This window comes from Mobula birostris, chromosome 20 (genome assembly GCF_030028105.1).
Source record: "Mobula birostris isolate sMobBir1 chromosome 20, sMobBir1.hap1, whole genome shotgun sequence".
NCBI lineage: Eukaryota > Metazoa > Chordata > Chondrichthyes > Myliobatiformes > Myliobatidae > Mobula > Mobula birostris.
The window spans coordinates 29298952-29443130 of record NC_092389.1 but is presented as its reverse complement, the minus strand read 5'-3'; the positions used below and the strand labels follow the sequence as shown (position 1 = coordinate 29443130).

Here is a 144179-nt window from a genome sequence, read left to right as displayed (position 1 = left end):
GAGAAGGAGAGAAAGGAGAAGGAGAGTTGGGGAGAGGAGAGCGAGCAACAAATTTCACAACAGGTGTCAGTGATAATAAGCCTGGTCCTGATTCTGGTTCTCCGACTGAGCAACAAGATTATGAGAAGCAAAAGAGGGAGAGTAAAAGAGAAAGAAGGGAGCAGGAAGGCAGAAGCAATTGTGTGCGTCTTTGAGTCAGACCGTGAATGAAGGTGAACGTGAAGGCAAAGCCTGTCTCTGTGTGGCTTCTTTGCATATAATACTTCCTCCTCGTAGGCAACACATTTTACCAGCCCCTCAACGTCTCTCTGCCTGAACTTGGGTGCACATGGTCTATCCTCAAAAACCTGTGTTGTGGCCAGCTGTGAGTTTATGGTAAGGAACTGGAAGAGTGCCGGAGGTTCTCTTTGCATGTGACTTTAAGGACTGGCTGATGTCACAGCAGTGCTTCTGTTCCAGCAAGGGTGAGAAGTTCACTCAGTGTATTTCAATGTGTCCACTGTCTCTGAAACAAAGTGGACTCACATAAGGAAGACTGACTCCACTTTTACAGAAGTGCTGTGTGAGACTACAACCCTTTTAGAGATTGAAATAGTCAGAACAGGTAAGGCTGCTTCAACACTCAGATAATGGCACTGACAGTTTTCTAGAGCTGTCCCCACTCCCATCACAATGCCAATTCCTCACAAGAACCAACTCAATCCATGAATCTCAGTGATTTCTCTCCCTCAAACCTCTAAATGCAGAGTGGGTCTGTAACAAGTACTGTGCAGCCTTTAAGTACAACTGCATTCTATGGCATAATATATGTATTTCCATATGCAGTGGATTCCAGTTACACATTGGGACCAGTACACTTTGGCCCAATTAAGTGGCTGCTCCGATTAGCTGAAGTTTCATGGAAGTAGTTAAAAATAGTATAAAAAAGACAAACTACCATTTAACTGGGTCAAAATTATGTATTTAAATGAAAAACAGAACAACTTAGAACATTATCAGTAATACTACAGTGCTATAAAACTGCGTATTAGTTCCTAATTGTTATTGATGGAAGAATTCATCCAGTGTACCTGTACTCTGCCATGTTCTTCAGATTGACTGTAAATGAACAAAATCAGCGCAGACTCCTAGTGCAGATAATGGACTGCCTTCACACAATGTTATTGATGATTGTATCCTCCAAATCTTCATTTTCATTGTAACATTCAAGATGATCATCGATACCTTCACATTCTTTATAGATCCTAACTTGTTGAAGCAGTGAAATCATTCCATTTTCACTCCTGGCCGTTTCTGACATCTCCAAGCCTGAATACTTGAAACCGCAGTGAGCAAAACAGTTCTCGATTGTCTTACTGCTTATTTCTCGCCAACTATCACTGACAAAAATCACTGCTTTTTGAACACAAGGGCATGCAAGTGACACTATTTAAAAACTACTTGCTCCAAGCGTGCTGTAGAGTCTAACAGCCGTATATGTCTGACACCAGTTAGAAACTGATCAGCAACAGTCTCCTGTCCTAATTAAACAGCATAGTGTCCCAAATAAACAAAAGAAAGCCTGGCTATTTTCTCGATTCATTTTTTGTACTTTAAGAGTTGTTCCAAATAAACAGCTGTCCTGATTAACCGATGGCCTAATTAAGTGGAATCCACTGTAATACAAACCCTCTCTTTGTTCCCACAATGCAGCCACCACCACTGCAGACCCAGTCTAGTTGTGAATTACGCTCTAACGTAGGTCTGGTTTGTGATTCCATCCACAGAGTTTCTGTAACACTAGACTCATCTGAATCCCCTTGGGTAGAATCTGTTATGGAGACCAATTCTGTAACTCCTCCAGTGTATTCTCTGATTGTACATTACCTTCAGATAAATACTCCTTTGGAGTCTTTAATTGCAGAGACAATTGGTAACTCCTTTGTGGCATCTCCATAGTTACCGACTACTCTGGGTCTCCGTGGATGCTGAAAGTATACAGTCACTCTGTGGATATCCCAGGGCTTCTTTTTTCTTAATAGACCCAGTCTGAGTTTCCTGTCCATTTTCTACAAATACAGATCTACCCTGCAACGCTCTCTGTTGTGCCTCAATCAACAGAGAACAAGGATCCCCACACTTCCTCATTCGAAGAATCAAATGGAAATATAAATCACCAAATGCATCATGGTAAGTGGTCTAAATAGAAAACATGACTTCAAAAATACTTAATAGACACTGCACAGTAAATCAGCTTGATATTTGTAAAACAAGACAGAAAGCAACAGCATCCATTTTGCAAATTCCAAATTAAATTGGTAATGTGAGGGTTAAATAGCATAGTAAAAATCAAAAATTACAAACAGGGTAAATTTCGTTTGCTGATGAACTTATTAAAGTTTGGAGTAATTGTCACCAGCACAGTCTAATAACCAACACGGTTCCTCTTTTTAGTCTGAAACATGGAATCCAATTTTACACAGAAGACTTTACTGATAAACAGAATAACTTGAATGAAGGCAGCATATTCACCAGCACTAGAACCAAACCAGGGAAGTTTTATCACAACTTAATATTTCTGTCGACTGATTCTAAAGTAACTTGACCACCTGACAAGCTTACACTTTCCAACACAATCCAAATGGATCCCATGTCTACATTTCACCCTTAATTTGCTCATTTGGAATATAATCACAGAATTCTGTGTGTAATTTTGTTGCACAATTATTGATTGTTTTCTTTAGTGCTTCTGAGCAATGGTAATCTTTCCAATCTTTTAGTGCCTAATGACTGCTGGTCCATAGGGACTTTGTTTTTGAATGCTGCGATTTTGCTCAATGCAATTAATTATGCCCACTGCTCCACAAAGGCAGATTCACATCACGTAGTTGTTCAGAGAGGTCAGCTGGATAAAGCCTCCTATGAGCCAGCAAGAATTGAAACAGATATAGATTCCACTATTTATAAAGCAAAATGGCTGCTTGCTGGAAGAAGTCCTGACGAAGGGTCTCGGCCCGAAACGTCGACTGTACCTCTTCCTAGAGATGCTGCCTGGCCTGCTGCGTTCACCAGCAACTTTGATGTGTGTTGCTTGAATTTCCAGCATCTGCAGAATTCCTCATGCTTGCTGAAAGATATAGGTTCTTTGCAGGTTGTTGAGTACTAAGATTTTAGTTGCTTTGATACGTTTTTTTGCTGATCAACACATATAAAATGCTGGAGGAACAGACTAAGCAACATCTATGGAGAGGCACAAACCATCAAAGTTTCAGGTTGAGACATTGCACTAGGACAAGAAAGGAAAGCGGCAGAAGCCAGAATAAGATGGTAGGAGGGAAGGGAACGAGTACAATCTGGCAGGTGATAGATGGCACTAATCCTACATGTTTAATTCTCCCCATATTTCCACCACTGGCAGATTAACCTAGCAGCCCACACATCTTCAGAATGTGGGAGGAAACTGGAGCACTGGGAAAAAACCTACACAGAACAAACCCCACACAGCCAGCACCCGAGTTGAGCATTGAACTCAGGTCTTTGAAGCTGTGAGGCAGCAGCTATACCACCTTAAATTAATTTGGACAATTTTCCCTGGAAATTTATGTCATTGTATAACAGGAAAGCTCTTATTGTTTTGGAAAGGATAAAGGGAAGATGTATGGAGATGTCGCCAGGACTGGAAAATTGAAGCAATGAAATGGTAGGCTGGGACTGTTTATTTGGAAAAGTGAAGATTATAGAAGACTTAATTGTATATAAAACTAATGAGGATCCTAGATGGAGGAGGTATAAGAGCCTGAAGACCAACACTTGATGTTTCAGGAACAGCTTTTACCCTCTGACATCAGATATCTGAATGGTTCATGAGCCCTACCTCGCTAGTTCTCTATTGTACTATATATTTATATTTTTACATATTGTAACTTATAGTCTTTTTTATGTCTTGCACTGTACTGCTACCACAAAACAACAAATGTCATGAATTATGTTAGTGAGAATAAACCTTATTCTGATTCTTATTCAAAGGCCAGTGATCCCCGTGAATGGATGTCGAGTCAGCGGACGCTGAGGACGAAGACCGGCGATTACCATGGTTATTGAACTCCACCCCCCCCCCATTATGTTTTGCAACTCAAAACCATAAGAATTAATTGAAAACAAAACAAGGAGCCAGGAGATAAATGTATGTACTTCATTTTAACTTTAAGTGAGGATGCATGTGTCACGTGGTGACATGATGATGTATGCCATTTATGTACTTTTATGGATAACCTGCAATGCATTATGTAAACAACAAAGAGTGCTAAATCAAATGCTACATTTGCAATATTACTTAAATGTTCCTGAAATACTAAATGCACAGCACGCCTCCCTACTTAGCTATAAACTCTAGCTCAGTATAGAACCACTATTTAGACACCCACAGCATAGTAAATTTTTAAATTGACCCATTCGGGTCTGAAGATTTAATCACAGTGGAGGCTTTCCTGCTCTTGTGGGATAATGCCTTTTCTGACAAGGGGGTGAGACTTAGCAGGTGAGACTTGTGACTGTGAAACAGTCTCAGGTTCTGGGGTTTCCTCTATGGTGCTTGCAAGAGTTGACTCAAGAGGTAGTTCTGACAGCTCTGGACAGATTTCTTCTCCCTTTCTCCTCCCTTTCTCAGTTTTTCTCTCTAGATCTTCTGTGATTCTTATTTCTCACCCAGTCCCAGCTTCTATCACTTTTTTTCTTCTTCTAGTTAGTGCATCTTGTTCCTGTGAAGGTTCCTTTAGTTTACTGGAGTATTTTCTTATCAATCCTTCAATTCTCCCTTTACAATTTGATCCCTCCCCTTGCTCTCCTCATCCACTACATCATCTGATGAATCATCTGTTTTCATATCTCCATTGACTCCTTTCTTTTTGGTCTTCCATTCATCCAGTGGGGCTTTGGTCTTTGCATCTACTTTTACAAGCTGCTTTTTGTCTTCCACTTGAAGTTCATGCAATAACCTTAATGCACACAGAGTAGATTCTAGTTCTTTATACTCACAAAAGCTGAACGCTTGCAACTTTCCTGAAGCTGTGTGAACTCTCTTTCAGCTTAAAACCAAGCCACATTTCACAAGTAATTGCCTGATTAACCTATCAGAAGCTTTTTCAGATATGTTGCCTATAACAACTGTTGTAGTCGGGCCACTGCTTTCATCACTGTCACGGTCTCTTTGAGCAGCACGGTCCTTCTGTGCTCCAATATGCTTTCCAATCAGAGGCACAGACGTTGGCACCAACACCTGTTTGCTCTCTGTTGGGCAACAGTTCATGTTGTACAGCATGGACCCAGTTGTGGCATCATTCAGTACCTTTCTTAACTTGCATTCAGTTGACAGGTGATCTGGCATGCAAATGATGGATGGATCTCCAAGTAAATTGTAATTGTCTCAGCCAATCATGTCCCCACAATGCTGGCTCTCTTGTTTTTACCACATATAAGTCCAGTATGGCTTGTTGGTTGTTGTATTTCACTGTTACAAATGTCATTCCCACAGGAGTCATCTTTTCTCCGGTATAAGCTCTTAGTTGGATATCTGCAGGCTTCAATTCAGTATCTTCGAAATGCCATTCAAACTCATTTTGTCAAATGACTGAAACAGCTGAGCCAGTGTCCAATTTCATTTTGTTAGTTTGCCATTCACTTCTGGTGTAAGCTATATTGCTTGTCTATTGTTAGTTTTCACATTGTAAATCTTAAGGCTATGTAGTCCTGTGTAACTCTCATCATTGTCAGATTTTTCATCGACAACGTGTAGATTGGAGCTTTATTTAAAACTGCATCTTAACTTTTTTTCTTTTTCTCTTCCTTGTGCAGATTATTTAATTTTGTATATGCAACATGCCATTTGTATGTGTTGACTTTGTTGCATTTTCTGCAAGTTTCACCTTTAAATCTGCATTGGTCTGGTGTATGCGAGCCCCTGCCACAATAACACAATTTGTTTGAGCTGGCCGGTTTCTGTTTAGTCATTGCAATTTTGTTCATACTCACTTTAATTGCTGACTGCAACTCAATTGCATCTGTCTGCTGTTTCCATTGATACAGCTATTTCAATTACTCTTTTAAATGTAAGATGTACTTCAGTTAGGAGGCATTTTTGAACAACTTCTTGTGAGATTGCACAAACTAAATGATCTCTCAGTGCCATTACCAAACTGAGAATGCTCAGACAATCTCTTCAATTCAGCCATGCATGCTGAAATGGACTCTATCTTTCTGGTGTAACCAGCCATTTCTGCTTTTTTAAAAAGTTTATGATTATTATCACCCAGTACTCATTGTTTATGAACCCATGAATGTGTCCATTTTCTGGCTTTTTTAAAACTTGACCATGTCTGTCTCCTTTTCTGAAGAAGCACATGCTGTGCTGTTTTCTTTTTATTTGACCATTTCTTGTTGCGTTTTTTTAAAACTCAAATGTCTCACTACGCTTCAACATGTAGGTTGTTGTCTCAGGTTTGTTTAAAACTTCCTCATCACCACTGTTATGTTTTGTAACTCCAAAACATTAAAACTAATTGAAAGCAAAACAAGGAGCTGGGAGATAAATGCATGTACTTCACTTGTACTTTAAGTGAGGTGTGCCTGTATCATGTGGTGGCGTGATGACGTCTGCCATTTATGTACTTTTACAGATAACCAGCAATGCAGTATGCAAACAACAAATAAATCAATATATTTACAATATTACTGAAAAATTTGTTTGTGTGCATGATTGACTGTTTTACATATGTGTGTGTTATGTGTATGTGTGCGTGTTGTGTGTTTTTATTGTGTGCATATGTGAGTATGTGTGCGCGTTCTGTCCCAAGTTTACTGTCATGCACACTGAAATTGCAAAGGAAACTTACTTGCTGTTGCACTCTCAAGAAGAAAAGTTACACAATTTTTTTTACAAGAAAGGAACACAACTTGATCAAACAAACAAGGTGTATGTGTACGTGCCTCGTGTATAGGTGTTGTGTGTGGTTTGTGTGCATTTGCACATGTAAGTGTATTGGCATTGATTTATTATTGTCACAAAGACTGAGATATGCTGAAAATCTTGTTTGAGTATGACCCAGACAGATCATGCCATACATGAAAGTAAAACAGAATGTAGAACATGGTGCAGTGACGGTAGATAATTAAGTTGCCAGGCTCATGGCAAAAGAAACTGGGAGATGTAGCATGCACCGTTATGCATATGAGTAGTCTGTTCAAGAGTCTAACAACAGATGTTCATTGCAGTTGAAGGAGTAATTGTGTGAATGTGTGTGTGTGTGTGTGTGGGTGTACGTTTACATGTGTGTGCCAGTGTGTGTGAATATGCACTGGCTGTGTGTTTGCCCGCCTACAGTGGTGAGGATATGACTGTTGCAGAGGTGAGTTTACATGTTGGATTTTGAAGTATCAGAGTATAGCCAGGCTAGGAGAAACTAGAACTAGGGGGCATTAGCTGAGAGAGAAGAAATTTAAAGGCGGTCTGAGGGTACATTTTGCACACAGGTGGTAGTGCGAATGAGCTGCCAGAGGAGGTAGTAGAGGCAGATACAATTACAGTGTTTTAAAGGCATTTGGACAGGTAATACTGTATATACAGAAAGGTGCTGGACAAAAGGCATTATTACCATGAAGGATCCTATCCCCCCTGCTCATGGACTGTTTATCCCACTCGCATCAGAGAGAAAGTTATGTTGCATCTTTGCCAGGACCACTAGACTCAAAAAGTTACTTCTGCCAAGCCCAGCTGATCAACGTCTCTACCCATAAACCTACACCCCTTCCTCCACCACCATTACATACACATCACCTAGAGTCACTTTCTATACAATCAGTCAATGTACAATGTACACAACAGTGACTTGCACATTTGCATTTATATTTATTGTTTTTTTGTTGTATCTAGCTTGCACAGTACCTGTGCGCTGTACAGCAGCTTCGATATCAATGTGATGCTTGAGCTTGTTAGTTTTTTACAAGAGTTGAGATATCTAGTTCAAGTTGTGACAACAAAAGCCTTAAGACCCCATGCATAACAATGTCCAAGCAGTTTCTATTTTTTGTGAGTATGTGATTCACTGCACTGAAACCTCTTTCAATAAGGTAAGAGGATGGGAATGCAATGAAGAGCAGTTTGGCTCTTCTCCAAAGACAGGAAACTTCGTATGATAGTGTAGTCACATACCACAAAAGCCAACATTTTTGACAAGCAATTTTGTTTCTTCATTTCGATAATTTCTTCTTGCAAGCTCTCTTCCTGTTTGTTCATCTTGCAAAGAAATGGGGTAATTATTCAGTCCAGTTTGTTCAAATCCTTGAATCAATTCTGAAAATCCTTCTTTAGCGACTGCAAGTTTAAGCAGTACACTTGCAAATCACCATCTGTGAAAGAAAGTGCCATACTTTCCATGTAGGGAAACTGTGAGAACGTTCTTTTCCCAATGTTTTGCTTATATATTTCCAATTTTCTGATAAAAGTGGACACTGCACTTTTTGTTTGAATTAAATTGAAATTCTCACCCTGTAGTTACATATTTAGAATGTTCATTTTGTCACACAGACCAGCTAGGTATGCCACATCTCCACATAGAAGTTCAATTTTGTTTCCCAAGATCTTGCTGACTTCGAGCAAAAATTCAACCTCAGTGTCAAAAACATCAAAGAAACATTTTAAGTAGCAGCCTTTTGACAGCCAATGCACTTCAGTGTGAAGAAGCAAGCATTCAGACTCTTCATCGTTATCTTGGCATAACTGGTGAAATATTCTGTTATTTAATGCATGAGCTTTAATTTTGCTGATCACAGATATTACAAGAGTCATGCTTGAGAAAAGTCACTGGCTGAGGCTTTTGGCTGTGAGAAGTTGACAATGAATTATGCAACAGATTGCAAGCAGACTTTGAATTTCTGTTTTCATAAATGCCACAAAACCAATAGGGTGACCTGTCATATATAGTACTCCATCTGTTGTACAAGAAATCATGTTCCTAATTGGAATACTTTTATCCTCAATATACAGTTTGAGGTCATTGTAGATAGATTCTACGTTGATATTTGTTTTTAACTTTTTACAAAAGAGAATCTCTTTAAACTTCTCCATTTTTGATAACCATACATGTGCCATTAGCAGTGCCTCATTGTCTCGCTCAGTTGACTCATTTAGTTGCATTCTAAATTCTGTTCTTTGTAGGTCCGTGGATAGCTGATACTCAATGTCTCCACTCATTTTGTCAATACGCGAGCTATAGAGTTATTACTCAGAGGAATTGAATTTAAAATACTGATATCCATTTTGAAAACACTGGTGAGCACTTCTGATACAGCAGGCATTAATCTTTCACATTTGAGTGAAACCTTCCATACTTTGCCATCATTTTGGAAATGTTATAAGAAGCAATGAGACCACTATTAAAGTCACTTTCAGCTTTCTCAGCAAATGACTTGAGTGTGCAACGCTTTTCAAATGCTTCTCTCATCTTCTGGAACTGAGTAATACCATAAGCAAGAGAGAATCTGCAGATGTTGGAAATCCACGCAACTCACACAAAAATGCTGGAGGACCTCAGCAGGCCAGGCAGCATCAATGGGAAAAAGTACAGTCAATGTTTCGGGCTGAGACCCTTAGGCAGGACTGGAATATAAAAGATGAGGAGTAGATTTAAAAGGTGGGGGCGGGGGAGAGAGAAACATAAAGTCAAGGAGATGGGGAGGGGGAGGGATGAACTAAATAGCTGGGAAGTTGATTGGTGAAAGAGATACAGGACTGGAGAAGGGGGAGTCTGATAGATGGGGATGGAAGACTGTGGAAGAAAGAAAGGAGGGAGGAGCACCAGAGGGAGGTGATGGGCAGTCAAGGAGATAAGGTGAGAGAGGGAAAAGGGGATGGGGAATGGTAAAGGAGAAGGTGGGGATGGCGAGGGAGAGGGGAATGGGGAGTAGAATTACAATGGGTGGCCACTTTTTGTGGCAGATGGAGCAAAGGTGCCTGGCGAAGCGGTCTCCCAATCTACATCAAGTCCCACCTCCTGTTTCTATCCCCTGTCCAAGGTCTACAAACCTGCCTGTCCAGGTAGACCCACTGTCTCTGCTTGTTTTAGCAACCGTATGTGAACGATATGTGAATGGATGTTGGTGTCCTCTCCCAAGGCAACATCTTCAACACTGGTGCCCTCGTTGTACTTAATTGCGAGGCTAGCACATTGTTCCCACACTCACTGTCAAGACACAAACAATGAATGGATTCAGTGGGAACACTTCATGTCTAAATTCGAAGGTTGTGAGGTCACCATTGTCTTCAGAGGAATGAGCACATAATCTTAGGTTGACACTTTGGTAATGAGTATTAGTATTGGTTTATTTGAGCCATTGCTCATCTGCTTGACTCTCAGAGGAGCCAACCTTGAAGAAATGCTACACCTGCACAGATTCCTGGCAGTCCTCAATTCATGCCAGTACAAAGTGGCAAAGGAACGTTCCGGATGGTATTGAGAACCTCATGTCCTTGCATCAGCACACACAGTGGCCCCCTTCAGAAGCAAGGAACGGAACTCAATACTTCACCAACTATCTGCCTACCTGCCATGTCAAGTACTTCATGCCACATCAGTGGGAAAGATCTCTGTCACAATGTGCGCTGGCAATGTCAGAACTCAAGTGTGGAGGAAAGATAGGCTCCAATGTAGAGACGGTGACCAAAGTTTATTTATCAGAATTCCATCAGTGGCTCAGCTGAGCGACTCTGTGAGAAGTAACATTCTCAAAACTAGGACCCTGCGATTAGTGCTAATGAGGAGTCCGCTTAAATAATACAAGTAACATGGAATTCCTCAGCCTATCAAAATAAAGTTTATACAGAAAGCACCAGAACACCGCATTACAAAGAGTGAGTCGCTCGAGATAAACGTGAGGAACTCTAACCGACTGATGACTCTCGTAAAACAACAATTAACCAATTCAGGTGCTCTGAAAACCTTGGAGTCAACGATCTCAGACTCAAAGATCTCATTACATTCATCAGGTTAGGTAGCGTCTATGGAAATGAGTAAACAGTTGACGTTTCAGGCTGAGACCCTTCATCAGGACTGGAAAGGAAGGGGGAAAAACACCAGAATAAAAAAGATGGGGGGGGGGAGATGGAAGATAGCTAGAAGGTGATAGGTGAAGCCAGGTGGGTAGGAAAGGTCAAGAGCTGAAGATGAAGGGATTTGATATGAGAAGAGAGTTGACCATAGGAGAGGACCCGGGGAAGGTGATAGGCAGGTGAGAAGAGCTACGAGGACATGGGGGGATGAGAAGAAGAGGGGAGTGGGAGGGATTTTTTTTACCAGAAAGTGAACTCAATATTCATACCCTCAGGTTGGAGGCTACCCAGATGGAATACGAGGTGTTGTTTCCCCACCCTGAGGGTGGCCTCATCATGGCACAAGAGAAGGCAATGGACCAACATGTCGGATCAGGAACGGGAATCAGAATTGAAATATCTGTCGACTGGGAAGTTACACTTTTGACGAATGGAGTGGAAGTGCTCAATGAAGCAGCCCCCAGTTTACGATGGGTCTCACAAATGTAGAGGAGGTTGTGTTGGGAGATGACCTCAACATTATAGATGACCCCAACAAGTTCATAGGTGAAGTGTTTCCTCACCTGGAAGGTCCTGAATGGAGGTGAGGGAGGAGGTGAATGGGCAGGTGCAGCACTTTTGCTGTTTGCAGGGTTAAGTGCCAGGAGGTAGATTAGTGGGGAGGGATGAATAGACAAGGGAATCACAGAGTGAGCAATCCCTGTGGAAAGCAAAGAGAGCAGGGGAGGTAAAGGTATGTTTGGTGGTAGGATCCCTATGGAGATGGTGGAAGTTGCGGATACTGTTCTGTTGGGTGTGGAGGGTTCTCGGGTGGTAGGCAAGGACAAAAAGAACTCCATCACTGTTAAGATGGCAGGAAGATGGGGTGAGCGCAAACGTTCAGGAATTGGAGGAGATGCAGGTGAGGGCAGCATCAATGGTGGAGGAAGGGAAACCCCATTCTCTGAAGAAGGAGGACACCTCTGATGTCCAGGACAGGAAAAGCACATCTTGGGAACAGATGTGGTGGAGATGAAGAAACTGGGGAAAGGGAATAGTATTTTCTATAGGAGGCAGGGTGGGAATCAGTAGGTTTATAAAAGATGCTCGTTGACAGTTTGTCACCAGAGATGGAGACACAGAGATCGAGAAAGGGGAGGGAGGTGTCAGAAATGGACCAAGTGAATTCAAGGGCAGGGTGGAAGTTAGAGGTAAAATTGATGAAATTGATGAGCTCAATATGGGTGCATGAAGCAGCACCAATGCAGTTGTTAATGTAGTGGAGGAAGAATTGGGGAGTATTACTGGGGAGGGCTTTGATCATGGACTCTTCTACATAGTCAACAAAAAGGCAGGCATAGCTGGGACCCATGAAAGTGCCTATGGCTATCCCTTGAGTCTGGAGAAAGAGGAAGGAGCTAAAGGAAAAACTGTTGAAAGTGAGGACCATTTCTGCCAGACGGAGGAGGGTGGTAATTGAAAGAAACTGGTCAGTTCTTTTATTGAGAAACAACCCTAGAGCTATTATGTAGAAGGAGTTGGTGAGACTGTATTTGGAGTATGATGTGCAGTTCTGCTATCTGTGCTGTAGGAAGAATGTCATTAAGTGGGAAAAGGTGCAGAAGAGATTCACTAGGATAATACTGGGACTGGAGGCCTAAGACTTTTGCACAGTACTGTATTTGTCAACATGGATGTGAAGGTGAGTTTGTAAATCTGGTTGGAGCAAAGGGTGTTGGGAGTGGTGAGGTTGGAGCGCTGGGGTGGGGGGGGGAGTGTGGAACAGATGGCAGAAGAGGAGCATCAGGTCAGAGCGGGTGCAGGTACTCCCAGCCCCGAGACACCAGGCAAGGTTATTTGATTCCAAATAACTGGTTTATTGATCAGTACGGAATGTCTCTCTGGTGCTTCCCGCTCCCTCCCCTCTCCCTTCCCCTTTTCCCAACCATGATTCCCCTCTCCCTACCCCCTTCCCACTCTCAGTCCACAATAGAGACCCACATCAGAATCAGGTTTATCATCACTCACATACACCATGAAATTTGTTTTTTTGTGGCAGCAATACAGCGCAATACATAAAATTACTGCAGGACTGTGCAAAAGCCTTAGGCACCCTAGCTATGTGCAGTATATGTGCACAAGACTTTTGCACATTTGCAGTACCATAGATAAAAACATGAAGGCACAGGAAAGGCAGTCCTTTTTCCAAGATAGAGTAGTCTAAAACTAGAGAGCACAGGTTAAAGTTTGAGGAACGGGATTTAAATAGAAGGTGGTACAGTTACAAAGTTTAAAAGACATTTAGCATGGACTCTTTGCTTAATGGCATTGGTCCATGGCATAAAAAAAGGTTGGGAACCGTTTGCTTAGAGGGATATTTAAATTTAAGCAGATCGGCATCTTGATTGGCAGACACAATTGAAACCCTGCTCGTTTCTTTGGCTGCGTAAGTCTAGGGAATACACACTTTGGTCCCACCAAGCTCGTGATATTGAGATGACTCTCCCACACCAAACCCTGGTTTGTGTGGATTCTGTGTAATTTGCTCCCCTTTTACAACTCAGTGCCAAGAGGGCATAGTTTTAAGGTGCTTGGAAGTAGCTACAGAGGAGATGTCAGGGGTAAGTTTTTTACGCAGAGGGTGGTGAGTGCGTGGAATGGGCTGCCGGCAGCGGTGGTGGAGGCAGATACAATAGGGTCTTTTAAGAGACTCCTGGATGGCTACATGGAGCTTAGAAAAATAGAGGGTTATGGGTAAAGCCTAGGTAGTTCTAAGGTAGGGACATGTTCGGTACAGCTTTGTGGGCCGAAGGGCCTGTATTGTGCTGTATGTTTTCTATGTTTCCATGTTTCTAAATAACAGACAGCACACTGCATACAATTAAAGGAATTATATTTATGAATCTCATCATAACTAAAGTGTTATTAAAGAAAAGAAGGAATAAAACAAAAAAGGCCCATTATAATTAAACAGTCAAATGTGCACAAGTTGGAGCTCAAATCTTCCAACAGTTATTCATATTCACTCATCCGTTGTTGAAATTGGCACCTTGCTCCATCGAATCACAGTCCCTCACTGGGTTGAATCCTACGACCAGTTCTCTCCAGCACCTTCTCTCTTCATCTCCCACCGAACAAAGGACCCAGCTCACGTTCCAAAGCACCCATTATCTCGAGCCATAACCCAAACACTGCTTCTTCAGAAAGACCATTACATTTGCAGTGAAACCTTTCCCAGGGTGTTACACAAGTTAGGCCGAAAGGCCTGTTTCTGTATTGCATAACTCAATAACTCCACAATTCATTATTATACATCCATAAACTAGTTAATTTAGGGAAATTATCTTTTGCCATCCCATGGAAATATCTGAGCGATGCCTGATCACTCTCCTAAAATATGTGTTTTGCTAAAAAAAATTATGAGTTTCTGTACTTTAAGAAGATATAAACATAAGACAAAGGAGCAGAATTAGGCCATTCAGCCCATTGAGTCTGTTCCACCATTCCATCATGGCTGATTTATTATCCCTCTCAACCCCGTTCTCTTTCCTTCTCCCCGTAACCTTTGACACCCTGATACACCCAATGATTTGGCTCACATAGGTTTTGTGCCAATCCATTCCACAGATTCACCACCCTCAGGGTAAAGAAGGCTTTCCTCACCTCTGTTCTAGATGGACATCCTTCTATTCTGAGGCTATGCTCTTTAGGGAATCCTGCATGAGGATCCCAAGTCCTTTTGCACCTCTGATACTCCCAGTTTAAGAGGGCGCTACCGAAGATGTGAGGCAGCTTACTGGTAGACTGTAAGGCAAGAGATTCGAGTAAAAACATTACTTGTAACATCTTTTCTGAAGCAAATTGTGCTGAACCATCGCCGCAGACAGCGAGGAGGCAGGCGGAGGCGAGGCTGGTTTGGGGGATGAACCATGCTGGGTCATTGCAAGGCGCAACGTGTTCGAGCCAGGGTCGCCAACGGAGTTGGTGGTATCACTGCTGTAGATGGAATGAGCATTTTGGAGAGGAGTTGTTGTGGAAGGGTTCAAGTTAGCAACATCCACTGGCTCTCCTTTGTCTATCCTGCCTTTCATTTCCTCAACGAATTCCAACAAATTCGTCAGGAAAAATTTCCCTTGAAGGAAACCACGCTGACTTAGGCCTATTTAGTCATGTGCCTCCAAGTACCCTAAAACCTCATCCTTCATAATAGATTCCAGACTCCAACATCATTCCAACCACCGAGGTAAGGCTAACTGGTCTATAGTTTCCTTTCTACTGCCTTCCTCCCTTTTTGAAGAGTGGAGTGACACTAGCAATTCTTCAGTCCTCCAGCACTATGCCAGAATCTAGTGATTCTTGAAAGATCATTACTAATGCCTCCACAATCTCTTCAGCTACCTCTTTCAGAACTCTGAGGTGTAGTCCATCTGGTCCAGGTGACTTATTTATCTCCAGACCGTTCAGCTTCCCAAGCACCTTCTCCTTAGATATAGCAAGTACACTCACATGTGCCCCCTGACGCTCTCGAATTTCTGGCATTCTGATGATATTTTATGAATGGGTTTCACTCCAGTATTGAATCTGATTTTAACATCTTTAGAGGTTGTGATGAAAAATCCAGATTTGGCACCACCATGTTTGTTACCCTTCATGTTTATTTGAAAATCTTGTCAACAGACTGACCACAGGAGCTTAATAAGCAGGCAATTATCTTTAAGCAAATGCACGCCTTTGTGTAGCCAATTATTTCAATCATGCCTTTTATTGTTGCATACGTAAGATACTTTTAAGTGTCTGTGTGAATGTTCTTGTATACCTCCTCTTATTTTAGCTTCAGAAGTCTCATTGATTCCTCATTGTGTGCTTGGAGAGAAAGCTTTGGACAATTATAATGTTTTTTATGAAAAAAAATTGCTTTTATAATTACAGCACAACCTGACCCCTTTAATGTCAATTATTTTGAATAAAGCATTTCTGGGCAATGGTACCACAGTGACTCCAATTAATTTCATTCCCCAAAGATCCTAATTGGACTGCTGGAGGATTTCCTCCTTGTAGAAAAAAGGTCATGATTGCTGTCTGTAATTTCACAGGTTTAGTGAGAGAAGAACCTTCAGCACTCTCAAGGATTAGCAGCTTCACTTCAGTAAATGAGAATGGTTGAATGGTATCACTTACAGAACCAGATATTATTTTTCCTCCAAGATGTGCAGAAAATTTACTATCCCATCCTTGCGATTGTGGGTGTTCCTGGTAAGTCTTTAAATCAGGAATTAATTATTTGTGCTTTGTTTTAGTGTATTGTGCCTGCTTCCTCCTACCTCTATCTCTCCTTTCCTGGCTCCTAATAAAATTCTGCATCCAGCTATTAAACCTGCAGACTCTATTTAATTACATTCAGCACATAGTGCCAGTGAGGTTTTTGTACCTGGTCCTGTGTCCCAGTTATGTCCATAGCCTATAAATTCTTCAAACTTAACCTTCTCTCCATCTGCCTTTTTAAAATGAGTTCTAGAATCAGTTCTTATCAGTCTTTCAGATACTTGCAATTCTCCAGAGCATTTGCTAATGATCTCTGATTACTGACCCACTCATTGGAGGGTATACTTCTCTCTTCCAAAACCCCTTAGTATGTTAAAAACTTTCAGCAGTTCAGTTTTTAATCTTCCTTTACCCAAGTAGAGCAGTGCCAAATGTAGCAACTCCTTGTCTAACTGTTCCCTTAGTATGATAACAAACTTAAAAAAACACCTTCTGCATAATTTCTACTAAGGTCTTTTTATCTATCCTAAAGAGTAGCGCCCACAAATATTCACAATACACCAATCAAAACCTAAATAGTGATTTATAAAATTCTTTGACAATCTCTTTACTTTTATGATATGTTCCTTTATTAATAAACCCTTATAACCAGAAGGTTTTTTTAAAAACTTCATGAACTTGCCATGGCACCTTTGAGTATGTGAACATCAAGGGTTTCCTGTTTGTTTATAGTTTTCAAAATTATGTTATTTATTTTAATCCTTTTAATTCTTGGGGCTTCATTTCCTTTATAAGTCTGCCAAGTTTCATTGAGTCAAATGTTTTCTGTAAGTCATACCATTGCGCAACCTGGAGCAGTCTTTGCTGTTATTCCTTCAAAAATTACAATCAATTCAGTCAGATACAATCTTCTTTGACAATTCACCAATGGACATTTATTTTGTCACTAATAATGATTTCCATAACTTCCTATGACAAAGATTTCCTTTTCTGCTTTGTATAGTTGCCTTTGAAACGATGTTCACATTATTAAGTTAGTAAATTCATGTACACTTTTACTTAGTGAATTTCATTTGTACTAATCTTGCTTTAATTTCCCTTGATTTGCTATTAGACTGTTGGACATTTGTCCTGAGCTCAGTAAATGCACCTCCTCACTTTCTCCATTTCTCCCATCTAATGGATTCTTCTTAAGGCCAAAAGAATCATTTAGAGTTTTAGTATTGTTTAGAACTGGGACAACCACTTTGTCTGGATACTGATAACATACAGAGTTTGACAGGTCCAGATGAAAAGGCTGATCACAGCTGAAAAATGCACTTAACAGAACCAAAATTCTGATAGGAAATGGCAGGGATCAAAAGACCAGTGATGTACAGAAGGACCTTTGAGTGCAAGTTCATTGTAAGTGGTGAGACATTTGGCAGGCTTGCCTTCATAGGTTTCGGCACGGAGTATGGGACTTGGGACTTAATGTTGCATTTACAGTGTACAAAATATTGTTTAGACCTCACATAGGAGTTATGAGTACATTTCTTGTCACTACACAGCAGGAAGAATGCGATGGCAATAGGGAGAGTTCAGAAGAGATTTACTGGGATGTAGTCTGGAATATAGGCTTGTAGTTATAAGAACAGATTAGATAGGTTGGGTTTATTTTCATTAGTACATAGGAGGCTGAGGGGTGAGTTTTAGAAGCTTATCAGTGTAACAAAAATCATTTAAAAATTTGTTTTGTGTTCTTATTTTATTCAGCTCAGGATATTGCATATGCACTCACAAAAAAAGGAGACACTGCACATGTATTCAAGGCCACGGCACTTTATTAGAACAAGCGCAAATGCACTCAGACAGAAAAACAAAAGTCTGCAGTAGTAGCAGTACAAAAATCAAAATAATATTTATCATCCACTAAACAAGCCAATCTCTGCAACGTTGGACTACAGATCCGACGACCTTAAATGCAGCCTGTTTTCTCTCTCCCTATCTCTAACTACATCTCAAATTACTGTACTTGTTCCTGTCTTAGCACTAGCACTGGACTTGACCTTGCCGAAGACCAAAGCTCTCCCACTGCACAAAGAAAGTGCCGCTCTTTATACCCTTTAAGATTTATTGAAAGCATAACATGATTATCACCCCAGTACTTTTCCATCACCAGCTGTACCCCTTTATCTCTTACGACCTTCAGCCTAGACACATTACTTAGGAAAAAGGAGACACCGGGTCTGTAAGGAGGAAACTGTTATTCGCCGGTATCTTATCATAATTATGTGTATTCAAAATAGAGAGAAATCATTGGTCAATAAGAGGAAAAATAGCCATTTTCACATTCCAACCTGACACCATTTTGTCTTCGAACTTCCATTTTATTTTGGCATGTACTAAGGAGGAATTACAGTTAATTCTTTCCTTCCACTCCACCCCTTGATTCCTCATTGGCACATTATACAAAAATCACGGTAAATACAAGTCCTAGAATTATTGCAATACGATTACTTAAACAGTGGGATTTGGCTATGAATTCTATAGACATGATAAACTAAAATAATCTGCACTACAAACAGCTAATATTATAATTAGTTTACACCCACTCTTTAGTCCCCAGTCCCACACTTTATTCCAAATAATGCGAATCCATTCGCAGTTAACCACAATTAAACTTCGTGGGCGTGTGGGAGGCGTTGCTGTACTGGAGGACATCTTCTCCTTCCATGGTGGATCTTTGACTGTACTTTTTCACATGTTCAAATGGTGACCTCGACTCAAGGAAGGTCCATGCGGTCGACAAAATTAATTCCAGGGTCGTCATTTCACCTCTTTCAAGAAGGCCAAAGCCTTGTCTTCGGGTTGGAGGTTTATGTGTCTCAGTGACCCAGGGAGCTATGTTGGCTGGAGTCAGGGTTTTCTGCTTTGGCTCTTGGTAGGGGCACCCATATCAAAGAGTAGAGGCCAGACTAAGAGTGGTCCTCCAGATTCGGGAGTTCAACTCAGGGCTAACAACAACTGACTGGTCAAAAATTGTTACGGAAACAGCAATGAAGAATCCTTAAAGGACCTTTATTGTTGCCCTAAATGCCAGTGGTGTAATGGGTAGTAAGCACCATTTCACCTCGGTGAATTAAGTATCAATTATTATCAGTTTTACACAAATCTACGTCATTCACGTTTGGTCATTTATTTCCCTGTTCAAACGCACCAGATGTCCTTAAGTGTTACCACCTCTGTTTGCTACAACCTTGCAGACCGAGGTATTTGGAATATGCACCCATGCTTTTCCTCTCATTGTGGGAGCCCTTCCTTCAGTGCCTCTTTCCTCCTTCCACTTGATCATCCTCGTCATCGGTGATTCTTGGGGTAACGGTCTATTGTTTAGATTGTGCAAGGCTTGGGATAGTACAGTCAGCCACAACTGCAAGGTGTGAATTGGCGTCAATAAACGACTCTGTTATTTTAAAAGTCTATTTATTCTTTCGATCAGCCCTGATGCTCGGCGGTAACAGAGCATTCCTTCCACAGCTGCCCCGAAAAGTGAGACCCACTATCTAACTGTATTTCTTGAGGGTCCTCATACTAACTAATTAACTTCTGCAATACCTTCAGTATATGATCCTGGTCATCTTTAGTGCAAGGAATTGTCATTAACAGAGCTGAATAGGTGTTAACTATATTTCTAGTATTTAAATCGTTGTGCTGTGGCAGGGGTCCGACGTAATCAGTCTGCCATACCTGGGCTTGGCTACTCCTGCCGTACCGCTCCTGCCCTATAACAGGCTTGAAATATCTCCCAGCAAGCTGGTCGGGCGCTACTGCTTGTGTTGATTTTAACGTTCCCCGTTCCTTCCTTTGACTTCAGAACTCTTAACTTTCGTTTTCCCCTCGTCAACCTGCCTTAATACCTCCATCCTCTCTAGTTCCTCGCCCACAGGGCGTCCCACGTACATCTTCAAGAGGCACCACCAGATTTCCCTTCAAATGTGAGGGCGCACAGTGAGCCGTCCCGTGCAATACCTTCTCCTCCGGGGCCTCCCACTCCGTCCTGCGGTGAATGCCCGTGTGTTTAACTATCGATCGAAGCATCGCGGTTCCCTCGTCTCCAGTGTGCCCAGGTGCACCCTGCTGTCCTCAGTCTACCGCAGGGAGATAAATCCTTAACACCACGCGTCGGACTCGCGAGAACAAATCTGCGGGGTTGTCATTGTCATTCTACATCTGATTATTAATACCACTTCGAGTACAGAGAGAGATAGCAAGTCATTAGCTTCCTCCATGTCCAAATGGACCGTGCCAGCATCTGTATCCCACAAGCGAGCTAACCATACAGCGAGGCATCTTCGCTCCTCCGCACCATATTTATCTCGAATGGCCCCCTTTTCCTCAGTCTTCCATGCCCGAGTCACTCTTTCCTTTTATCTTATGTCAGTTTGACACCCAGCCCGTGTCTTAGTAATCAATGACTACGTACCGTGCCGGGTGAGTTCTCTCGTGTGATGTCTCGGCAGGGGAATCGTCAGGACCGTTACCACGCCGAGTATTAGCTTCATACCAGATCTCGCCATCCCGACTGTCGCCCCCCCCCCTCCAATTTAGCCATTAATGCTCTCATTCTGAAAGGATCTGGATGCCGATCACTCAATCTTCCTGCCGTGCTCTGAGCAATTCACTCGCTGAGGTGGTTTGCTGTGTGTCGGCTTTGTCAGCTCCTTCACGGGCCGACCTAGCTGATCCGGTTAAGGGAACATTTTGTCGCGCTGTGATTCCCATTCTGTCATTAGCGGCAGACTGTCTTTGCTCTGCTACCCAATACATGTCAAAAACAGTTTTCAAAGCATGCAGCATAATACAACAGGCCACCCCCTTACTCTGCTCCCTATGTTTGAGAAACATAGCACCCATTATGCTAAATCATGCTGACTACGCCAATTTTTAATTTTTTTTAAAAAAGGGCCCCTGGCCCTTCAAGAACACCCAGCAACCCCCGATTTAATCCTAGCCTAATTATGCAACAATTTACAATGACCAATTAACCTGCCAACCAGTACGTCTTAGGACTGTGGGAGGAAACTGGAGCACCTGAGGAAACCCATGTGGTGATGGAGGGGAAGTACAAACTCCTGACAGGCAGCAGCGGGAATCGAACCCATGTTGCTGGTACTGTGAAGCGTTGTGCTAACCACTATGCTACCGTTCTGTAACAGAGGTTATTGTAAAATTTGTTGTGTGTTTTTTTTTTGATTCAGCTCAGGGTATTCGCAATAAGCAACACACACAAAATGCTGGAGGAACTCGACAGGTCAGACAGAACCAATGGAAAAGAGTAAACAGTCAACGTTTTGGGCCGAAACCCTTCTTCAGGACTGAAAAGGAAGGGGGTAGATGCCAGAATCCAAAGGTGGGGGGAGGGGGAGAAGGTGAGAGGTGATGCCTGGTGGGTAGGAAAGGTAAAGGGCTGGAGAGGGAGGAATTTGATAGGAGAGGAGAGTCAATCATAAGAGAAAGGGAAGGAGGAGGGGACACAAGGGGAGGTGGGAAGAGGTAAGGTGAGAAGTGATAAGAGGTCAGAGTGAGGAATAGAAGAAGAGGGGAGGGCTGAGGGAATTTTTTTTTATATACCGGAAGGAGAAATTGATATTTATGCCATCAGGTTGGAGGCTACCCAGAAAGAATATAAAGGTGTTGCTCCTCCACCCTGAGGGTGGCCTCATTATGGCACAAGAGGAAGCCACGGACAAACATGTTGCAACAGGAACAGGAATCGGAATTAAAATGTTTGGCCGCTGGGAAGTTCTGCTTTAGGCTGATGGAGCAGAGGTGCTTGACGAAGTGGTCCCCAATTTACAATGGGACTCACCAATGTCTTTGGGAGCACCGGGCACAATAGGTGACCCCAGCAGATTCTCAGGTGAAGTGTTGCCTCACCTGGAATGACTGTTTGGGGCCCTGAATGGAGGTGCGGGAGGAGGTGAATGGACAGGTGTAGCACTTTGGCCACTTGCAGGGATAAATGCCGGGGGGGGGGGGGCGAATGGACAAGGGAATCGCGGAGGGAGTGATCCCTGCGGAAAGTGGGGGGAGGGGTTGTAAAGATATGTTTGGTGGTGGGATCCTGTCGGAGATGGCGGAAGTTGCGGAGGACGATGTGGTGGATGCGGAGGCTGATGGGGTGGTAGGTAAGGACAAGAAGAACTCTATCACTGTTAAGACGGTGGGAAGATGGGGTGAGCGCGGATGTTCGGGAAGTGGAGGAGATGAGGGTGAGGGCAGCATCAATGGCGGAAGAAGTGAAACCCTGTTGTTTGAAGAAGGAGGACATCTCTAATGTCCTGGAAAGGAAAGCCACATTCTGGGAACAGATGCAGTGGGGACGAAGGAATTAAGAAAAGGGAATAGCATTTTTACAGGAGATGGGGTGGGAAGAAGTACAGTAAAGATAACCATTGGAATCAGTAGGTTTATAAAAAATGTCAATTAACAATTTGTCTCCAGAGATGGAGACAGAGACTGTTCGCAAGCAAAGGAGATACTGCACATGTATTCAATGCCACAAGAAAACACTTTATTAGAATTAACACAAATGGTATACAGAAAGAAAAAAACAAAGGTCTGTAGTATTAGCAGTCGAGAAATCAAAATAATGCTTATCATCCACTAAGCAAGCCAAACTCTACAATATCAGAGGGGAGCCACAGATTCCACAAACTTCATGCAGCCTTTTTTCTCTCTCTCTCTACCTCTAACTCTAAATCGACACACTTTTCCAGATCTTCTTACCACTGGCACTGGTCTTGACTCTCCCACTGCACAAAGAAAGTGCCCCTTTTCATACCCTTTAAGATTCTTTCAAAGCATAACCTAATTATCACCCCAGTACTTTTCCACCATTTGGTGGTACCAGCTGTGTCCCCTTATCTTTTACGACCTTCAGCCCAAACACATTACTTAGGGAAAAGGAGACAACAAGCCTGTAAGGAGGAAACCATTATTCGCCGGTATCTCTTCGCAATGATGTGCATTCAAAATAGAGACAAATCATTGGTCAATAAGAGGAAAAATAGCCATTACCACATTTCAACCTGACACCATTTTGCCTCCGAAGTTCCATTTTATTTTGTCATGTACCAAGAAGAAATTACAATTATAAACACAAGAAAATCTGCAGATGCTGGAAATCCGAGCAACACACAAAAAATGCTAGAAGAACTCAGCAGGCTAGGCAGCATCTATGGAAAAGAGTAAACAGTCGATATTTTGGGCCGAGACCCTTCATCAGGACTGGAAAATAAAGAGAAGTCAGGATAAGAAAGTTGGGGGAGGGGGAAGAAGTACAAATTAGCAGGTGATAGGTGAAACTGGGAGAGGGAGTAGTGAATCAGAGAGCTAGGAAGTTGATTGGCGAAAGAGATAAAGGTCTGGAGAAGGGGGAAATCTGATAGGAGAGGGTAAAAGACCATGGAAGAAAGCGAAAGGGGAGGAGAACCAGAGGGAAGTGATGGGTAGGTAAGGAGATAAGGTGAGAGAGGGAAACGGGAATGGGGAATGGTAAATGGGGAGAGGGGGCAATTACCGGAAGTTCGAGAAATCAATGTTCATGCCATCAGGTTGGAGGCTACCCAGACAGAATATAAGGTGTTGCTCCTCCAACCTGAATATGGCCTCATCGCAGCAGTAAAGGAGGCCATGGATAGACATGTCAGAATGGGAATAGGATGTAGAACTGAAGTGGGTGGCCACCAGGATGGAGGATAGGTGCTCAGCGAAGAGGCCTCCCAAATGTTGGGTCTCACTGATATACGGGAGGCCCCAACAGACTCACAGGTGAGGTGTTGCCTCATCTGGAAGAACTGTTAGGTGTCCCTGACAGGACAGACAACATGTTGGCAGTATTTTGTAACACACTCTTGAAGTTGGCCTGATTGAACTCACCGGTTATGATGAAGGGGACCTATAACTAGAGGGGTGGGTTTAAAGTGAGAGAGGAGAAACTTCGAAGAGATCTGAAGGGTAAGGTTTTCACACAGAGGGTGGTGAATATCTGGAATAAGCTGCAGAGGAGGTAGCAAAAGCAGATATATTTCAGTATTTAAAAAGCATTTCACAGCTATTTAGATAGCAAAGTCATAGATGCCAAATGGACCCAATATATTCAAATGGGGATTTGTGTGGATTGATGTTGCAGTCTACATGGATGAGGTGGGTGCAACAGGGATGTGATTTGTTAATTTTGCTAATATACAGTATAGTAACATATTTCATTCTAATGAAGTCAGAAATCAGCTCTATTCAGGTTTCTTCTTGCTACTACCATTGGGAAGGAGGTGCATGATCCTTAGGTCCCACACCACTATGTTCAGGAATAGTTATTACCCTACAACCATCAGGCTCCTGAACCAACATGGACAACTTCACTCACCTCAAATCTGAACTGATTCTGCAATCTACAAGCTCACTTTCAAGGGTTCTACAACACATGGTTTTGGCAGTTAATTATTTATTTGCACAATTTGTCTTCTTTTGCACATTACACTCGGTGGCCACTTTGTCAGATACCTCCTGTACCTAAAAGAATTGCTACTGAGTGTACGTTTGTGGTCTTCTGCCCATCTACTGCAAGGTTTGATGTGTTGTGCGGTCAAAGGTGCTCCTCTGCACATCACTGTTGTAACATGTGGTTAGTTGAGTTACTGTCAGCTTGAACCAGTCTGGCCATTTTCCTCTGACCTCTCTTATTAACAAGGTGTTTTTGCCCACAGAACTGCTTACTAGATATTTTTGTGTTTCTCACATCATTCTCTGCAAACTCTGCAGACCTTTGTGTGTGAAAATCGCTGGAGATCAGCAGTTTCTGAGATACTCAAACCACCCCGTCTGGCACCAACAATCATTCCACGGTCAAAGTCACTTAGAACACATTTCTTCCCCATTCTGATGTTTGGTCTGAACAACAACTGAACCTCTTGACCATGTCTGAGTACTTTTATGCATTGAGTTGCTGCCACATGATTGGCTGATTAGATATTTACATTAGTGAGCAGATGTACAGTTGTCCCTAATCAAGTGGCCACTAAGTGTAGTTGTTTATCAATCTTTGTTTATGTATAGTTTTTCATAAATTCTATTGCATTTCTTTATTTCCCTGTTAATGCCTGAAAGAAAATGAATCTCAAGGTTGCATATGGTGACATAATAAATTTACTTTGACTTTGAGTCTGACAATCAATCACCTTCCCCCCTCTCCCACCCCCCCAACACACCATCCTATATTTCCAGCTTTACCTCAGTGGCTCTTTTTCTGGAAAGCTTGGTGTTGTGTCAGGTGCATTTTATCCTCCAATAAACATTTCCAATTTATCTTTTACTGTGTTAACAATCCGTCAAACACTTAGATTTGTAAATCTAAACTAAAGTACTGCAGGTGCTGGAAATCTGAAATAAAAGAAGCAGCTGTGAGCTGGGCCACGTGTTTGAAGCGAATGTTCAAACTAATAGAGCTAATGTTTCAGATCTATGATCTTTCATTCGAACTATGAAAAGTAAGAAGAGATTTTATGTCCCAAAGGAAAAGGTGCTGGGGAGAAAAAGGGAAGGTCTGGAAGAGATTGTGAGGCAAGGGAGGTAAAATGCTAACAAAGGTGAAAGTTTGTCTTGCAATGAGACAAGAAACAAACTGAGTCTAAAGAAGTTGAGTAGAAGAGATGCAGAATCACATACCCTTATTCTGAATGTCTTAAACTGATTATATGTGGCCTGATTTCAATTAAATGATTTCAAGAGCCGCTAGGTAATATCACAACTGTATAAAATGCTGGTTAGACCACACTTGAAGTATTGTGCTCAGTTCTGGTCACCTCATAATGGCTTTAGAGAAGCTTTAGAGAGATTGCAGAGGAGATTTACCAGGATGCTACCTGGACTACAGGGTATGTTTTATGAAGATAGGTTGAGCAAACTAGAGCTTTTCTCTTTGGAGCGATGGATGAAGGGAGGTGATTTCATAGAGGTGTAAAAGATGATAAGAGGAAGAGATAGAGTTGAGAGCCAGAGACTTTTTTTTCCCAAGGTGGAAATAACTAATACAAGGGGGCATAATTTTAAGATGATTAGAGGAAAGTATAGGGGGGATGTCAGAGGTAACTTCTTTACGCAGAGTGGTGGGTGTGTGGAATGCCCTGCCCGGGGGGTGGTGGTACTGGTAGAGGCAGATATACTAGATTAGATTAGATATTGGGGGCATTTAAGAAGCTCTTAGATAGGCACATGGATGACGGAAAAATGGAAGGTTATGTCAGATGGAAGGGTTAGATTGATCTTAGAGTAGGTTGAAAAGACGGCACATATAATGTTCTATGCTTTACGTTCTATACTCTATGATCACCTTGCTATTTTCTCGCCAATGTTCATTTGGAAATTTACCCAATTGTCTTTGCATATCAACAAGTAAGACAAAAAAAACTTTTGGATTCCTGCTTATTTGTTGAGAAATTTATGTGTTGAGAACTTGTTTGAAAAAGAAGGTATAAATCGAGTAATTACAGTTGTTAAATATGATGGATAATTTATTGAAATACAGTGCTATGCAAAAATCTGAGGCATGTATATAAATATAAATACAGGGTATATAGCCAGGGTGCATAAGACTTTTGCAAGTATTGTCGTAATTTTATGAATTGCACTGTACTGCTGTTACAAAAAAAAATTTCGTAACTTGTAAGACCATAAGATATAGGAGCCGAATTAGGCCATTTGGCCCATCGAGTCTGCTCCACTATTCATCATGGCTGATCCATTTTCTCTCTCAGCCGCAATCTCCTGTCTTCTCTCTGTATCCCTTCATGCCCTGACAACCAAGAATCTATCAAACTCTGCTTCAAATGACTTGGGCTCTGCAGCCTCCTATGGCAATGAATTCCACAGATTCACCACTCTCTGGCTAAAGAAATTCCTCCTCAACGCCATTCTAAATGGATGTCCCTCTATTCTGAGGCTGTGTCCTCTGATCTTAGACTCCCCCATCACAGGAAACATCCCCTCCACATCCAATCCATTGAGGCCTTTTAACATTCAATAGGTTTCAATGAGACCTCCCCCCACCTCATTTTTCTGAATTTCAGTGAGTACAGACCCAGAGCCATCAAACGCTCCTCATATGATAAGACTTTCAATCCTGGAATCATTTTCGTGAACCTCCTTTGAACCCACTCCAATGTCAGCACTTTGCTTCTAAGATAAGCGGTCCAAAATTGCTCACAATACTGTAAGTGAGGCCTCACCAGTGCCTTATAAAGCCTCAACATTACATCCTTGCTTTTATATTCTAGTCCTCTTGAAATTAATGCTAACATTGCATTTGCATTTCTCACCACAAACTCAACCTGCAAATTAACCTTTAGGGAATCCTGCATGAGGATTCCCAAGTCCTTTTTCTTGCACCTCAGAGTTTTGAACTTTCTCTCGATTTAGAAACTAGTCCGTGTTTTTATTTCTTCTACCAAAATGCATGACCATACACTTCCCAACACTGTGTTCCATCTGCCACTTCTTTGCTCATTCTCCTAATCTGTCTAAGTCCTTCTGTAGCTTCTCTGATTCCTCAATACTGTAATAATGATAGATCTGACTTTAACTTCTTCTGAAATAGCAGGGTGAATTCTATCATAATATGATCACTGGACATTAAGGGTTCCTTCACCTTAAGCTCTCTAATCAAGTCTGGTTCATTGCACAGCACCCAATCCCAGGATAGCTGATCCCCTAGTGGACTTACCACGAGCTGTTCTAAAAAGCCATCTCATAGGCATTCTACAAACTCCCCCTCTTAGGATCCAGCGCCAACCTGATTTTCCCAAACCACTTGCATATTGAAATTCCTGATGACTATCATATCATTGCCCTTTTGATATGCATTTTCTATCTCCCATTGTAATTTGTAGACTACATATTTACTACTGTTCGGAGGTCTGTATATAACTCCCATCGGGGTCTGTTTACCCTTACAGTTTCTTAGCTTTACCCACAATGATTCTACACCTTCTGATCCTATGGCACCTCTTTCTAATGATTTGATTTCATTTTTTACCAACAGAGCCACCCCACCCCCTCTGCCTACCTGCCTGTCCTTTCAATACAATGTGTATCCTTGGACGTTAAGCTCCCAGCTATAATCTTCTTTTAGCCACAATTAAGGGGTGTCCATTTAAAACAGAAATGAGGAGGAATTTCTTTAGCCAAAAGGTGGTGAATCTGTGGAATTAATTGCCACAGAGGGTCAGTTCATTGAGTAAATTCATAGGTTGTTGATTAGTCAAGGTTTCAAAGGTTATGGGAGAATGGGGTTGAGAGGGATAATAAATCAGACATGATGGAATGGTGAAGCAGACTCGATGAGCTGAATGGCCTAATTTTGCTCTTATGTCTCATGGTCTTATTCCAGCATCTGCAGTCTCTTGTGGATTCGCTACCTAATGATCTGTAGTGGGAATCTGAATGGCTCCCCACTGGGTGATCTTCTGACTAAGTAATTGGACTAGCAAATGGAATTCTAAACCGCTGATCCAGGGGCATGGGTTGGATCCCCTGAGGTACCATTTCCCTGAAGTATTATTTCTCTGTCTATTACCCAGACTTACTATTTTTGTTTATTTCCCTCTCTCACAGCCAACATAGTAACGATTATGATTCTTTCCCGGGGAAAGTGTGGTCTCTCCAAAAACATCACTCACTACCTGGTGGCCATGGCAACAGCGGACCTCCTGGTCATCATCATTGACCTGATCCTAAGACATATCCCGATAGCTTTCTGGGATAAATTTATTTTCTTGGAGTCTCTGCCAGTGTGCAATATTCATGCAGTCTTCCTGTTTGCAGCCACGGACTGTTCTGTCTGGTTCACTGTCACTTTTACCTTCGATCGATTTGTCAGCATTTGTTCTCAGAAGCTGAAGATGAAGTATTGCACTGAGGGAGTGGCAGCTGCTGTTCTGGGAACTGTGACAACGCTGAGCTGTTTGAAGAACATCAGCTGGTATTTCATGTTCAGTGGGAAATACTGGCTTTTGAATAACCCTTGGTTTTGTAGTGTAGACTATGATGTTCTGTTTTCGCAGGTATGGGGGGCCATTGAAACAACTTATTATTTTCTCACCCCCGGTTCTGCATTTGTTCTGATTCTGATGTTTAATGCTTTAACTGTTAGACAAGTTTTGCTGGTGAGCAGAGTCCGTAAACAACTCCGGATTCACAGCAGCTCGAAGAATTCCATAGACCCGGAGATGGAGAGTCGGAGGAAGTCCATCATCTTACTCTTTGTTATCTCGGGGAATTTCATACTGTTATGGTCAATCTTCATGGTGTATTGTGTATGGAACAGAACGTGGTACTTTGGGTTTACTTATGTAACTCCACCTAGCTTTGTTCAAGAAATTGGATTCATGCTCCAGCAACTTAGCTGTTGTACAAACACTTGCATTTATGTGTTGACCCAGTCCAAGTTCAGAGAGCAGATGCAGAGTATGGTGAAATACCCTGTTAACGGTTGTTGCAAAATTGATTAAGCAACTAAAGTAATGGAAAAAATTCTAACGGTGGAACTCCATCTCATCTTGCATTCTGCCAGACAATTCTTCTCTGAAGGCTTTGTGTTACATGCTCAGACAGGGGAGCTTTGGAGATGGAGCAGTTCTTTCATTGTAAAAGGCTCTACAAATTCCACGAAACTTCACACACAAAGTTACAAGCAACTTTCTGAAACCACAGCCTCTCTGTGAGACCCTCCTCTCTCTAAAGTGCTGCTCTCTGTTGTCCCTCTTCTTATGAATCATTTGTCTGCACTTCACACAAAGCTCCTGTGTCTGAGACCACCAGCCTTTTAAAATTCTCTCCCTATGAAGCTCTTGCCCATCTGAATAAGCTCTTCTAATGAAAATTTTCCACTGATGTGAACTCTACCCCCTCCAGCAGAGAGTCTCTTGACAAAGTCCCCACTTGTGAGATTGCCCTTCCATGAAAATGCCCATGCACAGTATAAAACTGATCACTGTGTCCATTTCTCCTGTATATCAGTAACCTAAGACACTGAAGACCAGCAATTATAAGCTGCTTTATTATCTATATGGAGAGGGAATGGAAAGAGAGAGACAGCAATTGTTTATCTAGGTGTCTATTCCAATCAACTAATGGACAGCCTCTACAGGGTTTTGTAAAATCAGATTCAGATTAAATTATTTATCACGTGTACATACAGTGAAATGTGTTGTTTACATTAACAACCAACACTCCCAAGATGTGCTGGAGGCACCCTGCAAGTGTCGCCATGCATTCTGGTGTCAATGTAGCATGCCCACAATGCTCAGCGGAACAACATAACAGAACACAACAAGCAACAAAACAGTAACAGCTAAGCAAGCTCCTTTTCCCTCCTCCCAACACCTCCCACTCCCCACCAACACACATGGACAGATCTCTAACTCCAGGGCAGGCTTGAGGGCCTCCAGTCTCCAGGCTTTGATTTCTGGACCTCCGATTGACCTCAGGGCTTTGATCTTTGGTATCGACCCCAGGATGAGCCGACGACGGGACCCCAAACTCCCAGCTCGACTAGCTGATGATGAGACCTTGAACTCCAGGCTTGACTAGCCAATGGTAGGGTTCTGAACTCTCTAATCATTGTTATAGCATAGGTCTCATGCTATAATCGTCATAGGCATGTACACCCAATATTATATGTCACAAATGTTACAGGCCACTTTAAAAAAAAAACAAATATCTAAGGTACCTATCAAGTATGTGTTTGCTTTAACTTAGCACAAAGACCTCCAAATACCACGATTGATGAGCTACTCAGAATTTGAAAAATAAAATTAAAAGAGGTCATGTGCCAGAAGATGAAATAAAAGCAATAGATACTGGAAACACTCCGTGGGTGCTCCCTGAACTCGGTCTACAGAGTTAGTGGTACATTTCCCAACCTCGCTTCACATTCAGGCTGGCCAACACTTCTCTCCAGGTGATTGTGTAGACACAGAAATGGTTGCGGGGCACGGAGAGTGGTGGTGAGGGTTGGGAGGTGGATGGGCGGTATGATGCCCTCGTGGTCTTCTTGTGCCGATTGCTCTGATCTGGGATGCTAGCTTATGTTGTTGAACCACAACTTCTGTGTTGTGGGACGTGTTGAGATCCCACTGCATTCTGGCGTTAGATTCAAGTCAGCTTCATCCTCGCTGTGTCTCCAACTCTGAGCCATGGGTAGCCAATCCTGTGACAACATTGAACAGAACCAATACTAAAGGTGCCTGCCACATAAAAGTCTGCCGTCCCAGTGTGCCCTGAGGACTCTGCAATGAATTTCTAAAGACAGGCTCTGAGCTGACAGAAATGCAGGAGGATCTGACATGGACGCAAGAGATTCAGCAGATGCTGCAAGTAAAGTGTAACTGGAGGAATTCAGCAAATCAGGGAAGCATCTATGGAGAAGAATAAAGAGATGATGTTTTGGGCTGAGAACCTTCATCTGTTCTGATGAAGAGTCTTAGCCCAAAACATCAAGGGTTACATGGATTTGAACCATTTCTCTGAACCCTTGTGGCTTCACCAAGTCCATGTTAATCCCTTCCAAACCTTTGGAAATGTTAATGCTCAGATCTTCACGGGAGTGAAAACCATCCATTAGCTCCACAAATGATTTATAAAACATATGACAATTGTAAAATAATCCATCTATTCCAGGTAAATCTTCTTTCAACTGCTTCCAACTCCTGAGCATCCTTCCTAACATAACTATACCAATTTTATGCGCAGCAGTCCAGAAAGAATTAAAGTAATCTGCAAAGCTAACATGGTTTTAACATGGAAATCAAATTTGATCAAGTTTTCAGAGTTTTTTGAAGAAGTGAGACATAATGTGGGTAAAGGGGAACATGGCAATTAGTAGCTGGGGAGGGAGAGCAGCAAAACTTACAGAATTGCCCATTGTATTTTCTCTTATGGAGTCTAGTTTACCTGAAGAACCATCATGTACCAAGGGGAATGTGAAGCTAATGTATTCAAGATGATATGGTTGGATCTGAATCCTTGTATACTGACGGCCGGGTGATCTGGAGAATTGGTAAGCAGCCTAGGAGGTTAGATCATGTAAACGTTACTTGGAGAATAAAATGGAAGCTCTGGTAACAGAGTTTGGCCAAGGTTCCTGGCCAGTCATCAGAAGACATTGCTAGATTGACCACCAAGACAGAAATTGCAATCAGGAAGGGGGTGAACTAGTCAAGGAGTAGAAGTCAATAATCTCTGGACTCTCACTGGATGGCAACCATGAATATATGGGATTAAACTTATAATTTAGCAAGTGTTTGTGTTGGAGGTTTAGTGTCAACCATTTTAAGTTATTGTATTTGCTTAAATCAAATAAAAGTATACCCTCACTGAATAATTCTTTGTTCTTATTTATGCTTTAGTTAGATCCACATAAATGCTCTCCTGAGGGAAAACTGCTTGGCTATTTTCAATTCCTTTTTACTTACTTGTGGTAATCTTTCATCCTTACGTGTCAGGAATTCATCAATCTCTTACTTAAAAATAATCAAAGACTGTGATTCTATTCCCTCCAGAGGGAAGTTCCACAGACTCATGGTCCTCTGAGAGCAAACGTTGCCTCATCTCAGTCTTCAATGGATGACCCATTATATGTAAAAATGCTCTTGGTTCTGGATTCCCCTACAAGAGGAATCATTCTCACCACATGTATTAAACCCCACTCGAATCTTACATGTTTCAAGTTCAAACTTATTGTCACCTGACTGTACAACTGAACAAAACAACATTCTTCCAGACCACAGTGTACCCACAAAATATACATCACACTCAGCACATAAAATAAAATAATGCCACAAATAAGTTAATAAAATATATTTCAAAGTGCATGTAGTGCTCAGGACAGTTAAGCAGTACACAGGGAATGGTAAACTGCTTGCTGACCGAGTGACGAGTCCTCGGTGGTAGCAGGGTACTCATTAGTTTCGTAGCCTGTGGGAAGAAGCTGTTACCCAGTCTGGTAGTCCTAGTCCTGATGCTCCCGTACCTCCTTCCTGACAATAGTGGGTCAAAGAGATTGTAGGGTGGGTGGTAGGGCTCCTCAACAATGCTTTGGGCCCCTTGTAAACAACACTCTCAGTAAATGTCAGAAACCAGGGTTCACCCCTCTTCCTCTTCCAACTCCAATGGGTAGAAGTCTGGTCTGCCAGGCCTTTTCTCCTAAGATAACTCATCAATCACAGGAATCAGACAAATAAGCCATCTCTCAACTGCTTTCAACACATGAACATCCTTCACTACACAAAGAGGCTAATAATATACACTGTACTCCAGATGTGGTCTCATCACTACTCTATATAACTGAAGAATGCAAAGCAGTAATGCTGAAAGAGGCCAGCCAGTCAGGCAGCATCTGTGAAAAGTTGCTACTTAACTGCCTTTTCTTGGATGCTACTTGCATCCTTTGTAATGAAGACAGACACAAAATATCTACACTATTGAATTCATCAGCTATCTTTTTACTTCAATCCCTGGCTCACTCTCTCTTTTTCCTTCGTCTTTTAGCATCTCTCATTTATTACTGCTGTCAATTAACTCCACATTTCCCAATTCCAATTCTCATAGATAATATAGAACAGTACAGCACAGGAACAGGCCCACAATATTGTGCCAAACTAACTAAAAAGCAAATCAAAAAGACCCAGGCACTAACCCCTCCTACCTACACCAAGTTCATGTCCCTGCATCTTCCTTACATCCATGTGCCTATCCAAACACCTCTTAAATGCCTTAAACATATTTACCTGCACCACCAAACCAGGCAGTGTATTCCAGACATCCACCACTCTGAGTAAAATAGCTTATTCTTCACATCCTCTTTGAACCCACCCCCTCTCACCTTGAATGCATACCCTCTGGTATTAGACATTTCTACACTGAGAAACAGATGCTCCCTGTCCACTCTATCTATGCCTCTCATAATCATATAAACCTCTATCAGATCTCCCCTCAGCCTCTGCCACTCTACAGAAAATAACCCAAGGTTATTCAGCCTCTCATGATAGCTCATGCCCTCTAAACCAGGCAGCATCCTAGTAAATCTCTTCTGCACCCTCTCCAAAGCCTCAACATCCTTCCTATAGTGTGGCGACCAGAACTGTGTGCAATACTCCAGACGTGGCCTGACCAGAGTTCCATGAAGTTGCAACATAGCCTCTTGACTTTTGAACTCAATGCCTTGATTGATAAAAGTAAATGTTCCATAAGCCTTCTTCAACACCCTATTGACCTGTGTAGCCACTTTCAAGGAGTTATGAACTTGGATCCCAAGATGTCTCTGCTCAGCAACATTGATAAGGATCTTGCCCTTAACAGTGTACTGTCTCCTTGCATTTGCCCTACCAAAATGCAACACCTTTCATTTATCTGTGTTAAACTCCATCTGCCATTTCTCAGCCCATATCTGCAACTGATCTATATCATGCTATATTCTTTGCAAATCTTCTACACTATCCACAACTCCACCAATCTTGGTAACATCCGCAAATTTACTATCCCACTCATCTATATTTTCATCCAGGTCATTTATATACATTACAAACAGCAGAGGTCCCACAACAGATCCATACAGAACTCCACTAATTACAGACCTCCAGTCCAAATAAGTCCCTTCAACCACTACCCTCTGTCTTCTATGCACAAGCCAGTTCTGAATCCAAACAGCCAATTCGCCATGCATCCCATTCACCTTAATCTTCTGAATTAGCCTCCCACAAGGGACTTTGTCAAACGCCTTAGACAACATCGACTGCCCTACCCTCATCAATCTCTCTCGTCACCTTGTCAAAAAACTCAATCAGGTTGTTAAGGCACAGCCTGCCACACACAAAGCCATGCTGGTTCTCCCTAATTAGGCCATGGGTTTCTGAATACTCATATATCCTATCCCTCAGAATTTTCTCCAACAATTTCCCTACAACTGACATGAGACTCACTGGTCTATAATTCCCAGGATTTTCCCTTGTTCCCTTCTTACAACTGGCCACTCGCCAGTCCTCCAGGACCTCGCCGGTGCCTAGAGGACATGAAGATTCTGGTCAAGGCCCTAGCAATCTCATCTGTTGCCTCCTTCAATAACCTGGGGTAAATCCCATCAGACGCTGGGGATTTGTCCACCTTAATATTCATTAGGAGGCCTAACACTTCCTCCTCCTTGACCTCTAAATGCCCTAACATATTTATACACTCAGCACTGATCTCCTGGTCCTCCATATTCTTTTCCTTGGTAAATACTGAAGCAAAGTACTCATTAAGTACCTCACTCACATTCTCTGCATCCAAGTAAATGTCCCCCCTTTATCCTTGAGTGGTCCCACCAACTTTTGAGTTACCTTCTTACTCTTGATGCATGTATAGAATGCCTTGGGATTCACCTTAGTCCTACTTGCCAAGGACTTTTCATGATCCTTCTGGATTTCCTAATTCTCTTCTTTAGTTTTTTTCTGGCTTCTTTATAATCCTCATGTCCTGAATTCCATAGCTTTAGATACATTTCCTTTTTCTTCTTGACTAAATTTATCACCTCCCTGGACATCCAAGGTTCTCTTATCTTACCATCCCCATCCTTCCTTCTGACAGGAACATACCTTTCCTGTAGTCTGTGCAATTAATCTTTAAACACCCTCCACATGTTTGATGTGGACTTGCTAGAGAAAAGGTGTTCCCAATTAACACTTCTTGGTTCCTGCCTAATGCCCCTGTAATTTGTCCTTATCTATAACTATCCTGAAAGTTAAGGAGTTGTGGTCACTTTTCCCTAACTGATCACCCACCGAAAGGTCAGTCACTCGCCAGGTTCATTGCCTAACACCAGGTCCAGTAGAGCCCCCTCCTCTTGTTGAACTGCCCACGTATTGATTAAAGAAATCTTCCTGGATACACTTAACAAATTCAGCCCCTAATAGCATTGCACTAACCACAGTGCTACCATGGGATTTGCCATTCATCTTCTATTTACTTCTCCTTTAGACAGGTCATAATTAATAAATCTTCACCACCCTGTCTCAGCAACTGTGTCACTCAGTCTCTCTTTGTCTCTGTCCTATTGCAGCCACGTTTTGTCCTCTCCAACCCCTCTTTACAACTTTCAATTTAACTATCTCTGGTTCTCACAGAAAGGCATGAACCTGGGGAGGCAAAAATGTGTGTTACATCTCTGTTCATGTTGTCTCTTTGTTAGGAGATAAGTGTGAATTAAAACAAAACTTCTATTGGTTACAAAATTCCTTGAATCCATGAAACTGAGGATGTTGATATTTCACACCAATTTGTGAACATCTGACAGTGGTATACAAATTAGCGACAACATCGTAGTTAAAACTTAAACCTTTTTCCACAGCTTCCCACCTCTCTCAAAACACTGGCAGTGGCGATGAGGCTGCAGTGGTGGTGCTTCACCAGCAGAGGGCGGGTAATCCATAGTTACAGAAGCGAGCACCCGACAGTGTCCCAGAGGGTCCTGCCGGCTCTCTCCACGCACTGCATACACGCTGCAGCAAACCTGAAAGGAGAGTGGCCTTGATTTGAATGCAAAGCTTGGAGAGTCAGTCTCCCCTGGGTTTATTGGGTGTCTGTACAGCATGCAACCTCCATATACAGGTATAAAGCTCCCCAGCTATTATATGGGTAAAGGGTTTCACTTCATGGAAAGGCCCACACTTCCGCAAACGTCCCATAGAATCATAGAGCAGTTGCGACTCAGTAGGCTATTGTATCCTTGCCAGCAGGAAGAGAGTTGGCTAACCAAATCCCACCTGGTCGGTGCCTCTGAATCAGAAACAGGTTGATTGCCACTGACATATGCGATGAAATCTCCTCCGTTACTTACATGCCATCTCCAAAGGGATCGTACCACTAAACATATCTTTACCTCCCCCCACTCTCTGCAGGGATTGCTTCCTCCGTAATTTCCTTGTCCATTCATCTATCCCTACTAATCTCCCTCCTGACACTTAGCCCTGCAAGCAGCCAAAGTAGCAATTCACCTCCTCCCTCAACTCCATTCAGGACTGCGAATCTGCTGGGGTCCCTTGTTGTGCCCGGTGCTCCCGATACGGCCTTCTCTATGTTAGTGAGACCTGTCCTAAATTGGGGGGCCGCTATGTCGAGCACCTCCGTTCCATTTGCCAAAAGCGGAACTTCCCGGTGATCAAACATTTGAATTCCAATTCCCATTCTTGTTCCGACATGTCGGCCCATGTCCTCCTCTTGTGCTCAGATGAGGCCACCCTCAGGATCGAAGAGCAACACCTCCATCTGGGTAGCCTCCAACCTGAAGGCATGAATATCGATTTCTGCTTACAGTAAAAAAATCCCTCTCCCTCCCCTCTTCTATTCCCCACTCTGGCCTCTTACCTCTTCTCACCTGCCTATCACCTCCCCCAGGTCCCCTCCTCCTTCCCTTTTCCTATGATCGACTCTCCTCTCATATCAGATTCCTTCCTCTCCAGCCCTTTAACTTTCCAACCCACCTGTCTTCATCTATCACCTTATAGCTGCCTTTCTTCCTCTCCCCCTATCTTTTTATTCTCCCTCCTGCCATCTGGCAAAAGGTACCAAAGCATTCGGGCTCTCACAACCAGACTATGCAACAGTTTCTTCCCCCAAGCCATCAGACTCCTCAATACCCAGAACCTGGACTGACACCAACCTACTGCCCTCTGCTGTGCCTATTGTCTTGTTTATTATTTATTGTAAAGCCTGCACTGTTTTGTGCACTTCATGCAGTCCTGGATAGGTCTGTAGTCTAGTGTAGTTTTTGTGTTTTTTTCTTACGTAGTTCAGTGTAGTTTTTGTATTGTTCATGTAGCACCATGGTCCTGAAAAACCTTGTCTCGTTTTTACTGTGTACCGTACTAGCAGTTATGGTTGAAGTGACAATAAAAGTGACTTGACTTGACTTGACATCTTCCCCATTTCTTTTCAGTCCTGAAGAAGGGTCTCAGCCCTTAGCGTTGACTGTTTACTAATTTCTATAGATGTTGGCTGGCCTGCTGAGTTCCTCCAGCATTTTATGAGTGATCCTCTGCTTCTTGTTGCTCAATCAATTTTGGATTGAGATGAACACTTTGTCCCCTTGGATATCATGGCCTTCTACTTCTCTGACAGGCTTCCGTATGGGGCCTTGCCAAAAACCTTGTACAATATATATTAATTACATCAGACACATTGCCCTCATTGGCATTCATTGTTACTTCCTCATAACCTAAAATCACTCAATTAGTCAAACACAAACTTTCCCCAACAAATCTGGGAGAATAATGAAATAAAGACATTCCTGAAGTGAATCAGACAATTGTCCAAGAAGAACAAACATTCACATACAAAAAAAGAACAGGACCGAGAGCAGAGGCGGATCATATTCCAATAACATCTGGTGACTTTGAAAGTTCAAAGGATTAACACCAGACCAGCATTGATGAGTGTGAAATAAAGTTTTGCTTTAGTAAATATTTGCAAAGTGTTTAAATGTATTAAATCAGTTTATGTTTTTTCTTGTTAAGGAAAGAGGAACACCATTGAAGGTGTATATTAGTTGTGAACTAATTGTTTCTTCAGGGATCTGGCACTTTAAGGTTTGTGGCTCATGACTAATGCCCCTCTGCGTGACAACGACGTTAGTAGGAAGTTTCAGAGACTGTCTCTGAAGAGTCCTTCAATAAACATAGCAACAGAAGAACGAGAAGCATGAGTAAGATATTTGGCCCCTCGTACATGCTCCTCTTCTCAGTGAGCCCCCTCAATCCTATTGGATCAAGGCTTCCAAAGATTCACACCATCCAAGAGAAGAACGAGAAGCAGAATGAAGATGTTCGTCAGATCTGCAGTTGTGCCCAGTCTGCTAAATTACCCTTTTCTGACAAATTTGCCAGGCGACCTATCACTGGTAAACTTTCACCATATTCACTCTATCACAAGTGTATTCTTAGGTTGCAAAACACACCTGCACATTCTATTACAAATGGGGCCCTATAGAATTGGAACAAAAGCCTCTATGCTTGCACTTAAATCCTCCTATAGAAACCAACATACCATTTGTCTTCAGTGACAAGCACAGGAATTCCTTTTGAACACCAACGCCTTTCATGCTCACACCATTTGTAAAGTACTCGATGTTCCTATTTTTCTATGGAAGTAGATAATATAGACATACACTATATTTTCTGTATTATATTCTGTCTGTCACGTCTTTGCCCATTTGCTTAGCGTGTCTATATTTCCCAAAGTTTTTTTCTGTCTCCTCCATATAGACCACATAGCCTCATATCACCAACAGACTTGGATATTCCACCTTTGATTTCCTCATCAAATCATTGATACAGATTGTAAACAGTTGGAGAACCAAAGCCTACAAAAAGTAGTAGACACAGCCCACATATTGAGGATTGGTTTATCTAGGTGTGCTTGAGTTTCATTTAATAATCTCTTCTATGACACCTTATGAAAGACCTCCTCAAAATCCTTCCAACCTGTAATAACCTATGAAAGTTTGGGAGATGGCGAACGTCTGGGGAACCTTCTTCAAAACTCTATGATGCAGGTCATTAGATCTTGGAGATTTATTGGCTTTTTCCCACTAATTTGTTTATTCCCACTAACCTCTCCAATACTAGTTCTTTACCAATCTTAATTTCTTTAAATTCATCATTCACTATGGACTTGTTCTCCAATAGTTTCAGGACAATTTCTGTACCTTCTTCCATGAAATCAAACATGAAAAATTAGTGACACAAGAAATTGCTGATGCTGGAATCTGGTGCAACGATCAATCTGCTAAAGGAATTCAGTGGGTCGTGCAGCATCTGAAATGTGGAGGGTGGTGGTTGGGAGAGGCGTGGAAGAAATTATTGATGTTTCAGGTTGAAACCCTACTCCAAGATTGGCCAGATGTAGGATTTTGACCCAAAATGTGGACAATTCCTTTCCCTCCACAAATGCTGCTCAACTCACTGAGTTCCTCTGGCAGACTGGTTTTTGCAACATTATTTTACCTTCTTTGTCATTTCCTTTTTCCTCATTACAATTCTCCTGGCTCAGTCTATTTGGGATCCATGTTACTAGCTCTTTAACTTTTTGCATGTATATAAGAGATTTTACACCACCTATTTCTGCCTAATCTGTTCTTCCATTCTACTTTCCATTTGCTTATCAATGCCCTGGTCTCCGTCAGTGAATTCTGAAACATTCCTAATCTGCAGTTTACTGTTTTTTTTGTAAACATTACACACCTGTTCCATTGGTGTATTGTTATCTTTAACTCCTCTGGTATAAGTAGGTACAATTCTTCAAATTTGAGATATTTCTTGTTTCATTTTTTCAATGTGGTTGATTAATCCACCATCGCCAACTAACCTCACATCTTTGTAGTTTTCTTTATTCAGATCCAAAATTCTGTGTAAACAAAATTCAATTATTTTCAGTTTGTACGTGAAACAATATCTTATTAAATCACTATTTATTAACTCTCAGACAAAATTAATTAATTACTCATTTTGTCATTAGAGTTCAAATATAGTCTCCCACAGTTCTTCAATATGTCTATCTGGAAAACCTTTCTTACTCATTTCATAAAATTCAATCCTCCACCATATCTGCTCAATTGACAGCTAGTTTGTTTACGTTCTTTGTGGCTCAAGTGTGTCAATCTGCATGTGCTCCAAAGAACTTCGTTAGGATTAAAAAGTCAGTGGGAACACATACTTTATGTTAGATGTAAAAGGGATGTGATACCAGTTCTAAAAATAAGTGAGTTCTGGAAAGATATAAACAAGGATGGGAATTATAAAATCCAAGTGTTGCTAGGCTAGGAGCTGCTGAGGGGTACGTGTTGGCTGGAGTGGGAGCAAGGAGAGGGTGGCCAAGGTTACGCCTGAGCTTAAATACAGGCAATTTTGAATATGTTTAGATTTACAGTAGGTAGAACTTGGAGAATTGGAGGAATATCTATGCACGTCACCTGGCATCAGTCCTTGCAATGTGAAATGTTGCAGCTAACGTACACGCAGCTAGCTTCTACCAAGGACAGTGTAGAGCTCGGGCACAAGGCTTTTGAGTGGCTGGTGTGTCAGAGCCTGACAGACCTCCTTGGCTTAGGGACTGATTGCTTCCAGGAGAGGATAGGTGAGAAGAGAGTGTGACAGAATAGAAAATAATGTGGCTTAAGGTATGCAGGGCAATGGTTAGGTTGCTACATAAGTACCCAGAATACATCAGTTCAAAGCCCAGTGTGCAGCCTGAGAATGTGAATCGAGCTGTCCTGTGTGAGTGGGCAGTAATTACACCAAGTCCTGCATGGGAGGGCAATAATTACCCACTGTCAAGGCTGTGTGCTGTGGTTGCAGGAACCTCAGGCAGATCGCGAGTCATGGTTCACATTACACTATATCTGCTCTAAGTGTTGACCCTGGTCCAGCTGACCACATTGACCAGGCAATCAATGGGTTCAAGCCCACCTCCAGAACCCAAACTCACAGGTGGAGCAATGATGCTGGAAACACTCAATAAGACAGGCAGCATCTGCGGAGAGAGAAACTGAATCAGTGTTTCATTGCCAGAGATATGGAATGGAAACAGTCCATGCTGACAACTATCCATAAATATACAGTATACTGGTCCAATCTTAATCTATGTTTATTCTCCCCACATCCTCATCAATTGGAAATCCGAGCACCCAGAGGAAACCAACGTGGTCACAGGGTGAACGTGCAAACTCCCCAGACAGCACTGACGCCAGGATCGAACCTGGGACTCTGGCGCTGTGAGGCAGCGGCTGTGCTTGGTGAGCTACTGTGCTGCCCTTCATCCAGGTCCTCGGATGAAAGGTCATCAATGCTGAAGCATTAACTCTGCTTCCCTCCCCACAGATAATGCCTGACTGACTGAGATTTTGGATGTGTTTTGACCCACCGACAGAGTATTCAGTGGGAAGTGTGGGTTCTGGTGCCCCTTTTGTTAAGATGGGGCAATGCACCCACTGTGTTAATTGAAACAGGCAATCTGCTGGCAACAGCTGCCCAGAGTAAAATGTAGCTGAGCCCGGGAATCAGGTATTCTTGGTAAACAATATCCTGCAGGCACCTCTGCATTTCGGCTCTTACTACGGCAGCTGTAAATTTCTGGCAACCACATCAGGGAGGCCCGGTTTCAATGATCTGGCCAAGCCAGCTGTGAGAAGCTGCTTAAGCAAGTCATGAAATATTTTAAATAAACAAGCCTATGAAAGCTTAGAGACAAGAGCCTGCAGATGCTGGAATCTGGAGGAACTCAGCAGGTTGAGAAGCATCTGTGGAGGGAGATGCTCTTCCTCTGCACTGTCCATTTCCCTCCACAGATGCTGCCTGACCCACTGAATTCCTCCAACATTTTGTTCCTTGAAGCCCATGAAAGCATTTCTAATATGTCTTTGTGTTTCAGCATCGTCATTGTCAAAGCAAATATATGTATTAAAATCAACATGATGTGCTGGAGGAGACAATGACTTTGTGAATTATTGTTAATTTTGTATTGGACACAACTTCATGTAATAAATCTGTTCTGGTTAGAACCAATATACCTCTGCCCACAAAATGCTGGAGGAAATCAGCAGGCCAGGCAGCATCGATGGAAAAAAGTACCGTCAACATTTTGGGCCAAAACCCTTCAGCAGGACTGGAGAAAATAAAGCTGACGAGTAGATTTGAAAGGTGGGTGGAGGGGAGAGAGAGATGCCAGGTGATAGGTGAAACTTGGAGGGGGGGGAAGAAGTAAAGAGCTAGGAAGTTGAATGGCGAAGGAGACAGAAGGTCATGGAAGAAAGGAGAAGGAGGGGTGGGAGGAGCACCAGATGGAGGTGATGGGCTGGCAAGGAGGTAATATGAGAGAGGGTCAAGGGGATGGGAAATGGTGACGGGGGTGGAGGGTGGAGGCGTTACCGGAAGTTATGAGAAATTGATGATCATGCCATCAGGTTGGAGGCTATCCAAATGGAATATAAGGTGTTGTTCCTCCAACCTAAGTGTGGCCTTATCCCGACAGTGGAGGAGACCACGGATGGACGTATCAGAGTGGGAATGGGAAGTGGAATTAAAATGGGTGGCCACTGGGAGATCCCCCTTGTTCTGGCGGACGAAGGGTTTCGGCCCGAAACGTCAACTGTACTTTTTTCCATAGATGCTGCCTGGCCTGCTGAGTTCCTCCAGCATTTTGTGTGTGTTGCTAGAATTTCCAGCATCTACAGACTTTCTCTTGTTTGACACCTGTACCCACTGTGGTCTTCTCTCTAGATCTAGTTCAAGTCTTGAAAGTAAAACATAACTGCAGCTTGGCAAGTCTACAAGACCTTTACATTGTAGTAACTCAGGGAGAAAGCCTGAACTATGCACTGTGTTGCTCAGAATGCTGTCACTGTTACTCTTTTTCCTTCTCCTAGCCCACCTCTGCTGGCAATCTCTGGTACAGCTACCCAAAGGTAGATGAACACAAGCATTGCATATGCCAGCCTAGTACACTCGGGAATGGAAGGGAGATTTTGACTAAGGTCAGCTGTAAATGGTAGGGATCTTGATGGAGAACCAGTAACTGAGTAACTCAGGGGATTTGAATGGACCTGGTTTCCAGTGCTGGTCTGGGTGATCCTCTTTATGTGCCTTAGGGGGCAGGTTTCACTGAGTGATCTGTGGATGATACAGGCTGCTCCAACATTTCAGGAAAGCGACATGCGTGTGTGTAGGTGGTGGGGGGGGGGGGTGGCAAAGGGATGTGTTCTGATGCTTCATTGTATGTTGGCTGCATGTTGTTCTGCTGATCATTGTAGATATGCTACATCCACGCTGGAATATATAGTGACATTTGCAGGCTGCCCCCAGCACATCCTCAGATTGTGTTGGCTGTTGACTCGAATGACGCATTTCACTGTATGTTTTGATGTACGTGTGATAAATAAAGAAATCTAAATCTAAATTTAATGTTGCAGTTCCCAAGGCCCCCAAAAAGGCCACTATTCTCTGACAGCAACTCACAATCTGTCTGCTTCTAGTCCATAGAAGCTGGAGACTATCCACAGATCACAGGTTGCCCTCAGGTCCACTATGAGTGTAACCTAAGAAGCTTTATAAGACCAAAAGACATAGGAGTAGAATTAGGCCATTTGGCCCATTGTGTCTGCTCCGCCATTTCATCATGGCCGATTCTTTTTCTTCCGCTCCTCAGTCTCACTCCCCGACCTTCTCCCCGTAACCTTTGATGCTGTGTCCAATCAAGAACCTGTCAATCTCAGCAATTTAATACCCCCAACGACCTGACCTCCACAGCTGCATGTGGAAATAAATTCCACAAATTCACTACCCTCTGGCTAAAGAAATTTCTCTGCATCTCTGTTATAAATGGACACCCCTCTATCCTGAGGCTGTGCCCTCTTGTCCTAGACTCCACCACCATGGGAAACATCTTTTCCACACCTACTCTGTCTAGGCCTTTCAACATTCAAAAAGTTTCAATGAGATCCTCCCTCATCCTTCTAAATTCCAGTGAGTACAGACCCAGAGCCATCAAACATTTCTCATATGATAACTCTTTCATTCCTGGAACCATCCTTGTGAACCTCCTCTGAATCCTCTCAAAGGCTAGGAATCTTTTCTAAGATAAGGAGCCCAAAACTGTTCAAAATACTCAAGGCGAGGCCTCACTGGTGCCTTATAAAGCCTCAGCATCATATCCTTGCTCTTGTATTCTAGACCTCTTGAAATGACTGCTAACATTACATTCGCCTTCCTCACCACCGACTCTACCTGCAAGTTAACCTTAAGTGTGTTCTGCATAAGGATTCCCAAGTCTCTTTGCATCTCAGATTTTTGGATTTTCTCCCCATTTAGAAAATAGTCTGCACATTTATTTCTACTAGCTAAGTGCATGGCCATGCATTTTCCAACATTGGGTGTATTTGTGGTACCTTGGCTTCCCTACCTAGAATTATGACTGGTTTGAGTAGAGTGACCAAGCGATTGAGGAACTAATTAACCCCAAATCTTTAGGTGTTCCTGGTTTGGAACAAACAGGATTGGAGAGATCCAGCTTCTGCCCAGGATCGAAAGGGCAGTTGGAGAGAGATGGGGAGATGGTGAGAAAATAGGACTTCAGCAACTGATTAATTGTCATAACATGTACAAATTCTACAGTGTAAAAGATGTTCTTCATGCTAACACCCAAGCCCTCACCCCAGTGAAACCCAGGAATGGGGGGTGAACTCATCAGGGGCAATGGCATAGTTGCTGTCCACAAGTTGGAACACGTCAAAGGCTTTCTCACTGTTTGACATAAGTGTCCCTGACTCCATCTCACTGCAGCAATCCTGACCCCGAGGTCAAAATCAGCATATCCCAGGTTAAGGATAGCCTCAGGTGCATATTGGATCTCTGATGAAGTCCTAAACTTCACCAATGAAAAGCTCCAGACACAAGATGTCCACATCAGGGAAAGGGAGAATATTCCAGGAGACCTCAGATATGTCATAAATGTGACTATTTTAAGGAAAATTGACAAGTTGGATTGTGGGAGCCATGGGGGGTATTCGCTCCTTGCTGTTCAGCAGTGTTCTCCTTCCTGCCTGACCCCAGTGGCTGAGAGCGGCTTCTTCAACCTCAGTGTGGATTCTGTCCATCCAGATTCACAGTGAACATGACCTTCACCAAGCAATAATCTGAAGAAAATTACCAGAGGCAGGGTTGGCCAGTGTATGAGGTCCACTTTCAAACTCATCCTAAGCACCTAACTCCAAAAATGCCCTCTAAACTCTACTGCCCACTAAAATTTGTCCCGATTTCTGTTTGTTCTTGGACAAATGTGAGCCATGATAATAGCTAATGGTTCTACCCCAGAGCTATTCTCTGTGAAGACTGATGCTTGTGTTACTGCCTAAACATTCTCTGTAGCAACAATACTCCTTAACTCCAACAACATCTCATGGGAATAGAGCTAATCTTCAGAACTATTAGTAAACTGTTCAACCTAAACACAAGAACCAAGGCCACTTGAACCTCAGTAATTGTCTACCTGCCATGTCAGGTATCTCATGCTGCGTTAGTGGGAATGATCTCTGTCACAAAGCACGTTGGAAACGTTGGAACCCAAGTGCGGAGAACAGATAGGCTCCTATGTAGAGATGGTGACCAAAGTTTATTCTTCAGAATTCCAACAGGACATTGGTGGCTCAGCCGGGCGGCACCATGAGAAGTAACATTCTCAAAACTAGGGCCCTGCGATTAGTGCTAATGAGGAGTCCGCTTAAATAATACAAGTAACATGGAATCCCTCAGCCTGTCAAAATAAACTTAACAAGTTGAAACAGAAAGCACCAGAACACCGCATTACAAACAATGAGTCACTCAAGAAAAAACACAAGGGACTCTAAATGATTTTGACTGTCATTGAACAACAATTAACCAATTCAGGTGCTCTTAGAGCCTAATGCTCTCTGGCGTCCTGCACAGGCCTGAAGAGTTCATTGCAGTCTGAGTTTCCCACGGTAACAACATTAGCATCTCAGAATCTTTAAAATGGGAGTGGAAGGAAATCATCCATGATATTCAAGAACTGTTTAAGGAGAAGAAGGTACTCAGTCCATAAAGAAGTGGTAACATACATCTCTGTACTACTCCCTCAACTGCACTGAACGCATTGTTAAACTCTTAAACAGACCTCTCATGCACTAATGAACACTTGATCTCCGAATCCACCTTGTTTTGCCTCTTATACTTTATTTGTCTCCCTGCACTTCACGTTCTCTGTAACTGCAACACTGTATTCTGCTTTCTATTTTTGTTTTTACTGTCTTGATGTACCTCTGATCTGTTTGGAGGCCATATAGACAAAATCTTTTCAATGTACCTTCGTACATGTGATAAAAATAAATCAATACCAATAGTATAGTGAGAGGATTCGAGTACAGGAGCAGGGAGGTACTACTGCAGTTGTACAAGGCCTTGGTGAGACCACACCTGGAGTATTGTGTGCAGTTTTGGTCCCCTAATCTGAGGAAAGACATCCTTGCCATAGAGGGAGTACAAAGAAGGTTCACCAGATTGATTCCTGGGATGGCAGGACTTTCATATGAAGAAAGACTGGATGAACTGGGCTTGTACTCGTTGGAAATTAGAAGATTGAGGGGGGATCTGATCGAAACATATAAAATTCTAAAGGGATTGGACAGGCTAGATGCAGGAAGATTGTTCCCGATGTTGGGGAAGTCCAGAACGAGGGGTCACAGTTTGAGGATAGAGGGGAAGCCTTTTAGGACCGAGATTAGGAAAAACTTCTTCACACAGAGAGTGGTGAATCTGTGGAATTCTCTGCCACAGGAAACAGTTGAGGCCAGTTCATTGGCTATATTTAAGAGGGAGTTAGATATGGCCCTTGTGGCTACGGGGGTCAGGGGGTATGGAGGGAAGGCTGGGGCGGGGTTCTGAGTTGGATGATCAGCCATGATCATAATAAATGGCGGTGCAGGCTCGAAGGGCCGAATGGCCTACTCCTGCACCTATTTTCTATGTTTCTATGTTTCTATGTAATACCAAGGTGCCAACCCAGATTATGTGCTTGGACCTCTGAAGACAGTGGTGAGCCCACAGCTTTCTGATTCAGAGTTGACAGTGTTCTCACTGAGTCCATTCATCATGCATAGAAACATAGAAAATAGGTGCAGGAATAGGCCATTCGGCCCTTCGAGCCTGCACCGCCATTTATTATGATCATGGCTGATCATTCAACTCAGAACCCTGTACCTGCCTTCCCTCCATACCCCCTGACCCCCGTAGCCACAAGGGCCATATCTAACTCCCTCTTAAATATAGCCAATGAACTGGCCTCAACTGTTTCCTGTGGCAGAGAATTCCACAGATTCACCACTCTCTGTGTGAAGAAGTTTTTCCTAATCTCGGTCCTAAAAGGCTTCCCCTTTATCCTCAAACTGTGCATGTCTTGACAGTGAATATGGGCTAAATAACAAAAGGGAGTCATTCCTGATCCCATTTTTAAACTGATGTCTACACATTTGTACTTCTTAACCGAGCCATCTGGCAGTACAAGACTGAGCAAAATTTAGGACTGCATAATGGTGGTTACTGGTTGAACAGTCAGTACCCTGTGCCACTGGTGCAGACCATGAGTTCGAATCCCACCACAGCCACTGGGGAATTGAAGCTCAAAGTTATTAAGTTAATCTGGACTGGGAAATGCAAAGCTGATCCCTGGAACTATGTGAATAAAAATGGCCACCTGTTCACAAACTTAGTTCAGGGAAAGAAGTTGTTGGCTTCACCTGTCCAGTTCTCTATGTGACCCAACAGACTGACCAAAATGTTGTAACTCACACAAAACGCTGGAGGAATTCATCAGGCCAGGCAGAATCTATGGAAAAGAGTAAACAGTCAATGTTTTGGGCCGAGGTCCTTCAGCAGGGCTAGAGAAAAAAAGATGAGGAGTCAAGAGTTAGAAGGTGGTGGGGGTGGGGTGGGGAGGAAGAAACACAAGGTGATAGGTAGAACCAGGAGGGGATGGGGGTGAAGTAAAGAGCTGGGAAGTTGATTGGTGAAAAAGATACAGGGATGGAGAAGGGGGAATCTGGTAGGAGAGGACAGACTGTTGATAGTTGACCAAAACTTTGATAGTTGATTTAGGGGCAAGTAGAGACAGAGACAATAAATGCCAGTATTGCCAGCGAATAAACTTAAAAAATGCAAGGTTTTGGATGCAAACTTATTGGATGGTGAATTACTGGATAATCAATCACTTATTATCCAATTTCTGATCATGACTATGACCATGATCTCTTCCTGTGCGTTCTTAGTTTAGTTGAAATTCCAGATTAAATCTGCACTCCATGTTATAATCCCTCAATCAAACGGGATTAAGGAATTAACACTGACCACAGTGCACACTACTAGATTGATCCCTGAGGCGGGAGGACTATATAAGGAAAGGTTAAGCAGATTGGGACAATGCTCTCCAAACTGTAGAAGGTGATTGCAATGCAACACTTTGATCCAGAGTCAGCAGAATCAGAATAAGGCTTATTATCACTGATATATGTTGTGAAATCTGTTGTTCTGTGGCTGCAGTACAGTGCGTGACATAAAAGTCTACTATGAGTTACAATTTTAAAAAAGTATGAATTAATTAATTAAAATCAACCAACAAACAAATAAATAAATAATGGACAAAACTCTGATGGGTGTTAGAGGGTAGACAGGGAGTTATTTTATGCCCTATCTGGGGCTGTATAGAACTAAGGGTTACAAATTCTAAATAGAACTCAGACATTGAGGTTAGAGATGAGCAGAATTTTTTTTCAGGGAGAATAGTGTTAATCTTTGGACTTCTCTATACCAAGGAGCTGTGGAGGCATGGTTAGTGAGTTTATCCAGGACAGACGTTGATAAAGATCTGGATATTTTGAGAATCATGGGATTGGGGTTAGTGAAGGAAAATGGCATTTGTCTGTATGATCAGCCATGATACTAGAGTGTGGTGGAGCAGTCACAAGGGTCTGTGTGGGGTTGTCTAGGGGAGATAGCTGCCAGCGTGTGTCAGATATGCCACGCTGATTGACAGAAACAATTGATTCACTTTTTCAGATGTGAGTGTGCAGCATTTTTTGCTCATCCCACATCACACTTGAGAAGGTGGGGCTGAGTTGCCTTCTTCGACCTTTTCAGGACTAATAATGAAGGTACTCCTATGGGGCTGTTGGGAGCGAGCTCCAGGATTTAGACCCAGTGATGATGAAGAAATGGCCTCATATTTCCAAGTCAGGACAGCATGTTTCTTGGAGGGGAACCTGTAGAAAGTGGTGCAGAATAAAGGACAAGTTGGATAATCATTGCTGTGTCTGTTGCTCTGAGTTTGTGAATGGCAAAATTGGGAGAACAATTATACACAAACAGAAAGACTGACACACACCAAATGCAAAACAAGACAAACTGGGCAAATAAAAATAATAATGGGAACATTTTACAACTCAGGCCCTTGAAAAGTGAGTCTATAGATCTGTCAGGCCTAAATAGGCAGCACCTCCCCATCTCCACCCAGCTAACAGGAGTCACCTGCTACTTGTTTCTAACTCACCACCTGCAGCCTATTTAAACCCAACTCTCATCCACAGTACTTGTTCACTCACCAAACCAACCAGCTTCAACCAGTTGCTCCCAGCCTTCAGTTACCTTGTTGCCTGTTGTGTCTAGTATCTGTTCTCTCTCGTTTTGTGGCCTCTCGTGGTTTGTTATTTTGCAGTCTATTAATAAAGCCTTTGTTTACCTCTGAAATGTCTCCGCTGGTCTGCTTTTAGTACAAGCCTCCTCTACATTCCCTGACAAGATCATAAAATCAGTTCAGAATAGTTGTGAAGTTATCCACATCAGTTCAGAAGCCTCATGGTTGATGGGTAATAACTGTTCCCGAACCTGGTGTTATGAGATCTAAGGCTTCTGTACCTCCTGCCTGATGGTAGAAGTATGAAGAGTATTAACATTAGCTCTGCAATCTCTGATGAGGCATCACAATCATTATTTCATTTTGGGGAGCTTTCACTGAGGTACTCCTGTTATAACTAAGGTAGAAGTTTACCTCCCTTTTCTATTGAAGATTCTGAACATGTTTTCTTCTGCCATCTCTGTAATCATCACTTGTATAAATCACATTTCAGTCTCTCTAATCTAATTGCCAACCTTTACATAGCACACACAATGAAAAATCAAAATCGCAAGATGTTCTCAAGTGCATTGACTCTCTTTGCCTTCTTTGACAAATTCTCGTCCTAGAAGATGAATGACCTCGTTACCCTTCTCCAATGGCATATAATGAAAATGTTCTCACTTTGTTTAAACAATTATGTCTAGTCATTGTGAGGCAAATCTATAGATGCCTTCTCTTTCCACCCGACCTTCTCTACGGTTTCAACACGAAAAAGATCAATTACCCTTTCTTTGTCTCAAGACTCGATTACTCATAGTGTCTCAGCGGTTTTCCCAAATTTTGCTATCCACAAGCTCAGGCATGAGCATCCAACTTGTCCCTTATTCTGCACCAAATCCTGCCCACCCATTACCCACTCTGTTACCGACCGTCACTGCAGCAGTGAATACATGAGGGGTACTGGAATGTTGCCTGGCATTTTGAGGAAATAATGGCTAGGGTGGGATTGCTTTCTTGGGAATAAAGTGTGGCCTCACCAGATCCTTTGAGATATGAGATATCATTACTCCCATACTCAAATTATCTTGCAGTAAAGACTTTCTTAATTTCTGGTGATATGATGATTCATGCAACAAAATACCCAAATCATTTTGAATACTAATTTGTTTCAAACTCCCAGTATTTAAGAGAAATAAAAGGAAAAGATTATATAGCGGGTGAAGAGAAGCTTCTGCCTCTTCTTCCAACCTTGTCCACCACCGGATGGTGGACATCATTGCCTAAAGTGGTGATGGAGGCAGAAAGACTCAAAGCATTACATATGACCTGGATGAGCACTTGATTAGTTGATCTGATGTAATCTAAAAAGCTACAGATTAAAAGTTGGTTGTTAGCTATTAGCACGTTGTGATGAATTTTCTTTGTAAGTTGATTGATAATTGTAAGCTGATACTGTCCGCTGGCCTTTCACGAGATGCCAGGTTGACAGTTTTGATTTGGCCTGACATCTGGAGTTCATTGTCCTGAACCCTTTGAACATCTCACGCAGCAGAATCCCACGTTACACTGCCAAATACTATCATATCCACTATCCTGTGCTCTCCACACTGATCCATACTTTTGCTTAAAACAGCCAATACAAATAGTCTTGGCAGAGAGTTCAGATCTTCACAGCAGTGTCCCAAATGTGCTTTACATCTTTAATACAAAGTTCTGCAAAATAACCAGGAAAAGCAATTTTGCCAAGGTAAACCATTTTCCTGCAGATGTGATGTTCTTATGTTTCAGTCTGTTGCTCATGAGTAAAATTGTTTCACCTAGGACAATAATTTCAAAGCCAACATTCTGGAATTCAAGTGCAAATGTCAGCTGGAACAATATCACAGAAAGAAAATGCCCAGATACATCCAAAATCTGTAAAGAACTGTGCATGTATTATAGAGCTCTGAAAGAACATGTCCCCTCTCTTTTGCAGAGGAAACCAATGAGGAGTATGTATGAAGTGTGGGATGATCAAAGGGGCAAAGATCCAAATATCTCTGATGTAAATTTAAAAAAAAGACTGTGGACGGTGAAGAGGCACCTAATGATGAGATTTCCTTAATCCAGACCATTGAAATCTGAGGCTGGCTGATATCTTGTGTAAGGAAACATGGTCAGAGTGCAACTCATTTGTAACTGAGGCCTCATTACCAACTCCTGTGTCAGTAGCTTTCCTGCAAGTGTTCGGCTGTACTTGCAAGCAAGCAAACATCAGATGCCATTAGGTGAATCATCCATTTTGAGGCCAATTTCCCATTGGATTGAGTTCCATTCAGAAATAGTTACTAGCCCAGGTGAAACTACTTATTTATAAGATTTCCTTATGATCCTTGTCCTGCTTGGTGGCGCAATAATATCAGCGACTCCAGAGAGAAGGTTCCCGAGTTTGAATCCAAGTCGGGTTGAGCGTCAAGCTAGCAACTCGGCCTCGTAAAAACAAGAATAGCTTGTTACAGAAACGTCGTTACGACGGTGCCCTGATAGCTCCCCTGCCGAGTTAAGGGCTATTTTTCTTCTTCTTCTTATGATCCTTGTGTATAAATGGACGTAATCTCTAATGGATGCAGTTACTAAGGTGGGAGAGAGGAAATGGTCCGTGCCTGGAATGTACCTCTGAATTGACTCCAGGGCTGTCTATGTAAGGTGGTGATTGGAATAGAAGTGGTCCATTCATTCCCAGCAAGCATTTACGAAAGGCACAACTAACCTCTATCTTCACTAACCGATCTGGGCCCAATTCCTAGTGTTGCCAATGTAGTTTGCAAGTAGATCTGGAGGTTTAATCACTTGACACCTTCTATCCTTCAGTTCTACCTGATGCATCCATTATATTTGCATAGTTTATAACTAAGAATAGAGGGCAAAAAAAACGTACTGTCTTAACACCTCTGTGACTTTCTCTGAGCTTGCTTACGGCAGTGCTTCAGACATTAATCCTTAATTCCCAGAATCTTCAAGCATTTCCCGAAGGGTTGAAAAGTAGTAAGTGAAATCAAGGTCTAGTTAAAGTCAGGTATCGAAGGGGGTTAAAGCACAGGAAAATGTTAACATTGAAAAAAAAGTAAAGGTACTATATCTGCGTAAATGCTCTCAGTATTTGCAATGAGGTAAATGGGATAATGGTACAGGTAGAAGTGGAAAGATACGATCTCCTTGTCATGACTCAAATATGACTGCAGGGTGAGCAAAATTGGGATCTAAATATTCCAGGATATTCAATATTTAGAAAGTACTGGGCAACACGGAGGTTTGAATCTCCCTACAGAAGGTGATTTGATGACAGTGTGGTAAGAGTTGCTGTAACCCATGTCTTCAACATAATCCTATTAGACTGCATGTTCCAGAATTTTGTCTTGTCGGGGGGGGGGAATAGATGATGGCGATATGTGTAATTTGAAAGGATAATTGGAGGTATGATGTACTCAAATCACTGAGATACAGTATATCTCTTTTTAATGATAAAGGTTTCCCGTGAGGGAACTGTTATCATGCTAACCTGCTGTTATGCTCCAGTTGACATTCCTACTGAAACCACAAGCTGAGGAAGAGGGGGGATAGCTAAGTGATGGAGACATCAATCAGGTTATGTTATGTGTTATGTAAATGTTGAGTAGCTTGAGAGTCATTGCAGGTCCACCATCCAGGCAGGTGATTAATAAACACTCGGTGGCTACTTTATTAGGTACGCCTGTACACCTGCTCATTAATGCAAATAACTAATCAGCCAATCAGCCTTCTTCATCCAAGGAAAAAGGCATCAGATGTGGTGCACGGAGGCAATGTGTGGTCTAACAAATGGTGCAAATGATTGCCTTAGGTGTTTTTCTTGTGATCGCAAGACCCTATTGGACATCGGCAATGTAGAATACTGCAAGTTCAGTTCATTGTGTAGCCCCCTGGTAAGCCTCAGGCTCACTCAGCTCGCGTCTGTCTAGGGGGAGCAGCCTTCGGCCCGGCCAACCTGGGTAATTAGTTTGTGTGGATGCTGTGTGATGTACCCCACCCCGCCCAAATAACTGACAATACACCATATGTGATTACAGTAAATAATTACACTTTATAGATCTTACTGGATCTATGTAATTAAGAGAGATAAAATATAAAAGGAAAAGTAAAAGGCGCCAAACTTATCAAAGTTCAACCACTTCATGCACAACAGTTGGAGCTCAATTAACGGAGTCTTCTTTCCACCATTCGATCCCCTCAGACCTCCTCGACCCACCGCCCGGGACCAACCATGGTGGTCGACCGGACGCACCACATGAGTCTGTCTTCGTCTCCTCTCCTCGCTGAAGACCCTGGGCCTTGGACTCCCACTCGGGGTCCGTTCCATCGACCAGCTTACAGCATCACGTCTTCTCTCTCTGTCCCCATCGCTCCTTCTCCCCCAAAGCCCGCGAAAACAATAGTTTACAGACACACAAGAAAGAATAACATCTATCCCAATTGGTTAGCAAATGAATACAATTCTCTTATCAGTAATTATAACCCAAACAAGCTGCGAGAGAGAAGCACTTTCTCGGCAGTTAACATAACAAAGAAGCCATTTTATTAGCCTTAGCAGTAACATAAACGAAGAAACCCCTTACAATCGGTTCATTGGTGAGACCGGCTTCGGTTGTTGCATGGACTAGGCCCTCATGCCATGGCATCACCTGTTGCAGCTACCTAGGGGAGGAGCTGCTGGAGGTGGTGTGAGAGAGAGAGAGCAGAAGTGCAGCAGGCTTGCTGGGGTCTGTGCTGGCTTGGCAATGTGCCCCTCCCATTTGTGCTGCTCTCCAGTTTTTGCTCAGCGGAAGGTAATTTGGATTGTGTTCATCTGTGACTCACTAGCACGTGATGAGGAACTGCTGCATTCTTGTTCTTGCAGAAACATGGCTCCAGGACAACATCCCATGCACCATCAATTTTTAGACCATGCCACTCTGGGACTTGGGCTATATTATTTTGTGTGTGACTGTATGTTTTTCAGCTATCGTAACTATATGTGCTATGTGCGCTATGTGCTATGTGCCACGTGCTGTGTGGTGTGTGCTGTGTGTGACTATATGTTCTGTGTTTTGCACCTTGGTCCCAGAGGAACAATGTTTTGTTGGGCTGTATACATGTGTATGGTTGAATGGCAATTAAACTTGAACTTCAACTTGAACTCCCGCAGCAGCAACTCAATGCATAAAAGTTTGCAGACATGGTCAAGAGGTTCAGTTGTTGTTCAGAATGGGGAAGAAATGTGATCTGAGTGACTTTGACCATGGAATGATGGCTGGCGCCAGATTGGGTGGTTTGAGTGTCTCAGAAACTGCTGATCTTCTGCGATTTTCATGCACAACAGTCTCTAGAGCAGGAGTTCCCAGGTTGGAGTCCATGGTGTTAAAAAAAACGTTGAGAACCCCTGTTCTAGAGCTTACAAAGAATAGTGCAAAAACAAAAAAAAAATCCAGTGAGTGGCAGTTCTGTAGACGAAAGCAGCTTGTTATAAAGAGAGGTCAGAGAAGAACGGCCTTCAAGTTGATAGGAAGGTGACAGTAGCTCAAATAACCACGTTACAACAGTGGTGTGAAGAAAGGCATCTCTGAATGCACAGCATGTTGAACCTTGAAGTGGATGGGCTACAGCAGCAAAAGACCACACTAGGTTCTGCTAATAAAGAAGCCACTGATTGTACCTTCACAGGATTTCAACACAAAACATCAACAATTCCTGTCCCCCCATCGATTATGCTCGACTCACTGAGTTCTTCTGCAGATTGTTGCTCCAGAGTCCAGCACCTACAATCTCCTAGGTCTCCATTTCTCCATAGTCCCTTTTAAGTCTCCAACCCTTTTAAAAGTTGAATTAATGTGGTTAGATCAGTCAACATGTTGTTGAGGTATTTTATTGAAATGACTCAGCCAGTGTTGGCTCACCACGATATTTGGGAGTGATGTTGGCTTTGAAAATCAAGGTAGCTGGCTTTATTTTCTCTTGCACAATATGTTCATTTCAGGACACAATGCCACCAGCCAATGAACTATGGTCTGGGTGCCATCGCTGATTTATTGCAGGTTTGTTCAATCTCAGAGAAGTTGCAAATGGAACTATATGCTGTACACAACAAAAAAAAAAATAGTTTTCTTCCTGATGTAGATATTTTGCAGGTACAGTTGTCTGAAATCTATTTACTGAATTCAAACATTTCATGATGTGCTGTTTGATCAGAAGATTTGGAAGAAGCATTAGAAGAATTTGGACAATGCCAGTTACACAGGAGTGATATCAAGAGCGCAAACCAAGACTGTTAAAGGATAGAGGCTTGATATACTTCATGTGATAGACTTTTGTACTGAATAATTTACAAAGTAGATGGCATTTATTACATATTGAGTTTCTAATTCAAACTGGAACCTGTGTAAGGTTCTAAGCTGCTCGCATCAATAATTGAGCCGATTGTTTTACGTTATTGGTACCTGATCTAGTCCCATTAAGCAAAATAGTTTCATCATCCAAGTTGGAAAAGTCCCGATGCCCTGCTCTGTGCCATGCCATGCATCCTCAGCTGTAACTAGAGAGATACCCCAGTGACAAGCCTCTGTGAACATTCTCTGTAATCTTAGCTGAGAACATAAGAACACAAGAGAGAAAAGCAGGAGTGAGCCACTTGAGATGTGATCTGTAGATGCATCATCCTTTCACGTGTTGCTGGCTTGAACACCAGCAACAATATCGCTTTCCTCATTCTCATCTCCCCATGGCTGTGTTTCTTGATTCTGTGTCTTGCCCCAGCATTTGATGATAGTGTTCACCCTCAGGAACTTTTTCTTTCATTCCACATTCAGAGCATGTTACTGCTGCATTTAAACAGAGAAAGAACCACCCACCACTAACTTAAGCACGAAATAGCAGCTCTGAGTCCAGATGACCCTGCAAAATCCTCCTCAGAAGCTTTCTGGGACATGTGTCGAAACCGGGAGGGCTGTCTCACCAACTAGTAAAACAGCAGGCTAAAGTAGTTCTCACAGATAATTGTCTACTATGTGCCACAATCCTCCATTGACAACTCCTGGGTGTGCTCTGTCTCACCAACAGTACATTGGTACATTGATAGGAGGGAGGAGTCCTGGAATATTCAAGTTGAATTCCAGACCCCATAAAGACTCATTAGATCAAATCAAAGAGAATCTACTCATGTTCATCAACTCCCACACTCCCCCAGTCGAGGAATCAGTACTCTTCCATGTTGAACAATGCATGGAAGAAGCACAGGAAATAGTGAAGATACAGAATATACTTTGGGTGGGGACTTTGATGTCTATCACTACCTGTGGTTTGGTAGACCAACACTGACTGAGCTGGCTGAGTCAACCTATGAACACACTTTCAAGGACTTTTCATCTCATGTTTTCGATATTTATTGCTTATTTATTTATTACTATTATTATTTTCTCTTTTATACTTGCTCAGTTTGTTGTCTTTTGCACATTGATTGTTTGTCCGTCCTGTTGGTACGGTCTTTCATGGATTCTTTTGTCTTTCTTTGGTTTACTGTGCATGCCTTCAAGAAAATGAATCTCAGGGTTGTATATGGTGACGTATTTGTGCTTTGATAATAAATTTACTTTGAACTTTGAATCCGAAAGAAAAGAACTCCAAGATAGGAACTGTCAAAAATAAGGGATAATTTTTAAACACAAGAGATTCTACAGATGCTGGAAATCCAGAGGAACAGACACAATCTATTTGATCTCATCCTCATGAATCTACTTGTGGCAGATATATTTGGTCATCACTTCAAAGGCAGAAATTACCTTTTAGTGACAGAGTGATGCCTTTATGCTGAGGACACCCTCGATAGAAATGTGTTGGGCTACAATTTTCAGAATGGGAATCAGATTTCAGACATAGATCATGAAATTTGTTGTTTTGTGGCAGCAGTAGAGTGCAAGACATTAAAATCACTATAAGTTACAATAAATAAAGAAATGAAGAGTGTGAAGGTGGAATAGCAAGGTTGTGTTTATGGGTTCATGTACTGTTTGGAAATTTGATTGCAGTGGGGAAGAAGCTGTTCCTAAAACATTGATTGTGAGTCTTCAGGCTCCTGAATCTTCTCCCTGTTGATAGTAATGAGAAGAAGTCATGTCCTGGATGGCGAGGATCCAAATGATGAATGCTGCCTTCTTGAAGCATCGTGCTTTGAAGATGTCCTCAATGGTGGGGAGGGTTGTGCCCGTGCTGGAGCTGGCTGAGAATACAACCTCTGCAGTTTCCTTTGATCCTGGGCAGTGGGCCCTCCATGCCAGAAGGTGATGCAACCAGTCAGAGTGCTCTCCACAGCACATCTGTAGAAATCTGCTGAATGTGATAGACCAGAACAGATCTGACAGGTGGCAGCGGGGAGTTCGTCATGTGTTGTAGATCACCAACAGCAGAAATGTACAGCATCACCACCTGTAATCTTGTTGCCCAATGTATTCCCCTCTACGCCATTACTGCCGAGCCCTGGAATATACCCTGCCTCAATGAAGAGTGCAGAAGGACAATCTTGAAGCCTCACTAGGCTTACCTAAGCTGATGAGGTGCCAGCCTAGCGAAGCTGCAATGCAAGCAAGTAAAGTACACGCAAGTTATTAGATGCCAATATTGTAACTGCAGTGGTATGCTGAACCGCAGAAGTGCAAAATAAAATTCTATTGCATTTCTTTTTTCCCTGTAAATGACTGTAAGAAAATAAATCTCAAGGTAATATTGTAGCGGGAAGGGTTAACCCTATCTGCTGGTTGAAAGCCACTGCTACTGTATTAGTTATGAATAGGCCTGTTTGAAGAGCATTGCAGCCCTTCCATTGGCTGCTTTTGGCGCCATGGTATTGGCTTCCAGCATCAAAGTACCGCTATCAATATAAATATCGTGCGCATGGGGCTCTTGCTTCGGGGGCTCGTCACAGACTGGGTCACAGCCAATGCTATGAAAGATTGGAAGCGTGCTGCAGATAGAGGGCCCACGCGTGCACTTAGATAAGTGTCTGTGTAACTTCAGCGTTTAAGTCTTTGTCTTTGTTTTGTTAACAAATAGTTAAAATACGGGTGTCTCCTGTCCCATTTACCGAATTCGCGAATCAGCTTCCCCCTGCAACAAGTACTGTATATGGTAACATGCACAGTACGTACTTTGATAATAAATTTTAGATTATGAGAACACTCAGTCCTCTTTTATTGTAATTTAGAAATGCATACATGCATTAAGAAATGACACAACGTTTCTCCGGAGTGATATCACAAAAAACAAGACAGACCAAAGACTAGCACTGACAGAACCACATAATTATAACATATAGTTACAGCAGTGCAAAGCAGTCCCATAATTTGATGAAGAACAAACCATGGTAAATAAAGTCTCAAAAGTCCCTGAGTCAATCGACTTTCGAGTCCCCGATAGCAGGTGGCAAAAGGGAGAAACTCCCTGCCATAAACCTCCAGGCACTGTCAAGTTGCTGATACCTTAGAAGCAGCCGACCCCAGCCGACCCTGAGTCCATCCGTCCGAAAACTCTGAGCTTCTGAACAGCCTCTCCGATACAGCCTCCCGAGCGCCATCCTCTGCTGAGTGCCTTCGACCTCTCCCAGGCCGCTGAAACACGCAAGCCAAGGATTTTGGGGCCTTCAGCTCCGGAGATTCCGGTTACCACACAGTAGCAGCGCCAGCAAAGCGGCATTTCAGAAGTTTTCCAGATGACCCTTTGTGCTCTCACGTCTGTCTCCATCAAATCAGAATTGTGCACGGTCCTCTACTTGACAAATAACAGATATTCATCACTGTCATCGCACCGCCATCTTCTTCCCCCTCCCGGTAGATTTAGTTTGAACTTTGAACTTTCAATGGATCAGATACAACATACTCCAGTAATGGCTCAGGTATTTCAATAACACTAGTACTCTCATGGGAAGCTAATACCCAATGACAGCGTGTGTACATGTTCAGTGATGTTAATACTATGATCACTGAGTGAAGTTGCTCGTGACAGCAGGAGCGTTTATTAGTAACTGTCTGGACTAATACTCACATCATGATCCCAATCCTAGACTGAGCATATTGGTATTGAAGTTACTACTCTAAACAGAGGTTGAGTGCTGTAATACCTCAGCCACACATCCAGTACTCTAATAATCATGTTATTGTCCCATAACTTTACTGGGTAGAAAAAGCATACAGGGAGTAAAGTATTCACCACACCATGTTTCCTCTTAGCTGTTTGGTGAGTTGGGTTAAATTACCCTTGAAATACCAAAGAGAAAAATATTCCTTGCTGAGCAATGTAGTTGACAAAACATTCATAGGTAAGTAGCATAGGGTTTATTTTCATTAGGAATTCATTTATGTCTGATTCTTAGAGTCATGTGAAACATGTCAAATACTGTCCTCCATCTTTTAGGACCACAATCATTGTTTAAATTTACTCACTTGCTTCCACATCATCTTGTCTTAAATAAGACAAGATCAGATCTCCTTCTCAATTTCCCCTTTTGGCTTAGGAATGTAAGATTCTTTCTCCTGTTCTCTCAACAAGAATGAAAGGATTGAATTTTTAAAGCACCTTATCATTTCATGAAGAGAGTTAAGAAATAATTAATGACGTTGGTGCTGCTCAGCCTCAGACATTGAACTCTTTTCCAAAATAAAAAAACTCATTTACTTTCAGTTTCCCTTCAGTAGTTTACTTTCATTCACCCTGCAGTTACATGATACAATGATAAAAGGTCATTAGCTGATCATTGCAATCAATCTTTATCAATTAATCTGCATTAATGGTGTGACTCGATCTGTAGAAAATCCTGGTCATAGAGTCATACAGCACTGTAATGGACCCTTGGCCCAACTGGTTCATGCAGAACAAAATTTCCATCCAAGCTAGTCTCATTTGCCCACATTTAGCCTGTATCCCTCTAACCTTTCCTATCCACGTACATATCCAAGTACCTTTTAAATGTTATTAATGTTCCTGCCTCAGTCACTTGCTCTGGCAGTTCTTTTGCATATGGACCATCCTTTTGACATTGTGAGTATGCTATGTTGGCTCTGGTATGTGTGGTAACACTTGCGGGCTGACCCCTGCTCATCTTTAAGTTGTGTTGGTTGATAATGTAAACAATGCATTTCACTGTCTGTTTCGATGTACTTGTGATAAATAAAACTGAATCTGAAATCTGTAATCTCAGGTTTCTATTAAATATCACCCCTCTCACCTTGAAACAATGTCATCTAGTCCTTGATGCCCCAAACCTTGGAAGAAAAAAGACTGTGTATTCACCCTAACTACGCCACTCTCAATTTTATACACCTCTAAAATATCACCCCTCATTCTCCAACACTCCAACAAGGAAAGTCCAATCCTGCTCAACCCAACTCAGAATTGTGGGTCTAAGTTCATAATTTCCTTTAAAATATTATTCTGGCATTTCATTTCAAAAGTATGCTTTCTACAAGTTTAGAAGCACTGTAACATGGTGTTTAAGTTCCTGAACGAAAAATCCTGGGCTGTGTTCCAGAGACATGAGCTCAAATCCCAGCACAAAGATTAAAATTCAGTTTATTGAAGTAGTTCTCAGAAGAATTCAGTAAGATTAATGGTGGCCATGAAACTATTGTCTCACTAACTAGATGAACTACCTCCTCCTAATCAGAACATGCCATGGACCTATACCATTATGCAAGGTGTCCGTGGAACCCACCTTGGGGATGCCTGCTCCAGAGCTATAGTGATATGCTTAGCTCTTATCTTCCCACGTCATTACTGCAATGTGAGTGGGCCTTGTTGGTGAGTACAGTATGGGACATCCTTAATTATCCTTCTGAAGGTAGGCGTGAGAGAACTACTACAGTCCAAAATGGCTCAACAAGCCACTCAAGTTCAAGGGTAATTCAAAAGTTCAAAGTTCAAAGTAAATTTTATTATCCAAAGTACTGTACACATATGCCATCATATACAACCCCAAGATGAATTTTCTTGTGGGCATATTCAGCAAATCTGTTGAATAGTAACTCTAACAGGATCAATGAAAGATCCACCAGAATACAGAAGACAATAAACTGTGCAAATGTAAATATAAATAAATAGCAATAAGTAATGAGAACATGAGGTAACGAGATAAAGAACCCTTAAAGTGAGATCATTGGTTGTGGGAACATCTCTCAGGATGGGCAAGTGGGTGTAGTTATCCCCATTGTTTAAGAGCTGATGGTTTTTGAGGGACTGTGACAGTGTATTCTGGAATTATGGTATATAGCAAATATTAATTTTAACAGCAACAAGTCTTCAGATCCGAATGTGGATTGCAGATCGAATTTAAAATGCAGCTCAGAACAGTGGTCTTCCTGGAGCTGCAAACTGGGTTGGTTGCAAAGCAGTAAACACCCATTCACCTGAGATGTCTGCATATGCACGAATGCAGCTCAGAGTCAAAGGAGGTTAACACTCATTTTGGGTATGTTGCTGTGAAGACCGAGGTGTTTGAAATTCTGTGCAACTCAAAAGAAGCATTATGAGTTCATTGTAACTATAGAAATTGATCTGTTGTTACCTTTGTTCATTAAACTATAAAATGTGATGTAATATTGGGTCAAGAGGCCTCTTCTTCCAAGAGTGTCTCCAGTGTGATTCCTGCTTGTTTTGTTGAATAAAGACTTCTATATCCGCCAGTTTCAGTGTCTCTCCGGTGACTTTGTCACAGTCACAACAATTGGAGTTGGCCAGTAAATACTAACCTTCCCCAGCAACACTCACAACCTATGAATGAATAAATAAAGAACCACAGCATGACTAGACACCACACAGTAACTTACCTCCCTTTGTTTGGGCTAGAAAATGCAAACTGACATAAAAAAGTCAATTGTTATATTTAAAGTGGTTTAAGTAAAGAGCATTGAGGGATAGAGAGCAAAAGTAAACAAGTTTCAATACAGATCTGTAATGATCTGTTTGAATGTTGGGGCTATTTCAGGAACCTAAATCTCTTACTAGCTCTTCCGTCAGTTAGTCCTGACGAAGGGTCTCGGCCTGAAACGTCGACTGTACCTCTTCCTAGAGATGCTGCCTGGCCTGCTGCGTTCACCAGCAACTTTGATGTGTGTTGCTTGAATTTCCAGCATCTGCAGAATCTCTAGGAAGAGGTGCAGTCGACGTTTCAGGCCGAGACCCTTCGTCAGGACTAACTGAAGGAAGAGTTAGTAAGAGATTTGAAAGTGGGAGGGGGAGGGGGAGGGGGAGATCCAAAATGATAGGAGAAGACAGGAGGGGGAGGGATGGAGCCAAGAGCTGGACAGGTGATTGGCAAAGGGGATATGAGAGGATCATGGGACAGGAGTGCCGGGGAGAAAGACAAGGGGGGGGGGGAAACCAGAGGATGGGCAAGGGGTATAGTCAGAGGGACAGAGGGAGAAAAAGGAGAGTGAGAGAAAGAATGTGTGTATATAAATAAATAACGGATGGGGTACAAGGGGGAGGTGGGGCATTAGCGGAAGTTAGAAAAGTCGATGTTCATGCCATCAGGTTGGAGGCTACCCAGACGGAATATAAGCAATGTAATGTTGTCCTTTATTGCAAGGAGTGCAAGGGAGGGAAGTCTTGCTACAAATTTATTGGACTTCTGTGAGATCACACCTGGAGTACTAGCACTTAAGGAAGAATTAATTTGCCTTAGAACTGACCCAGTCAAAAGGCACTTGATCAGTTCTTGGGATTAAGGAGTTATCATATGAATAGGATGATAAAATGAGATATTACTGTCTGAAGTTTTGACATTAGAGAGGCAATATCATTCAAACATGAGGGCACTTGACCGAGCAGATGCTGTGTCAATATTTCCCCAGGTGGGGGAATGTGAAGCTCAGGGCGTAAATTGTGGTCCATTTAACACTGAGGTGAGAAATGTCTTCTTCTCTCAGAGAGTAGTGAATCTTGGAAAAAAAATTCTACTTCAGGGAGCTGTGGATGCCAAGATAGACAGACCTTCAGGAAAATCAAGGATTATAGGGACTGGATGGGAAAAATGAATTGAGGCCAAAAAATCACAATTCATGGTCTTCAGCTCAGAAGGTTGTATAGCCAGCACTTACTTCTTAAATGCTTTCAGCCAGAAGCAAGGGCTCCTGAGCAGACCCTTGTTAACTTCCATTTTAGTGAAGAGACTGTAGGAAAGAGAAACATTGCTGGATTTTATTGCTCTGAGTGTAAGAGACTGAAAGGTCATCTTACAGAGGATATAAAATCATGATGCATACAGGTAGGACAAACACACTCAGTCTTTTTCCCAGGACTGGGGAATCAAGAAGTAGAGGGCATAGATTGAAGACAAGAGGGGAAAGATTTAATAGGAACTTGAGGGACAACAATTTTGTGCAAAGGATAGAATGTATGTGGAATGAGCTGCCAGAGGAAGTGGTTGAAACAGTTACAATAACAACTTGTAAAAGACATGGACACATGTGAATAAATTTCAATGTTCAAAGCTCAAAGTAAATTTATGCTACCGTATACCAACATAAGATTCATTTCCTTGCAGGCAAAAAGAATACAACAGAATTTTACAAAAAGCTAAACATAAACAAGCACAGACTACAGAATAGCCAATGTGCTAGAGAAGACAAACAGTGCAAGTAAAATAATACTGAGAACACGTGGCAACGGGTTGATGGTAGAGGCAGATACGAGGGGTGATTGATAAGTTTGTGGCCTAAGGTAGAAGGAGTCAATTTTAGAAAACCTAGCACATTTATTTTTCAACATAGTCCCCTCCTACATTTACACACTTAGTCCAGCGGTCGTGGAGCATACAGATCCCTTCTTTGTAGAAGTGGTCCACAGCAGGGGTGATTGATAAGTTTGTAGCCTAAGGTAGAAGGAGATAAGTTATACAGCTCTCATTACATGCACGTTCAGTTCAACTCTTTGAGTAAAAATGCAGAAAGTTTGAAGTGAATAACTCATCTCCTTCTACCTTAGGCCATGAACTTATCAATTACCCTGCTGTGGACCAATTCTGGAGGTCCAAGACATCGTCTTCTACAAAGAAGGGATCTGTATGCTCCACAACCGCTGAACTAAGTGTGTAAATGTAGGAAAAATAAATGTGCAAGGTTTTCTAAAATTGACTCCTTCTACCTTAGGCCATGAACTTATCAATCACCCCTCGTACATTAAGAACATTTGAGAGACTCCTAGATGTTAGAGAAATGGAGGGCTATGTAGGAGGGAATGGTTAGATTGATGTTTAAGTAGGATAATATGCTGGCACAACATCATGGGGTGAAGGGCCTGTACTATGCTGCACTGATGTATGTTTTATGTTCTAAAAGCTGTAAAGAGTCCTTGAAAGTGAGTCTGTAGGTCATAGAATCAGTTCAGAGTTGAGGTGAATGAAGTTATCCATGCTGGTTCAGGAGCCTGATACTTGTAGAGTAATAACTGTTCCTGAATCTGGTGGTGTGAAACCTACGGCTCCTGTACCTCCTGCCCAATGGTAGCAGTGAGAAGAGGACATGGCCTGGATAGTGGGGGTCTTCGATGACCGCTGTTGCTGTCTTATGACAGCACTCCATGTAAATTGGGCCAGAAAAGCCCTGCCACTGTGCTATATCGCTGAATGAAAACAATGAAAATGATGTACTCAGTGGTGGGAAAGGCTTCACTTGTGAGGGACTGGAATGAATCCACCACTTTCTGTAGCCTTTTCCATTCTGGCTATTGGTATTTCCATACCAGGCTGTGATACAACCACTCTCCACTCTAGAAGTCTGTAAAAGGTTTCAGTGACTTGCTGAATCTATGCAAACTTCTAAGAAGGTAGAGGTGCTGCTGTGCCTTTTTTGTGATGACACGTACTTGCTTGCCCCTAGACAAATCCTTTGATATGTTAACATAAAGGAACCTAAAGCTTGTGAACCTCTGCACTCCCATTCACCTAACGAGGACTGGCTCATGGACCTTCAGTCTGCTTTTGCTGACGTTGAGTGAGAGGTCGTTGCTGTAGTACCACTCAACCAGGTTCTCAGTCTCCCTCTTTTATGCCAATTCATTGCCACCTCTGGCACGGCCAACTACAGTGGTATCGTCAGCAAACTTAAATGCGGCGTTAGAGCTGTGCTTAGCCCCACAGTCATAAGTGTAAAGCAAGTAGAGCAGGGGGCTAAGCACACAGCCCTGTGGTGCACCTGTGCTGATGGTGATTGTGGAGGAGATGTTGTTGCCAGTCTGCGTAACCAGCGTCTGCCAGTGAGGAAATCAAGGGTCCAGTTGCACAGGGAGATAACAAGGAAGGGTTTAGAGGGATATGGGCCAAATGCTGGCACATAGGACTAACCTTGAGTGAGGATCTTGGTCAGTAAGGACCAATTGGGCTGAAGGGCCTTTTTCTGTGCTGTATTACTCTATGACTATGTCCAAGGGCTATTGGCTAACTTTCTGCAATGCAGTGCCCACTTCTCCTCCACAGCTTGGTTCAATGCATAGCACTGGATTCGTTCTGCCTCATGTACGTTTGCAATCTATTACCTGTCCTTCATATGCATGTGAATTCATGCCCGACTGTGTCTTTAGTTCTTTGTGGTTAATACTTCCTTGAAGACTGTTTCACTGAAAGTTTGCAGAATGTAATCTGTTATTCAGTTAATACTCAGAGTTTAATCATGATATCATTGGTGGATTTTGGCACTGTCATTCAATGTGGCACCACGCATATTTACAATGGAACTGTATGATATCCCCAGACATCAATAACATGGAAAGTTAGAACCAGACTTGATACTTGAGAATCCAGCTTAATGATTTATTATTATTTGCTTCAGTTTTCTAATAGATCTGAGGTTTCACTGGGTGTTTGCCAGCCATATGAAAATGGAGTTCAAGTTAACAAACAGAACAAAAAGAGTACAATTGTAAAACGTTATTTTCCCTCGATATTTTACAAGAATTCAGAAAAGAATCCAATTGAGCTAAAGGTGGTCACTTATTTTGATTCTGCCATGACTTCAGCTTGTGTGGTCTGTGCAATGGACTGTAAGCCTATCTGTCTCAAGGGAACTGTTGTCAAGGTGATCTGTGGCTGACTGAAGCCACTTAAGAGCTTGGGTTTCTTGCTGCTGAAGACTAGCTATTCACTGGGTCTTGACAATCTCACAGAAGATTATTATCAGAATTACATTGTAAATATTGGCCATATTCATCGGAATTTAGTTCTCCACTCTCACTCCATGAACCACAAAGAACTGCAGAATAGTTACAGCATGAAAGAAGGCCATTCAGGCCATTGAGTCAGTTCAGTGTAAGAACGATTCAGCTAGTCCCACTCTCCCACTAATTCTTTCCTTTCTGACCCAGCTACACTGTGAAGACTATGGTTGAACCTGCTTCCACCATACTAAGAGCTGGTATTGGAGAGGGTCCAGAGGAGGTTCATGAGAATGCGAGGGTTATCATATGAGGAGCATTTGATGGCTCTGGCTCTGTACTCACTGGAATCTGGAAAAATAAGGGGGGGGGGGTTTGGGATCTCTTTGAAAAGTTTAGATAAGGTGGATGTAGGGAGGATGTTTCCTATAGTAGGGGAATCTAAGACCAGAGGGCACAGCCTCAGGATAGAGTGACATCCCTCTAGAACAGAGATGAGGAGGAATTCCCTTAGGCCGAGGGTAGTGAATCTGTGGAATTTATTGCCATAGATGTCTGTGGAGGCCAAATCATTGGGAGTGTTTAAAGTGAAGGTTGACTGGTTCTTGAGTAATAAGGGTGTCAAAGGTTACAGGGAGAAGGCAGGAGAGTGGGGTTGAGAGGGATAATAAATCAGCCATGATGGAATGGGGGAGCAGACTCGATGGGCCGAATGGCCTGATTCTGCTCTGATGTCTATGATCTACATATGAACTGAGTAACATCATCTGACAAGTAGCTGGGAAGGAGAAGTGTTTACTTCTGCATAATAAATAGATCTTAAAGCACATTAGTAAACTGAGAGCAATTTGTCAAAGAAAGTATAATAAATAATTCAGAGTTAATCTGAAATGACTTCAGTGCTTCGTGTTCCTTGGTCCATGCTTGAATACATCAGCCCAGGTATGTCACTGTGATTACACAGTCTTCCCAGGAAAGCACAGTGGCTTGAAATGCCTCCGAATGAATTGAGGAAGGCTCCCCAGGACAACTTGTTCTGACATCACACTGGTCAAAGGGGTGTTCTCCGCACATCCTATGCCCTCTTCAGCAGCATGATCCCGAAATGGGTGATGGATTGACTCGGCATTCCCAAATCCTGTTAAAGTTTCTCTGGATTCTGGCTCCGTTGTCTCTAGGTAAGAATTGACAGTATATCCTTTGTGTCCTTAACAATTCAAAAGTCCATGGTTATAAAATGTGCTTTAACATCAAGGAGGAAGACCTTCATTTGTATTGCTTCTTTTCAATCTGCAATCGGTATTGTTCATTCCAAATTGTCTGTTTCTTGAAGACTGTCTGGTACTTTGAGTTAAACTGTAGTTCTCACTCCTGGGAATTTTTTTCATGACTGGATTCTAGCCCATGTTTCTTGCTGTAAGGACACTTCATGAAGGAGGCTGGACCAAAAGTATCTAGACTAGAGATGAAATTATTTATCTTTCACTGGAAAATTGAATGTAACAGGTTTTCAGCAAATGGTGCCAAATTATCATGAAGGTGGGAAATGTGGAACTGGCTACTACAGGAGAGGTTGCGTCAAATACATTGTTTGAAGGGAGGCTGGATAATTGTTTTTTTAAGTGTTAATCATAGATGGTTTGTTTATCATGTGAGACTGAATCAGATGGGAGGAGGTTCGCATGGAGCATGGATGCCAGCAATAGCAAGATATTCCAATCCCACCAATTCTATAGTATAATTCATGCCCGTGTACATTTAGGATTAGGCTTTTACAGTGCTGCCAAGTTTGCCTGAGTGTTGAAGGTGGTAAGCACACTGGGTTTTTTTGTGGACAAGGCAGGGGGAGAAGCTTGTTTACTGCTGTCATGATGTCTATCGTCTTTCAAGAGGAATTTTGTGCAGCAAAGTCCAGGGTCAAGCCCAGTGTTGCCGCCCACCTCATTTCCGTAGCCTGCTATCACCCCACCCCGAGCACCACTCCCCCTCCCAATTACGACATTTGAGCCGCCTGCTGATGAATACTACCAGAACTCACAAATAGTATTTCAGGATAAAGATTTGTAGTAGTGGGACTTTGTAAATTTGATTCAAAAGTCTTTCTGGAGGTTATGGGTTGAAGCCATTATCTTTGAGCATAACCTAAGTTAACAACCCAATACAGAGGGAATATTGCATTGGTGTGGGTGCATACTTTTGGTAGGATACTAATCGTGTTTAACTGGATGTAAAAGATCACATGAAGAAGCGTGGTGAGTTTACTGAAAGAGCTGGACTGTTGTCATTCCTCAAATAAACCAATCAGTATGGGTAGGCTGCTCACCACGTGTCTACAAGGTCTTGCTGAGAGTGAATAGTGTGTTCACCAATACAAGAAAAAATGGTTAAGCTCACCAATGTAATAATTAACAGTTCAAAATGAAGAAAATATGCTCACTGAGATGCAATGCTATATAAATACAATTCTGACTGAAAATGTTAGCTACTATATAAGGTTATATGTTAAATTTCTTCATTCTGCTTGACACATTGCATTGAGTTAAACGTTTCATCTTAAGAATGGCTCCCATTTTCCAACAATGGAAGATGGCCACATTAGCAGTAGTGGAGGCCTGGGCTTGAGCTTGGAATGTGTTGTCATGTGCTTGATGAAGTGGTATCCCTCCTCCCCACCTTGGACCGATTGGCCCTTCTTCCACCACATTCTTAGGCCAGGATAACCATCTCCTCTTTCATAGATTTTCCATGCCGCCAACCGTTCTGTTGTAGCATCACTTCCACCTATTGCTGCTTCCTTTACCTGACCACCTCTGGTCTTGTAGCACCAACTCTTCTAGATTTGCTGTTTCAAATCTGTGACATCTCCAGCATCTTCCATCTCTGTTGGAAGATTAACAAATGGAAATGCTATCCACAGATGCTGCTCCCTTACGTAGTGTAAGACTTCTCTTACTTATCTTGTTCCCTCTTCAACTCAGGGTTGGTGATCTTGGATCCAGAGGAGGTCACATACATTGAGACCCAAGTGAAAGGGGTCATAGGTCGATCTGTGGTGTTGGAATGTGGCCAGTCCCTGCCCACCATTTACATCTGGGGTTTCACAAGACCCGGGTCCAGTGGTATTCGAGCGGTGCTGTACGATTACGGGATGGGTGCCAAACTGCAAAGAATGGCTTCCATGTTCGGTGAGGTGAAAATTCTCTCCAACAGTGCGTCATTGGTCATAGGCAATCTTCAGCTGGCAGCTGAGGGCCGCTTCACATGTCAGAGCTTATATGACACCGACGATGGAGCAAAACTCGTGTACGTCTTTGTGGATTTGTACATTCTTGGTGAGTCTGAGATTTTAATCTGTGGGTTGTGTAATTCAAGTCCAGTGCATTGTGCATGACTGGCATTGACTAGGTGTGCTTTCCTAAACAGGACCCAAATATCTGGATTAGACATGGCACAGAATGGGAATCACCATGACACCGTTTGCAACATATTGAAAAGATAGCTTATCAGTACTTCTTTCTGACAGTGATTTAGATGCCTTCATCAGCAATATTATACTATTTTCATTCGTGTCTAAATCTGGTTATGATCTGTGTGGTGGCCGGTGGAATTGCCCCAGATCAGAGGAGCCCAAACACAATACTGCATGCTAAAAGCAAATAAAAACCGGTAACATGGGAAATCTAAAATAACAACATTGGCCTTCTGAAGTAACAACTTTGGCACATTGGCCTTCATAAATAAAGGCATGGTGTACAGGAGTTGGGATGTTATGTTGAAGTTGTACAGGACTTTGGTGAGGCCACATTTAGAGTATTGTATGTACTTTTTGTTACCTACATGCAGGAAAGCTATCAATAAGCTTGAAAGGGTGCAGAGAAATTTTACAAGGATGTTACTGGGACTTCAGGATCTGAATTACAGGGAAAGGTTGAATCAGTTTAGACTTTATTCCCTGGAGTGCAGAAGAATGAGGAGTGATCTTATAGATGTATTTGAGGAGTAATTTTGTAATTCTGAGGGCATAGATAGGGTTAATGCAGATAGGTGTTTCTCCTCAGGTTAGGTGAGACTAGAATTAGATGTCACAGGTTTAGGGTGAAGGGTGCAATAGTTAAGGGAATCTGAGAGTAACAAATTTCACTCTGAGGATAGTGTGAGTGCAGAATGAGCTGTCAGCGGAAGTGTTAGATGCGGGTTCAGTTGTAACATTTCAAAGAAGTTTGAATAGGTACACTGATGAGAGAGGAATGGAGGACTATTTTCCAGCTACAGGTAGATGGGACTAGATAGAAGACCAGGGTGGCATGGACTAGCTGGGACAAAGAGCCTGTTGCTGTGCTGTAGTGCTCCATGACTTTATGTCCCTACCCCAGGGATGCAATCTTCTCAGACAATGATCTCCCTACTTCCCTCCGCACAGACTTATCCTAATACACAATTGACAGCAGCGCAGTACCTCCCCCACATCTCTGATCCAACACTGAACCTTTTATAGAGTTATGGAGCACTACAGCACAGGAGCCGAGCAGAAAACATTCTTGACAGCCTGTTAACGTTGCAAGTAGCTAGCAGGTCAGGTAGCACCTGTGGAGAGCTAAAATGCTGGAGATACTCAGTAGATCAGGCTCGGTTCTGACATAAGGTCATCAACTTGAAATATTAACTGTTTTGCTCCACAGGTGCTTCCTGACCTGCTAGCTATTTGAAATGTTGACAGGCTATCAACAATATTTTCTGTTCTGGGCCTCAACACCAATCAATGCAGGCATCAGTCAGACACCTGATCTCACCAACTGGCCAGGGATGACAGATGAGTTCAGGGGAGGGGAGGAGATGTGACTGGAGTGGTGGATGTTGGCAAATCCAGGCTGGTTTTGAGCAAGTCATTTAACATGGACAAGTCTTGTTCCCCCTGGCTCCACATTAAGTTGTTTTGTAAACATCAACTGCAGCTTATCCAATGAGTGCTTGCAGATCCGGTTTCTTCAGGGTCCCAATTTGCACCTGGAATGCGCAAATTGACAGCCATTGTCATTGTAATCACTGGGGCTCTTTACCATCAACATCCAGGGAGAAGGGAGGTCACTGTTTACATAAAATCTAATTGGACCAGCCACTTTAAAACAAGATAGAGGCTGGCTATCCTGAAAGTAATTCACTTCCTGACAGCCTTTTTACTATTTAAAACATACAAGTCAGGAGCATGATGGAATAACCTCCACTTGCTTCAGTGTCACTCAATAACTTGGCACTATCAAGAAAAAACTTGTGGATTTAGGGAATCTGGGACTTATCCAGCATGGAAACCAGTCCTTTGGCTCAAATTCTGCCTACCAACCAAAGTGCCTATCTGAGCTAACCCCATTTGCCTAAACTTGGCCCACATCATTCTAAGCAGTTCCTATCCATGCACCTATCTAAATGTCTTTTAAACACCATAATTGATGTCTGCTTCTACCACTCTCTCTGGCAGCTTGTTCCATATACTCACTGTCTATGTGAGAAAACCTGCCCCTCTGTCCTGTTTAAATCTTTCCCCTCTCACCTCAAACCTATGCCTTCCAGTTTTAGACTTTGCTGCTCTGGGGAGAAATACTGTGACCATTCACCTTATCTATCCTCCTCATGATGTTATATATCTCTTTTCCATTATCCTTCAGCTCCTACATACCAGAGAAAACAGCTATTCTCTCCTTACCAGTCAAACCCAATCCCTGCAAAACCCTTGTGAATCTCACCAACGTCTTTACCGCTGTGACATGACATCCCAACTTGTGTACTCAGTGCCCTGACCATTGAAGGCAAGTGTGTCAAAAGCCTTCTTCACCACAATGTCTAATTGTGTCACCACTTTCAATAAACAATGCAATTCTACCCTTAGTTCCCTCTGGTTGATAACACTCTCCAGCATCCTGCCAAGTTCAATTCCATCAGCCATCCCAATGCCTCATTTCCCAGTTGACCTAGATTCTATTGTAATTTTCAATACCCACTATATCACAATTTTGGTGCTATTTGTAAACTTATGAATTCTGATCCAATTTATTAGCACAGGTGTCAAACATCAGGGGACCCAGCACTGATCCCTGCAACACACCACTGGTCACAGCCCTCCGCTGTCACCCTTTGACTCTTAACACTGAAAAAATTTTGTATCAGCTCTTCCTGAATCTCATGGATCTAACCTTTCAGATCAATATCCCATGAAGTGCCTTAACAAAGGCACACACTCAGCGATTCAGGAACAGCTTCTTCCCCTCTGGCATCAGATTTCTGAATGAACACTGAACCCATGAACACTAAATCATGACTTTATTCACACTACTTATTTAATTTAACTATTTATTTATTTAAATTTTACATTCGTCCCACAACATGAGGGAGTACAAATCTTTGTGTTATGACACCGTCACGATGTACAGACCAGTGAATTTTTGAGTCTAATGGCTTATGGAAAGAAGATGTCCCGTAGCCTGTTGGTCCTGGCTTTAATGCTGCGGTACTGTTTGCCAGATGGAAGTAGCTGGAACAGTTTGCAGTTGGGGTGATTGGTGTACCCGATGATCTTCCAGGCCCTCTTTAGGCACCTGCTGCCTTAAATGCCCTCAATGGAGGGAAGTTCACACCGAGAGATGTGCTAGGCTGTCCGCACCACTCTCTGCAGTGCCCAGCAATCAAGGTTGGTGTAGTTCCCGTGCCAGGCAGTGATACAGCCAGTCAGGATGCTTTCAATGGTGCCCCTGTAGAGGGTCTTGAGGATCTGGGGGCTCATGCCGAACTTCTTCAGTCACCTGAGGTGGAAGAGACGCTGTTGTGCTTTTTTTTGTCACACAGTTACTTACTTTATTTCTTACTCTAAATAAAAGTTTTTATTACAATGTATAGCAATGTACTGCTGCCACATAACAACAAATTTCACGACATATGCCAGTGATATTAAACCCGATTCTGATTCTGATTAAAGGCCATGTAGACAACATATACCACGCTGTCTTCATCAGTTATCTTGGTCACCTATTCAAAAAACTTAAATTCCTGAGGTCTGATTTCCCATGTACAAAACCATGCTGCCTATCCCTTTCCAAAGGCAGATAGATCCTGTCTGTTAGAATTCCCTGCAGTAACTTTCGCACTACTGATATTAAGCTGAAGTTCCCTGGTTTGTCCTCGCAGCCCTTCAGTCTTCCAGTGCTTCACTCATAACTAACAAAGATACTCTGCCAGGGCATGCAATTTTTTCCTTGCTTTCCTCTAAATGTTCCAGATTTTTTGGGGCCCCAGGAATGTATCCACATTGCTACTTTCTTCCCTGAATTCCTAAGCTTCCATGATCTTCTCCACAGTAACTACAGACAAAAGATTTCTTTAATGATCTCACCCATCCCTTATGTCTCCACGCATAGATGATTGATCCTTCATTGGCTTTCCATCCACGTTGCCAAACTTTCATTCCTTCTTAATAAATGAAGCATAAAATAGAACAGCAGTGAAATTATGAGCTTTTAGTCACATCCTGAGTATGTCATACAGTCCATCCATCATATCAAAGGGAGCCATTTGGAAGGGTGCAGAGGAGATTTATGAGGATTTTGCCATTTTTATCTATGAGGAAAAATCAGACAGGGCAGGGTTGTTTTCTTCACAACAAAGAAGCTGAAAAGACTTTTAACTCATTGAACTAAAATTACTATATGAGGAGCTGAGGATGGAGCAAATAGGAAGGAGGTATTTCCTTTAGATAAAAGGTTAAAGACCATGGAAAAGAATAAATTGGCGGAACAAACAGAGGAGGGTGCGGGGATTGAAGAAATATCTTTTCACTTAGAGAGTGAGAGGAGTCTGGAGCTCATTGTCTAAAAGGATGGTGGAAACAAAATCTCTCACAACATTTATGCTGTTGTGACAAAAAAGATTTCGGATGCTGGAATGTAGAATAGAAACAGAGTGCAGGAAGATCAGCAGATATCGAGGAGAGAGGTGTAAGACTATATGTTTTGGGTCGAGACTGCTGGGTCTGATTGCCAGGTCCTGAATGTCGGCATCGCTCAGAATGCCAACTGACGCCTTTCATTTCCACAGATGCTTCTTGGACCACCGAGTTCCAGCAGTGTTCTGTTTGAGAAACGTTGGACATATGCCCAAGGAGCCACGTACTGCAGAGCTATGGGGCTGGTGCTGGAAGGTGGCATTAGGCTGGGTAGCTGTTGTAAGGCTAGCTGAAAGGCTCCCCTTTGAGATGTATGAATGTGTGTTCCCAAACCAAGCTGGGCACATGTGGGTCAAGTGCCAAAGTGGGTATTCAGCTGTAAGGACTGAATCAAGATTATATAATGTCACTTTTCAAACAAAGTTTTCAGCCGAGACGACTGGTTTATTATTGACACATGTACTGAGATACAGTGAAAAGCTTTCGGTTGCATGCCATGCAGGCAAACTATTCTATACATAAGAACATTGAGAGAGTACAGAAGGAGAACAGAACTATCCTAGTGTCACTGCAACATGTCGCCAGGAGGGTTTGTTAAATAGAGGTGAAAACATTCAGTATATTTTGTTGGAGATAACCATGCTCCTTTTACTTCACAGTACCAATTACCAACCCGTCCGTTCAGATGAGCACCTCGGCACCTGTTGAAGGGTCCACAGTTTCAATAGTGTGCTCTGTAGAGAATGGAACCGGGCCCTTGGAGTACATCTGGAACAGGCAGGAAACTCTGTCCAGGAGCCCTGTCAACATCTCCGAGACAACCAGCAGCCAGCTCAACTTCACCTCAGTAAACAGGAACCACACCGGCTGGTACACCTGCACCGCGAGGAACGAAGTGAATGAAGCCACCAGCAACCGAGTCTGGCTCGATGTGATCTGTGAGTCCCCATAAGTACTTGGAAACTTGTGCGGTACAAGTGAAGAGCTTCTGGCTGTGCTGGAAGCAGAGTGATTCCAACTCTGGAGAAAATCTCACTCTAGCATGCAGTGTGATTGGCTCCCACTGAGCGCCATATTCTTCCCATTAATCATCCAGCTCCTGGTGGTTTTCTTCTTTTTTCATTGTTTTTGACCATTATGCATAGGTTATGTACAGCTTAGCTGGAGTGGTACAGCTCCCAATCAAAATACTTGAACAGAAAGTCGATGGTGATGGTTCAGTGCAGTGAACTGTACGACAAGAGGGAGTAGTGAATTGTGCTGCTCCACTAGAGATTCGCTGCTTTTACTTCAAGTATTGGGAGACTCACAGTGTAAATACTTCTTTCTGAGTTTCATTATTGGAAGGCGGATGATCACATAAACATTTCAAGCCTGACATTGCTGATTCACCTTTTAGAAGTTAATCATCTTTGTAATATCCACCAAAACTGCTGGAATATGATAACGGGAATAAAGATGTAATGCCTCCAAGAAACAATCCCCCAGTGCATTTTTGATGGTTAATTAACAGTTTAGATATTTGCAACACCAGCCATTCTCATCTTGGGTCTGTGTCCTGATTCAGCCCTGAACAAGAGCTCACACAGCGGGTAAAAGAATCCCAAAGGTATGAGATTGGGGAACTCACCCGGAATAGCCCAATACTACCTTCAGCCCAACATCACCCCCAGTTTGCAGTTAGATAGCACTATCTGCCACAGATAAGACCGTAAGATAGAGGAGCAGAATTAGGCCCTTTGTCTCATCGAGTCTGCTCTGCCATTTCATCATACAAACATAGAAGTATAGAAAACCTACAGTACAATACAAGCCCTTAGGCCCACAAAGCTGTGCCGAACATGTCCTTACCTTAGAAATTACCTAGGGTTACCTATAGCCCTCTATTTTTCTAAGGTCCATGTACCTGTCCAGGAGTCTCTTAAAAGACCCTATCATATCTGCCTCCACCACCATCATATTGCAGCACATTCCACGCACTCACCACTCTATGCGTAAAAAACTTACCCTGCCATCTCCTCCGTACCTACTTCCAAGCACCTTAAAACTGTGTGCTTTCGTGCTAGTCACTTCAGCCCTGGGAAAAAGCCTCTGACTATCCACACGATCAATGCCTCTCATCATCTTATACACCTCTATCAGGTCACCTCTCATTCTCTGTCGCTCCAAGGAAAAAAGGCCGAGTTCACTCAACCTATTCTCATGAGGCATGCTCCCCAATCCAGGCAACATCCTTGTAAATCTCCTCTGCACTCTTTCTATGGTTTCCACATCCTTCCTGTAGTGAGGCGACCTGAACTGAGCACAGTACTCCAAGTGGGGTCTGACCAGGGTCCTCTATAGCTGCAACATTACCTCTCGGCTCCTAAACTCAATCCCATGGTTGATGAAGGCCAATGCACCGTATATTTCTTAACCACAGAGTCAAGCTGTGGAGTAGCTTTGAGTGTCCTATGGACTCGGACCCCAAGATTCCTCTGATCCTCCAGGCTGCCAAGAGTCAATGTGTTTAGTCACATCCTCAAAAAATTCAATCAGACTTGTAAGGCACGACCTGCCCTTGACGAAGCCTGCTGATTATTCATATTCATATTAATGCCTCACCAAATGTTCATAGATCCTGCCTCTCAGGATTTTCTCCATCAACTTACCAACCACTGAAGTAAGACTCACTAGTCTATAATTTCCTGGGCTATCTCTACTCCCTTTCTTGAATAAGGGAACAACATCCGCAACCCTCCAATGCTCCGGAACCTCCCCTGTCCCCATTGATGATGCAAAGATCATTGCCAGAGGCTCAGCAATCTCCTCCCTCGCCTCCCACAGTAGCCTGGGGTACATCTCATCCGGTCCCGGTGACTTATCCAACTTGATGCTTTCCAAAAGCTCCAGCACATCCTCTTTCTTAATATCTGCAGCTCAAGCTTTTCAGTCCACTGTAAGTCATCTCTACAATCGCCAGGATCCTTTTCCGTAGTGAACACTGAAGCAAAATACTCTTTAAGTACCTCTGCTATCTCCTCCAGTTCCATACACACTTTTCCACTGTCACACTTGATTGGTCCTATTTTATCACGTCTTATCCTCTTGTTCTTCACATACTTGTAGAATGCCTTGGGGTTTTCCTTAATCCTGTCCGCCAAGGCCTTCACATGGCCCCTTCTGGCTCTCCTAATTTCTTTCTTAAGCTCCTTCCTGCTAGCCTTATAATCTTCTAGATCTCTAACATTATCTAGTTTTTTGAACCTTTTGTAAGCTCTTCTTTTCTTCTTGACTAGATTTACAACACCCTTTGTACACCACGGTTCTCGTACCCTACCATCCTTTCCCTGTCTCATTGGAACATACCTATGCAGAACTCCTCGCAAATATCCTGTGAACATTTGCCACATTTCTTCTGTACATTTTCCTGAGAACATCTGTTCATGGTTGACAACAGGAATTCTGCAGGTGCTGGAAATTCAAGCAACACACATCAAAGTTGCTGGTGAACGCAGCAGGCCAGGCAGCATCTCTAGGAAGAGGTACAGTCGACGTTTCAGGCCGAGACCCTTCGTCAGGACTAACTGAAGGAAGAGGGATGTTCATGGTTGATCCATTTCTCTCTCAGTCCCAATCTCCTGCCTTCTCTCCGTATCCCTTCATAATCAACAATCTATCAACCTCTGCCTTAAATATACCCAATGACATGGCCACCTGTAGCAATGAATTCCACAGATTCACCACCCTCTGGCTAAAGAAATTATTCCTCATCTCCATTCTCAATGGATGTCTCTTTATTCTGAGGCTGTGTCCTCTGGTCTTGAAATCCCCCACCGTAGGAAACATCCTCTCCGCATCCACTCTATCGAGGCCTTCCTGCATTCAATAGGTTTCACTGAGATTCTCCCTCATGCTCCTGAATTGCAAATTGCAGTGAGTACAGGTCCAGCGCCATCAAATGCTCTTTATATGATAAGCCTTTCAATCCTGGAATCATTTTCGTGAACCTCCTTTGAACCCGCTCCAATGTCACCACATCCTTTCTGAGATAAGGTGCCCAAAACTGATCACAATACTCCAAGTGAGGTCTCACCAGTGCTCTATAAAGCCTCAACATAATATCATTGTTTTTATATTCTAGTCCTCTTGAAATAAATGCTAACATTGCATTTGCCTTCCTCACCACTGATGCAACCTGCAAATGAACCTTTAGGGAATCCTGCACAAGGGCTTCGAAGTCCCTTTGCACCTCAGATTTTTTAATTTCTCTCCATTTAGAAAATAGTCTATGCTTTTATTTTTTTTACCAAAGTGCATGACCATGCACTTCCCAACACTGAATTCTATCTGCCACTTCTTTGCTCATTCTACTAACTGGTCCGTGTCTTTCCATAGCTTCTCTTCTTCCTTAACACTACCTGCCCCTCCAACTATCTTCATATCGAATGTAAACTTGGCCACAAAGCCAGCAATTCCATCATCCAAATCATTGACATATAATGTGAAAAGGAGTGGTCCCAATACAGACCCCATTAGAGCACCACTAATCACTGGCAGCCAACCAGAAAAGGCTCTCTTTATTTCCATTCTTTTCATCCTGCCAATCTGCCAATCAGCCAATCAGCTATCCATGCTAGCATCTGTCCTGTAATGCTATGAGCTCTTAACTTATTAAGCAGCCTCATGTGTGGTACTTTGTCAAAGGCCTTCTGAAAATCCAAGTACACAACATCCACCAATTTTTCTTTGACCATCCTGCTTGTTATTTCTTCAAAGAATTCCAACAGATTTATTAGTCAAGATTTTCTCTTGAGGAAACCATGCTAACTTTGGCCTATCTTATCATGTGCCTCCAAGTACTACGAAACTATATCCTTAACAATCGACTCCAGCATCTTCTCAAACGCTGAGGGCAGGCTAACTAGCCTATAATTTCCTTTCTTCTGCCTCTCTCCCTTTTTAAAAAGTGGTGTGACATTTGCAACTTTCCAGTCCTCCAGAACCACGCCAAGATCCATTGATTATTGAAAGATCATTACTAATGCCTTCACAATCTCTTCAGCTACCTCCTTCAGAACCCTGGGGTGTAGACCATCTGGTCCAGGTGACTTATCTACCTTCAGACCTTTCAAATTCGCAAGCACCTTCCCCCTGGTAATGGCAACTTCAACAATTTCTGCCCCATGACACCTGGAACTTTTGGCACATGGCTAGTGTCTTCCACAGTGAAGACTGTTGCAAAGTACTTATTTTCATTGCAGAACACCCAGTCCAGAACAGTCGATCCCCCAGTGGGCTCTACCATGAGCTACTCTAAAAAGCTATCTTGTAGGCATTCTACAAATTCCCCCAATTCAGCACCAGCCTGATTTTCCCAATCTACCTGCATATTGAAACGCGCCCCCCCCCCCCATGACTATTGTAACATTTCCCTTTTGACAAGCCTTTTCTATCTCCTGCTGTAATTTGTAGCCCACATCCTGCCTACTGTTCGGAGGTCTGTATACAACTTCCATCAGGGTCTTTTTAACCTTTCAGTTTCTTAGCTCTGCCCACAAGGATTCTACACCTTCTGATCCCATGTCACCTCTTTCTGATGATTTGATATAATTTTTTTACCAATAGAGCCACACCACCCCCTCTGCCTACCTGCCTGTCCTTTCGATACTATGTGCATCCTTCGATATTAAGCTCCCAGCTGAACCAACCATGATTGAGTGATGCCCACAATGTCATACATGCCAATCTGCAACTCTGCCACAAATTCATCTACCTCGCTCCGTATACTGCACGCATTCAAATATAACACCTTCAGTCCTGTATTCATCACCCTTTTCGATTTTGTCCACTTTTTACATTGCAACTCATCCCGTTGACTTCAATTTTGCCCTACCATCAGCCTCTCCTTCCTCACAGTCTCACTACACACTACACACTGCCTCTGCTGGTATACCAACTACCCCATCCTCAGCCCTATCGCTCCAGTTCCCATTTCCCTGCCAAATTAGTTTAAACCCTCCCAAACAGCTCTAGCAAACCTGTCCGCAAGGTTATTGGATCCCCTCGGGTTCAGGTGTAACTGGTCCCTTTTGTATAGATCGTACCTTCCCCAGAAGAGATCCTAATGATCCAATGAACCACTGCCTCTTGTACCAGTTCCTCAGCCACTCATTCATCTGCCAAATCATCCTATTCTTACCCTCACTGGCATGTGGCACAGGCAGCAATCCAGAGATTACTACCCTGGTGGTCCAGATTTTCAGCTTTCTACCTTGCTCGCTAAATTCTCTCTTCAGGACCTCATCATCTTTCCTACCTATAGTCATTGGTACCAATATGTACCAAGACTTCTGCTCCCTAAGAATGCTATGGATCTGATCCAACATCCCTGACCCTGGTGCCTGAGAGGCAATATACGATCTGGTGTCTCTATCGCGTCCACAGAATCTCATCTCTGTTCCTCTGCCTATGGAATCTCCCATCAACACTGCCGACCTCTTCACCTCTCTGCTCTTCTGAGCAACAGTATCTGGCTCAGTGCCAGAGACCCGGTCACTGTGGCTACCCCTGATAGGTTGTCCCTCCTCAGCAGTATCCAAAATGACTGAGGGGAACAGCCACAGGGGTACTCTGCACTGGCTGCCCATTTCCCTTCCTTCTCCTGACTGTCCTCCAGTCACCTGCCACCTGCAATCCCAGGGGTGATTACCTCTCTGTACCTCCTATCAATCTCTTCCTCAGTCTCCAGTATGAGACAAAGGTCTTTGAGCTGCAGCTCCAGTTCCTTAACACGTTCTCTGAGGAGCTGCAGCTCGGTGTATCTGCTGCAGATGTGGTTATCTGGGAGGCAGATTTCTCCCAGAATTCCTACATCACACATATAGAACAAAACACTGCCCTTGGAGCGATTCTTGCTGTACAAACAGTGCCCGAACAGATAAGGAATGAAAAATAAAGAAAAAGAAAAAGAAACTTACCAGATACTTACCTCAACCAAGCCTGATGAGCCAAAGCCACTTCGACACTGGCCCACTCACATAATGGCCACTCCCATAGCCCCTGCCTTATTTTTATTTGTCCTTTCTAATGAATCCCATTCACTGATCGGTCGCAGTCCAACTCTGAAAACTGTCGCAAAGCGCTGCTTTTTAAAATCTTCAGCTGCGTACTTAAGTGAAATTGCCACTTCTTTTCATGCTCCCGATCCCTGATTGGGCGCAGTCCAACTCCAAAACTTGCCGCGAAGCACTGTCTTTTTACCGTCTTCAGCCATGTACCTAAGTGAAATTGTTGCTTTTTCCATGCTCCTGCTCACTGATTGGACACAGTCCAACTCTGTGCCCAATCAGATATGGATGAAATGTTACCCCGTAAGATGTGTAAGTTCTGATTCCTAAAGCACAGTTAAGGCATATTTTGGGTGGTACTTTAACCAGAATGTAATGTTTACAACGGCTAGTTCCCAGAGTTCTTTTAACATAGAGCTTTAGTACTGAGGAGAATTGTTCTGTCTGATTACTGAGTTGTTAATTATCTAGAGGTCTCAGACTTCAACACCAATGTGACCATAGGTATAGAAATCTGAAATGTTCTGAAGGCCTGATTTAAAATATTATTTTATACTGCTCAGCAACCCACCAAGTTAACCCTAGCCTAATCACAGGACAATTTACAATGACCAATTAACCTACTAACTGGTACATCTTTGGACTGTGGGAGGAAACTGAAGCACCCGGAGGAAACCCGCGCGCACACGGGATTAAAGTACAAACCTTCTTGCAGAGGACGCTGGAATTGAACTCTGATGGCCCAAGCTGTCACAGCATTGCGCTAACCACTAAGCTTACTGGAGCACCTATGTTGTGCATATATTTGACCACCAACTCTGTCATTGAGCTGTTTGGTGAAGGAGTGACTCACTGATCAGAAGGTGCAAATCTAATTTGCATCCAACACTAGTCTTTTTGCTCGAGTGGTGTGGTATTGGGCCAGACACCTGTATTTATTTGAATGTGGGAAAAAAGTAAAAGCTGATTTTAGTTTATTTTACTTGACTATAAATCTCAAATGAATTTTAGTGCACTATAAATGAATCTTAAGGTAGTATATGGTGATTATAGATGTACTTTAATAATAAATTTACTTTGAACTTTGAACTGTATCGTCATTGGTTTATTATTATCATGTATCGACATAAAGTGTATCTTGTGTCATGTGCTTTTGTCTTGTGTGCCACCCAGGCAGATCACGCAATAAATAATTATATTAAGGTAGTGAAAAGAAAACCAGATTGCTGAATATGGTGTAGCTGCCGAGAAAGTGCAGCGCAGGTGGATAAACGACATGCAAAGTAGATATATATGGTGCAATGTTTTTAATTAGTGTTCTTGTGTTTAATTATTTAGTTATTTTTAATTTGGTGAGGAATTTTTATTGTTTAAATTATTGAATTCAGTTTGAATGGCCCTCTCTGCTTCTGGAGAAAGGGTGTGTTTGCACACGGGCAGGGAACCCAGGAAGCGAGCTGGGGCCGGGGACATACCTTGAATGATCCATTTCATTATCTACAGCAATTCAGGTTTTAATGACAGAAATAAAGGGTGTTCCACTTCAAAAATATGAGTATGGGTGTCCCAGCACAGTATTGAGGGTGCAGCACAATCAGAAGTTATGTTAAGCAGGCCACATCAGCTTTCCCATTTGGAATTAAATGGTTCCATTATTACAGAGCATTGTGGAACAGAGAGCGGTAAGGATGCAAGTACAGTATATGGTTCCTGAAAGTGGTAGGCAAGTTGATAGGGTGGTGAAGAGAATATTTTGCATGCACGTTTTCATCAGTCAGGGCACTGAGTACAGGGGGTGGTGTGTCATGTTACAAATATAAACTCATTAGTTAGACTACATTTGGAGTATTGTATGCAATTCTGGTCTCCCACCTTAAGGAAGAATGTCATTAAACTGGAAAGGGTATCAAAAACAGTTGCAAGGATGTTACCAGACTAGGAGGTTCGAGGTATCAATATGTATTTCTTTAGCCAGAGGGTGGTGAATCTGTGGAATTCATTGCCACAGATAGCTGTGGAGGTCAAGTCATTGGATATATTTAAAGCAGAGGTTGATATATTCTTATTTAATAAGGGGTCAAAGGTTACAGGTAAAAGGCAGGAGAGTGGAGTTGAGAGGGATAATAAATCAGCCATGATGGATGGCAGAGCAGATTTGATGGGCTGAATGGCCTAATTCTGCTCCTATGTCTTATGACCTGAGAAGAAGAGGCTGGATGGGCAGTGACATTTTTACCTGGAGCATAGGAGTGTCCTTCTAGAGGCATTTAAGATCACGAGGGGCATAGATGAGGCAGGTGTTCACAATCTTTTTCCGAGGTTTGGGAGGTTGAAAGCAAGAGGACATAGATTTAAGTTGAGAGGGGAAAGATATAAAAGTGACCTGAGGGGCAACATCTTCACACAGAGTATGGTGGGTATATGAATATAGATGTCAGAGGGAACTGTAAAAACAGGTACAATTACAATGTTCGACAGGCGTTTGGGCAGGTACATGGGAAGGAAAGATAGAGGGATATGGGCCAGAAACAGGCGTGAGACCAGTTCAGATAGACAACTTGGTTGGAATGGGCAAGGTGGGCTGACGAGCCTGCTTCTGTGTTGTGTATAAATCTACAACTCTAAAACAGAAGTTATAAATCTGTAACTATTTCTGTGTTTTTGTGTAGCATATAAATCTACAACTCTAAAACAGAGGTTTCACCTCAATGGCAACAAGATTATCTTGGCATCGTCTCCTAAGCATAAGGGAGAATGTTATCTGCATGATGCCATATTTTCCACTCAAGTGGTTCCTCCTTGGCTGGGAAGCACTGTGGTTGTCCCGTAGGCATGTAAAGCTATTGGGCCAATTCCACAGCCTCAGCTCTTGTTTGACAAGAATCAGTGACAGGAAAATAATTATCATTTGACTGTAAGCAGCTCTGTTGCCAATATGTAGTATTGATTAATAATTCATCAATATGTAGTTCCTGAATTGAAGGTGCTTTGCCCTGTTGTTTTCCAGATGGTCCCGACCAGCCAGCCATCAACATAACTCCCTACTCTCTCAACTCAGTGGGTTATTCAGCCATTGAACAGGACATGGTCTCTATGATCTGTTCAGCCTCTTCCAATCCACCCAGCCAGTACATCTGGTTTCACAACAACTCTCAGATCTATGCCGGGCAGCAGTTTGTCATTGAGAGAATTTCCCGAAGTCAGACTGGAACTTACATGTGCCTCGCTCACAACACAGTCCTCAACACCAGAACAAAGACTACTATCGTACTTACTGTCTACTGTGAGTAGAATTTAATCTCAAATGATTTGATTTCAAGGAATCTTCTGTATTTTAAGCTAAAACTGGAAAAAAAAACCCTGCAGATGTTGGAAATCTGAAACAAAGTAGAAAATTCTGGCAAAACTCAGCAAGTCAGGTTCTATCTGTGAGAGGCCACCCAGCTGAAACATTGACCATGTTTCTTTCTCCACAGATGCTGCCTGACCTGCTGAGTGAAATGCTTTCAGCGTTTTCTGCTTTATTTCAACTCTCTTTTTCTGAACACAGTAATCTTAGAAAAACTGAGATTTTTTTGGCAAACTTTAAGATTGTGGATGAAATGAAGACCTTTTAAACTTCTGTGGTGAGATTAATAAAATATTGAAGTGCAAGCATATTATTGTAATTTCCTGCATTAATTCCACACACAATGATAGAGGCAGTTAACAGAATAGGGCGCCATGGTAATGTAGCAGTTAGTGTGGTGCTGTTACAGCTTGGGGTGCCAGATTTTGGATTTTGAAGTTCAATTTCGGCGTCCTCTGTAAGAAGCCTGTATGTTCCTTCCCGTGAGTGTGTGGATTTTTTCCGGGTGCTCTGGTTTCCTCCCACAGTATAAATATGTACCAGATAGGAGGCTAATTGGTCATTGTAGATTGTCCTGTGATTAGGCTCGTGTTAAATAGGTGGGTTTCTTGGCAGTGCAGCTCACTTGGCCAGAAAGGAATGTTCCGCACTGTATCTCTAAATAACTAAATGAATTGTGATGTCTTTTCGTATTGTGGGTACAATTCAGGGCAAACACAGGTTGATTGAGTTATAGTGTTGGGAAAAGAATATTATTTTCTATGAAACCTGCTGATATTATTCTCAACTAATTATCTATCATGTAAGTTTCATTAAAGAATTGTGTAACATCATTCTCAGAATGTACAGGAACTGGAAACCGAAATAGAGCATTAATGATGCATTCATGAAGCTCCATCATTCTGGCTAAGATCAGCTGGTATAGTTCAGGTAAAGCCAGCTCCAGTTCACTCAAGCAACAGGAGACACTTAGAGGGTCCTCTTACTTTACGACCTAACATAGAAAATCCATTATTCTATCCACATTTCTAGCAAGTTGAGTTTGTTAATTACAATCTGTTGAGGCATTGAAGATAGGTTTAGTATATTCTTATTATTAAAGTCTTTGTAGTGTGACAGAAATATAGCAGCTGGTCATTCTTTCCTGTTGTTCTTGTGGAATTCAGATTTGCAGGTTAATTACATTCAGCTTTGCTCTGATTTTAATCTCCTTAGAGTGATCATCACAGATTTTGGTGGGTTGTCCCCAGTAAAGTAGTTGAGGCAGTTACTATAACAACATTTAAAAGACATTTGAATAAGTACATGGAGGGGATATTGGGCAAAATGTGGGCAAATGGGACTATCTTGGTTGGGAACCTTGGACAACATGGATGAGTTGGGCTGAAAAGCTAATTACGTGCTGTATTACTCTATGCCTTAGCATCTCCAGAATATACCTGTTCAGCACATAAAACCTATATGTGGATAGGCTTTTTCCATTGAGAGTAGGGGAGATTCAAACAAGAGGACATGAGTTGAGAATTAGGGGGCAAATGTTTAGGGGTAACACGAGGGGGTACTTCTTTACTCAGAGAGTGGTGGCTGTGTAGAACGAGCTTCCAGTAGAAGTGGTTGAGGCAGGTTCGATATTGTCATTTAACAAAAAATTGGATAGGGATATGGACAGGAAAGGAATGGAGGGTTATGGGCTGAGTGCAGGTCAGTGGGACTAGGTGAGAGTAAGCATTCGGCATGGTCTAGAAGGGCGGAGATGGCCTGTTTTCGTGTTGTTATTGTTATATGGTTATATTTGGTTAAAATATATGGTTATATTTTGAGAATGGAGTCAACATTCTCCTTCAGTTATGGATTCCTCTTAGAAGAACAATTTATCTGACTCACCTTTACCTTTTGAATTTTGATAATTTTGGTATTGCTCAAGGTAAGTCAGGTCCCGGAGTTTTATGACGGAAGTGTCACAAAGTAGAAGATCCAGTTTCCGTTTGCAATCTGTTTTAAGTTACCTTGCTTGTCTGTGACTCACTGAGTCCAACTCAGTAGATGACTGACATCAGTTAGTATCTTCTTGGTGAGATTGGGGAATTTATAGACTTTTGAATGTTTGTAAAAGTTATAGCTCTCAGTTAATGTATAAGTCTGTCATGAGCCCTGTGGATCTGTGTGGCCAGCTGTAGAGTACTGGGCTCTGAGATTTCTAGAGCACCTGTATTTGTTGTCTTAACTAGAGTCGTTAAGCCTTCGTGCTTTCTGTTATATCTTGTCAAGATACTTTGACTGGCATGGGTTTTCCACGTACTGTGATTATTTAAAGTGGACTCCTGATTAGGACTTATTGCAGAGTCCTTGTGTTGAGAATGAGTCATCTCGCAGTGTCGCTTGGTCGAGTCACCAACGTACTATTGGAATTCCTATGTATAAACTCTTGTTTTCGTTTCTACATGCAAGTCTGTTGTTCCTCCGCACCTGGATTCAGTCATTGCCAGTGCACATCGTGATAAAATCTCTTTCAGCAATACTAATTCGATTCTGTTTAACACAAGCCCCTCCTCCGTTAATACCACCCAGGAACTCCCTCCTGGTAAGAGATCATCCCTCCCCTTTTCTTTCAGCATTCAGTCTGCAACTCCAGGCAATCCTCCACCCATGTTCATCAACCACTCCCCTTTGCTTGGTACTTTCCCATGCAACTGGAGGAGATCCAATACCTGCCCCTTCACTTGCCCTCTCTATTCCCCCATCACAGTGACCCAAACGTTCCTTCCAGGTGAAATGCTGACTTTAGCAGGATACCTGGCACTGGTTCTCTGAATTTTGTCACACATTGATAATATTGGATTATATCACAGGCAATTAGGGGTTGAAGTAAGAGTCATTTGAATTGCCCTATAAAATAGAATATACATACTGTACTTGAAAGATGACAAGTGGATTGGTGATTCTCAGACAAATGGTAATTTTTAATGATGGTCTCTTACAGACAGGTATCAAGACCCCCAAAGATTCAATGCAAGTGTATTTGTTTCTATAGCACAAACTTCATTCTCACAGTTCCCTTAAATTTGTAAATTGTTCCAAAGAATTCCATTTGAACATTATCAGACACAAACTAAAACCAACTCACTAAATATGGGAATAAGACCAAAAGTTGGTAAACATGTTAGGTTTTGTGATTGTTTTAAAGGATCATGGAATGGTGAAGGGTTGCGGAGATTTAGAGAGGAAATTCCAAGAACAAGGGCATAACAAAGGAAACCAGGTAGAATTAAAGGAACACAAGGGCCTCATTATTGGAAGAATGGAGATGGCTGTAGATATATGGAGGGATGAAGCAAATAAAGGATTTGAATTCTAGAGAAGAGATTTAATAGCTCTCACCCCGAGGGTCAACCATGCTCTCATAGAAGTTCATAATATTGTTAAGATTTACATTTGGTTATTATTGAGACAAATGTGATCTGTGTTCCTGAGCTTGTGTTTGAGGATGAAGAGCTATTTAGTCTTGAGCCTTTGTTTACTCAGCTTGCAGATAAGTCATAGCAGTTGTTTTCTCAAGTTTCAAATTTAACCTTGAGTACACAATGAGTATTAGTGCATGAGGCAATTTATTTGCTTGCACTTTCATCATCTTGATGTCCTCAGCTCATATAAGCAGGAGCAGGCTATCTGGCTCTTAACCCAGTTCTACCATTCCATTAGATCACAGATGACATACGTACAGGGAGGTAGTCACACCTAGGCTGTCGGAAGCAGGTCGTTGGGTGACAGTCAGAGGGGGGAAAGCGAAGGTGAGCAGACAGGTAGTGCAGAGCACCCCTGTAGCCATTCCCCTGGATAATAAGTTTACCGTCCTGGATACTGTTAGCAGGGACGACCGACCAGGTGTGAGCCACAGTGGCAGGGCCTCCAGCACTGAGTCTGACCTGGTGGTGCAGAAGCGTGGGACGGAGAAGAGGAGAGCTGTCGTCATTAGAGACTCTATAGTCAGGGGAGCAGACAGGAGATTTTGTGGACGTGAGAAGGACACCCGCATGGTTTGTTGCCTCCCGGGTGCCAGGGTCCGGGATGTCTCTGACTGGGTGCACGACATCCTGGTACGAGAGGGAAAGCAACCAGAAGTTGTGATACATGGTGGGACCAATGACATAGGCAGGAAGAGGGATGAGGTCTTGAAGTGTGAGTTTCGGGAACTAGGCAGAAGGCTGAAGAACAGGACCTCAAGGGTGATGTTCTCAGGATTGCTGCCAGTGCTACGTGACAGAGATGGTAAGAGTTGGAGGAGATGGCAGTTGAATGCGTGGCTGAGGAGTTGGTGTAGGGAGCAGGGTTTTAGATTTTTAGATCATTGGGATTTCTTCTGGGGAAGGTGGGACCTGTACAGATTGGATGGGTTGCACCTGAACTTGAGAGGGAGCAATATCCTTGCAGGTAGTTTTGCTAGCATGGTTTGGGAGGGTTTAATCTAATTTGCAAGGGGGATGGGACCCAGAGCGATAGAGCAGTGAAAGAAGTGCATGGAGTAAAGCCAGATCTAACATATAGAGAGGCTTTGAGGAAAGAGAAGCAGAATAAACGGTGTAAAGACAGTAAGGTAGAAGGGCTGAAATGTGTGTACCTCAATGCAAGAAGCATCAGGAACAAAGGTGATGAACTGAGAGCTTGGATACATACATGGAATTATGATGTAGTGGCCATTACAGAGACTTGGCTGGCACCAGGGCAGGAATGGATTCTCAATATTCCTGGATTTCAGTGCTTTAAAAGGGATAGAGAGGGCGGAAAAAGGGGAGGAGGGGTGGCATTACTGGTCAGGGACACTATTACAGCTACAGAAAGGGTGGGTAATGTAGCAGGATCCTCTTTTGAGTCAGTATGGGTGGAAGTCAGGAACAGGAAGGGAGCAGTTACTCTATTGGGGGTATTCTATAGGCCCCCTGGTAGCAGCAGAGATACAGAGGAACAGATTGGGAGGCAGATTTTGGAAAGGTGCAAAAATAACAGGGTTGTTATCATGGGTGACTTTAACTTCCCTAATATTGATTGGCACCTGATTAGTTCCAAGGGTTTAGATGGGGCAGAGTTTGTTAAGTGTGTCCAGGATGGATTCCTGTCACAGTATGTGGACAGGCTGACTAGGGGGAATGCCATACTAGATCTAGTACTAGGTAATGAACCGGGTCAGGTCACAGATCTCTCAGTGGGTGAGCATCTGGGGGACAGTGACCATCGCTCCCTGGCCTTTAGCATTATCATGGAAAAGGATAGAATCAGAGAGGACAGGAAAAATTTTAATTGGGGAAGGGCAAATTATGAGGCTATAAGGCTAGAACTTGCAGGTGTGAATTGAGATGATGTTTTTGTAGGGAAATGTACTATGGACATGTGGTCGATGTTTAGAGATCTCTTGCAGGATGTTAGGGATAAATTTGTCCCGGTGAGGAAAATAAAGAATGGTAGGGTGAAGGAACCATGGGTGACAAGTGAGGTGGAAAATCTAGTCAGGTGGAAGAAGGCAGCATACATGAGGTTTAGGAAGCAAGGATCAGATGGGTCTATTGAGGAATATAGGGAAGCAAAAAAGGAGCTTAAGAAGGGGCTGAGAAGAGCAAGAAGGGGGCATGAGAAGGCCTTGGTGAGTAGGGTAAAGGAAAACCGCAAGGCATTCTTCAATTATGTGAAGAACAAAAGGATGACAGGAGTGAAGGTAGGACTGATTAGAGATAAAGGTGGGAACATGTGCCTGGAGGCTGTTGAAGTGAGCGATGTCCTCAATGAATACTTCTCTCCGGTATTCACCAATGAGAGGGAACTTGATGATGGTGAGGACAATATGAGTGAGATAGATGTTCTGGAGCATGTTGATATTAAGGGAGAGGAGGTGTTGGAGCTGTTAAAATACATTAGGACGGATAAGTCCCCGGGGCCTGACGGAATATTCCCTAGGCTGCTCCACGAGGTGAGGGAAGAGATTGCTGAGCCTCTGGCTAGGATCTTTATGTCCTCGTTGTCCACAGGAATGGTACTGGAGGATTGGAGGGAGGCGAATGTTGTCCCCTTGTTCAAAAAAGGTAGTAGGGATAGTTCGGGTAATTATAGACCAGTGAGCCTTACGTCTGTGGTGGGAAAGCTGTTGGAAAAGATTCTTAGAGATAGGATCTCTGGGCATTTAGAGAATCATGGTCTGATCAGTGACAGTCAGCATGGCTTTGTGAAGGGCAGATCGTGTCTAACAAGCCTGATAGAGTTCTTTGAGGAGGTGACCAAGCATATAGATGAGGGTAGTGCAGTGGATGTGATCTATATGGATTTTAATAAGACATTTGACAAGGTTCCACACGGTAGGCTTATTCAGAAAGTCAGAAGTCATGGGATCCAGGGAAGTTTGGCCAGGTGGATTCAGAATTGGCTTTCCTGCAGAAGGCAGAGGGTGGTGGTGGAGGGAGTACATTCAGATTGGAGGATTGTGACTAGTGGTGCCCCACAAGGATCTGTTCTGGGACCTCTACTTTTCGTGATTTTTATTAACAACCTGGATGTTGGGGTAGAAGGGTGGGTTGGCAAGTTTGCAGATGACACAAAGGTTGGTGGTGTTGCAGATAGTGTAGAGGATTGTCAAAGATTGCAGAGAGACATTGATAGGATGCAGAAGTGGGCTGAGAAGTGGCAGATGGAGTTCAACCCGGAGAAGTGTGAGGTGGTACAGTTTGGAAGGACAAACTCCAAGGCAGAGTACAAAGTAAATGGCAGGATACTTGGTAGTGTGGAGGAGCAGAGGGATCTGGGGGTACATGTCCACAGATCCCTGAAAGTTGCCTCACAGGTGGATAGGGTAGTTAAGAAAGCTTATGGGGTGTTAGCTTTCATAAGTCGAGGGATAGAGTTTAAGAGTCGCGATGTAATGATGCAGCTCTATAAAACTCTGGTTAGGCCACACTTGGGGTACTGTATCCTGTTCTGGTTGCCTCACTATAGGAAGGATGTGGAAGCATTGGAAAGGGTACAGAGGAGATTTATCAGGATGCTGCCTGGTTTCGAGAGTATGCATTATGATCAGAGATTAAGGGAGCTAGGGCTTTACTCTTTGGAGAGAAGGAGGATGAGACGAGACATGATAGAGGTGTACAAGATAATAAGAGGAATAGATAGAGTGGACAGCCAGCGCCTCTTCCCCAGGGTACCACTGCTCAATACAAGAGGACATGGCTTTAAGGTAAGGGGTGGGAATTTCAAGGGGGATATTAGAGGAAGGTTTTTCACTCAGAGAGTGGTTGGTGCGTGGAATACACTGCCTGAGTCAGTGGTGGAGGCAGATACACTAGTGAAGTTTAAGAGACTACTAGATAGGTATATGGAGGAATTTAAGGTGGGGGCTTATATGGGAGGCAGGGTTTGAGGGTCGGCACAACATTGTGGGCCGAAGGGCCTGTACTGTGCTGTACTATTCTATGTTCTATGTTCTATGTACTCCTTATTACCTTCGCCATGAAAACATAACATTTCAATTACAATTGTGAAATGGCACCCGACATTTTGAGAAGGAGATTTTCAGATCCCTACAATACCTGTGAAGGACAGCTTCCTGGCTTCATTCCTGGATGACCTGGCTTTAACTACAACATGGGAGACACTGGAGACTATAGACTACAGATGCTGGAATCTGGAGCAACAAACAATCTGCTGGAGGACCATAATGGCTTGAGCAGCATCTGTGGATGGAAAGGAATTGTCAAAGTATTGGGTCAAAGCTGTGTATCAGGAAAACATTAGCATGATGTACCCTTGTCCCAGTTTTCCTGCTCTCTGCATGAAATATATTAGACCATAAAACCGTAAGATATTAGAGCAGAATTAGGCCTTTCGACTCATTGAGTCTTCTCTATTGTTCCATCATTCCTGATATATTATCCCTCTCAGCCGCATTATTCTGCCTTCTTACCGTAATCTTTGATACCCTTACTAATCGATCAGCCTCTGCTTTAAATATACCCACGGACTCCACAGCAATCTGTGGCAATAAATTCCACACATTCACCAGACTCTGGCTAAAGAACTTCCTCCTTAACTCTGTTCTAAAAGGATGTTTTTGTATTCTGAGGCTGTGCCCTTTGGCCCCCCCACCCTACTATTGGAAACATCCTCTCCAAGTCCAGTCTATCTAGGTCTTTCAGTATTCGCTAGGTTTCAATGAAATCCCCCTTCATTCTTCTAAGCTCCAGCAAGTATAAGCCCAGAGCCATGAAATGCTGCTCGTGTGTTAATCTTTTTATTTCTGAGATCATTCTTGTGAACTGCCTCTGAACCTTCTCCAATGACAGCACATCCTTTCTTAGATAAGTGACCCAAAACTGCTCACGATACCCCAAGTGTGGTCTGACTAAAGCCTAAACAAGCCTTAGCTTTACATCCTTGCTTTTATATTCCAGTCCTCTTGAAATGAATGGCAATGTTGGATTTGCTTTTCTTACTACCAACTCAACTTGCAAGTTAACCCTTGGGGGACTCTGCACAAGGACTCCCAAGTCCCTTTGCTACCCGTTTAGAAAATAGTCTATTTTTTATTTTAGTCTATTCCTTCTACCTTCACGATCATACACTTCCTTACACTATATTCCACCTGCCACTTCTTTGCCCATTCCCCCAATCTGTCCAAGTCCTTCTGCAGACTCCCTGTTTCCTCAATACTACCTGCCTCTCCACTTATCTTCATATTATCCACAAGCTTGGCCACAAAGCCATCAGCTCTGCAATGTAACGTGAAGAGAAACAGACCCAACACTGACCCTGCAGAATACCACCAGTCACCAGCAGCTATCCAGAATAGATTCCCTTTATTCCACTCTTTGCCTCCTGCCAGTCAGCCAATCCTATATCGATGTTAGTATCTTTCCTGTAAGACCATGGGCACTTACCTTGTTTAGCAGCCTCATGTGCGACACATAGTCAACGGCCTTCCGGAAATCCATGTAAGCAACATCCACTGACTCTCCTTTGTCTATTCTGCCTGTTGTTTCCTCAAAGAATTCCAACAGATTTGTCAGGCAATTTACCTTCAGGAAATCATGCTGACTTCAACCTATTTTATCATGTGCCTCCAAGTAACCCAAAACCTTATCTTTAATAATGGTATTATTCTTAATAATATTCTATGCTTGAACAACATTCTTCAATTGTCCCAACCTCAAGAAAGTGCTAGTCTTGCATTTCCCAGGTAGGGGTGTGACTGAAGCTCAGTACAATTCAATAATGGTTTCTTCCTCTTTGAGATGAAGACCATTAACTTTGTGATAATGTTTTGTGTTTGGGCACTGACTAAGGCCTAAAGGAACATAGACTTCTTTGTTTCCCTACAGTTCTTAGTCTGCTGTTTTCAGTCTTAACACAGAGACCCAGCTTCAGGCACATCCAGCTTCCCGGTACGTACTAATAGGACACTGTTAGAGGTAGCACCTTTCAGATGAGATTTAAACCAAAGCCTTGTCCATTATCAAATGAATGTCAGTGAGCCTGTGAACAGCAAGGAATTCTCTTTAATGCCTTGATGGCATTTATTCTTGCAGGACCCTGCAAGGGACCTGAGCCCATACATGTTAGGGACCCAAGCAAGTCACAGGGCTATCACTGAGCAAAGAAAAATTACCAAAGGAACCCCGCTAAAAAAAAATCATGTGGTATAAAATTGGATTTTGCAAGGACACCAGATACTTGTAATTGAAATGTGTGCCTCCAAGGCATATCAGTCATCACTGGTCATGCTTTTCATGAAAATTGATGTCTTTGTCAATGATAGGCTATATGCCATTTGTTTATGTGTTCTCGTCCATGATATTGGATGCAGTTCACAGCTACACTGGCAGAGAGGCAGTATGGATTCACCATGGGATGTAGACATTTTTCTGACCTTTATCACATTAGGATTGGAACTGGTGCACCTGTTTGTCTGTGTTACTCTGCCTAACCCACCCTGTGTCTGACAAAGGATGGACAAGTGGAAAAAACACTCTGACATTTATGTGATTTTTTTCTCATTGTAGACAAGAGTTATCTAATTTTTAAACATTTAAAATGGGTTGTTTCATTAAAACTTTTGGTATTAAAACTGTTGGATGAAAACTAATTAAAAAATTAGTAGGGAGTTTTTGAAACTCTGTAATACAGTAATAGTTATAACTCTACACTACAGCTGGGTCACTTTTGATTGCCAGGAAGGTAGGGTTGGCATGAACCGTAGCATATTTATTCATTTTAGTAGCAAATACAGAAAATAATCCTGCTGACAAAGGACTATAATTCTGTGATTTGCTCATTCCTAAGGCTACATTTGTCCAGTTAATTGAAGCTGTTAAAAAAGGTATAGCTGCTTTGGTGAAATGGTAGTATTAGGAGTTGCAGAGAAACAGTAAGAATTCAAGGAGGAGAGCACCTTACAGGGTTTGACAAAGAGACAGGATAATCTCTACAGACCGACTTATCTCCTCTAATTCTTACATTATCATCTTCCTCTTTGGTCTGTTCATGTTCACCATCTGTAATACCCAGGTTCTCTTCATTGTCTGGCAGCTAATTGTAAATGGGAAGAGGCAGCAGAAAGAGTGAAGGTAGGACGAGCTTCTGATTTGCTCGCTGGGTGTCCACTGATTTGGTGTCACTAATTTCTTTAGTCCTTCATACCATGTATAGATCTGCCAGCAGGGAGGCCGATCTGCACCGTGCTCTCTGTTAATGATAATCAGGATATTGCTCTGTGGTGCTCTTGGGAAGGTGGAGACCCGCCAGCGACTCTTCAGTGGGTTAATATGGTGAGCGACGGTTTCGATGCAGAGGGAAGATCCAGTGTCTCAAGAGTAATACCGGGCCAGAAGACATCACACAACAGTACTTATGCCTGCAGACCATCTCACCCAGCCCTGAGGGCAGACTGGTCCTGCAAAACTACTGCACGTGAGTAGAACTGGTTCACTTATAACTACTGGCCTGGATAGAAAATGCTCTTCCCGCACCCATTCCCATCACCACCCATCACTCCTGACCCCAATGCCCACCCGTTCCCACTTCCTTCCTCTCTTTTTGGAAGTTGCTGATTATTTATGGGAAGCTTGTACAATGCTCATCCAATACACAATTGCCAAATGGAATCACTGGACTTGAGCAAGTAGGAGGAGGAGTCAACTACCAGGCCCCGCACGTCTGTCCCACAGTTCAACACGTTGGCCTCAACACCTCTTCTGTGTCAGTTTCCCAATACACTCAAATCCCCTTCAGATTCACTATCCTCTGAGAAAAGAATCTTCTGTGCACCTTTTCTCTGAATGAATTTTGCGGCTATGTTCCCTGGTTTGTGTCTTTCCGTCTGGTGGAGCCATCTTCAATTCTACTCTGCCAGTTCCGTTAGAATCTTACATGAATACGGTCACCATTCATTTTTCTAAACTCCAAATGGTTTAACCTTTTAACGTTAATTAAATGGTAAGTATTAAGTTTTAATGGTAAGACTCTTGGCAGTGTGGAGGATCAGAGGGATCTTGGGGTCTGAGACAATAGGACACTCAAAGCTGCTGCACAGGTTGACTCTGTGGTTAAGAAAGCATACAGTGCATTGGCCTTCATCAATCAAGGGATTGAGTTTAGGAGCCGAGAGGTAATGTTGCAGCTATAGAGGACCCTGGTCAGACCCCACTTGGAGTACTGTGTTCAGTTCTGGTCGTCTCACTACAGGAAGGATGTGGAAGCCATAGAAAGGGTGCAGAGGAGATTTACAATGATGTTGCCTGGATTGGGGAGCATGCTTTATGAGAATAGGTTGAGTGAACTCGGCCTTTTTTCCTTGGAGCGACGGAGGATGAGAGGTGACCTGATAGAGGTATATAAGATGATGACAGGCATTGAGCGTGTGGATAGTCAGAGGCTTTTTCCCTGGGCTGGAATGGCTAGCACGAGAGGGCACAGTTTTAAGGTGCTTGGAAGTAGGTACAGAGGAGATGTCAGGGGTAAGTTTTTACGCAGAGAGTAGTGAGTGCGTGGAATGGGCTGTCAACAATGGTGGTGGAGGCGGATATGATAAGGTCTTTTAAGAGACTCCTGGACAGGTACATGGAGCTTAGAAAAATAGAGGGCTATAGGTAACCCTAGATAATTTCTAAGGTAAGGACATGTTCGGCACAACATTGTGGGCCGAAGGGCCTGTATTGTGCTGTAGCTTTTCTATGTTAACGACTTTACAGTTCATAGAGTAAGTTGACCAATGGGAAGGATGCATGAATTTTAGTGAAAACAAATTTCATTTTAAGGATTGGAAGGGTGGTGCATTGTTGGGGTGGGATTTTGAGTGCCGGGGTTGGTAGAGGGAGAAGCAATTGCTGCTTTACAAAACGTTTGCTTGAGGGTCCATCAGTCATTACCATGAACTGAGAAATAGCGAGAGGGACTGGACTGGGAGGGTCATTTTTTTGGCTTTAGCCTGTGTAACAGGTTGAATCACCTCATTCTCTGTGGTAATTTTTTTTAGAGTTCTATGCACTTTTATTTATCACATCCCGAACTGCAAGTGAAGCAAAACTGCCAATGGGAATTGGACATGTGTTGTGGACATAAATCCTTTCAGAAGTGGTAGGGGAGAGATTCTAAAAAGACTGGGATTCAGTCAGAGGGATCTTACAGATGGACATATGAACTTTCAGATGAGGAAGAGAAGCCCTTTAGCCCCTTAAGTCTGTTCTGCCATTTGATACTTTCATGGCTGAATTGGCTGTAACTTCAACTCCACATTCTTGCTTACTTCTGACCCCACCTCCCCCTTGCTTATTAAGAATCTATTTAAGGCCTGCTTCCACCACCTTATGAGGAAAAGATATCCAAAGGCTTACAACCACTGACAGAAAATGTTTTGGCTTTTAAGTAGGCTATCTGTTATTTTTAAACAGTGATCCTAATTTAAGTTTACCCACAAGAGAGAACTCCCACCCTATCAAGACCCTTTATAAACTCAACTTGCTCTTAAATGCTGCCACTTTGTGTGTACTACAGAGGTTGTAGACGCAGCCAGATCTATCACAGACACAACCCTCTTGACCACTGAGGACATCTTCACGAGGCCATGCCTCAAGAAGGTGGCATCCATCAGTAAGGGCCCTCATCACCCAGGACATGCCCTCTTCTCATTACTACCATCAAAGAGGAGGTACAGGAGCCTGAAGACACACACTCAATGATTTGGGAACAGCTTCTTCCCCTTTGCTATCAGATTCATGAATGGTCTACGAACCCATAGCGCTACTTGATTTTCCCTTTCTTTGGCTCAATGTACTTACTTTTGTAATTTATATCAATTTTACGTCTTTGCACTGTATTTGCTGCTGCAGAATAACACATTTCACATCATCTACAGTACTGTGCAAAACATATATAGCTTAAGTGCCTAAGACTTTTGCACAGTACTGTATTTGTCAACGTGGAGTGGAGAGCGAGTTTGTAAATCTGGTGGGAGCAAATGACGTTGGGAATGGTGAGGGTGGAGTGTTGTGGGATGGGTGTGGGACAGTTGGCAGAGAAAGAGTGCCGGGGCAGGGGGTGGCGCGAGTGTAGACTCACCCAACCCTGAGACACCAGTCAAAGTCATTTCATTCCAAACAGTTGGTTTATTGATCGTTACAGAATGCTCCCTTCCACTTTTCCCAACCGTGATACCCCTCTCCCTGCCACCTTCCCACTGTCAGTCCACAACAGAGTCCCATATCAGAATCAGGTTTATCATCACTCACATATGTCATGAAATTTGTTTTTTTTTGTGGCAGCAGTACAGTGTAATACATAAAATTACTACAGTACTGTGTAAAAGTCTTAGGCACCCTAGTTTTATGAATGTGCCTAAGAATTCTGCACAGTACTGCACTAAATTGACAATAAATCTAATTCTGAGTGAATGACTAAAGTGATTTTAAAGTTTGCTTGTGTTTTTATTACTGGCTAGTGTTGCCTGAAGGGAGACCCAAATGTTCAGCGACTGGTGTGAAAAACTTAGCATACACTATGCTGTCATGTAGTTGGGAAGGAGGCCTACCGCAGGCTTCACTGCAGTGGAAAGACTGGAGAAGCAGCTTCTTGGGAAAGGCTGAACGATCCATCAACAACCAAGTGCTAAAGTCGAGTCCAACGTACGATGGCAAGGAGTTCATCTGCCAAGCAACACATCCTTTGACCAGAAGTAGGTCCTGCAATATCCAACTAGGTAAGGAGCACTTCCTGGAAAAGCATTCTTTTATAATTAATCACTGATTTTAGACATGAACTTAAAGCTTCTATTAACCTGTAGTGAAATGGTTCATCTTTGACTATTATTTTACCTAACTCCTCACTTTATTTGAAGGACTGACCTGAGCAGGTATTACAGACATCCCACCCTGCAAAAACTCGTTTCAGGGAGGTAGCACCATCAATTTGTGGGAGACTCCTGGAACTTCCGGGAGAGGTGAGATGTCTGCAATAGAGTAGCTCCTTAGCAGCGAGCCAGCTAGTTTAAATAACATTAGCTATGCTAATGAACGAATGACACCTGTTAAACTCACCTCAGTCTTAACCCACCATGGGCAATAGAAAAGCCACTGTTGCAAACAGTGCAGCGAGCAACACTGTCATTATTTTGACCCCTATTAGGCAGGGGTACACTTTGAGGTAATCTGGGGTGACGTATGTTTTATATTTTCTTTTTTCGGAACACCCTGCCGTGGCTCACTCTCGCTCTCTCTCTCTCTCTCGTGCTCTCTCTCTCACTCTCTCATTCACGTGCTCTCTCGCTCTCGCTCTCTCTCGTGGTCGCTCTTGCGCTCTCTCTCTCTCGCTTGCGCGCTTTCTCGCTCTTGTGGTCGCTCTCATGGTCGCTCTCTTGTGCTCTCTCTTGCTTTCTCTCTCTCGCTTTCGCACTCTCTCACTTGTTCGCTCTCAAAAAAATTGATTTCCGGGATATTGTATATAATTTGCGGGCATCAGGGAGCCACTATTATGCGGGAGACTCCTGGAACTTCCAGGAGAGGTGGGATATCCGGTATTAACATGTAGCGAAAAAGATTCTACGTTTGTAGATATTCTCTAATCCATGATTCCAATCTTTTCAGATAAAAGTCCCACATTTTGATTAAATACACATAGTTACATATGCATGCATAAATATGTGCACTCATCCATATGGAAAGATGACATACACACTTATCCACATACTTACACAGAAAGAGAATCATCGTGTCATCGATTTGGACAGCATGGAAAGAAACACTATGGCCCACCAAGGCTGTGCTTGCCATCAACCACTCATTTAGACTGATCCCATTTTCTTCTCTCTTCATTCTCAACAATTCACCCCCTCCCACCAGATTCTAACACTCACCTAGTAGTGCAATCATTTAAGTTGAGTCTGATGTTCTCCTAAGGGGTTATTCCCTCAATGGAGAACGTCTGTGTTGGCTTAGTTTAACGTGGCGAGGCTGATGCACGGGCAGCCACCACACAGTCTTTGACAAATCAAGGTCAGGGTCCAGTAGCACGGAGTGCAAGATGACTGGGGATCCTTCATTGCTGCAGTTTCCTCCACCGCAACTATCATTGTGGTGTGTCACCATCCTCTGCCAGCTCCACTGCTGAGGTCCTGGGTGGACCGTTCTCTGTCTGGAGCCTCCCCCTTGACCTTATCGCCATGGGCGACCCGACCAGGAGCTAAAGCTTCAGGCGCCATCACTCTTGGGATCTCAGGAACTCATAAGCCTCTCCAAATGACAAGATGAAGATCCTTGGAGAAGAACCCTCACCTACAAACTGTGGCCATGTATAGTGGCCAATTATCCTGCCAGTCCACACCATTCAAATCTAACTAGCTATGGGAATAGTTACTGGGGAAGAGGCTCCCCACCACATTCCTTGGTGCACACCCTGTAAACAGCTGATGATATCACAGGAAACTTCCTTTAGAGATATGGAAATGTCTCAGAAATCCCAAGGGACTGCCCGCTGCGTTACAGCATCAGGCATTAGAGTTTTATTTATATTTACCATTTTTTCCTGAACTTTCTAACTAAATCATCCCCATTTTATTAAAGCCTCACAGAGCCTCTGTAAGCTTTGATTCTGACGTTCCTGCCACAGATGGGGACACTCATCTAAAATAATGAGGACACACTTAGGAAGATGGGTGCACTTGTTGCAAAATATGACATTTGGAGGTGACCTAAATAAGGCTGTCAGACTTCAGGCCATCTACGTTGAAAAAGCTTAAGACCAGCAAAGGCTTTTTTTGTGAGGTTGGTGTCCGTAAGTGGAGCCAAGATGTTATTGAGAGTGATAATTGGCTGTGTTTATTCTGGTTGCAGAGGCCCCCGAACTGCTCACCCCGAGAAATATTGTAACTGTTTTCGAGGGGAGTGATGTCCACCTGACCTGCATTCTTAGAGCCGCCTACCCCTCCTCCGAGATCACTTGGCACAACAACAGGAACGAAAGCATTTGGCTAAAACCTAGGAAGTATCTGCTTCATCAGGAGGCCTTCTGGTCAAACCTAACTGTTCGGGAGATAGATGGAGACAATGACAATGGATCGTATTGGTGCACAGCAAGCAACGTGGTGGGGAGTTCGACCACTGGCATCAACCTCCACGTGAAGAGTGAGGGAGCTTTTCCCAGTGTTTGCTAGATTGATTTGTAACCTTCCCTTCCTTTTGTATGCATGCAGTGTACGTAGGCAAGTGTGAAATTGTATTGTGTATATGATTGCATGTATATATCTTTGTGTACAGATGTGTTTGTGTAAATGTGAACGTGTGAACAAGTGTACACTTGCACATGAATCGGTGCATTTCTGTGTGTATGTGTGGGTGTGTGAGTGTGAGTGTGTGTGTCTGTGAGGGACGTGTGCATAACTCTATGTGTTTAAGGTGTGTGCACGTGTATTTCTTCCTGTGCATAGATGTTTATGTGTGTCTGTATGAGTGTGCATACACCTCTGTACATTCATAAGATCATAAGACATTGGAGCAGAATTAGGCCACTTGGCCCATCAAATCTGCTCTGCCGTTCCATCATGGCTGATTTATTGTCCCTCTCTACCGCATTCTCCTGCTTTCTCCCTGTAACCTTTAATGCCCTTACTAATCTCAAATCTATCAAACTCTGCTTTGAATATTTGGCTTGGCCTCCACAGGCATCTGTGGCAATCAAATCCACAGATTTGCAACCTTCTGGCTTTCAATATTAGTTAGGTTTTTATGAGATCCCCCCTCATTCTTCTAAACTCCAGTGAGTATAGAACCAGAGCCATCAAACGTCCCCATACATTAGCCCTTTCATTCTCAGGACGTTCTCATGAACCTCCTCTGGACCCTTTCAAATACCAGCATATACTTTCTTAGAAAAGTGGCCCAAAACTGCTCGCAATACTTCAAGTGTGGTCTGACCCATGCTTTATAAAGCCTCACCATTACCCCCTTGCTTTTATAATCTAGTCCTCTCGAAATGAATGCTAAAATTGCACTTGACTTCCTTACCACTCACCAAACCTGCAAGTTAACCTTTAGGAAATCCTGCACAAGGATTCCCAAGTCCCTACGATTTCTGAATTGACTCCCCGTTTAGAAAATGGTCTATGTTTTTATTCTTTCTGCCAAAGTGCAAGACCATATACTTCCCTACACTATATTCCATCTGCTACTTCTTTGCCGATTCTCCTAATTACTCTCAATCCTTCTGCAGACTCCCTGCTTCCTCAACACGACCTGCCCCTCCACCTATCTTTGTATTATCTGCAAATCTCGCTAAGAAGCCACCAATTCTATCATCTAGATCACTGGCATGTAACATGAAAAGAAGCGGTCCCAACATTGACCTCTGCGGAATACCACTAGTCACCAGCAGCCAATTAGAAAAGGCCCCCTTCATTCACACTCTTTGCTTCTTGCCAGTTAGGCAATCTTCTATCCATGCTAGTATCTTGCCTGTGATATCATGGGCTCTTATCGTGTTTAGCAGCCTCATGTGCAGCAAAAGTCAAAGGCCTTCTGAAAATCCAAGTAAACAACATCCGCCACTCTACTTCGTCTCTCCTGCCTGTTCTTCCCTCAAAGAATTTCAACAGATTTGTCAAGTAAGATTTCCCCTTTAGGAAACCATGCTGATTTCAGCCTATCGTATCATGTGCCTCCAAGAACCCTGAAACCTCATCCTTAATAATTGACTCCAACATCTTCCTAACCACTGAAGTCAGGTTCCAGGCAGGCTTTTAAAGAGTGGAGTGACATTTGCAATTTCCAGTCCATTATCTAGTGATTCTTGAAAGATCATTACTAATGCCTCTACAATCTCTTCAGCTACCTCTTTCAGAACCCTGGGGTGACGTCCATCTGGTCCTGACGACTTATCTACCTTCAGACTTTTCAGCTTCCCAAGCATGTTCTCCTTAGTAATAGCAATTATACTCACCTGTGCCTCCAGACACTATCGAATTTCTGTCATACTGGTGGTGTCCTCCACAGTGAAGGCTGATGCAAAATACTTATTGAGTTTGTCCACATTTTCTCTGTTCCCCCATTACGACTTCTCCAATGTCATTTTCCAGTAATCCGATATCCACTCTCATCTCTTTTACTCTTTATATATCTGAAAAAAATCTTTGGTATCATCTTTCATATTACTGTATTGGCTAGCTTGCCTTCATATCTCATATTCCCTCTCCTTTTGGCATTTTTAGTTGCCTTCTACTGGTTTTTAAAAAGCTTCCCAATGTTCTGGCTTCCTACTTTTTTTTTGCTCTGTTATATGCCCTTTCTTTTGCTTTTATGCTGTCTTTAACTTCCCTTGTCAGCTATGGTTGCCTCATCTACTCTTTAGAAAACTTCTTTAGGATGTATCCATCTTACATCTTCTGAATTGTTCCAAGAAACTCCAGCCATTGCTGTTCTGCCATCATCCCTGCTAGTATCCTCTTCCAATCAATTTTGGCCAGCTCCTCTCTCATGCTTCTGCAATTCCCTTTAATCAACTGTAATACTAATACAAACACAAGAAAATCTGCAAGGCAACACACACAAGATGCTGGAGGAACACAGCAACCCAGGCAGCATCTATGGAAAGGAATAAATAGTCGAAGTTTTGGGCCAAGACCCTTCAGTAGGACTGGGGAATATGATGAGAAGTCAGAGAAAGAAGGTGGGGGGAGGGGAGGATGAAATACAAGGTGGTAGGTGAGAAGTGAACCTGGGAGAGGGGGAGGAGTGAAGTAAAGAACTGGGAGGTTGATTGGTAAATGAGATAAAAGGCTGGAGGAGGGGAATCTGATAGGAGAGGACAGAAGGCCAGGAAGAAAGGGGAAAGGGGAGGAGCACCAGCGGGAGGTGATAGGCAGATAAGGAAAAAGATGAGAAAGGGAAACAGGAATGGGGAATGGTGAAGGGGAGGCGTTACCAGAAGTTCGAGAAATGTAAGTTCATGCCATCAGGTTGGAGGCTACCCAGATGGAATATAAAGTGTTGCTCCTCCAACCTGAGTGTGGTCGCATCATGGCAGTAGAGGAGGCCATAGACTGACGTGTGGGAATGAGAAATAGAATTGCAATGGGTGACCACCGGAAGATCCCGCTTTTTGTGGTGAATGGAGCATAGGTGCTCAGTGAAGTGGTCTCTCAAACTACATTGGGTCTTACCGATATACAGGAGGCCACACCGGGAGCACCAGATACAGTATACGACCCCAACAGACCCACAGGTGAAGTGTCGCCTCACCTGGAAGGAACGTCTGGGGCCCTGAATGGTAGTGAGGGAGGAGGCGTAAGGGCAGGTGTGGCATTTGTTCCGCTTGGAAGGATAAGTGCCAGGAGGGAGATCAGTGGGGAGGGATAAGTGGACAAGGGCAGTGTGTAGGGAGCGATCCCTGTGGAAAGCAGAAAGTGGGGGGAGGGAAAGATGTGCTTGGTGGTGGGATCCCGTTGGAGATGGCCAAAGTTACCGAGAATCTCAGCATTTCAGCTAGATGATATTTGATCACAATGAAGACACATGAGACAGCAGATGATGGAATTTGGAATCAGTCCTGATGTGGGGTTATAACCTGAAATGCCAACAATTTGTATCCCTCAACAGCTGCTGCTGCTGCTTGTTGCTCCAGACCCCAGCATCTGCTGTCCTTTGTATTGACCCATTGAATTTTTCCAACAGATTGTTTGTGGCTTTCAACTGAACGCTCTGAGTTTAGAATTCACTCCAGAGACATTACATGATGAGTCCAGAGCGTGTTGGAATCCCTCTCCATCCAGATTGCCAACCATGAGTTATTCTCAGTATTCCACTGCCCTGATAAAATGACCCTGTACAATGCTTTCTTCTGATTGTATTATAATATCTCTCGATGGGCTTCATTTTCCATTACTTATATTGGTGTTTTCTGGATTGAGTTTACTCTGCATTTTATTGCGCTAAAAGTGCTTCTCCCTCTCCGCTCACAGAGTATCCTACTCCGCCGAATGTCACAATCAGCAAGCTACTGTACAACCGCCAGCGCACTGAGGTGGTTCTGGAGTGGATAACCCGAGGCTCTGGAGACCTAACGGGTTTCATGGTGCAGAGGAGACCAGCAAGACGCTCCTTCGCTGGTTGGGGCGAAACTTTGAGAAGAAACTTTCTGGAGTCTGGCACCGACACACACATTCCCTGGCAGGTTGTTGCCAATGCCATTGACCCTGCAGTTAGAGGTCACAAACTGGGGGGACTGGACCCCACGGTTTTATATGCTTTCCGCATTTTGGCTGTCAATCACAAGACAACAGGGTATCCTTCAGAAGTGAAAACTCCAGGTAGGGCATAAGAGAGTGTAATGCTCAGGGCTATCGGCTCGTGTTTGTCTAGGGGAAACCCCGTCCGCCCCCCAAACCGTGTCTCACGTTTGCGTAGTTGCTGTGTCATGCCACCTGGTACAAACCCACACATCAAATATCAGACAGGACATAATATATGATTTACAGATTACACTTTATAAATCTTACTCGAACTATGTAATTAATAGAGATACAATATAAAAGGAAAGTAAAAGGCGCCAAACTTATCAGAGTTCAACCATTTCGTGCACAACCGTTGGAGCTCAATTAACGGGGTCTTCTTTCTACCATTCGATCTCCTCCGACCTCCTCGACCCGCCACCTGGGACCAACCACGGTGGTCGACCAGAGCATGTCCAGCACGTCCTTCCTCTGTGGTTCTCCTCCCAAAAAGCCCACGCACTGACCCAGGTTCCCACACATACAGATAGAATAACATAGCTTCCATTGGTTAGTTCCTTCCATTTTCTATAACTATAACCCAAACATTTTAGCTACAGAGAACATTGCCTCATAGTTAACATTACAAAGAAGCCATTTCATTATTACACTTCAGAGAAGCCATTTTATAGTTGGCAGTTAACAGTTAACATTACAGTTAATATTACTGAGAACCCTACAAGAGCTTGGAAGTATTTAAAATAATTTCACAACAACGTTCTCAGTTTATGTTATCAAGATGATACCGGGATTGGTAAGGTACATTCATTGCCCATCTCCAGGTGCCTCTTTGAGAGAATATTCAGAATCAGATTTAACATCACCAGCATATGTCGTGAAATTTGTTAACCTTACGACAGCAGTACATTGCAATACGTGATAATTTAAATATAGAGAAAATATTGAGTTACATTAAATATATGCGTCTATTAAATAGTTAAGTTAAAATAAATAGTACAAAATAACAGAAATAAAAAAGTAGTGAGGTAGTGTTCATGGGTTCACTGTCCATTTAGAAATTGGATGACAGAGGGGAAGAAGCTGTTCCTGAATCACTGAGTGTGCGCCTTCAGGCTTCTGTATCTCCTACCTGATGGTAACAATGAGAAGAGGGCATGTCCTGGGTGATGGGGGTCCTTAATGATGGACGTCACCTTCCTAAGACACCGCTCCTTGACGATGTCTTGGATACTACAGAGGCTGGTGCCCATGATAGAACTGACTAATTGGCTTACAGTTAACTAGAAAACTTTGGTGACTAGTCCATATCATAACAGCATTCCCACACCAGTCATTAAATGTCTAATGAGCTAACTCTGAGCTAATCCAGTACTCAGGTTGTTTGGTTGCTGAGATAAGTTTCTTTTCTTCCATAAATCTTTGAGCCCAAGTATTCTCAGGGTATTCAAGCTTGTACAAAAAATGGCATAGTGTGGGGGATCAATATTAATTTCCTGCAAGTTCATGGAGAAGGCAGTTTTAATTCTCATGATGTGATGTGTGTTTTAAGTTCTCAACATTCCACAGAATACAAGGAACATTATTTTAAAAGTTTGTGAGCAGCTAATGAACAATTTTCCCCTTGACAGCTTCAAGCAAATGAGGTCACTGGTGGGTGACGGAGCAGGCATCACATTGTCTCTGACAACCAATAGAACAAAATGTTATGGTTGGTTGGCACCCAACACAAGAGCTGTGGCAGTCATACCCATATTCCAGGCCACTTACATCTGCATTCACAGAGAAAGAAGGACATAACTTCTTTCATAACTTATGGGAAAGCACGGTAGCATAGTGGTTAGCACAAGAATTTACAGTACCAGCGACCTGGGTTCAATTCCCACTGCTGTCTGTAAGCAGTTTGCACATTCTCTGAGTGAGTTTCCTCTGGGTGCTCTAGTTTCCTCCCAAAATCCAAAGACATACTGGTTGGTAGGTTAATTGGTCAGTGTAAATTGTCCCGTAATTAAATCAGGCGCTGCTGGGCGGTGCGGTTTGAAGGGCCAGAAGGGCCTTCTCCACACTGTGTCTCAATGATAATTTGTTAACTGTCTGATTTAAAACTCCTGGGTCATTTGAGCTACTTCATGAGTAGGAACGAGCCTTTTAAATTCTGGAGCATGTCTTCACACTTTAGTGAAGTCTCGCTTCTGAATTCAAGGCCTTCACTGTTTCGAAATTGACAATGTACCACTTCACACCAGCACTGTCATTTGACACTTTATTTCTGTGTGTGTAAGGGGAGGGAGTTCTTGCTGATGTTTGATTATCAGTTTTCAGGTTAAGAGAGAGTCACACAACATATGAAGTATTGGGGCATAGATAGTACAGTGGATTCTGGTTAATTGGGCCATTGGTTAATTGGGGAAGCCGTTTATTTGGGACAACTCTTAAAGAATAAAAGCTAATTGAGAAAGTACTGAGATTTGCTTTGTTTATTTGGGACACTGTGCCGCTTAATTGGGACAAGAGACTGTTGCTGAACAGTTTTTAATTAGTGTCAGTCACGTGCACTTGTGTGGTTGTTAGACACGACACTGTGCTTAGCGCAAACAGTTTTTAAATAGCATCAATTGCGTGTGGTTCTGTTCAAAATACAGTAATCTTTGTCACTGACAGTTGGCAAGAAATACAGTAAGCTGTAAGACAATTCAGAACCATTTTACTCACTGTGGTTTCAAGCATTCAGTGTTGGAGATTGCAGAAACAGCCGGAAATGAAAATGAAACGATTTCACTACTCCAAACAAGTTAGGAGCTATGAAGAATTTGAAGGTATCGACAATCATCTTGAATGATACAATGAAAATGATTTGGAGGATACAACGGTTTCTAACTGGTGTCAGTCTCGTGCACTTGTGTGGCCATTAGACACTACACTGTGCTTAGAATGAACAGTTTTTAAATAGCGTCAGTTGTGTCTGGTTGTGTTATGTTATTCATTTGGGCCGATGGACGCGAATTAAAAAGTGGAGGTTTATGACACTACTTCATGCAGGAAGGCAATGAAGGCAGAACATTACCTGCACTCAGTGTAAGTGCTGATTTTGTTCATTTACTCTCAATCAAAAGAACACAGCAGCCTGCACTGGATATATTTCTCCATCAATAGCTATTAGGAACTAATACACAGTTTTATAGAACTGTAGTAATATTGATAGTGTTCTAACTTACTCTATACTTCATTTAAATACATAATCTGTTACTCAATTAAAAGGAAGTTTGTCTTTTTAAAACTATTTCCATGAAATTTGGGCTAATTGGGACAGCCGCTTAATTGGGCCAAAATGTACTAGTCGCACTGTGAACCAATTAACTAGAGTCTACTGTATTTCTATCTCATTGCATCCTCACATCGATACACACGGGGCAGGAGAATACAACTTTGGCCTTGTAGGCCATTGTTTCAGGAGGAAGACACAGGGAAGGCTGTGAGCTATAATGGTGGAGGTGGGTAACTAATTTAGGTCTATACATTCATTAACAACCTTGTATGCACAGTAACTTGCTGGTAGTGTTGGAGCTACATCCAGACACGTGGAGAATATTTGATGACGTTCCTGGCTTGAAGATGGTGGAATATTCTTAATGAGCCAAGCAATGAGCTTGTTGCTGTAGGATGCCCAGTTTCTGAACAACTCCTGTAGTCACAGTTTTAATGTGGTGGTCTGGTTGAGTCCCCAGAGATGTTGACAATGGGAAACTCAGTAGTAATGTCATTGAACGTCAAGGATAGGGGATGGAATCTCTTTTTAGAGACGGTCATTACTTAGCTCTTCTCTGGCATAAATTATACTTAGCATTTATGAACATGTCCATAAACATTGTCCAGCCTGAGGGGTTGTGAATGAAACCAAATATTGAATAATCATCAGCAAACATCCTCTCCTCTGATGTTATGTTGTGAGGAAAGTCATTGATAAAGTTGCTGAAAATAGTTGGTGTACAGCATGTGACGTGGCACATTATGGAAATACAGTAAACATACGCACCAAGTCTTTCCTAGTCAGAGATGTTACCGAGATAGATGATAGCCAGATTGAAGTCCTGTGAGTAACTGAGAAATAATTATAGAATCATAGAGTGATACAGCATGGAATGATACAGTTCTTTGGCCCACCTCATCTATGCTGACTCTCTTGCCCAGCGAGGTAGTTCCATCTGCCCATGTTTGGATGTAGACCTCGAAATCTCTCCTATCTGTGTACTTATCAAAATGGTTTTTAAATATTGCTAATGTGCGTGCCTAGCCACTATTTCTGGCCGCTCATTCCAATAATAGTGAAGAAGCATGCATTAGGATGCTCTTCATTGACTACAAAACAGTATTCAACACTATCATCCCCTCAAAACTAATCAATGAGCTCCAAGACCTAGACCTTGACATCTCCTTGTGCAACTGGATCCTTGATTTCCTCACTTGAAGACCCCAGTCAGATCAGATTGGCAACAACATCTCCTGCACAATCACGATCAGCGTAGGTGCCACACAAGGCTGTGTGCTCAGCCTCCTGATCTACTCACTTTATACTTATGTCTGTGAAGCTAAGTACAGCTCCAATTTTCAAATTTAAGTTTGCTGATGACTCCACTCTCGTAGGCTGAAAATAGTCATGAATTGGCATATAGCAGGGAGATTGAAAATCTGGTTAAATGGTGCCACAGCAACAACCTCTCACTCAAAGTCAGCAAAACCGAAGAGCTGATTATTGGCTATAGGAGGAGTGAACTGGATATCCATGAGTCAGTCCTCATCAGTGGATTGGAATTGGAGAGGGTCAGTAACCTCAAATTCCTCAGCGCTAACATAGCAGAGGAACTGTCTTGGAACCAACACGTAGGTTCCATGGCAACATCTCTACTGTCTTAGACATTTGTGCATATTCAGCATATCACCTAAAACCTTGACAAACTTCTATTGATACACAGTGGACAGTGTCCTGACTGGTCGCATCATGTCCCTGGTATGGAAACACCAATGCCCAAGAACAGGAGAGCCTACAAGAAGTAGTGGATAGAGCCTAGTCCATCACAGGAAAAGCCCTACCCACCATTGAGCACGTCCTCAAGGAACGCTGACACAAGAAAGCTGCATCCATCATCAGGGACCGCCACCATCCATGCCATGCTCTCTTCTCACTGCTGCTGTTGGGAAAGAGGTACAGGAGCCTTGGGTCCTATAACACTAAGTTCAGGAATAGTTATTACTCTGCAACCATCACTGGGGTCCTGAACTGGCATGGATAAATTCACTCATGTCAATATTTAACTGATTCCATAACCTATGGACTCACTTCCAAGGACTCTACAACTCATGCTCTCGGTCTAATTTATTTATTTATTTAGTTTTTTTTTGTATTTTAGAATCAATGAAAATCTACATACAAAGACCAACAAACAACTAATTTGCAGAAGAAGCTTTTCATTGATTCTAATGTATTTGTTTGTTCTATTCTGAATGCCTGCAAGAAAATGAATTTCAGGGTAGTATATGGTGACATACACTCAGTAAAGTGGCTAATAAAATACCTAGTAAAGTGGGCACGGAGTGTATGTTCGTGGTCTTGTGTCACATGTTCAAGGTGCAACGTGTTCAGTGATGCTCTTCTGCACACTACTATTTTAACGTGCGGTTATTTGAGGTACTGTCGCCTCCTAGTCAGCTTGAACCAGCCTGGCCATTCTCCCCGATTGCTCTCATTAAGTAAGCATTTTCCCTCATAGAACTGGATGTCTTTTTCTTGTTTTTCATGCCATTCTCTAAACTCTTAAGACTATTATGCCTGAAAATCCCAGGAGATCAGCAGTTTCTGAGATACTCAAACCACCCCATCTGGCACCAACAATCATTTCATGGTCAGAGTCACTTGGATCACAGTTCTTCCCCATTCTGTTGTTTCGTCTGAACAACAACTGAACCTCGTGATCATGTCTGTATGCTTTTATGCATAGAGTTGCTGCCAAATGATTGATTAGATATTTGCATTAATAAGCAGGTATACAGCTGCACCTAATAAAGTGGGTCACCGAATGTATACGTACTTTGATAGTAAATTTACTTTGAACTTTGAATCTTAACTCGCATTGTTTGCATGAAGAAGCTGCCCCTGACGTTGCTTTTAAATCTCTCACTTCTAATCTTAAAACTATGCTGTTCCTTTTAGCAACACACACAAAATGCTGGAGGAACTCAGCAGGCCAGGCAGCATCTATAGAAAAAGAGTACAGTCGATATTTCGGGCCGAGACCCTTCAGCAGGAGAGGAGAGAAAAAGATGAGGAGTAGCTTGAAAAGGTGGGGGGAGGGGAGGAAGAAACACAGGTGAGAGGTGAAACCGGGAGGGGTGAAGTAAAGAGCTGAGAAGTTGACTGGTAAAAGAGATAGCAGACTGTGTCTCTGAGAGAAGCAAAAGAACTGTGCATCAGTGCCATTGCCTGAATTTAAGCAACATTCGGTATTGAGGTTGATGAACTGTCAAACTAAGAACCCACAGAATATGATAAGGAGTACATTATTTAATGAAAGGTTAGCTACTGGAAACAGCATAATGCAACCATTAAGTTTAGGCCCTGCCCGAGGACCTCCCGCAATGATGTCTTGTGGTTCAGGTGATTGACCTCCAGCAAACATGATCACCTTGTTTTTATGCAAAGGATGGCTTCATCAAGGATTGTTTGTCCCTTGATGCTCATTGGCATCAGTTTTCCAAAGATGTTGCAATTAGCAACTCAGGGTAGTCCTCTCACCCCTTCCCCTGGAATTCAACGCTTTGGTCCATGTCTGATCCAAGGCTATAAGGAAGACTGGAGAGGAAGGATTCCAGCAAAATCCAAACAGGGCAATGATGAACAGGATATTAGTAAGTTAGTGCTACTTAATAGCATTGTTGACACATTTCTTTGTTGCTTTGGTCAGAATCAGAAAGAGAATCAGAATTAGCATCAGGTTTACTATCACTGACCTTTGTTTTGAAACAAGCCAATAGTTAAATAAGCAGTGGAAAAAAGGAACAGACAGGCATTGTTCATGGACTGTTCAGAAATCCGATGGCAGAGGGAAAGAAGCTGTTCCTAAAATACTGGATGTGACTCTTCAGGCCCCTGTACTGGCTCCCCGAGGGTAGTAATGAGGAGCAGGCATGTCCTAGGCGGTGAGGGTGCTCAGTGAGGGTTGTGCCCATGATGGATCTGGCTGAGTCTACAATCCTCTGTAGCCTCTTTCGATCCTGTGCACTGAAGCCTTCGTAACTGGTTTTGATGCGACCAAACAGAAGGCTCTCCACGGTACATCTGTAGAAATTCGCTAGTCTTTGGTGATATGCCAAATCTCCTCAAACTCCTAATGAAGTAGAACTACGAGTGTGTCTTTTTCGCAAGCCTCAATGTGTTGGGCCCAGGATAGATCCTCTGAGATGCTGCTGCCCACTGACCCCTCAACGAGGACTGCTGTGTGTTCTCCCAACTTCTCCACCCTGATGTCCACAATCAATTTCTTGATCTTACTGATGCTGAGTGCAAGGCTGTTGTTTCGACACGACACAACCAGCTGATCTGTCTTACTCTTGTACGCCTCGCCGTTGCCATCTGAGATTCTGCTGAAGGCAGGGTGTCATTGCCAAGATTATAGATGGCGCCTGAGCTTTGCCTAGCCACACCGTCAGGATCGTAGAGAAAGTAGAGCAGTGCGCTAAGCATGCATCCTTGAGGTGCATCTGCGTTGATAGTCAATGAGGTGATGCTATTACTAATCCATGCTCACTGGTGTCTTCCAATGAGGGAATCAAGGATCCAGTTGCGGAGGGATCAAGGTTTTGAAGCTTCCTGATTAGTACTGAGAGGATGACAGGGTTGAACATCAATAAAACTCAGTCTGACATATGCATTGCTGTTGCAAAGCCAAGAGGAGAGCCAGTGAGATTTCACCCACTGTAGATTCCAAATAGATTAATGAGTTATTAATGAGCCAAATTATAATGTTCTGCTCTTTGAGAGCTGCCCTCATATATATTGGAACAGTTTCATAATTTGTATGGTTAGTTCTAGAATACATCCTTATACTCTGACTGGAATGTTGTGTGATCCCATACCTTTTATATATTCAGTCCTCTCAGACATTTCTTGGTACCATGTAGGGTGGATTAAATTGGCTGAAGACCCCAGTGGCAGGTTCATTGGTAGAAGTCAAATCATCTAGTTGGCTGATGATTTGCCTGCTTGGTTCCTAGATGAAAATGCTTGTAAATGTACTCAGTGGCCATTTTATTAGGTACGCTTGTGCACCTGCTCGCTAATGCAAATCTCTAATCAGCCAATCGTATGGCAGCAATTCAATGCATAAAAGCATGCAGACACGGTCAAGAGGTTCCGTTGTTGTTCAGATCAAACATCAGAATGGGGAAGAAATGTGATCTAAATGACTTTGACTGTGGAATGATTGTTGGTGCCAGATGGGATGGCTTTAATATCTCAGAAGCTGCTGATCTCCTGGGGTTTTCACGCACAACGGTCTCATGAGTTTACAGAGAATGGCACGAAAAACAAGAAATATCCAGTCAGTAACAATTCTGTGGGTGAAAACGCCTTGTTATTGAGAGAGGTCGGGGGGGATTGGCCAGACTGGTTCAAGCCGACAGGAAAGTGATAGGAACTCAAATAACGCAAACAACTCAAATAACCACATGTTACGACAGTGGTCTGCAGAGCAGCACTTATGCATGCACAACACGTCAAACCTTGAAGTGGATAGGCTACGGCAGCTGAAGGCCACAAACATACAGAATTACACTAGTGGCCACTTTCTTAGGTACTGTACCTAATAAAATGCCACTGTGTGTATTTCAGCTGGGTCCCACCATTGTTAAAAATAGATGTATTCTTAGTCCTTTCCCCCTGTTAGCTGTTCAATAATACAGCATGATTCATGGATGGACATGGCAGGACTGTAGGGATTTTGATCTGAATTGTTAATTATAACTGTGATCTCTGTCAGTTTTTCACCTTTTTTGTTATACTCTGTCCTTCTTCTTCAGCACTTCCAGGTAGGATTGTTTTGCACATTGGCACAAGGCAGTTGGGCTGAGCAATCGAATTTTCTTCTGGAGTACTGAGCAATATGGTGTGCACCCAGTATATATACTGGGGAGGCTAGAAGTTAGTGGAAAAGTCATGGTGGGCATAGATCAAGTGATTGTGGAGCTCCTGCTTTCTCTGGCTGATGCTTTGATAGTAAGATAACACAGACTTACGATGACTCATATGCGACAGAGGAGAACAGATTACTGAAATTCACAAGCAGGTAGGGTTCGCACTGCATATTTGATATCATCATGAAAACAGAATTAGACACAGCATTTGGAATAAACTTGAGAAAGTATCTCACAAAGAAAAGTTGGAGAGAAATTCAGAAAAAAATTGCAGTTTAGGACTAACTTGATTGGTCTGCAAAGCAGCTGGTGCTCATTCAATGGACTGGTTGGCTTTGTGTGTGTTGTGAAATTTGTTAACCTAGCGGCAGCAGTACAATGCAATGCATGATAATATAGAATAATTAATTAATTAATTAATCACGGTAGGTATATATACAGTATATTAAATAGTTAAATTAAAAATAGTGCAAAAACAGAGGTAGTGTTCATGGGTTCAATGTCCATTTAGGAATCGGATAGCAGAGGGGAAGAAGCTGTTCCTGAATCGCTGAGTGTGTGCCTTCAGGCTTCTGTATTCTCACTCCTGTCAGTAACGATGAGAAAGGGCACTCACAACACACTGGAGGAACTCAGCAGGTCAGGCAGCATCCGTGGAAACGATCAGTCGACGTTTCGGGCCGGAACCCTTCGTCAGGACTGTGGAGGGAAGGGGCAGAGGCCCTATAAAGAAGGTAGGGGGAGGGTGGGAAGGAGAAGGCTGGTAGGTTCCAGGTGAAAAACCAGTAAGGGGAAAGATAAAGGGGTGGGGGAGGGGATAAGCAGGAAAGGTGAAGAAGGAATAGGGGAAAGCACAATGGGTAGTAGAAGGAGGCAGAACCATGAGGGAGGTGATAGGCAGCTGGGGGAGGGGCAGAGTGAAACTGGGATAGGGGAAGGGAGGGGGAGGGAAATACCGGAAGTTGGAGAATTCAATGTTCATACCAAGGGGCTGGAGACTACCTTGACAGTATACGAGGTGTTGCTCCTCCAACCGGAGTTTAGCCTCATCTTGGCAGTAGAGGAGGCCATGTATGGACATATCTGAATGGGAGTGGGAAGCAGAGTTGAAGTGGGTGGCAACCGGGAGATCCTGTCTGTTGTGGCAGACGGAGCGGAGGTGCTCGACGAAGCGGTCCCCCAATCTGCGTCGGGTTTCACCGATGTAGAGGAGGCCGCACCGGGAGCACCGGATGCAATAGATGACCCTATTTCACTCTGCCCCCTCCCCCAGCTGCCTACTACCTCCCTCATGGTTCTGCCTCCTCCTACTACCCATTGTGTTTTCCCCTATTCCTTCTTCACCTTTCCTGCCTATCCCCTCCCTGCTTCCACTCCCCCACCCCTTTATCTTTCCCCTTACTAGTTTTTCACCTGGAACCTACCAGCCTTTTCCTTCCCACCCTCCCCCCACCTTCTTTATAGGGCCTCTGCCCCTTCCCTCTTCAGTCCTGACGAAGGGTTCCGGCCCGAAACATTGACTGATCATTTTCACGGATGCTGCCTGACCTGCTGAGTTCCTCCAGTGTGTTGTGAGTGTTGCTTTGACCCCAGCATCTGCAGAGTATTTTGTGTTTACGATGAACAGGGGGCATGTCCTGGGTGATGGGGGTCCTTAATAATGGACGCCGCCTTTCTGAGGCACCGCTCCTTGAAGGTGTCTTTGATACTACGGAGGCTGGCACCCATAATGGAGCTGACTAATTTTACAACTTTCTGTAGCTTCTTTCAATCCTGTGCAGTAGCCTCCCCCGCCCCACAATACCTGTCGAAATGCTGTCCATGGTACATCGATAGAAATTTTCTCGAGTCTTTGGTGGCATACCAAATCTTCTCAAGCTCCGACTGAAATATAGCTGCTGTCTTGTTTTCTTTATAGCTGCATCGATATGTTGGGACCAGATTAGATTCTCAGAGATATTAACATCCAGGAACTTGAAATTGCTCACTCTCTCTCCTCTTCTGATCCCTCGATGAGGACCGGTGTGTGTTCCCTCGTCTTATCCTTTCTGAAATCTACAATCAGTCTTTGGTCTTACTGACGTTGAGTGCCAGGTTGTTGCTATGACACCACTCAACTAGCTGGTATATCTCACTCCTGTATGCCCTCTCGTCACCACCTGAGACTCTGCCAAGAACGGTTGTATCATCAGCAAATTTATAAATGGCATTTGAGTTATGCCTAGCCACATAGTCATGGGTACAGAGAGTAGAGCGGTGGGCTAAGCACACATTCCTGAGGTGTGCCAATGTTGATTGTCAGCGAGGAGGAGATGTTATTAGCAACCTGCACAGATTGTGGTCTTTTGGTTATGAAGTAGAGGATCCAGTTACAGAGGGAGGTACAGATGCCCAGACTCTGTAGCTTTTTGATCAGGACTGTGGGAATGACGGTGTTAAATGCTGAGCTATAGTCAATGAACAGCATCCTGACATAGGTGTTTGTATTGTCCAGGTGATCTAGGGCCATGTGAAGAGCCATTGAGATTGCGTCTGCTGTAGACCTATTGTGGTGATTCCTATTGAACTAGGTATTCCTGGAACTGTTGTCATTGTTGCGTAAAGGTGCTTGATTCTTGGTGATCCAGTTAATACTTTTACATGTATTTTGTGGGGATGACTCAATTTTTTAATCTGGTGATTTTCATTTTATTTGTATGGTAAATTTTGCTGTGCTCTCTCCAAACCTCTGAATAATATAATGATTGATGTATTTTTCTAAAATAAAGAGTATTTCTTAGTATTAAGCCTTTGTGAAGGCCAATTGAACGTGAAGAAAACACAATCTACCTCTCTGCTGTGGCAATCCAGGTGATCAGATCTAACCCCTTCTCCCGATTATTCCAGTTTACAGTTGGACATTGGACTGCTTATTCCCAGCAGAAGATGGACTCCTCCTTTCTGCCACTTTCCACTTATAACTGGATTTATGGCTAAGACTGTGGTAGGCATTTGGACCTTTTTCACATAGGTGAAGTGTTTCATGGGCGTAACAGAGAAAGGAAGTATATAACTGAAATATGGGGTATGTAGGCTATGGGATTTGAGTGAAAATTATCTGTTGAAGATTTAACAGGATTGAATCACTGAGTTGGGAAATACTGTTTGTTAAAAAATCAAAAATTTTTAAAGCAAGGAAGTTTAACTGCACCATTTTTATAAACTCTGAAACTGCTGGAAAAAAAAACCAGCAGAGAAGGCAGCAGAAAAACAGATTGGTTGGTTCTGTTTCTCTGATCCTACCTGTATAAGTCAGGCCTGCCTGGCAGGTCACACGTTTTTACCCTTAAATAATCCTCACATAGACCAACAGGTTTAACGTGCTGCTGGCTGCCTTTTGAACTTATTCTATCACAGACATTCTGTTTGTTCTACACTTCTCTCCCCCACCTTCTCCCTTACCGGAAAATGCTGGCATCTTTCTTTATTGCCTATGCCGCCAAAGGGCCGCAGAACTTGACTGTTTCTCTTTCTATAGATGTTGCCTGTCCTACTGTGTTTTTCCAGCATTTTCTGATTTTATTTCAGATTTCCAGCATCTGCCATTTTTTATTTTGATTTCCATTGTTATGAACTTGTTATGAACCTCAAAGCATGAGTACTTTCCTGGGATTGGGTCATTTTCAATTCGAGTGAAAAGGAGTATGGTATTGACCCAGTTACTTCCTGGAATTTCACAGCAAGGCAACTTGATTGTATAGATGTATTTAATGCTTTGTAAGGCTTGTTCCTTGAAAGTTAGTTGACTTGAGGTGCAGGGCTCTGATAAATATTTTGATGTGACTTAATTAGAAAGTATTGACACCCTGTTAAAATGAAGTGAATTAAGTATCTTGAATATATTACCATCAAAGATTTCCTTTCAAGAGATCAGACTTTTCTCTTGAAGGTGATTAAGATCTAAACCTCAGAAGATGGAAAACTTTTGACAAACAAATTCTATAGGATTCAGTGTGCTTGTTTGTCTCAGTGGAAAGTGGCGAGATTGTAGTTTCAAATCAAGGTTTTATGAGAAAAACAGAAAATGCTGGAAACACTCAACAGGTTAGGGGCATCTGTGGAGCGTGAAATGGAGTGAATCTGGGGCGGCATGGTAGCTTAGCGGTTAGCGTCGTGCTGTTATAGTGCTAGCGATCTAGGTTCAATTCCCGCCAGTGCCTCTAAGGAGTTTGTACATACTCCCCATGACTGTGTGAGTTTCCTCTGGGTGCTTTGGTTTCCTCGGATATTCCAAAGACGTACAAAGTAGCAGGGTTAATTGGTCACATGCATGTACTTGGTAGGCGTGGGTTTGTTGGGTTGGATTGGCCTGTTACCATGGTGCAAGTTTCTAAAAAAAAATGGAAATGTTAACTTTGGTTTACTTTCTGAAGTGCGGCCGGAGCTGTTGGCTACTTCCAATATTTTCTGTTTTCATTTCTGATTTCCAGCATCTGCAGATTTTTTTTTGCTTTTCAGAGTGATGAAAGTCTTTTGATTTTTGATAATTACTAACAATGAAAAGTCACAGACAAGAAAAAGTTGTTTGGCTCCTGGGAATCATTCCATGAGCCTGCTCAGCATGGTAATTAGCTGGTAAACCGATCCCCAGGTAATTTAATTGGATAATAACCCAATAGGCTAATGCACTAATCCTCTTGAAACTCAGTTACATTCAGCACTTGATACAATATACAGTAGGTATTGCAGTCATTTGTGTTATAGTCATCTAATACTCTGACAATCTAGTAGCCCAAACCTAATCACATGATACTCTAATTGAACTCTGGCTTAATTACCTGTATCCAAACCCTGTGATATCCCAGTTAATTAACATCATTCCTTCCCATTGCAATGCTCTCAGACCCTTAACTCTACCTCTCTTGCTTATTTCACAGTTGTCACTTTAGCATTCCTTTTGCACTACTTCAGATTTCACTACTATACTTTGCACCATTCTGTTGTTTTGTGATTGCTGCTGTATTTATCATTATCAGCCTAGGCTGGTCACAACCCTCAGGGGTTAACAATGGATTTACCAATTTCAGACAACCAGCCTATGATGGAAAATCATTCATCCTCACTCATTTTCTTTCTCAAAGGCACCGTCTTGTCTCCTAAGTATTTCCAACATTCTCCATGTTCTGTCCTGCTTCTCGCAGTTCCAGTAGGTTCATTTGTTTTAATTATTTTCTCCATTTTCCCTGATTCAACTATTAACCAGCCACCTCCAGGAGTATTGTCCAACCTCCTTTGCTCTCCATCCCTCTCCCTTACTGCAACTTAAAACATGTTTGCTCACCTCTCTGGTTCTGAGGAAACATGAACTAATTCTCTCTCCACAGATGCTACCTGACCAGCTGAGTACATCCATCACTATCTGTTTCACTCTCAAATTTGCAGCACCTTTATGATTTTTGTTCCATTGTTAGTACATTGACTGCTTTATAAGGCACTGGTGAGGCCTCACTTGGAGTATTGTGAGCAGTTCTGGGCCCCTTATCTAAAAAGGAGGCGCTGACATTGGAGAGGTTTCAGAGGAGGTTCATGACAATGATTATGGGAATGAAAGATTATCGTATGAGGAAAATTTGAAGGCTTTGGGCCTGTAGTCACTGGATTTTAGAAGAATGAGAGGGCATCTCATTGAAACCTATCGAATGTTGAAAGGCCTAGATAGAGTAGATGTGGAGAGGATGTTTCCTATGGTGGTGGAATCTAGGACCAGAGGGCACAGACTCAAAATAGAGGGAGGTTTGTTTAGAACAGAGATGAGGGGGAATTTATTTAGCCAGAGGATAGTGAATGTGTGGAAATTCGTTGCCACAGGTGGCTGTGGAGGCCAGGTCATTGAGTGCATTTAAGGTGGAAGTTGCTAGGTTCTTGATTAGTCAGGGTGTGAAAGGTTACAGGGAGAAGGCAGGAGAATGGGGTTGAGAGGGGAATGAATAAGCCATGATGAAGTGGTGGAGCAGACTCAATGGGCCGAGTAGCCTAATTCTGCTCTATGTCCTATGGTTTTTTTATTCAGTGAAGTCAGATGAAAGCAGTCTTTCAAAAGTCATAACCCCGTTTTCTCAAGGCTATCTTTTGTATAGTCTGTAATCAAACACACAATTTACTATCCTTTTAAAATAAATATATTTATAAAAGACATTTGGAACCCCAATAACTATTCTCTCATATTGTTTCTTCTTTTCTATTTCACTTTTGCATTGTATTTTCTGTATTCAGCTTGAAACGCTGAACTATTATGAGCATGCAATTAATTATAAACCTTCCACTGCTTTTATTTTTGCCTCAATGGGACAGAAATTCAATAACATACTGTACATGTTGTTTGCACATCGCACTCTGATCCGAATCTTGACATTTATAGCCGACATAGCAAGACCACATTTTTCTCTGCATCTCAGTACAGGTGATAATAATGAGCTAATTTCCAATTACCAACACACATTGGATTCTGGTACTGGGGGAACTAGCATTAGGTGATATTCCACGTAAAATTTTGATGTTGATAAATCCTTAAGTTGTGGATGGCTTCTCAGTACACATCTAAATGAAGCGTGTCTCCGTCGTGATCAATTGTTCTACTTGAAAATAATACCAAGTATTTCTGTAAATAGGATTAGCAAAGATCCATACTTGATGTTTGGCATGGATGTGGTGTGTGGAAGGGCCTGTGTTTTATGACTCTATGATTCTAATTCAGATAAATGAAAAGCACAAATCTTGTGCAAAATAGAGATAGGGAAATATGCCAAGAGTTTGATCTCCAAAATCCTGTGTGTTGTAATTGGTCAGAAAGAATAGTGTGGTAAGTTCTAAAGTTCTGGAAAAAAATGAGTGAGAGTAAGTGATGGTGTTAAGAGTGCAACATATCAAGTGTAGAGGAGGAGGAAATATATAGGTTGTTGGGTACTCGGATCATAGAGTCAGAGAGTAAAACAGTACAGAAACAGGGACTTTAAACCAATCATCTACGCTATCCAAGATGTCCACCTAAGCCAGTCCAGAAGAAACTAAAAGAAGAAGCAAGGAGCAGCAAGATTGATCATAAAATGGAAGAAGACAATCAAAGCAATGGGAATCCTTGACATTTGGAGCATTAAATGTGTGGACTTGAGTTCAAACCAAAAAGGAGCTACTATCTCAAGCCACACACACAAAATGCTGGAGGAACTCAGCAGGCCAGACAGCACCTATGGAAAACAGTTGACATTTCATGCTGAAACCCATCAGCAGGACTGGAAAAAAAGATGAGAATTCAGAGCAAGGAGGTGGAGGGGAGGGGAGGAAGAAGTACAAGGTGGTAGGTGATAGGTGAAACCGGGAGAGGGGGAGGGGTGAAGTAAAGAGCTGGGAAGTTAATTGGTGAAAGAGGTAAAGGACTGGAGAACGGGGGAATCTGACAGGAGAGGACAGAAGACCATGGAAGAATGGGAAGGGGAGGAGCACCAGAGGGAGGTGATGGGTAGGTAAGGAGATAAGGTGAGAGAGGGAAACAGGAATGGAGGAATGGTTAAGGGGGTGGGGCAATTACCGTAAGTTCGAGAAATCTGGTTGGGGGCTACTCAGAAAGAATATAAGGTGTCGCTCCTCCAACCTGGGTGTGGCCTCATCGTGGCAGTAGAGGAGGCCATGGACTGATGTGACTGTCATTTCCTCCCCTTCCCACACTTTCTTACCCTGACTTCTCTTTATTTTCCAGTCCTGATGAAGGGCCTCGGCCCGAAACGACGACTGTTTACTCTTTTCCATAGATGCTGCCTGGCCTGCTGAGTTCCTCCGGCATTTTGTGTGTGTTGCCTTGGATTTCTAGCATCTGTAGGTTTCCTCGTATTTGTGCAGCCACCTCAATCCCATTTCCCATCTTATTTGTATAGTAAAGTGTTTACTCAAATATTTTTCAAATCAGGGTCTTGACCCAAAATATCAATGATCCCTCTGCCTCCACATATGCTGTTTGACCTGGTCGGTTCCTGCAGCAGTTTGTTTTTTGTTATCCTCCAAGTACATTGAGTGATTGAGATTGTGCTGGCATTTCAGACTGGGCATTCAATATTACCTCTACTCTCCGGGTCTAAAATGATTATTCTCTTCTCTCTGATTCCATTACCATTAATCTAAATCCATACCTCTATGTAGTTATTCACCATTTTGTGAAAAACCAATCGTCCTCATAGTTTGCACATTCTGAGCAATTCAATCTACTCTGTTCCAAAGAAAACAGCCAAAATTTTTCCAATTTTTCCTTGCAGCCAAAATACTCCACTTCTGGCCACGTTCTCATGAATTCCATTTGCGTTCTCTCAGGTGCTGGTAAACCCTTCCTGTAATGTAGTAACCAGAACTTTATAATCAGAATTTCAGACTCCCATGGTTAGTCCAGCTAGCACCTTACATATTTGTAGCATTATTTCTCTGGTCTTCTGTGTCCAGGATATTGAGGAATACTGTATATCCTTAAGCTTTCTTACCATCTTATCTACTTGTGCATCCTCCTTTAGGATGTTTGGTCACATCCTTTTGTTCCTCTGTACTTCACATTTTTTACCTTCTTCAGTTTTCTAGAAGATGTAATTATAGATGCCTTAGAGATGGGAACAAGAATGTGGTGTTCATTGAATGAGGTGTATTGAGCTGGGCAATTATGAAGAGCTGGAGTACCCATATGTGCAAGAACATTATATGTTTTGAAAGAAGCTTACAACTTTCCTCCCCTCTTGTTCTCACTAATTCCTTCCTGAGTCACGCTCCAATGTTGCTAGATTCTCTAGTTTCTTACAATTTGTCTTCCTATCTTGCTGTGAAATATTATCCTTTGTATTTTTGTTATACCTCTCATTCCAGTTGCATTCCATTAATTGCTGGGCATGGACAGTTTGTTGGACGTATGCCTGGTTTTTATGCTAGGATTATATTTCTGTGAAACTCTGCTACTGCAGATCACAGTATTAGTTTTACGATTTTCTGTGAGGGAATAGTTTTTTGAGCACTTAAAGGCATTTTTGTTGAAATATGCGAATGAAATGTTCAACTCAGGATAAAGATGATAGATGAAGATTGTGGAGAAGGGTATCAGGGTGGTGCATCAATGAAATTATATGGATTAGCAATCCAAAGAATCAAATTCAAACCCAATTACAATACTGAAGAAATTATATTCTGTTGCTAATTTGAAACAATTAATTGACATAAAAGTTATTGCATTATCGTAAAAATCTATTTGGTTAAGGAGAGGACATTTGTCATTCTTACTCACTCAGACCTATGTGTGACTCCAAACTCTTCCCAAATGGCTTAACAAGTCATTCGTTGTACCTCTAATGCTACATTTAAAGAGAGGTAGTTGGGATTATTTTCACCAGATGGACTGCAGAGGTTCAAGAAGGCAACTCACCAATATCTTTAAAAACAAGAGAAAATCTGCAGATGCTAGAAATCCGAGCAACACACCTGAGCCTGAAATGTCGCCTGTACTTTTTCCATAGATGCTACCTGGCCTGCTGAGTTCCTCCAGCATTTTGTGTGTGTTTCAGGGCGATTAGGGATGGACGATAAATGTAGACCTTGCCAATGGTATCCAGATCCTGAAATTAAATACACTAACTTAAAAATAAGATGTATAAAAGACTCACAAGAGTGAAGCCAGATATGAGAGTACATTCTGTATTATTGTCTCTCTTATATTCATGGGTCCTGGGTCAGAAGTGGATGCATTTTCTTTTTACATATCTTGTCTAACCTTTTCAGACATTCTTACAGGCTTCTGTCAGGCATTCCATCAGCTTTCTTCTTGCTAGACTAAAGGAGCCCATTCAGTTCGTTCTTTCTTGTTAATTATAACCCTCCAACCTTATATCTTTGAATAAACCTATTTTACTTTTTCTCCATTGTCCCTATATCCTTTCCATAATAAAATCAGAACAATGTCCCAAATTTAATCTAATCAAGGAACCAACAAGCTTAATATGCAGCGTCTGCTTTTTTTATTGATTGTACTCATCTCAAAATGAGCCATAGCAGTTTGCAACTTTTACTTGTTGTGTTACTACTGATGATCTGTACACTTATAACCCCAGATCAATGAGCTTCTTTACCTCTTCACTGCAACCCTCCCTTCACACATTGTCAGCTTCAGATTTCTTGATAATGAGTTCATCCTTGCAAATACAGCATATGGAAAGGATGCTCCTTTGAGACCAGCTGGTCCATCCAGCCTGCCCACATGGCCAGAACATTGTGACTGGGTAGTTTGCACCCAATGTAAGATCCAGGGTGAAGCAGAAGGCAAAGGCCCAGACAGAGCAGAAAGTACTACTCCGGGAAATTATGCATTCAGGCAATCTCCTGACATCAAGATGAGACCTTTGTTCCAATTAAGAAGTTCAGCTCCTGAAGGCTGTAGAGAGGCAGTACTTCATCCAGATCAGCCATCCCCGTGCAAGCTCCAACTTGCCTGCATTTCCATTCCTGCTGAACCCCTCCTGACTCACTGCTCTGAAGAATGCCTCTTCAGGTTACCGAGCACAGAGTTCCGTCCATTTGCAAATAACAGATAGAGTATCCAGCTTGCTCCTTATCAGATAATCCCAGGCATATGGGGCAGATGCAGAACGCCTCTGTCCTCAACGCAACTGATTACTCCAAAAAAAAATGCTGAAGACCCTTTGTTTCTATAATTCTGGAGCATGGCTCTATCCCACGACTCAGCCACATCATCAGGAGCAGAGCTTTGAGTGGGTTTTTAATTGATATTGCCCGCGATTCTCTCCCTACCTCTCACTACACCCCCCCCATCCCTTCAAGACATTTTATTGCCAAAGATTGCTTTAGTTAAACTTACAAATGTAATAATTTAACACTGTTTGTTTATTTCTTTATTATTTACACAATTTGTCCTCTTTTGCACACTGGATGTTTGTAAGTCTTTGTTTTTTTTCATGAATTCTATTGCACTTCTCGTTTTCTTGTGGGTGCCTGCAAGAAAATGAATCTCAAGGTTAATAATGGCAGAGACACTTCGATAATAAACTTATTTTGAAATTTTTAAACATCTTATTTATGCTCAAAAGAACGGAGACATGTGTAAAGCTGAACTGTCAGGCTTATTCCTGGGTATTTTTCAGCTGACCCACCTTTCAGTGCTTTGCCGGCTGTGATTGGAGCTGCTGTGGTCGGGATGCTGGTTGCTGTTGCTGGAACCGTTTTGGTGTTTCAATATGTTATGAGGAACCGTGAAAACTTTCCATGTAAGTAATTTTCATCCCACTTGGACATTAATTACTTTCAACTTTGATGATTCCCAGACGCAGAAACCGATAAAAGCCTTGATGCATTGATGAGTGTGGGAATTTGCAACACAGCGGTGTAGCCAAATGAACTGTTGTTCTGCATCCCAGAAACCTGGTTCAATCCTGACCTCAGGCCCTGTTTTTGTGTGGAGTTTATATGTTCTCGCTATGGCTGGGTTTCCTGTGGATGCTGTTGTTTCTTCCCACATCCCAAAGATGTGTGGGCTGGTAGATTAATTGGCCAGTGTAAAATGATTTTGGTGTGAGGGTGAGTGGTAGTATCTAGGGAGGTGGGGAAGGGGGAAAGTTGATGGGAATGTGGGGAGAATTAAAAAAAACAAGATTCAAGAAGGATCAGTATAAATGGGTGGTTAATTGTTGGTGTCGACACAATGGGCCGAAGGGCCTGTCTTTGCTGTGACTTTATCACCATTGTGTTGGGCACGTGGACAAGTGGTTAAGGCGTTCGTCTAGTTACCTCAAGGTCGCTAGTTCGAGCCTCAGCTGTGGCAGCGTGTTTGTGCCCTTGAGCAAGGCACTTAATCATACATTGCTCTAGTCTGTGCGAGGAGTGGCGTCCCACACAGACTTCCAATCTGCGCCTTGTAAGGCATGAAAATGCCCGACGTCGGCCCCTCATGGTCTGAGTCGACGTTCCCCCTTCCCCCTCCCCCTCCACTTATCATCTACCCCTTGCTTATGATGATAATATTGCCCATTTCTTGCCCATGCATTGCAGAACCTTAACCCTTCCCTACAGACATGAGATCTGAGCCAAGGCAAAGAAATAAATCCCAGGTAAATAAATTTTTTGGGAAATTTCCCTCTGAGGTTATCAGATGATTGGAGCATCCAAGAGACTGCATGTAGCAAGTAGATTTCTAAGGAACCTTCCTGTATTTTATGCGGTCTTTGCTTTCAGCAAGAACAGGCTCCCTCTCAAGGGCAAGCAGTGTATCAGCACATGCAGCAGTTACTGTAGACTCACTCACTATTCTCTGAGGACCATTAACCATTCACACTTCTGTGATGTTAAGAACTGGTGCACAGTAGTCCAAGCTTCACATCATATTGTATTCATCTTGATATTTCCTCAGTGCTCACAAGGTTATCAATACTTCTTTTCCTTATAAAATTTTCCTGTCCAGCTTAGCCATAACCCATCCCTTTCAGGGATTTGCATCCACACCCCTCTCATACTTCATTCTGATTGCTCTCTCTCAAGCATGAATCTGGTTAGCTACCTCTAGTTAAGTAAAAAGACATTGGTATTATTGTAATCTGCTCCATGGTTTCGTGAGGCCAACAGTATTTTCAGTCTCTTGAATATACTTGTGACATATGAGGCAATTCTATGCACAAGGAGATGCCATAAACAGATTTCTATCCATGCAATTGATAAATAGAAAATGTGGCTGATTCAATATCAAACAAGTTCAGGCACCAGATAGGTGAGATGTAGAACACTCTACCCTCTTCACCCTCCCATCAAATACCTTTGAGGAAAGTATGAGATAGATATGCAGTCAAACTTCTCTGACAGTCCCTTCCAGCTCTTCCTGGCAGATACAGCACGGGTTGATGACTATTCTCAAACCAGATAGTCCCAGGCAGAACACACAGGTAATGAGATCAGTGGGAGGGTGAGAGAAGAATTTGGAAATGATGGTGTTCCCATGTAGCTTGCAGCCTGATGTTCTCAGGTTGGGTCAGGAAGTTACAGTCATAAATAAACACTCATGCAAAAGGTCCTATTAATCTAAATGATAGGCCTAACAGAGTCTGTAATCTTGAGCATTAATATCAAGAAGCAGCTGTCCTATTTTTTGCCATCATGTCCTGAACAAGTGAGGAATGATATATTTGCAAATGTTAAGTGCATTGAATTCAAATGAGAAAGTCTGTTCTGAGATCGAAGGACAATGGGTAATGATGATTATCATCACAAGCCTGGACGGAAGTTATGGAGATCCTGGGATGCCCAGTCATCAAGATCCCCCTCTTGGCCTCACCAGTGTAGTCCAAAGGAAAGCTTATGAAGCAATATGTCTGGTACCAGCTCGGCTGCAGGAGCTGCCGGAAGGATGTTCAGTGATGTCCAGTCACCTTAGGAGCTCCACTCCAGATTTGTTGTCTGGGTTTACTCCCGAAGCCTTTGTCTCTCCCGAGGCAGTGGGGCTATTTACCCATAGCTGTGGATCTGGTTCACGAGCACCAAGGCGTATCCACACACCAGTGGGCCAGCATGCTACGTGTGCAGGGACCAGACCTCCTCTCCGTCCTCTGTAGTTCAGCCTGAGTCCGAAAGGAGATCAGTTTCCGTGTGTCACCAGCGAGGAGGCACTACATGAGGCTTGCCGTTGGAGAGGCTACGTACGGGCAGGGAGAGATTTACACATTCTGATCTCCTTTTTGCAAGACTGCTAGCCAGCGGAGGAAGCTGAAAGTGAAAGCGACAAGCACGGCCCAGTACGTTACCATACTAGACGCATCACAACAACCATTTTGACAATTTTGACGGCATAGTGTTCCTTAAGTAATGGATGGATAATATTGAAACATTGATATATTTTAATGGTTGACTATCTCTTGTTCTCAGGGTTACATGATCTGCTGTTTCAACAGTAAGTATTGCATACTCTTAACAAATACCTTGGAGAACCTGATTGTGTCTTCTCCCAAGGTTGTTTCACAATAAAGTGCTCTCTCTGCTATTCTGAAAAATTGACTTTCTGAGTGTTACTGAAAGCTTATTTTGTAGCCTGGGGAGAATACGCACGCAGGACCACAAATATTCTTCAGGTCTATAATTCCTTTATCTGTTTTAAATGTTTCAATTTAAAATAACACAGTTCCTTCTGTTATAATCTCAGCTTAATTTTGGCCCATATGCTTGTGTACCAACTAGTTATGTATGCAGTAAGAAAATAAATAAAACAAAATATACAAAACCAATACATAGAGGCAATTATAAAAAAATACAATCAACATTAGAATCCTACCAGCCCTGTACCTTGTACACAACATCAAAAAATATGAATAAAGCATCTCATCTTTACTAAGATGTATACTCACTTTTGGCACACACGTGCTTAACTTCCAAACACACATAGGCTAGACCCTGAAATGAGTTCTCTTCGCTCATGCAACGTGAACAGAGATTAACACGTTCACTTTACCCTGTTACATTCACATTTGGTCATGAAACAATCAAGAAAGAAAAACAAACATTTACAAAAACTTTTACAATATATTGCCTTGTAGTTAAATTACTAAGAAGTCTAACCTACTAGGCTGATAAGTAATTTCGCACGACCACGCTATCTAGCGCCCATACCTTACTCACGAAAATTGAAAGCATCCACATCTAAAACAGGGTTACAGGAAGACATTGATCAGTTGAAATAATGGGCAGAGTAATGGCAGATGGATGTTACAAATTTAAGACTATGCCCTTTGGAAAGACCAGTAAGGATAGGATGCACACAATAAATGGTAAGAATTGAGGGACTTCAGTGTATAAGTTTAAGGATCCCTGGAGAAGACAGCACAGGTAAAAGAGGTGATGAAGAAGGAAAAGGAGATATTTGTTTTTATTAGAAGGGGTTTAGAATGGAAGGGCAGAAAGATAATGGTATAACTTCATAGAATATTGGTTGGGCCACATCTGAAGTGCTCTATCTATTTCTGGTCACTATACCATAAGATGGACTTGTTTGCACTGGAGATGTTAGAGAAGAGGTTCATCAGGATGTTGCCTGGGGTGGTGGGTTTCAGTTATGAGACGAGTCAAGTTGAGTTTGTTTTCGCTGGAGCGGAAGAGGCTGCGGGAGGACTTGATTGAGCTACACAAGTTTATGAGGACGTTGATATGGTAGGTAATAAAAAAATACTTCCCATATCAGGGATATCTAAAACCAGACAACATAGTTTTATGTCGAGGAGTGAGTGAACTGGAGGGGAAGAATATTTTCATCCTGATGATATTTGGAATCTGGAAGTCACTGCCGGGGGCAGGGGAGGGTGGAGCAGGCACCTGCACGGCATTTAAGAAGTATCTAGATGAGCATTTGACTCATAGAAGGACACAGAACATTACAGCACAGTACAGACCCTTCGACTCATTGATGTTGTGTTGACCTTTTAACCTACTCCAAGATTCATTTAACCCTTCTCTCCTATATAACCCTACATTTTTGTATCATCCCATTGTCTATCTAAGAGTTTCTTAAATGCCCCTACTGTATCTGCCTCTGCCACCTTTCCTAACAGGGCGTTTCATGCACCCACCATTCTCTATGTAAAGAACTTGTCTCTGGCATCCCCCATGCTTTCCTCTAGTCATCTTAAAATTATGGTCCCTTGTATGAATCATTTCTGCCCTGGGAAAAAGTCTTTGGCTATCCACTTTTTTCTTCTTATCATCTTGTACATCTCCATCAAGTCACAACAGAGGTGACTTGACGGAAACATTAAGGCATAAAGGATACAGACGAAGTTCTGGTAGATGACATAGTAAAGATAGGTCAACATGGACATGCTGAGTCAAAGGACCAAATTTCCTGCTGTACTATTCTGTGACTCTATGACATAAGTCTGATACCCACAACAAGTACATAAAGAATTTCACCATTTTGGTATAGTGGTGACTTGGTTTATTATTGACACATGAAAAACCTGTCTTGCATCCCACTCACACAGATCAACTCATTACAGTGGTGCATTGGTGAAATAACAGAATGCAGAATGAAGTGTTGCAGTTACAGTTACATTGAAAGTGCCGTGCAGGCAGACAAAAGCTGCAAGGTCATAACGAGGTAGATTCTGAGGTCAAGAGTCCATGATATCCTTCTAGGGGACCATTCAGTGGTCTTTTGATAGCAGGATAGAAGCTGTCCTTGAGTCTGATGTTGCATGCTTTCAGGCTTTTGTATCTCCTGCCCAATGGGAGGAGAGAAGAGAGAGTGTCCGGGGTGATTTGGGTGTTTGATGATGCTGGCTGCTTTACTGAGGCAGTGAGAAGTGTAGCCAGAGTCCATGGAGTGGAGGCTAGTTTCCATGACGTGCTGAGCTGTTTCCTCAACTCCCTGCAATTTCTTGTGGTCGTGAGAGCACTTGCCATACCAAGTCAGGATGCCTCTGTTTAGGATGCTTTCAATGATGCATTGATAAAAATTGTGAAAGACTTATAAAGGAAAAAAATTGTGCTGACAAGGCAAAATGAATAGGAATAAGGAACCTTGGTTTTCAAGGGATATCGCAACTCTGATAAAGAAGAAGAGGGAATTGTATGAAATGTATAGGAAGCAGGGAGTAAATAAGGTGCTTGAGGAGTATAAGAAGTGCAAGGAAATACTTAAGAAAGAAATCAGGAGGGCTAAAAGAAGACATGAGGTTGCCTTGGCAGTCAAAGTGAAGGATAATCCAAAGAGCTTTTACAGGTATATTAAGAGCAAAAGGATTGTAAGGGATAAAATTAGTCCTCTTGAAAATCAGAGAGGTCGGCTATGTGCGGAACCAAAGGAAATGGGGGAGATCTTAAATAGTTTTTTTGCGTCTGTATTTAATAAGGAAACTGGCATGAAGTCTATGGAATTAAGGGAAACAAGTAGTGAGATCATGGAAACTGTACAGATCGAAAAGGAGGAGGTCCTTGCTGTCTTGAGGAAAATTAAAGTAGATAAATCCCCGGGACCTGACAGGGTGCTCCCTTGGACCTTGAAGGAGACTAGTGTTGAAATTGCAGGGGCCCTGGCAGAAATATTTTGAATATCGCTGTCTACAGGTGAGGTGCTGAAGGATTGGAGAGCGGCTCATGTTGTTCCATTGTTTAAAAAAGGATCGAAAAGTAATCTGGGAAATTATAGGCCAGTAAATTTAACATCGGTAGTAGGTAAGTTATTGGAGGGAGTACTAAGAGACAGAATCTACAAGCATTTGGATAGACAGGGACTTATTAGGGAGAGTCAACATGGCTTTGTGTGTGGTAGGTCATGTTTGACCAATCTATTGGAGTTTTTCGAGGAGGTTACCAGGAAAGTGGATGAAGGGAAGGCAGTGGATATTGTCTACATAGACTTCAGTAAGGCCTTTGACAAGGTCCCGCATGGGAGGTTAGTTAGGAAAATTCAGTCGCTAGGTATACATAGAGAGGTGGTAAATTGGATCAGCAAATTTGCTGATGATACAAAGATTGGAGGTGTAGTAGACAGTGAGGAAGGTTTTCAGAGCCTGCAGAGGGACTTGGACCAGCTGGAAAAATGGGCTGAAAAATGGGAGATGGAGTTTAATACAGACAAGTGTGAGGTATTGCAAGTTGGAAGGACAAACCAAGGTAGAACATACAGGGTTAATGGTAAGGCACTGAGGAGTGCAGTGGAACAGAGGGATCTGGGAATACAGATACAAAATTCCCTAAAAGTGGCGTCACAGGTAGATAGGGTCGTAAAGAGAGCTTTTGGTACATTGGCCTTTATTAATCAAAGTACTGAGTATAAGAGCTGGAATGTTATGATGAGGTTGTATAAGGCATTGGTGAGGCCGAATCTGGAGTATTGTGTTCAGTTTTGGTCACCAGATTACAGGAAGGATATAAATAAGGTTGAAAGAGTGCAGAGAAGGTTTACAAGGATGTTGCCGGGACTTGAGAAACTCAGTTACAGAGAAAGGTTGAATAGGTTAGGACTTTATTCCCTGGAGCGTAGAAGAATGAGGGGAGATTTGATAGAGGTATATAAAATTATGATGGGTATAGATAGAGTGAATGCAAGCAGGCTTTTTCCACTAAGGCAAGGGGAGAAAAAAACCAGAGGACATGGGTTAAGGGTGAGGGGGGAAAAGTTTAAAGGGAACATTAGGGGAGGCTTCTTCACACAGAGAGTGGTGGGAGTATGGAATGAGCTGCCAGACGAGGTGGTAAATGCGGGTTCTTTTTTAACATTTAAGAGTAAATTGGACAGATACATGGATGGGAGCTGTATGGAGGGATATGGTCCGTGTGCAGGTCAGTGGGACTAGGCAGAAAATGGTTCGGCACAGCCAAGAAGGGCCAAAAGGCCTGTTTCTGTGCTGTAGTTTCTATGGTTTCTATGACATAATTTTTTAAATATATTAAAGGATCAATTATAGGGCCAGGTGACTATCCTGAATAGGCTTTTGTTCCAGGGTTTCTTATGTGTTTGACAAATGGTAGCACTGATTGGAGATGGTTTTAATCCTCACAAACGTTTCTCCTTGTTTTCCAAACCTTCCAGTGAAATGCAGGAGCAGATTAACCATCCAGAAGATGCAGAGGCTGCATTGCCAGCTGAGGGAGAAGGCACTGAGGGCAGCAGGGAACTGACAGAAGGTACGAGATAGATTTTCTTTGTCTTCCTTTGTCTCCTTCAGTCTCACTGGTCCTCAGCATAAGAAATGGGCAACCGAACTCTAGAAGCTGCCCTAAAGTAGCCAAGATTGCGTCATCCTATTCAGCTGGTTCCTAACTCTGTGAGGATAAACAGTGCTTCTTAAATCCCTCACCCTGATGGGACCTAAGTAATATACACAGAGACTAAAGCCAGCTGAAAGGGCTTGAAGGTATACATCTTCATCCAAAATACCACAGAGGATTTTGCTCTGGTTGAAAAATGGTGCATAGTTCAGCTGAGACCATCAGACCATAAGACATAGGATCAGAATTAGGCCATTCGGCCTACCAAGTCTTCTCCACCATTCCATCATAGCTGATTTAATTTCCCTCTCAACCCCATTCTCCTGCCTTCTCCCCGTAACCTTTGATGCCCTAACCTATCAATCTCCCCTTTGAATATACCCAATGACTTGGCCTCCACAGCCATCTGTGGAAATGACACCCTCTGGGTTAAGAAATTCCTCCTAATCTCTGTTCTAAAGGTACATCCTTCTATTCTGAGGCTATGTCCTCTGATCCTAGACTCTTCCACTACTGGAAATATTCTCTCCACATCCATTTTATCTAGGCCTTACAATATTCAGTAGGTTTCAATGTAGACCCCCCCTTATTCTTCTAAACTCCAGTGAGTACAGGCCCAGAGCCATCAAATGCTCCTCGTACATTAACACTTTTATTCCTGGGATCATTCTTGTGAATCTCCTCTGTAGCTTTTTCAATACCAGCACATCTTTTCTTAGGTATGGGCCCAAAATGGCTCTCAATACTCCAAATTTGTTCTGACAAATACCTTATAAAGCCTCAGCACATTGGTCATCATCCAAAAGTCCAGATGTACAGCCTTTATCTGGTTGCATTACATTACAACATCTGATCTTCTAAATGCGATGTAAACGCTGGCTCAATATTCTATCGGAATTCAGGGTTTAGACAGGAATTTCTTCAGAAGGATGTTGACTTCGTTCAAAATCCGAAGCATTTTTAATCCTTGTATTATCACTGTCAGAAGGTACTTCAGTAAATTCCTGGAGAGGAACCGTGGGTGTTAGGAATTCTGCCTGGTTCCTCAGTCACGGGACGCAGAAAGAGCCTCTTGCGTTATTACTCCTGATTGTTCCACCCATCTTTTACCACAGCTACAGTAAAAGCTTCACTTTTCAGCACCTGGGCACACTGACAAGGCCAGTATTTATCACACATCCCTCGTTGTCCTTGAGGTGCTTGGCCATTTTCAGGAGGGCATTTAAGAGTTGACTACATGAAGTTGGTCTGTAGTCACAGATCAGGGAAGAGTGACAGAACTCTCTTGAAGGGCATTAGTAAACCAGATGTGTTTTGATGACAAAATAATAGCTTTTAAAAAAGGATGTAGGCAAAAGACGGGCAACTATAGGCCAGTTAGCTTAACATCTGTAGTCGGGAAAATGTTTGAAGCTGTCATTAAGGAAGAAATAGCAAAACATTTAGAAAGGAGTGGTTCCATTAAACAGACGCAGCATGGATTCAGAAAGGGCAGATCCTGTTTAGATTAGATTATGAGGACACTCAGTCCTCGTTTATTGTCATTTAGAAATGCATGCGTTAAAAAAATGATACAACGTTCCTCCAGAATGATATCACAAGAAAGCATGGGACAAGCCAGGACTAAAACTGACAAAAACCACATCATTATAACATATAGTTACAACAGTGCAAAGCAATACCGTAATTTGATAAAGAACAGACCATGGGCACGGTAAAAAAAAGACTCAAAGTCCCGATTGACTCATCATCTCACGCAGGCGGCAGAAGGGAGAAACGCTCCCTGCCATGAACCTCCAAGCGCCGCCAACTTGCTGATGCAGCATCATTGGAAGCACCCGACCGCAGCGGACTCTGAGTCCATCTGAAAACTTCGAGCCTCCGACCAGCCCTCCGACACTGAGCACCATCTTCTGCCAAGCGCTTCGACCCCGCCCCGGCCACCGAGCAACAAGCAAAGCCGAGGACTCGGGGCCTTCTCCTCCAGAGATTTTGGACCACACAGTAGCAGCAGCAGTGAAGCAGACATTTCAGAAGTTTCACCAGATGTTCCTCCATTCTCTCACGTCCGTCTCCATCAAATCAGGATTGTGCACGGCACACTACTTGACAAATGACAGACATCACCACCGGAGTGGCCGCTGACAAACTTACTGGAGTTCTTTGAGGACATAATGAGTGCAATGGATAGAGGGGAACAGGTGGATGTCGTATACTTGGATTTCCAGAAGGTGTTCGATAAGGTGCTGCACAAAAGACTTATAAGTAAGATACGGATGCATGGAGTCGGAGGAACTGTATTGGCATGGATAGTGGATTGGTTAACCAATAGAAGGCAGAGAGTTGGTATAAATGGGAGTCAGTGGTGAGTGGGGTGCTGCAGGGGTCGGTGCTGGGCCCGCAGCTGTTTACCATTTACATTGATGATTTGGAAGAGGGGACTGAGTGTAGCGTAGCAAAAGTGGCTGATGACACTAAACTGAGTGGAAAAGCAAATTGTACAGAGGATGTGGAGAGTCTGCAGAGGGATATAGATAGATTAAGTGAGTAGGCCAAGGTCTGGCAGATGGAATACAATGTTGGTAAATGCGAGATAATCCACTTTGGAAGGAATAATAGAAGAGCAGATTATTATTTAAATGATGAAAGATTGCAGCATGCTGTTGTGCAGAGGGACTTGGGAGTGCTTGTTCATGAATTGCAAAAAGTTGGCTTGCAGGTACAACAGGTTATTAAGAAGGCAAACGGAATGTGGGCCTTCATTGCTAGAGGGATTGAATTCAAGAGCAGGGAGGTCATGCAGCAACTATACAGGGTACTGGTGAGGCTGCACCTGGAGTACTGTGTGCAGTTCTGGTCTCCATACTTGAGGAAGGATATACTGGCTTTGGAGGCAGTGCAGAGAAGGTTCACCAGGTTGATTCCAGGGATGAAGGGGTTAACCTATGTGGAGCGATTGAGTCGCCTGGGACTATACTCTCTGGAATTCAGAAGAATGAGAGAGGATCTTATAGAAACATACAAAATTTTGAAAGGGATAGATAAGATAGTAGTAGGAAAGTTGTTTCCATTGGTAGGTGAGGTTAGAACTAGGGGATATTGCCTCAAGATTCAGGGGAGAAGATTTAGGATGGAGATGAGGAGAAACTGTTTTTCCCAGTGAGTGGTGAATCTGTGGAATTCTCTGCCCAGGGAAGCAGTTGAGGCTTCTTCACTAAATATATTTAAGATACAGTTAGATAGGTTTTTACATAGTAAGGGAACTAAGGGTTATGGGGAAAAGGCAGGTGGATGGAGCTGAGTTTACGGGCAGATCAGCCATGATCTTATTGAATGGCGGGGCAGGCTCGATGGGCCGGATGGCCTACTCCTGCTTCTATTTCTTATGTTCTTATGTTTTATTGCCTTCCTGCTAGTTGTAGTTACCAAACTATGAATTGAATCCAACCTGCCCAGCTGGGATTTGAACTCAGGATTCTATATTGCTAATGCAGGCCTGTGGAATGGGACTGGGATGGTAACTTAGTGCACTGCACCACTTGGCAGTGAAGAATTAAATCCAACTCTAAATGACTGTATGATTACTTACAGGAATAAATGGCATTACTGAATCCAATGAGGAATTTTGGGAAACCTTATGTTTATAACAGGCTCCTTGAAAGAAGGGCATCACAAATAAGCAATATAGGCCTACTCAGACTTAAAGTGCAAGTGTGTTTATATTGTTTATGAATATGCAGCCGTGAATATTCATTCAAGCGATGGAATTGTTAAGCCATTATAGTCTGGTGGATTGAGTCTGATGAACAAATTTTCAGTTTGAAGGACATGTTCTCAACCATCATATTCTATCCTGCAGAGCCCAGCTCAGGAGCTTCTGGTGAGGAGGCGTCCAGCACACCAGCCATCATCGAACCTTCAGCCACCAGTGAGCAAGAAGATGTTGTAGCAACTGAAGCAGACAGTCCCTGAGGGTGGGGTAGGAGCCTGTGGAGTACTTCCTCAAATTGAAGTCCTGAAAACTTCAGGAGGTCTGAATGGACACTGATAATCTGCTGTTTGACTAATATGAAATCTACGCATGAGAAATCCACACCTTGTGAAATCCATGGTTGCTGAACAAGTGCTGCCTTACATCTAGAAAGTCTTCTGTACTTTGCCATTCAGTGAAGAATTTCATGGTCCATTGTTTTGCTGGGAAGTACAGGCTAGTTCTTAACTTCCCCACCTCCTGCCATCTCTCCTCCCACCTCAGCCTTCTCCTTCCTCACCCTCCTCCACCATCCTCCCTCCTCACACTCTTCCCACCTCAACCCTCCTCCCTTCTCACCCATTTCCTTCCTCAACCATCTCACCCCCCCTCCCTTCTCTCTCTCCTTATGCTCTTCACGCCTCCTTCCTCCTCCCTCCTCAATCACAAAATAATCTGCAGATGCCGGGATCAAAGCAACACTCACAACACGCTGGAGGAACTCAGCAGGTCAGGCAGCATCTGTGGAAACGATCAGTCAACGTTTTAGGGTCGGAACCCTTCGTCAGGAGGGTTGACTGATCTTTTCCACGGATGCTGCCCGACCTGCTGAGTTCCTCCAGCGTGTTGTGAGGGTTGCTCCCTCCTCAACCACTTCCTTCCTCACCTTCCTCAACCCATTCTCTCTTCTCTCCTCACCCTCTTCATCCTCCTCTCTCCTCCCCCTCACCCCTCCAACTTCCTCTCTATCCTCACCCCTCCTCTCTCCTTTTTCCTCACTAACCTTCTTCCGCACCCCTCTTCCGTCCTCACCCTCACCCCCTCGACCTCCCTCTGCCCTCCTGACTCTCCTCACACTTGCTCTCTCCTCACACCTCCTCCCTCCTTACCCACCTGCTTCCTCACCCACCTCCTTCCTCAACCCCCTCCCTCCTCACCCTCATCACTCCTTCTCCCTCCTGACCCTCCTTTCACGCCTTACCTCTTCACCCTTCTTCCTCCTCCTTCCTCCCACTCCTCCTTACCCACCTCACCCTCCACTCTCCTCACCCCTCCACTCTCCTCCCACCTGACCCATCCTCTCCCTCACCCTTCCATCTTCCTCTTTCCTTACCTTCCTCCCTTCTCTCTCTCTCCTCACCCTTCCACACTCCTCTCTCCTCATCCTCCTCTCTCCTCCCCTCACCTCATCAACCTCCTCCTTCACCTTCATCCCTCCTCTCTCTCCTCATCCCTCCACCCTCCTTCCTCCTTACCTTTCTCAACCCTCCTTCCTCTCACCCCTCCATCCTCCTTCCTCACCCTCCTTCTTCCTCACACTCCTCCTCCTCTCTCTTCACCCCTCCTCTCCTCTCTCTCCTCGCCCCTCAACCTCCCTCTTCCTTCCTTACCCTCCTCACCCCTCCTCCCTCTTCACCCATCTGCTTCCTCACCCACCTCCTTCCTCGCCTTCCTCCCTTCTCACCCTCCTCCCACCGCACACTCTTCATCCTCCTCTCTCCTGCCCCTCACCTCTCCAGCCTCCTCCTTCTTCACCCTCCTCCCTCCTCTCTCCTCACCCCGCCATCCTCCTCCTTCCTCACATACCTCCCTCCTCTCCCTCCTTACCCCTTCTCCTTCCTTCATCCTTCCTCTTCCCATATCACCCTCCTCACCCTCCTCCCACCTTACCCCTCCCCCCAGTTTACCTCACCTTCCACCTCATTGTAGGACCATGGCGGATCTCACCAGCTCCTGCTGAATTTCATCTGCTTCTATTGAAGTGCATTTCTGGCTTATTGACCATAGTGTCATCTCTGTAATGTGTGTATCTTTATTCTGTCAAGAGTTCTGCAAGTATTCATTAAATCAGTCCACAGAGCAAGCCCACTGTTCATTTGAAAGACTTTTTAATTATTTCTGATCCTCTCCATTTTCAGGTGTGCCTAACACTTTGAGTGTTTTTGCTGAATCTTCATCCAGCCTCATTCAGACAAAGCATTCCAAACTAAAACAATTTATCATATCCTCATGTGGTTCACCCTTTTCAATACTTCACACCCCAATCGGCTCATAATGATTCCTAGCATTTTGCTGCCCATCATTTACCAATTAGAGCCATCACTTTCCCTCTGTTTCCCATTTTGCCAATTAATCCAATTTATAATTTCATTTTGGAGCCCATGAGAGGTTCATTTCAGACATACCTCAGAACAGAAACCTTGGCAACGATTTGATCTAAGACAAGTTCCAGAAAACTTCCCAAGTGTGCTGTGACCTCAAAGAGTTTAGAAAAATCTTTGCATGACCTGGCTTTCATAAAGCTGTCACTTTGGATTTTATGCTGATTAAATGCATCAGTATGATCTCTTTCATGTTTGGCTTCACCTCTTTCTCAGTTGTGCACTGTCAATGTAATTGACAGACAATCCACAGTCTTCTGTTTCTAATTTTAATGCAGTAGAGATGTCCCAGGAGGCTACCATCCCAACTACATTATCACCGGCTCGGTGAAGTTTACAATATCTCTGCTTGTTTCAGATCGGAATCATATCGGTGCAATGAAACTGGACTAAGTGTCTGGACAAGCTTCAGCTGGGCTATTCTGCCCAAGGCTCTGTTCGGGCGGGTGTAGAGGAGGCAGAACAGAATGGGACCAGGGATGATGAGGTTCAACTTTCTGTAGAGACTGACATTGGAGATTTTTTAAATGGGGGGGGTGAGAGTGGGGGTGGTATTTGACAACACAGATCAGAAGAAACTGGTAGATAGGGCCGTAGTGAGAGCCTTTGGCACATTTGACATTCATAAATCAAAGTCTTGAGTACAGGAGAGTTGATGTTATGTTGAAGTTCTATAAGACGTTGGTGAGGCCTAATTTGGGGTATTGTGTGCAGTTCTAGTCACTTATCTACAGGAAAGATGTAAATAAGGTTGAAAGTGTACAGAGAAAATTTACAAGGATGTTGCTAGGATTTTAGGACCTGAGTTATAGGGAAAGGTTGAATAGCTTAGGACTATATTCCCTGGAGCACAGGAGAATGAAGGGAGATTTGACAGAGGTATATAAAATTATGAGGGTAAATGCACTCAAGTGTTTTCCACTTAGATTGGGCGAGACTGGAACTAGAGGTCATAAGTTAAGGGTGGAAGGTGAAGTGTTTAAGGGAAACATTAAACATTTTTAGGGGTAACATGAGGGGGAACTTCTTTACTCAGAGAGTGGTAGCTGTGTGGAACGAGCTTCCAGCAGAAGTGGTTGAGGCAGGTTCGACGTTGTCATTTAAAGTTAAGTTGGATAGCTATATGGACAGGAAAGGAATGGAGGGTTATGGGCTGAGTGCAGGTTGGTGGGACTAGGTGAGAGTAAGAGTTCGGCACGGACTAGGAGGGCCGAGATGGCCTGTTTCCATGCTGTAATTCTTATATGGTTATATGTTATATGGTTAACATGAGGGGGAATTGCTTCACTCAAAGGGTGGTGTGAGTGTAGAATGAGCTGCCAGCAGAAGTGGCGGATGTCAGTTTGACTTCAACATCAAGAAAAAATTGGGTAAGTACATGGATGGGAGAGGTATGGAGGGCTTCGGTCTGGGTGCGGGTCAATGGGACCAAGCAGAATAATAATTCAGCACAGACTAGATGAGTCAAAGGGGCTGCTTCTGTGCTGTAGTGTTCTATGACTCTATAAATCTAAACTGTTTCCTGCAGCAAGAGGATGGTAACCAGACCACACAGGCTTATGACAGTAGATAAGCCACTAGTCAAGTAGGCTAATCAAAGCAGATTCAACCGGAACTTTCAGAAGGCAGTGGAAATAGATAGGAAGACTTGCTATGTTTGCCTTCCTTTCCCAAGCTCCGAGAGAATGGAATTCAATAGGAGAGGGTGAATCCTGAATCATTGCAGCAACTTTTGAAGTGCAGTTTCTTTTGTAATGTACTAACCATTCTGTACTGCAAACTAGACCGTAAGACATAGGAGCACACTCAACCCCATTCTCCTGCCTTCTCCCCGATAACCTTTGATGCCCTGACTAACCAAGAACCTGCCAACCTCCACAGCCGTCTGTGGCAAAGTATTCCACAATTTCACCACCCACTGGCTAAAGAAATTCCTCCTCATCTCTGCTCTAATGGGACGTCCTTCCATTCTGAGGCTGTGCCCTCTGGTCCTCGACTCCTTCACTATAGGAAACATCCTCTCCATATCAGCTCCTAGACCATTCAATATCCGATAGGTTTCAATAAGATCCCCCTCAGTCTTCTAAACTCCAGCAATTACAGGCCCAAAGCTATCAAACGCACCTCATATGTTAACCCTTTCATTCCCGGAATCATTTTCATGAACCTCCTCTGGACCCTCTCCAATATCAGCACATCCTTTCTTAGATTCGGGACCCAAAAGTGCTCATAACATTGCAGGTGTGGTCAGACCAATGCTTTCTAAAGCCTCAGCATTACATCTTTGCTTTTATATTCTAGTCCTCTTAATGGCCTGAAGGGTCTATTTCTGCACTCTCCCTACGACTCTGAGTAGAGAAATCAGGACAGAAATTAATGGATAGTAAGGATATGGTGGGAGTTAATAGCAAATCCAAAGAACAACACGTAAAGTTCTTGTTCTCAAGGAAACCATGTCTTAAGAACAATTGGCAAGTTTGTTCTTATTTAAAGTGGGATATTGACCTGAAAGTTATGGGGGCAGGTGTGGCACAGTTAAACTTGGAATATAATATTTGATGGAAGTTTGCTGTCTCTGTCTAAGATTTGCCTTTGCATAGGGTCAATAATGCATCTAATGTAGATAAGAACAGTGAAAAGAATAAAAATAATTATTTTGGATGTTGTAAATCCAAAATAAAAACAGAAACTGTTTGAAATAGTCAACAGGTCAGGCTACATCTGCAGGAAAAGAAAACAGTCAATGTTTCAGGTCAAATCACCCTTGTCAGAACAAAGAAAGAGATTGAAATTATGTTGCATGGAGGGTGGGAAAGGGGTGTTGTCACCGACAGAGTAAAACAGGGGTGATCATGGGGTTAAGATGTAAACAAGGTCAGTGAGTGAACTGGAGCAGTTAGAGCAAAAAAGAACATAGACAAAAGAATATGTGCGTTACAAAATGCAGAGCAGGAAAATGTGCCTGGCTGATCAGGCTGGGCTCGTCCTTCACTCCCAGGTGAAAATAACAGAAAAAAGAAAAAAGGAGGGGGTTAAAAAGCAAAACAATAATGTCCCATCCATGTACCTTCTCTTTGCACCTCCATCCCACATCAGGATGCTCCGAAGGCTCTCCTTTCTTCCTTGAGCAGAAACCTAACCAATTCCCCTCCACCATCGCACTCATCCACCATGCCTGAACTTCCTCTCCCATTGAACAATCTCTCCTTCAACTCCACTCACTTTGCCCAGATCAGAATCAGAAATGATGACATATGATATGAAATTTGTTGTTTTGTGACAGCAGTCCAGTGTAAAAATAAAAATCTATAAATTACAAA

The 144179-nt window shown here is 42.9% G+C and overlaps 1 protein-coding gene across 1 annotated transcript; it reads left to right on the top strand.

The window, feature by feature from the left end:
- The first annotated feature begins 29046 nt into the window (after positions 1-29046).
- Positions 29047-127261, top strand: LOC140184948 (V-set and immunoglobulin domain-containing protein 10-like 2). Its single transcript, XM_072238194.1, has 10 exons — positions 29047-29418; positions 41389-41518; positions 70714-71067; positions 76322-76600; positions 85719-85994; positions 96738-96998; positions 100024-100281; positions 102410-102700; positions 106528-106875; positions 127131-127261. Exons 1-10 carry the CDS (start codon positions 29047-29049, stop codon positions 127259-127261), a joined length of 2700 nt encoding a protein of 899 aa, XP_072094295.1.
- Positions 127262-144179: the final 16918 nt, after the last annotated feature.

Bases quoted from the DNA above. Each gene is read 5' to 3' on its own strand.
- LOC140184948 (XM_072238194.1), top strand. From the start codon at position 29,047: ATGGCAACAGCGGACCTCCTGGTCATCATCATTGACCTGATCCTAAGA. The intron at 71,068-76,321 runs GTGAGTCTGAGA...TTTACTTCACAG, and splicing joins TGTGGATTTGTACATTCTTG to TACCAATTACCAACCCGTCC. The intron at 100,282-102,409 runs GTAAGGAGCACT...TTCTGGTTGCAG, and splicing joins GTCCTGCAATATCCAACTAG to AGGCCCCCGAACTGCTCACC.